General features: G+C 40.5%; 6 protein-coding genes across 7 annotated transcripts; 3 read left to right on the top strand and 3 right to left on the bottom strand.

Annotated features, from left to right (window-relative positions):
* Positions 1–1,312: 1,312 nt before the first annotated feature.
* adma (adrenomedullin a) lies at positions 1,313–3,816 on the top strand. The gene is made up of 4 exons (XM_049562638.1): positions 1,313–1,441; positions 2,055–2,157; positions 2,300–2,425; positions 2,569–3,816. Exons 2-4 carry the CDS (start codon positions 2,063–2,065, stop codon positions 2,870–2,872), a joined length of 525 nt encoding a protein of 174 aa, XP_049418595.1. The 5' UTR covers positions 1,313–1,441; positions 2,055–2,062; the 3' UTR covers positions 2,873–3,816.
* Positions 3,817–7,127: 3,311 nt separating this feature from the next.
* ampd3a (adenosine monophosphate deaminase 3a) lies at positions 7,128–26,574 on the top strand. Of its 2 annotated transcripts, XM_049560114.1 has the most exons (16): positions 7,128–7,201; positions 7,507–7,583; positions 18,055–18,277; positions 18,428–18,608; positions 20,041–20,206; positions 20,290–20,509; positions 20,640–20,769; positions 20,943–21,137; positions 21,949–22,080; positions 22,163–22,326; positions 22,435–22,561; positions 22,997–23,160; positions 23,492–23,612; positions 25,318–25,491; positions 25,659–25,769; positions 25,872–26,574. In XM_049560114.1, exons 2-16 carry the CDS (start codon positions 7,526–7,528, stop codon positions 26,046–26,048), a joined length of 2,343 nt encoding a protein of 780 aa, XP_049416071.1. In that variant the 5' UTR covers positions 7,128–7,201; positions 7,507–7,525; the 3' UTR covers positions 26,049–26,574. The 2 variants fall into 2 exon arrangements, with proteins under 2 accessions (XP_049416071.1, XP_049416072.1); XM_049560115.1 differs by lacking the exons at positions 7,128–7,201; positions 7,507–7,583 and adding an exon at positions 16,006–16,173.
* Positions 26,575–26,703: 129 nt separating this feature from the next.
* Positions 26,704–32,922, bottom strand: lyve1a (lymphatic vessel endothelial hyaluronic receptor 1a). The gene is made up of 7 exons (XM_049560188.1): positions 32,664–32,922; positions 29,654–32,565; positions 29,348–29,531; positions 29,115–29,254; positions 27,985–28,203; positions 27,782–27,854; positions 26,704–27,062 (listed from the first exon to the last, which is right to left on the bottom strand). Exons 2-7 carry the CDS (start codon positions 29,733–29,735, stop codon positions 26,873–26,875), a joined length of 888 nt encoding a protein of 295 aa, XP_049416145.1. The 5' UTR covers positions 29,736–32,565; positions 32,664–32,922; the 3' UTR covers positions 26,704–26,872.
* A 430-nt stretch (positions 32,923–33,352) lies between these two features.
* Positions 33,353–79,863, bottom strand: mrvi1 (murine retrovirus integration site 1 homolog). The gene is made up of 38 exons (XM_049560109.1): positions 79,792–79,863; positions 79,569–79,688; positions 79,298–79,478; positions 78,229–78,287; positions 78,081–78,141; positions 77,825–77,983; positions 75,974–76,091; positions 75,825–75,875; positions 75,661–75,738; positions 75,519–75,575; positions 75,367–75,426; positions 74,245–74,300; positions 73,351–73,444; positions 73,126–73,257; positions 72,947–73,032; positions 71,964–72,681; positions 69,275–69,422; positions 63,622–63,650; positions 55,305–55,526; positions 50,497–50,603; positions 50,324–50,385; positions 48,719–48,883; positions 48,434–48,511; positions 48,266–48,309; positions 48,023–48,079; positions 47,322–47,777; positions 47,098–47,176; positions 43,604–43,721; positions 43,409–43,439; positions 41,583–41,723; positions 41,234–41,365; positions 38,895–39,045; positions 38,527–38,576; positions 38,094–38,228; positions 36,858–36,919; positions 36,019–36,141; positions 35,685–35,813; positions 33,353–34,071 (listed from the first exon to the last, which is right to left on the bottom strand). The coding sequence occupies exons 1-38, from the start codon at positions 79,808–79,810 to the stop codon at positions 33,909–33,911; spliced, it is 4,731 nt and encodes a 1,576-aa protein (XP_049416066.1). The 5' UTR covers positions 79,811–79,863; the 3' UTR covers positions 33,353–33,908.
* Positions 79,864–81,064: 1,201 nt separating this feature from the next.
* ctr9 (CTR9 homolog, Paf1/RNA polymerase II complex component) lies at positions 81,065–90,362 on the top strand. The gene is made up of 23 exons (XM_049560113.1): positions 81,065–81,203; positions 82,951–83,049; positions 83,149–83,388; positions 83,478–83,595; positions 83,680–83,769; positions 84,223–84,479; positions 84,583–84,690; positions 84,773–85,009; positions 85,097–85,315; positions 85,528–85,711; positions 85,802–85,890; positions 85,991–86,176; positions 86,344–86,431; positions 86,518–86,666; positions 86,752–86,868; positions 86,959–87,104; positions 87,207–87,278; positions 87,693–87,828; positions 87,980–88,126; positions 88,948–89,099; positions 89,184–89,274; positions 89,396–89,508; positions 89,585–90,362. Exons 1-23 carry the CDS (start codon positions 81,159–81,161, stop codon positions 90,009–90,011), a joined length of 3,510 nt encoding a protein of 1,169 aa, XP_049416070.1. The 5' UTR covers positions 81,065–81,158; the 3' UTR covers positions 90,012–90,362.
* A 1,775-nt stretch (positions 90,363–92,137) lies between these two features.
* eif4g2a (eukaryotic translation initiation factor 4, gamma 2a) lies at positions 92,138–101,032 on the bottom strand. The gene is made up of 21 exons (XM_049560116.1): positions 100,994–101,032; positions 99,803–99,909; positions 99,616–99,672; positions 98,582–98,707; positions 98,337–98,439; positions 98,116–98,244; positions 97,950–98,016; positions 97,700–97,851; positions 97,398–97,508; positions 97,131–97,313; positions 96,872–97,013; positions 96,131–96,294; positions 95,930–96,037; positions 95,661–95,771; positions 95,464–95,568; positions 95,162–95,377; positions 94,785–95,040; positions 94,424–94,628; positions 94,101–94,309; positions 93,878–93,999; positions 92,138–93,292 (listed from the first exon to the last, which is right to left on the bottom strand). The coding sequence occupies exons 8-21, from the start codon at positions 97,781–97,783 to the stop codon at positions 93,227–93,229; spliced, it is 2,082 nt and encodes a 693-aa protein (XP_049416073.1). The 5' UTR covers positions 97,784–97,851; positions 97,950–98,016; positions 98,116–98,244; positions 98,337–98,439; positions 98,582–98,707; positions 99,616–99,672; positions 99,803–99,909; positions 100,994–101,032; the 3' UTR covers positions 92,138–93,226.
* Positions 101,033–119,586: the final 18,554 nt, after the last annotated feature.

The following is a 119,586-nucleotide window of genomic DNA, read 5'->3' as shown; positions in this document are numbered from 1 at the left end:
ACAAAAAGTTGTAACTTCCTTAATGTGCTATTTGTGATGGTATTTTCTGTTTATGTATCCCCCTGAGGGCTTATTATACACATCTGCATCATGAACAGCACCGACAGGGGTATTACTTTGAGCCTTACAGACTAAACATCAATAAAAACCAGAGGAAGACATATCTTTCTCTCTGGATGTGGACAAAGAGTGGCCATGTAAAATGTGCTGCCTGCAGGTTAAGAGTGACTCACTGCACTGACCATCCCATGATGTGTGAGGTTGAGACATACAGGCAGACTTGATGGCTCCCCCATTATCACCTAATAGAGTCCTGTGTTTGCATTCCTGATGCAAAAAGTGAAGTCATATTACGTATAATTTATAACAGCAACAAATCAGAACTATTTTAAAAAATGTCTAAGCCAATATTGTTCATAGATCACAGATTGTTGCTCAAGTTCATCTTCAGACTCTGGATTTATTTTTAGGTTAATTGTAAAATTCCACTTCGCGTTTATCCAAGTATCAAAATAAATGACATGGTAAGTCCAGAGTCAAATATTTGCCTTGTACAAACAAATACAATGAGTATATTGTGTTTATAGTTGGGCATACGGTCTATATTTAATCAGTTACTCAATGCTTGTCTTTTTCCACATCTCAAATTCATCACCCAGCGTACTTTCAAAGCTGACATGGAACCTTACTGCGTCAGGGAGTGCCGTGAAAAGCAGACTGTGGACACATTCCTTAAATTTTATTTTACACAATTAGCCAGGTTGGACTGAAAGGAATCTTAACAAAAACTATAACTAACTGACCCTAAAGTTCAAATAAACAAGATGAATGTTTGAACCGTCTCCTTTGTGATTTTTTAGATTCCTAATACCTCTCCTTGTAGAGAGCAGCCGGCTGAGATGAACGCTTTGTACTCTTGGTGCCACAGTGAGTGTATTATGTGACTTACATAACTGGTGCTAATTGATTGTTGCCATCATATATAGAAATAAAACAACATTTTATGATAATTGTACATTTAGTTGATATATCATTTATACTGAGCTGAGGAAAAGTTAATGTTTTGACTCAACACTGAAAACAGGATACAGTGGCTGCACTGCACTGCACTTACTCTCTCACTATTTTCTTTTATCATTTTAATTAATCATTTTTGATCTTTTCACTTTGTTGCGTTGTTGTACTTAATGAGCAGCAGCGCAGCAGCAGTGTGCTGGATGGGGTGGGGGAAAAGGATGAGAGACTGTGTGTGTCAGTCAATGAGCCCCTCCCACCTCCTGTATAAATGCTCCCAGTCTGGTGTGTAGGAGCTATTAGCAGAGTGACACAGCTGCCTTACAGAACTAGTGGCAATTTCAAGAAACCTGTGGAGTACTCTTTTACAGCTGACTCTACAACAAGAACTTTTTTTTCATCCAACTGAATTACCAGAGAATTACAGGTATGTGCACTTTATTTTAAAGCAGATATTGCTGTGATTTGCTGTGCTGCCAGCTGATGGCTCTATCCTTGCTTTTTTGAGGTCGGGGCACAAGTGTAGAGACAAGGACAGGTTATCTGTCTGGTTATATAAGCTGTTCAGCTCTTAATTTGTGTGTGTGTGTGTGTGTGTGTGTGTGTGTGTGTGTCTGTTAGGGAATTGCCTTCAAGGTGTAAAGCCTCTGCTGGAGGCAGTGCATCTAATGGTTGCAATTGATTTTCTTGTTTTATTTGATAAGGTAACTGGGTTGAAGAGCACTTTAGTTTTTAAGCTGAGCCTATTTTGGACTCCTCATTGGTAGACTGTCCTTCACATTATTGGCCAGGGGCCCAAAGCATGGTTGCAGGTTTACTTAACCGAGCAAATCTGACCTTAGCTTAACTTTTTAAATAAATGAATGATAAGTGCAAATAACTTGGCTTTTGGACTCTTGTGTAAGCAAGTGCCAGTGTGGCATTCAGGGGAGCAGGAAAAAGTTTTACATGCATTGAGGGACAGTAGGGAATTCACTGAGTTAAATATCAATTTATAGCATAAATAAGTAACTAATAAGTGTCTTCCCTTCTCTCCACAGGAGTCAAAATGCAATTGATCTTCCAGTCCTTCCTCTCCTGCTGTCTACTGGCGACAGTAGCACACTGTGTGGAACTTGAAGTGAACCCGGAGTTGAGAAAAAGGTGAGTTACCTGAAGAGTAATTCATTCAATAATCATTTTCGTTTGATATAACATGTGACTGTCTGGCAAGTGAGGGACAGCTGTTGCCTGTCTATTGAATAATCTTCCTAAGACTAATGGACTTTTTTTTTTCCTCTTCCAGGCTAAGCATATGGCTAGGGAGCAGACTGAGAAGGGATCTTGACAGTGTATCAGTACAGAGGACAGCAGAGTCTGACAGCTTTGTCAGACCAGAAGATATCAGGGATACTTTGCTGCCACATTCCAGGTAAGACACTATCCATGCAATCATAACATTCTGCTAGTCATTAAAAAGGAATACAAAATCTAAGCAGAGAATTCTCAGCAATTAACAACTAAGCAGTGAACACCATGGATTAATGTTCTCTCCTCTCTCCCTCTGTCCTCCAGCACTCACACCAATGTCCGAACCAAGAGGTCTAAAAACTCAGCCAACCAGTCAAGAAGACAAGGTTGTTCGCTGGGCACCTGCACAGTGCATGACCTCGCACACCGCCTGCACCAGCTCAACAACAAGTTGAAGATCGGGAGCGCCCCTGTTGACAAGATCAGCCCTCAGGGATACGGCCGGAGGCGTCGGTCTCTCCCAGCGCACAGAGTCACACTGAGGCTAGAGCAGGGCAGGCTGAGGCCCGTGTGGAGCATAAATGAGTCACAAGTTCACAAGCTTGAGGCTCTCCTCAGACGGACATGAGCGGGATTTTGCAAGAAGAGTTGGGAACAAAAGCGAGGGAGTTAGTGTCCTCTCTCTGTTCTAAAATTCTCAAAATGCCTCAGACTTCTGCCAAGTATTTCCCGGCACATTTTTTTCTAGGCATGAGAACTGAGTCAGAGCAAGACTGGCTGCACTGAGTTTCTCGAGAGGCTGAATCTTGCAGCTCAGCGATGCCGAGCGTGCAAACAACTGCAGCTGGCGCACAGACACTGGATGGCACGGCGTGGAGAGAACTACAGGTGCTGCTCTCTGCTTGGCAGGGGGAAAGGAAGAGTGCTATTAGCTGGCAAAGTGGACACATCCTCTGGCTTAAAGAGGGAACTCTCTTCTAACATTCTGGGACTTTACACATTTCTTCCTCAAGGCCAGGACTTTGATAAGTGCTATCCTCTAAGGATTATACCACCATGTTCCAAACTGTCAGTACTTGTCTGCACTTTTCCATTTGGACTTAAAGTCGAATGAATCATCAGGAAAAGACATCTTCATCACAATGCCAAACAGGAAGATAGGCTACAGAGCTCTGAAGCTCTCAGTTTATATCAAGTTTTGGACACTGTATAAGGGATTCTGTGAGATATGTGCCAGTCCACAATGGATTGAAATATACTTGAAATTGTTGTTGTTTGTACAAAAACATGTGCAATCTATATTTGTTTTTATTGCAGGTATATGTATATATGAATTCCTTTATTTAAATATTATATAGAGGTTACATTAAAGTACTTATGCAGATAGAACTATTTTTGTACAGGAAGAAATATATATATGGGCATTGTAGCTAAGTGTCATTATTCTTTTGCAAACTGTGGTAATAGGATATGTGTTTTATATGTATATTATATATTTGTAAATGTGTTCTATTTTATTTGCTTCAAAGCAATTACATTGTTATTCAATAAACATTTTGCATACAAAATCTAGACCGTCGTCCAGACCTCCTTTGCTCATGACTCTTGTAAATTGAAAGTGGCATTCTATTGTCTGAAGCGCACTGCTACAGCAAGACACAGAGCACCTGGTCTCTGTTAAGTGATTACAGGGTCTCATTAGAGCCTCCCCTCCTCTTACTACATTCCCCCTGTTATGACGCCCCCCTTTCCCCTCAGAAAAAGGGCAGACAGGGTGCCAGGCGCATTCCTGCTTGGTTCAGCTCATATTTGTTGGCTCACCCCACACCACAGAGCAGCCCTAAAGCCATCAGAGGAGGCTGAGGCTTTAGCTCCATCTGCATTCAATGGTAGACGGTTGGGACACGAGAGGGCCGATGCAGGGGGTTCCGGTCTAACATTCTTGAGAGAGCATCGGAAGAACTGCTCCAAGAAAGCACTGATCATGACCCTTACATTCAAGCAGACCCCTGAGACTCAGCAGCAGTGAAAGGCTGCAGACCTCTAAACCTGACACATTTTCACCCCCCCCCCCCCCTCCCCCATCACATTTTTTGAGAGTTCACACTGCACTGCCAAAGACATATATTGCAGATTTCGCTTTTGGCTGTACTCCTTCACTCTCTTTTATTTGGACCAGGCCTACAATGCAAAGGGTACATCATGTGCACTTGCCTCTTTGGTAGTAGCAGGGGGAACATAGGGTGAACACAGCACAGAGTGATGGAACATGAGGACCCACTGAGGATAGTCCAGACATGGCATCTTATCCTCAAGCTTTGCTCGGTCCCTATTGCAGAAATTCACAATTTAATTTATACATCACACACACAGATTCACTACAGTAGTTCAAATCAGGAATTTATTGGATGGCATAAAGTCAAACTAACTGGATAATTAGAGCAAGATATTCATTGCCACTTGTTTAGTGTCCCCTGGGCTCATTAACAGCTTGACTATCAGCTTCTCCTGTGCAAACTAAATGAATATTTTTACGTAAACATGAAAGAAATGAAAGATGTGCTTGTGAGTTTTTACAGACCCCATAACACTATATTTTGATTAAAGATGTGATCATAAGTTACTGGAAAAATGTTGGCAAGAGACAGTTTCTACTTTTGTTTGAATTCACTGGAAAAGCCAGTTACAGCTCCTTAGAGCTTTGTAGTATGACTGTGAGCAGGTCATATAGAAACAAAGTGAGGGTCAAAACTTTCATTTCATGTTCTCTGTTGCCATCTAGTGAGATTAGGTGGGTAGAACTGCAAAATTTGTTTGTAGTTGTATGATCCAGTCAATAACATCAGACAGCTACAATCAAGCAAAGTCATTTTTATAAGAAGCCCCATAAGAACAGCAATAGGTGAGAAATCAATCTTCAATCTTACTTGAATACTGTAAGTAAATCATTATGCACTCTGAGTACAGGCAGTTTTTCGCCTTCATAGGTTGTAGAGGTGATTAATCAAAAGCCCAACACAGATAGTTAACACCATGCTCCTGCTTTACTGCTGTGATTGCTCACAACCTGTTCTTTTGCAAGGAGGGATTTATACTTAGAAACATAGCCTACAATGTTCAATACAAGATTTGATTTGGGTGCTTCAGTCTTTCTTAAATTGTATTTTTTATTTTTTAAAATACAATTCAAATGACTGAATGGCCTGAGGCAGTCAGCAAATATTGTAAAACAAAGCAATTGTGCCATCTAGTGGCTCGTATGTTACACGTGTCTACATGTTGAATGGGAATTTAGCTTCTCCACAAAACCCTCATGGTAAAAGAAAAACATTACGTGTTACTCACCACGATAAAAGCATTCAGCAAATTATAGACTGAATGGATTTAGATCTGGCACACTCCATGTACTCTCTAACTGTGCACCACTGTTGCTGCTTCAGTAAGCCAATCAGCTGGTGACGCCACTGACGTGATGACTGCATCAAGAAACTGCTCAGTGTAGGTCAGCTGGTCAAAAAAAAAAAAAAAAACACTTTCCAGTATTTACGGTATGCTAAGCTCCAAGTGTTTTATTTTTTCCACAGCTGTGTTCAGACAGCCATGGAGAGTATTATTCTGGGACCTGCTCTTTTCACCTGGACGATACGATACCGATTTTTGCAAATTGTTTCCAAAATGCTTTTTGCAGGAATTTTCTTTTCTTTTAATGTTGTCTGAAAATATGTACACTAGACTCTGGTCCTGGCTTATTTTGATTTTATGGTGTCTTGTAAGCCCACATAGATGGACATAACTGTTAACATGATACAACAACAAAATTTCATTCATTCATTCTTGCAACTGAGCGAAAAAGGACCGTCTGAGGTAATAATAAGATCACCAACTTACACTGTTTGTGGCACTGCTCACTGACACACTGTTATGTCACTATTGACGTGAGGTGAGGAGACAGATGAATAATCACTCTGACAATACTGCTGTCAATCAAAATGATACAGGCCCAGTGCTAAGAATCAGTCCTCAATACCCAACTCTAAAAGTAACCTGTTAACCTGAGCAGAGAGGATTAACCTCGTAATCTCAAACACCCTTAGGCTAAATCAGGGACTGTGGACTGCTTATGGCCACAGAAGTAAATCTGGGCCTTCCTCTAGACTGTGTGAGGAGTTTTCCTGTGCTATACTGTACTGCAAGACTGCTTAATCTGCGCTGCAAAGGTGTCAGAGAAAGTCCTTTGATCTGTCTGTGACTTCGTACTTAGAGATTGATGTTACCCGTGGTACAGACAGCTTTTAGTTTCTTTGCATCATACACAAAATACATGCAATAATAGACAATTACCTTGTCATGACATGCAGTGATGAGGTAAGTCCAGGTGATTGTGCTGTAATAGTCTTTATCTTTGATGCAGGACTGTAGTTAAAGAGACAGAAGCAAGAGCAGGGGATTTAGGCTTTGAAATACATTAGTCTCCCAAGTGAAAATGTACAAATATTATTTGTACATTTAGTGTTTATCTCATAAAAAGAGCTCTCTTACATTGCTGTTATTACTTGCTACTCTGCTCCTGTCATGTCTGAGCAAAATATCCTGAAAATGACCGAAACATCCACAAGAGGACATGATTAGTCTCTAAGAAAGACAAGAGAAAACACACTGGTGTTTTAAATGTTGATCCATTTTGAGAGAATTCCTACTATATCCATTAATACTGCCTGAAAACATTATGACGCAGTACAAATGAGCATGACGTCTGACTTCTGCATGTGCTCGGCTGATGCCCTTGTGCTACGCTGCAGCAGTGAAAGAGTTAAGGATGGAGTGATGAGCACTGCAGGGTGGTGGATGAGATATGATCTACTCTAGCCACAACAAGAGCAGAGCATGACTTAGATGTTTCTCTGAGGGAACTTGTGCACAGTTTGTATACACTTCAGAGACGGCAGAGCCCAAGGAGGTGAGTGTGCTTATTTGACATATAGCAGTGATGATGACCACCGATATTTGTCAAGGGGAGGCAAACATCACCTAATGTATCTTGTTTTAAAATCTCCTTTCAAAAAAAATCTGTCTTACTATGATGCATGTGAGACTTTGTAACTGTAACTGATCTATGTGTATCCAAATCAAACAACTACACAGCTACACATCTAGACGAACTAGAGATGTATCTGAGGAATATTAGAGAATTGCTGTGAAGGAGGCTGCTTCGCATTCATGGATGAGTGCACTTCCTTCATTTTCATCTTCACTCTCCTTCAGGCCCTGGCCACTTTGAAAGATGAGAAGAGGAGACACGCCTCTTTTAAAGCAGCAGTCCAGTCCTTGCTTGGGAAAGAGTGAGTTTCTTTACTTATCCCCTCTCTCTGTCATCGCTATCTTTGTTTTGTGCAAATGACTTTCTCTGGTGCTGTTGACCTCTCTCTCTGATATGACATTGACAAAGAGCCAACCTGGGGGCTCGGCCATTAACTGCAGTGACGTGTCTGAGAAAAGCCAAAAAAAGACAAGATAAAGTCAGCAGAGTATAGAGAGCTCGGTCTGAGATAGGCTATGTGAGTGGTTGGGTAATGGCCTCCTGTGGGATTCACAGAGTGGATGGGAAATGATGAATGATGATCCTTACTGTCCAAAGGAACTGTGGGGATGATATATGGTCAACTACACATTTCCAGTACATTTCAGAGTCACAAACACCAGGGCACACACACCCATATTAGTCCAGAGTGCACTCCATTAAGTTACTCCCCACATTAGTATCAAAGCATACTTTCAGCAGACCCACACCATAACTCTATTTCTCAGCCATCTGATATGATGTTTCCTAAACCAGACACTTTGATCAATATGAGATAGGCTCCTGTGAATGCTGAATATAATATTTTATCTCCTGTGTTATTAAGGTGCTGAGTTCTCGATATACACAAAGGGCACTTTAATCCAGTGGGGATTGATTTATCGCCCTGCAATGGTGGGAATCAGCAGGCACTTTGACGTTAACAATAAATGTGCTGTGTCTCTCTGGGGAGTTCAAGCATGCAGAGATGCAGCAAGTGCAGTATCTGTTGACTCTTTGCCATATTGTTGTTATTTTTCAAGCAACGTGACCATCTGTTCATTTCAGGCACATATGAAAAACACCTGGCTGTTGAGCAGAAGTGCTCTGCAAATGCTTTTGATTTGATAATTAAAAAATGCAAGTAAGTCTGAGCGAATGTTGCACTATAAAATTTGCCACAGCTTGTGAATTTTGCCATCTATCTTTGACAGTTTATCCACATCCACATCCGGATGATATTAGGCTAATTATTATCACTATTATTAGGCTGGTTAAAGAGCACTAGAACCATACAGTATAAAGGTTTATTCATCACATTGACTGCTAGAGGAGAGTTCTCGCCTCTGACATTAAGGATAAGTCTGGTTATAAATATCTGGGCAGTGATGGCAAGTACATACATAGATAAAATGCATTATGCAGCTCTGCATCATATACGGATAACAGATGGGAGATGGGGTCAGTTGTCTTCGTTATCACAGAGATTTGAGTGGTAATCTGACAGTATATGGTAGCATAATGTCTTCTGGGGACATTTCTTTGTTTTTAGAAGTGACTTTGGCCTGGACACCACAGTAGCATTATGTATTTTTAGATGTACAATACCAAGGCCAGCGCCAAGATAAAAACAGTGCTAATAAGCAAGGGAGAAAACTAACAAATGGGCAAACACTTGGATTGTTCTCAGACTGCCTGTCTGTGGGTACTTCAGAAAATTATCACAGCAGCTTGTGACGCTGACTAAAAAGGACAACTGCAAAGACAACCTGGTTGTGATGCCTCTTTGCCACAAAAGTAGTGAGGAGTCTCTCTTTCTTCCTCCCTCCCTGTGTGTCTAAGAGACAGTAAGAGAGATAAGTAGAACAGTAGGCAGCAGGCTCCATCTACTCTGAGTGAGGCCTTCTCTTTGTTGACAGCCAGTTTTGACATAGTCTCAGGATTAGTTGCTCCGTCAACATGAGGCCACTGGCCCCTTAAAATAGAGAGAGATGTGCACTCAGGAAAACAAAACTGTAATTGTGTGCCACTGTGGACTCATAGATTGACTGGGTCTGACCCAGATAGATGCAGAAAGAATCTATTAGGGTACCACTGAATCTGTCGAGTGCTTCACTGTGTCCAACTTGAGATGACAACACCCCCAGATATGGCTATGGGCGACACTGAAGGTAAGCGCAGAACTGATTAAAGGCGTTTAAGAGTAATATAGGATAATCGGCTAAAAAAACTATGAAATCAAGTCACAATATAGGCTCTTCTCATCACTGCACATCTGCAATTATTCAAGGCAAATCGTAAACAGAAAGGAGTCTCTGAGGTTGAGCTGGTCTTAAATTAGACAGCATGTGTGAGAGAGAGTCCCTGCTACTGTAGGTGTTGAGTACCTCGGACTCTACTGACTTATGTTTTTATGAAAGAGCTTTTTAAGAAATCATTGAGTAATTTTAACTTGATGCAAATTAATATATTTAATAAATGAAAATTACAGAAAAACAAGACATCATCTTTAGGGATGCACCATAATATCGGCCAATATTGGCTTCAAAATTAATTATCAGAATCGGCCAACATGCTTTTCTTATTTTGCATAATGAATGAATATTACATACATTTAAAAGTATTGAATTCTGTGTGTCCATCTGCTGATGGGCCACCACAATAAGAGTATGCATGCATAATATGATGTTTCTTCCACTACAGAAGAGACTTCATGATCAACAAAATAGGTGGGGATCTATCGATATTGGTATCTGTTATCGGCCAAATAAGTTGTTATATATCAGCATATCTGATATCAGCAAATAACCCAATATCGTGAATCCCTAATCATCTTGCAGATACACCAGCTGCACTACAGCCACCCACGTCTGAAAACAAATGTGGGCCAGGTGTGTTAAGTGGCCAAATGGCCCTGTCAATATACTCAAAACTGCCTTTGTGGTAGTCCCCGCTACAAAAGGTGTCACCTGGACTACATGCTGGTGAAGATCTGAGTCATCCAGGTCATGGTAATTCTAAATTCTATAACGTAGGCAAATGGATTTCCTTCAGCTACAGAAAGTCCAGCTGCCTATGTTACAGCATTTAGAATCACTTGGACCACATTTTGCAACAGCAGGATCGTCATCTCCACACTGCTGCAGAGGAGAGACTTCCACCCCCGCACCATAGACAGAGTGAACTTCAGCCTCTCCAGGGACTGCGCACTCAAAACCAACGTCTTCTTGGCTCAACATCCAACTCTAGACCTGGACTGCCTTTATGACAACGTCCATTTGCACAAAGAAGCAGTCCCCATCTTTGCCAAGACCCTGAAAGACGTTGCCCTCAGCAGGAACCCTACAGATACCCCAAGGAACAACCGCACAGCGCAGATCCCACGCAGACCATCAAGATCTCTTCAACCCTCCAGACCACCCAGACCCCCACGATACACTCACCCCAGAGCATCAGAGAGAATGGCCGGCCCACGACACCCGCCGCATCACCACCATCACAACGAGCAGCCTACACCACAGCTGATCCAACACAGACCTCCAATACCCAGCCGGAGAACCACCCTGCCTGGAGGTCCCTACCCCCTCCTCCCAACAGCAGAGACGAGACTACAAGAGCAGCAGAACATCGGACGGAGCTACGCTGCAGCTGTGAGAGGAGCATCGGCCTCCCCCTCCTCTGGTGACATCAGGGACATACAACACATGTTAAACTTGCTATGCTCTCGCCTCATAGGGACGTGGTAGAAGAGCCCAGAGCTTAATGAGCAAATAATAGTTAAACATGATGTTTAGATTTTTAAATTGATTGTTAGAAGAGCAGAGAGCTTAATGATCAAATAATAGTTAACTGTTAAACATGATGTTTAGATTTTTTTTTTTTTTTTTAAGTGGTTTGTTAGAAAACAACAATTCCTAACAATATTTCAAACCACATATTATCAGTTCACTTATATATTATTTCGCTCCTTTTATTTATCTACACATGATTTTTCTTTTCTTTCAGTGTTCATCTTATGCTTTTTTTAACAGATCACAATTACAGATGAAGTCACTCACAATAACATGTTGGAACATTCAAGGTCTCAGAACTTCTGCTTTTGGTCTAAAAAGCAGAAACTCTGACTTTATTAGAGAGTTAAAAGACTCTGACATCATTGTCTTACAGGAGACATGGTGCAGAGAAGACGTTTCCACTGGTCGTCCTCAAAAATACAATGAGATTATTATCCCATCAACAAAAAATCCCACAATCACACAGGGAAGAGACTCAGGAGGCATGATTATATGGTATAAATCAGAACTCATTCACTCATTAGAAATAATTAAAAAAGTAGAATCATATATTTGGCTGAAAATTAACAAAAAGATGCTTTGTGTTGAGCAACATGTCTACATGTGTGCAGTCTACATCCCACCATCAGAGTCCCCATACTATAACCCTGATGTTTTTTCTATCCTTGAGGAAGACATTAACCATTATAAAAGCATGGGAAATATTCTGATCTGTGGAGACTTGAATGCTCGAACAGGGGAAAGAGCAGACACTCTGAACACCCAGGGAGACAAACATTTACCTGGAGGATATACTCCCCCTCCTGAATGCCCAACCAGAAAGAGCTTTGATAAAGTCACAAATACAAGTGGCATCCAGCTTCTGCAGCTCTGTCGTGCACTGGGTCTGTACATAGTCAACGGCCGGCTGCGAGGACTCTCTGGGTCGCTACACTTATAGTTCAGCTCTGGGCAGTAGCACAGTAGACTACTTCATCACAGATCTACACCCAGTGTCTCTCAGAGCCTACACAGTCAGCCCCCTCACCCCTCTCAGACCACAGCAAGATCACAATCTATCTGAAAAGGGCACCATCCAACAACACAGTCCCCGACCATGTCAGCTTTATAACTGCACACACTCATTCAGATGGAAACCAGACAGTGTAGGGAAGTACCAGGAGGCGCTGGAAAATCAGCAAATACAGAGTTTAATTCATTTATTTCTGTCTGAAATGTTTCCTCATAATAACATTGGTGTAAACTTTGCTGTGAACAAAATCAATTCAATTTTTCATCATTTGGCTTTATTATCTAATTTGAAAATCTCGAACAAAAACATAAACAAATAAACAACAACAAATGGTTTGACATCGAATGCAAAAACTTGAGAAAAACTTTAAGAAGATTATCCAATCAAAACACAGAGATCCAGATAACCAGAACATACGCCTTCAGTATGATGATGTTCTGAAACAATACAAATATACCCTAAAAACAAAGAAAGAACAGCACACCAAGAACCAGCTCTGTGAAATCGAGGAATCCTTAGAGTCCAACCAGTTCTGGGAGAAATGGAACACCATAAACAAAAACCAGAAAGATGAACTGGCACTTCAAGATGGCAATACCTGGACTAATCACTTCAGAGATCTGTATAGTAATATCACAAAAAAAATAGATCAAAACAATAACTACAATAAATGGAAAACCCTGGAATCTGCGCTAAAGAAAAACCAAAACCCCGTAGATTACCCAATAACAGAAAAATAACTCACATAAACATTCCAATCCGTAAAAACAAAAATGAGCTGTGGAGTCGATGGAATATTAAACGAAATGATCAAATACTCAAACAATAAAATTAAATCGGCGATTCTCAAACTATTCAACATAATTATATCAGTTGGCACTTTTCCAGACATCTGGAACAAAGGTTTAATAACTCCAATTCATAAATCTGGGATAAATATGACCCAAATAACTACCAGGATCTGTGTCACTAGTAACCTGGGAAAAATATTTTGTAACATCATTAATAAACGAATAGTAAATTTTCTTTCTGAACATAATGTTTTACATAAATGCCAAATTGGATTTTGCCAAATTCCCGCACAACTGACCACATATTTACTCTCCACACCTTAATTGACCAAGAATTAAATGTAAAGAAAAGAAAGGTCTACGCCTGTTTTGTTGACTTCAGAAAGGCCTTTGACTCCATCTGGCACGAGGGTCTTTTCTACAGGCTCCTTGAAAGTGGAATTGGGGGGAAAACATACGATTTCATCAAAGATATGTATACACAAAGCAGATCTGCCATAAAAATTTGAGACAAACAAACAGCCTTCTTCTCCCAGGGCCGGGGTCAGACAAGGATGCAACCTCAGTCCCATCCTCTTTAATTTATATATCAATGAATTAGCAAACCAATTAGATCGGTCCACAGCACCTGGCCTCATCCTGAAAGACACAGAGGTCAAAAGTCTCCTATATGCAGGCGACTTAGTGCTGCTCTCACCCACTAAAGAGGGTTTGCAACAGCACCTGAACATCCTGCAGGACTTCTGTCAGACCTGGGCCCTGACTGTAAATACCACAAAAACAAAGATAATGATCTTTCAAAAGCAATGCACAAATCTAATGAACACACACAATTTCTATTTGGACAACACTAAATTACAACAGACAAAAAACTACACATACCTCGGCCTAAACATCACATACACAGGAAACACCAACATGGCTGTGAAGGATCTGAGAGACAAAGCCAGAAGAGCTTTCTGCGCCATAAAAAGAAATATAAAAACAAACATTCCAATTCGAATCTGGCTAAAAATATTCCAATTTGTAATTGAACCAATTCTCCTGTATGGAAGTGAAATCTGGGGTCCTAAATTAAATCAAAATTTCGACAAATGGGACAAAACAGTCATAGAAAGTTTCCACACTGAGTTCTGTAAGAACATCCTACAGGTCCAGAGAAAGACCCCAAACAACGCCTGCAGAGCAGAACTCAATACCCCTTATTTTAAAAATACAAAGAGATCAATTAAATTTTACAACCACCTGAAGTCAAGTCACCCACAGACATACCATCACAAAGCCCTCAGCTGCCCAGAGAAGAGTCCCCTCGGCCTGCTGGTCCTGAGGCTCTCTGCAGACCAAAACACCAACCCAATCAGACCCAACCAAATGATAAACCATCAGAAAGAAAAATACATTACATATTGGAAAGAAACAACCAAAACACAGAGTAAATTACAATGTTATCTGGCCCTAAAAGAGAGAATACACGTTAGCAAATTATCTGAGCACAATCCAAAGTGCTTCAGTGAGGAAAGTGTTGGCTATGTACAGACTCAGTGGACACAGTCTTGCCATAGAAACAGGTCGCCACAGACAGAACTGGCTGCCAGAGGAGGACAGACTCTGCTCCCAGTGTGACAGAGGACAGGTAGAGACAGAGCTCCACTTCCTCACCTCATGTCCAAAATCTCCAACGTTACGAAACAAATCTCTCACACATATAACACAAACCCCCACCGAATTTGAATTTAAAACAGACACAGAGAAACTCCCTTATTTACTGGGAGAAATCCCCAAATGTTTAACGACTGCAGCAAAATTCATCTGCTGCTGTAACGAGCTGAGAACGACCAGTGGACACTGAGATACACAACTAATACACACACACACACACACACACACACACACACACACACACACACACACACACATGAACACACACACACACACACACACACACACACACACACACACACACATAAACACAACAATGTAACACTTCAACCCCCTCAGACACACATACATGTATATAGTTTAATGTTAAATTTTATATATCACTTGTTATTATTTATTATTACTATTATTTACTACTACTTTTACTACTAATACTATTACTATTATTGTTGTTATACTATTTTTACACTTATTTTATTTTATGTTATTAATTCTCTAAGTGCTTTGACAATATTGTTATTATAACTTTCATGTCAATAAAGCAAATTTGAATTGAATTGAATAGTGACACACACACAGTCTCGCAAGGTGGACACAATACCAGCCATTGTGACACTGTCGTGGCTGGTAAAAATTCTATCTTCAAATATATATATTTTTTATTTAATTGATGTAAAGCACTTGTACCATAGTAACAGACTTCCCAGGAGTGAACAGCTGGTAAAAACAATGCAGACCAGTGGTTCTCAAATCGTGTGCCACAGCACACTGGTGTGCCATGGGATTTGTGATAACCACACATTATTATTGCAATATCTTACTGGGCTGAGACTAAAAGATATAAATGAATTTTTAATTGACCGTACCAGTATGTTGCCTACACCCATTTCCTAAGAAAGAGGCAAACTCTACCTAAAAAAATTTATTTAATTTAAAAACCTTAAAAGGGAACCTATTTGTTGCCGTTAGCATGTAGGAAAATTAAGTGTGACACATCACATTATCTTACATTATTTCCCATTTAAACAAATGTGTTATTGGTGAATTGATGTTATTTTGAAAAGTTTACAATGAATTTTTGAATCATTTTGTTGATAAAAAAAATTCCGTAAGTAATAGCTGGTTGTCAATTGTTATTGTGTATTCGTAAATAAAAACAAACATTTATGTTGTGATAAGAGTGATGACACAGAGGCTTTGTGCACAGATATAAATACAGGTGTGCCTTGACATTTTGGCTTGTTGCCAGGTAACTTAAGTTTTCACAAAATGTTACAGAAGATTTGCCTCAGTGTTTTGCTTCATAACAATAAACATAGTAAAGGGAAAATAAGAATAAAAACAAGTGCTGTATAAAATGTAAACTACAGTTGACTAAGACAATTTTCTTTCGCCTAAACACCTGAACGGAAGCCAGAAGCCATTTTGACCCCGGTTGTCATGGTAACGGCCAAGCACTGTAGAAGGAAAACTTTCTTCCTCTTGCTAAAAACAGTCTATGCGCAAAAATAACAGTCTTACATACCTAACATAAGCTAAGCAATACAAACAATTGTTAAAGCTATTGAAATAAACTTACCAGCGGCAGCACCTCGGCATGTAATGTTAACTTAAAAGGTAAGACGTGTACAATGGGAAGTGCGTGCTATTAAGATGAGGCTAAAGGTTAGTAGCTAGCAATAATATAATTAGCATTTTAGCGTAATTTGTACCTCGCTGTAGTTACGTTAAGGTTAGTTATAGGTTTAAAACTAGAAATAAAACCTAAGTTAACTGTCCGAATACTAAACCGTTGCGGTAACTTAACCGTTACCGTAGCTAACTAGCCTAACGGTAGACTAACGTTACAGCTAACGTCAGCCGCGCACTGATTTTAAGGACGTGTGATTAGGTTAATTTTATATCATAAATTGTAAGTTCATAATTCATCCGCAAAAGCTTTATTTGTTTCCATCAGATATCTTTCGAATTGGTGGAGAAACAGAATGAGTTATTTAATTTCATAGGTTTTTGTTTGTTTATTTGTTTTTTCTGTTTGTTTTGCTTTTCTAGGAATTTTTGGGTGATTATAGCTAATTCTAGTTCCTGTCCAGCTGTCCGATGGGATGAGGGGTGTGTGTGTGTGTGTGTGTGTGTGTGTGTGTGTGTGTGTGTGTGTGTGTGTGCGTGCACCAGACTGTAAGAGAAAGCAATGCAAATATTTGTATCACAGTTTTTTCAGGGTTTATGGGAGGACAATTAATAATTGATAAGGCCATCATCTCCAGATCAATACAGTTTTATGAGCCTACCCATTTTCACAGTGTGCATGTGGTGCCATAAAGCTCCACGGCCTCCGTGATGCACACAGCTGTTGTCGGGATAGTGTTGTGTGTCCGGAATGATAAGCTTCCTGGAAGCACCCTGGCAGAGCGGAAAATTGGCTTCTAATATGACACTATGCAACATGGCTTTTCTCTGGTGTTGCCTCAGCGCTCCAATGACCATAACTGTATCCTCTATCACTAAGGATATCAGTAAGACACTGTCAGTTCACCCAGGTTATCTTCTTTCAGAAATAGACAGTTCTCTGTTTGACATAGCTGCTTGTACTGTATGGGTCTGTGAGCATGACTGTAAACAGATGGAGCGTATCCAAGATTTCATTCTGTAGTAAAAATAAATCTTGTTCCAGTGATGCTGTTGATAAGGACTAAAACAGAATTATTATTTTTATTCAGGTGTGGAAGTGACTGCTCATACATAGTAACATGTCAAGAATAGTTCAGGAGGACTTGCATTGCTACAAAGGTTATGAACCTGGGGACTTTAGTGGAACTATCTGACACGAGTTATTTTCAAAATGTCATTGTACCGCCGCACAATCAAAAGGACTAGCTAGTGTTACCATTACAGTATCCCATTGCAGTCATTTGTTGATAACTGCTATAGCACCTGTCAAAATTGTAGTGACTTGTTGCTTTACATAGACAAGAAGAAAAGGGCAAAGGATGGAAAAGTACAACAAATAAAGGCAGCAGATAGGAACACAGGATAACATTATAAGTAAACTATAGACAACAACATCAAAGCTAGATAATGTTAAAGATGATAAATGTTAATAGTGTCTGTGGAAGCATATATAAACTGGCTAAAATAGGCGTTAAAACCTCAAAATCTTGAACGCTGGTTAATTTGTGGCACTGCAATAGGGGATTTTTTTTATGGTTTTCATTTCTAGTTTTGAGAAAAACAACTTGACAGAGTGAAGTGCTTAAAACTAATCCTGCAAGACATGAACAGTTCACACAGAGCTCTTCAGGTGGTGATGCTGTGCAGCAGTTATCTCTTGTCTGTCCCGCACCCAAACCCTGACACAGGTAGATTTACTTGTTTACACAACAGCACAAGTGGGTCAGAGCAAGTAAAGACTTCATAAAGAGGGCAGGTCCTCTTTGTTTCCTCTGATGACATGTCACTGTCACCAGTCACTCCACTGTAGCTTCTACCTTCTTGCAGACATGCCGCGTCAATTCCCGAAGGTAACTCTGAGCGAAGCGGAGGAGGAAACACAGCTGCTAGCAGAGAAAGTATATGCTTCAGCACTAAAAGAAGAAGACAACAAAGATGCCTTATCAATGTTCACCATGCCTGTGGACTGCCCAATTGGCCTCCAGCAAGCCAAGGAACATGAGCTGCTTAAGGAGCTGGCAGAGCAGCAGTCAGAGGAGAGCACCAAGAGGTAGGCCCTGCTGTTGCTCTGGCACCAAGTCACTGATGTTGTCATCAGTCAGATCAGTGTTACAAATAAAAGCCTTTTAGCAGATGAATTGTATCATGACTTTTGGGAAAGTTACGTTAACTTAGATAAACGATAATGCTAATTTTGCAGGAGGAAAAGCTTGAAGATGATTCGTTCCCAGTCCATGTCTCTGCAGATCCCAGTGAATGTAGATTGGACACGGTCATTGGCAGCCACGCCATACCTGTCCCCCAGCTCCACCTGCTCATCAGTGCCAGAAACCTGCCCTGATTACCAGAGGGTCACTATTAGTGGTGATTACTGTGCTGGAGTAAGTACTATAAACATAAATGTGTGCATCATAGTTAGAGATACTACACCCATTGTTAAAAGTCATACATGTGAAGGCCCAGACACACCAAACTGACTCTTAGAACTGCTGGCAACAAGGGTGACTTGCGTTGCCTCACGTCACCTGTGTATCGGCCAAAAAGTTGCACTTGAACACACCATAAAGACTATAATCAAGGCCAACCAGCATGTACTTCTACACCTTGGGAGAGAAAATAACTCTCCATAGCAGCTGGTGGCGGCAGTTTGTATTCATCATTAAGAAAGGGAAATCGACAGACACACAGGACAAATTCAAGATGCTAGTTTGCCAGTTTACATATTAAAAACACAATAACAATTTTTTTTTTTACCTAATATAACAAGTTCGGGCAGCAAGGTGGTACAGTGGATCGCACTGTCGCCTTATAGCAAGGGGTGAGGGATCGAACCCCGGGATGGGAGAGCCCCTCTGTGCAGTTTGCATGTTCTGCCTGTGTCAGTGTTGGTTTTCTCCACGTACTCCAGCTTCCTCCCACAGTTCAAAGACATGCAGGCTAGGTTAACTGGTGACTCTAAATTGCCTGTAGGTGTAAATGTGAGTGTAAATGGTTGTCTGTCTCTATGTGTCAGTCCTGTGATAGTCTGGCAACCTGTCCAGGGTGTACCCTGCCCCTCACTCAGTGTCAGTCGGGATAAGCTCCGGGGGGACTAGTGGCATTGGTTTGGGACACACCACCAAAACTAGGGCAACAGGTGCTCATTAACAGCTGACTGTTGGCTTGGTGTGTCAGGGCCCTTATTCCTGTGGTCTTAGACTGTCCAAAAATAAAAGTAAACATGAGCAACTCTCTCCCAAATCCAAAAACTAGAGCACTAAAACTCGAATTTATGATGATATATAAAGTAGTCTGGAGCTGCTCCATAGACAATGAATTGGGAAAGATCTTACAGATGACACTGAGAGCACCCAGGGGAATGTTCTGAGTATATGGGTACATTTTCTATTTCAGAACTGAGAACACTACACTAAAATAAAACTCATTTGGGTATAAAAAAGGAAACAAACATCCTGTGGATCCACAAAAGCAGGCTCCCATTCATTGTCCCAGGAGCAGCTCCAGACTTTATACTTGATGACCTCACAAGTTTGAGACTCACTTCTCTAGTCTCTGGCTTTGAAGGAGAGTAGCAAATGTTCACAAACATTGATTGAAGTTTCCTAGACCATGGATATAACATATTGGTATTCTTAATTCAGGTGGTGTTTCCCTTTAATGCTTTTGCTTCTTTACATGGTGTATATTTACTGTCTTCATGTTCACAAAATGCTTAAAGATATTACATATATTTTTATACAATTACTGTACCAAAACGTCTTAAATAAGACAATACTTCAGACTAATTATGTGGCATGTCCGTCCTCCATTCAGATCACAGTGGAGGACTATGAACAGGCAGCCAAAAGTCTGTTTAAGGCTCTGCTTATTCGTGAGAAATACTCAAAGCTAGCCTATCATAGATTCTGCAGAACCACAGCCCAGTTCCTCCGCAGCGCTGAGAACACGAGATGGAGCGAAGAAGAGGAGGTTCTACCAGGTGAGAAGTGTATTCGCATCATGGTAATTGATACACACTCATGTTTCATTCTGGTTTATACTGAGCAATGTTGTCGCTTCCAGATATGTGCCCGTGTCCAGCAGAGGGAGAGGATCCCTACAGCATGGAGAACATTCCTGAGAATCTAAACTATGAACTGAAGATGAAGGACGGGATAGTGAATGTGTATGACAATGCCGAGGCTCTGAGAGAAAACCAGCCCCACGACCTCCCTTACCCAGACTTAGAGACCTTTGCCATAGACCTCAGTCACGTGCTCGCCATGATTGCAGATGGACCCACGTAAGTTGCCAAAACAAAAAGATACTACAGCTATGCTTGTTGTATAGACAGCCCTGGTTGTAAAACTGGTTGTTGCCACCTATGGATGCAGTATTTACTTTTCACTCGCTAAAGTGACTCTAATTTACAGGAAGACCTACTGCCACAGACGACTGAATTTCTTGAGTTCGAAGTTCTACCTCCATGAAATGCTCAACGAGATGGCAGAGCTAAAGGAACTGAAAAGTGTGCCTCACAGGGATTTCTACAATGTTAGGAAGGTTAGATTTCTATCTACAGGGTGTATAATCTGACATTGTGTCTGGTACATTGTCTCTGCAAAAACACCTGAACATGTGATCCAGTACATGCCATCTCTTCTTTCCTAAGTTTAACTATTTATTTTTAAACATAGAATTTTCCAGTAGATGAACACATTGTTTCTGTCTCTCAGGTGGACACACATATTCATGCAGCTGCCTGCATGTCTCAGAAACACCTGCTGACCTTCATCCAGGAAACATATAAGACTGGTGCTGACCGTGTGGTGTTGGAAAAGGCTGGACAAATGATGACTCTCAAACAGGTTTTCCACAGCCTCAATAAGGACCCTTATGACCTTACTGTGGACTCTCTGGATGTACATGCAGTAAGAAAAGCATGTTTTACCATTATGTTTTCATAAAGTGTAGTTTAAGAGATGTGGAAATGGGGAGCAAAATTAATACTTTTCTCAGTTTGTCAAAATGTGACTATAAACAAAGGTGACAGTATTGTAAGCCTAGTACTATTAGTACAAGCTCCGTCCTCTACTGGACTCTATGGGCAACACTCTCCTCCAACCACGAGCATGCATGCCCACTGAAATTTGCTGAAACAAAAACAATCAGAGCGTGTCTACCCGAACACATGCAGAGCCCACTTTGTGTAAGAAGGCATATCACACTGTCAGCTATCCTACACTCTCACCACTGACCAGTGTTGGAGCACCAGGGCTCCTGGGTAGATGGCTCCGCCTGTGCAAATAGAACTACAGTTACAGTGTACCTTCGTTTTATTTCACACAGGCTTCGCCCTCTACTAGACTCTGGGTACAGTGGGTGGAACCCGATTAATGAACGCCCTGTTGTGACATAACATCAATCCAGTCACACTGACCCTGACCAGCTAAAGGTTGATTGGCCAGTTACTTTTAAGCAAATTTCAGGAGAGTATTATCCATAAAACCCAGTAGAGGACAGATTAGGCAGAACAGTTTGTTATGTTCTTGTCAAGGCAAACAAAGATCGGGAACTTCATGTCAAAGTTCTGCTAATTACAACTCCTTCACTCTCTCTGCCTCTAATTTGTGTCACTTCATTTTATTTCTAGTGCAGATAAATACCATTATTACTTAGCGCGTTTCCATGACTGACCCTTCTGGATTCGCAATTATGCTTTGTAATTCATGAACTTCACAGGGGAGACACACCTTCCACCGGTTTGACAAGTTCAATTCGAAGTATAACCCAGTAGGAGCAAGTGAACTTCGAGAAATCTTCCTGAAAACAGACAACCTCATCAGTGGAGAGTATTTTGCTCGCATCATAAAGGTATCATATCATGTCACCATACACTTTAAGTCAGAACCTTTGCAGAGACAGTTAAGCACTCTCTACTTCTCACCTTTGATAGGAGGTGGCCCATGACCTGGAGGAGAGTAAGTACCAGCATGCAGAGCCGCGCCTTTCCATCTACGGACGCTCTCCAGAGGAATGGGACAGTCTGTCTAAGTGGTTTATTCACCACAAAGTACACTCTCCGAACATGAGGTGGATCATTCAAGTCCCCAGAATATAGTGAGTGCTTCAGACAAAATGTCAAACTTGTAAAAGAATTTCTTAAAATGTGAAATCTTGAAATACCCTAAAAATGTAAGACGATATATATTTTTGTGTCTGTTTCAGTGATATTTTCAAGGCAAAGAAGCTGGTGCCTAATTTTGCCAAGATGCTGGAGAATGTTTTCCTTCCTCTATTTGAGGCCACTGTTAACCCACAGAAGCACAAACATCTTCATGTTTTCCTCAAATATGTAAGATGTTGTATTTTTTAGGGTCCATCATAACAAACCCTACCAAGCCTGCCAGGATATAAGAGTGTTTAATAAATAGTTAGCATTAACGTGTTAAAAGAACAAGTCTCTAACCACCCCTATTTATATGCAGTATATAAACATTAATAAATGGTGTATTTTTGACAAATACTATACATTGCTTAACACACTAAAATGTCATATCTGCTCACAACAACATTATGGTTTGTTTAAACCATTTATTAAATCTTTCTATAATGCTTGAAGATGCTAAACAGGCTAAACTAAGGAGTTACCTTGTATAAATAAATTAAGAAGAATTATCCGTTAGTGGAAACAAATAACTATTGTTTATGAAATACTTGAAAAACAATTTGCCCTTAATACCTGCCTGACATCACACAACCATCCCGGTTGTAAATGGCTTTTGTGCAGGTGGCAGGCTTCGACAGCGTAGACGATGAGTCCAAACACAGTGATCACATGTTCTCCTTCAGGAGCCCAAAACCAGAACAGTGGACAACAGATGACAACCCTCCCTACAGCTACTATCTCTTCCACATGTATGCAAACATCATGGTCCTCAACAACCTCAGAAAGTAAGAGCTAATGTCTTCTTCCCTCTTCAAAACACACACTTCTTTATTAAAGGAGAGTGCTTTGCTGTAAGATTGACAGAGGAAAATGTTTTCCATTAAAATGCAGGACCTGTTTACTTGGCAGAGCTCTCAGGAAAGAAGTGATTAATTGATGATAGGAAAGTAAGAACCGTACATGTACTGAACTCATAGCTGATGAGAATAACTCGGACATATCACTGTGCAGTACAGCGTATATCTATAAACACTCTAAGTATGACGAATACAAAGATGAGCAGGTACTGTTTCATGATTTTTTCAGGTATTGATCATCCTTTTCTGTCCTTTATAGAGAGCGCGGACTGAGCACCTTCCAGTTCCGTCCCCACTGTGGAGAAGCTGGATCAATCACTCACTTGGTCTCTGCCTTTCTCACATCTGACAACATCTCACATGGACTCAACTTGAAGAAGGTACCTCAGATTTGTGGGCAGGGTATGGGGTGGGAATCAGCAGGGTCCCCACGATACAATATTAAATGTTTTAATAATAATGATAATGCACTTTATTTGTCTGTACCTTTCAAAGCACTCAAGGATGCCTTACAAGACACAGTTAAAAAATACAAGCAGCAATGTATCCATAGATCATATATACAATAAAAGTTTGAATAGCTTGAAAAGGTGTGTTTTCAGGCGGGATTTGAAGGTGGAAAGGGAGTCAATATAGCGAATGTCATGGGGAAGAGCCCTCCAGAGGTGGCGGGCAGAACAGCTGAAGGCTCTAGAACCCATGTTAGTCAAGCAGGCAGATGGTGATGTGAGTTGGATTGCAGAAGAGGATCTAAGAGTATGGGAGGGTGTGTAGATATGATGGAGTTCAGACAGGTACTAAGGGGCTTAATTATGAAGGGCCTTAAAGGTGAGAAGCAGAATCTTGAAACTGATGGGATATGTTTTGCGATATGCTGAGTATTGCGATAACATTTATTGCAATTCATTACGTTTTATCAACTGCAAATTGTGTCCCAGAAGGAAAACTTTGTCAACATCTGTTTTTATCTAATAATATTAAGTTTTCAGTCTGTTCATCTCACTATAATCATTTTCATTGCAGCAAAAATATATCTAGTGGACTAAAAAGCAATTGATTTTATTATTCTAGCAGGCCACCAAAGGTTTAATTTGTATTTGCAACATTAATAGCATATATATAATAAAAAAATCAAAACTTTGCATCCATGTATCAATACAATATCGCCGTGGAAAATATTGTGATATTATGCTGCATCAATCTTGCGTGCCCTACCTGTAGTATTCAGAAAAGATGCTGCTTGTAGGGTGTTTAATGATTAAAGAGTAATCCTGCCCAGAGCAGGGAAGGGATTACACGGTGCTGCTGTGTGGGCTCACCCCCAGCCAAAGGTTAATAATACTGATTGTACTGACTGTACTTTGTGCTTTTTGTCCCAAAAGACCAAAAATAGCAACCACAGTGTGAGTACACAGAAGAGTACTGATAACTTTAAACCAAAAGACAACATAATCACTACTAAAATTAACTTTTCTTCCTTCTGGTTTGAGGTCTATGTTGGTTTGAGACCAAGTTTTTCTCAACTTGTGTATCTGAAATTTCCTGCAGATTTCTCATTGTTAGCGCTGCAGTTCAGCACAGGACAGCTGAAAATGTGACAACTGTAGGTGAGACAGGAAACTGGGAGTTTTGAATTTCTGGTGTAGATGGACAGTATGTTCCAAAAACAGAAAGGCCAGAAAGTCCTGAAGAAAGACGACTTGCTGACAGTGACTCACTGTTATCAATTTACAGCACAAACTGCACAGTCACACAGTATTCTAGTCATTTTGTTCAAGACACTCACTTCCTTGTTGCTTCTTTAGGTTTTTATGTGTGTAACTTTCATTACAGTTGCAATAATCCAACTGCATTTAACTCATTTAAGTCTGGACTGTGTGGATAAAGGCCCATAAATTCTAATGTTAAGTCAAGTTGTTTTCGACATAGGAATCTGGGGAAAAATGTACTTGTGAGTGCCTGTCAGCACGTACATCACACACTAACACAGCTTCTTTTGATCTCTGTGTACTTCATGTTAGTGTGTACCTTGTGTCTGCCAGAGCAGTATTTATCTTTCTTTTTTTAAACTTTGTGTTCCTTTAGAGCCCTGTGCTGCAGTACCTGTACTACCTGGCCCAGATGCCCATTGCAATGTCCCCCCTCAGCAACAACAGCCTGTTCCTGGAATACTCCAAAAATCCTCTCAAAGAGTTCCTGCACAAAGGCCTGTGTGTGTCCCTGTCCACAGATGATCCCATGCAGTTCCACTACACCAAGGTAAACAGACACAAACACACAGGAGATAATGGGTTTCTAGGCTAACGTTTAGTACGCCTGATTCTTTGTGTACAGTATTGTAAACATACTATTGCAGTGTGCTGTAGGTGGATTCAGTTCTGCAGTGTAAATAAACTGTATCCACTGTTTGTGTGTCATGATTTAAGGAACCACTGATGGAAGAGTATGCTATCGCTGCTCAGCTGTGGAAGCTCAGTACCTGTGATGTGTGTGAAATAGCCAGAAACAGTGTGCTGCAAAGTGGACTCTCTCACCAGGTGACACTTTCACTCCTCCTTTTTTCTTTTTTTTTTGTCCTGCCAAACCTCCAACACATTTAATCAGCATCAATCCATCATCCCTTTGTTGTTTTTTTACAGGAGAAGAAGCACTTCCTGGGAGAGAACTATCTGAAAGATGGACCTGAGGGGAACGATATCCGTCGGACTAACGTGGCCCAGATCCGCATGGCCTACAGACACGAGACACTGTGCAATGAACTCAGTTTCATAGTCGACGCAGTGAAGTCTGAAGCCATGAATTCCATCTATGAATGAGAGGGACCTCGCACTAGACAGAATCCAAGCATGCTGCGCTCTCAGTAATCACCATTTATCTTTATTTTGAAAAGTGCCAGTGAGTCACTGTGATGATTAAATGAAAAATACAATATCCTGTCAGCTGCAAAGCTGTGCTTAGCTGGTCACAAGCTGATAAGGAGTTTGGTAATGTGTTTGAATGACGATGGCACTTTGGTTCTCAAAGGTTTAGACAAAAGCTGTGGCCCAGACGTGTGTGAAGTAAACTCAGACGCTTGTCATTACACAAACCCACAGTGTATAAACAGTTGTACCTTACACTCCATTTTGTGATTGAGGTATGTCATAGAAACACTTAGAACATGTATACACTGTATAGGACCACTTATGGCTGAGTTACACAATGTTAGTTTACAGATAATGTCTGGTCATTTCCTCTGTCTCTCCCTTGAATAGCTGGTTTTAGAGAGGTTTCAGTAAGTTTTTGGAAAGATATCAACACAATAAAGTTTTGGGAGCTACCTAACTTCATAATGACATGCCTTATTAAAAATGTTTGACACTGTTGTAGAAATGTTGCATTCACATGTATGCAATCAGAAGCAGCAAGCAGTATGTGAAAGAAGAAAAGGTCTCCAGTCTTCCCAATGATTGTATAGCAAAGACTGCCATCTAGTGGTTAAACAGCACTATTTAATAGTAACTGAAAATACTAATACACATACAATACACATACAAACAAAAAAGCCTTTTAAAGGAAACAACAAGGGACACATCATCCTTAATATACAATATTACTCAGTAGTTTTCCATGTCCTTAAAAATGTCTCATCAGAAAATGTCTAACTTGCGTCGTCACCCACTTCTATCCTCTCCTCTTCCTCAGCATCTTTCTGTGCATCGTCGCCCACTTCTATCCTCTCCTCTTCCTCAGAACCTTTCTGGGGTTCTTTTGTTTTTGTCACACAAACCCACTCCTCTGTCTGGATGTAGTCTTGCTGCTGCTTGATGTCCGAGCTCCGACTCCTTCTCCTTTTCACAGAGAGAAAGACACAAATCATACAGTGCGTGCATTCATATATGTAATAACAACAGAAGAACATACATTTAATACGCACTATCGGGAATTTTTACAAGCAAGAAAGGTGCCTTGTCTTGTGAGTTTATCCACAGCTCTTCAGGGCTGATATACAGTAAAGCTCGTTAGAGTAGCACTAGTGTATATAGAGCCCATTCAGAACCAGTTCACTCATAACTGATACATTCACGTACTTCTTCAGATGGCATCATTTAACCACAACTAATATATGTCTAGTAGGGATGCACAATATCGTTTTTTAATCATCATGATGATATCAAGTTGCACTTTTAATATAGTAACACCATATTAAGTTACATTCTGTCTGCAGGCACTATTTTGTCTGACACATGCCATGCTGTCAGCTCTCTGGCTGCCATACTAGTCTGCATGGTTGAAGGAAGAAAGTGTGAGTGCAGACGAATGTGTGAATGCCAGCAAGGAACTGGTGCATGCCAAAAATAGCACATCAGCCATCTGCCAATATTTTTGGATGCAGGGGAGATGACATGGCACAAGCACAGGCATTGTGCAAGTCAAGAACTGGGTCCACTTTATTATCTGTTTATTTATCGCAAGTTATATTGTTATTGCATATTTTTCGTAATGTGTGCAGCCCTAGACGTTTGACCTTAGTATTATATACAGTATGTTCATGTTGAAAACCACTCACATTTTTATGTATACAAAGATGATTACTGCAATAAGGAGAAGGGCACAAGTAGAGGTGATGAGTATAGCCTTTCCTGGAATAATAAAACATGAAAAAGACATTAGTCATACAAAACAAACATCACATCCAAACTCTCTTTAACTTGTATGTTTTTACTTGTGACATGACAATAAGTTCTCTTGTGAACAAAATCCTCCTCATACCTCCAGTAGAGCTCTCTGCCCTGCTGACAATTGGAACCGGCACTGCCTCATTGTCCATGCCTCTAGGAATTGAGGTGGAAGAAAACAGAGGGGTGGAGGAAGATGTAGAGTGCGTGGTGCGGGTGGAGCTTGCTGCTTTAGAAGAATGAGTTTGCCCTGAGTAATCCCTGCCGTTCAAAGGGTTATCAGTCGTTGCATCCTTCAATTGTGCCGCTGCATCTGTGCATGTACACGGAGGCCACAGGGAAGTAGATAAGTGTTATATAAAGTGCAAGGCGTTTGATGAATGTATGTTTTTTTTTTTAAAAATGTGTCTGCCGCCCATTTGTAACTACTGATAGCGATTTCCTTGTATAGCTGACTTGACTTTGTGCTGGAAAATATTTAAAAGGCATTTCTGGCTGGGTTTCTAGCAGTAATGGTACAAATTTAGTTTAGATATTTATTCAAATCTTGTAAAATAAACATGATTGGGGAGGTTTAAACCCACGTTTATGCTCTACACAATTTAAGTCAAACACTAATTTCTCATACATTTTTGGAGAAAAGTTTTCCTGACACAAATTCAGTCCAACTGTAAGTGCTATAAATTGTTAGCACAGCCTTTGACAGGACTATTCACTCACATTAACCTGAGTTAAAACCTTAAAGAACAACAACAAAGTAGGGCTGTATTAAGAAAAGCATGCATGATATCTTCACTTAACTGCTGTCTTTTAAAGGGATAGTTCAGATTTTTTTGAAGTGCGGTTGTATGGGGTACTTATTCATAAACAGTATATTACAGTATATAGGCCAGGATGGCTTCCTCATCGGAACAAGCTGACTGACAACGTAACGTGGTGAAAATACTCTCAATATAGTGTACATTTACACTGATACTGATTTTTTTTAGGTGGGTTAAAGACATTTTGTTGCTGGCCCCCCATCCACAGCAGTATGTTGCTGAGCTTCAATGTCGCACTCCAGTCTGCTTCTTCAAACGGGGGGCGTGCCAACTAACATCTGCTGTATGTAATACACTAACTATGGATAAGCACGCCAAACAACCCCACTTCAAAAAATCAGAACTACCCCTTTAATGTGTAGTGTAAAGCTCTAGACAATAAATGCATATAAAGATGTCATACCTGATTCATTGAAGCAAAACACATCAAACTTTTTAGTAACCGGGGCTCGCCATGTCACCAAGCCTATCTGGTTTTTGCCACAGGTAGAAACGGCCTTTATGCGGGGAATGACTGCAAGATGTTCATCAGTCCATCCAAACCTTAGTAAAAACAAAGTATGACACAACATCAGTATCATCAACATCATTAAACTCCACTGAGATATAGGTGATCCCTTTTTTCTCTGGTCTTACCTGCATGTCTCTAAACCTTTACTAAGAGCTTCCTGCACTTGTGCTTTTGAGGCAATGTTGACTTTGAGGGACAAGCAGAGCGTGCGAGCATCAGAGGCATTGAAGACGTACTGAGGCTGGTTGAGGTAATTTAAGCCGCTCACCTGGAATACTCCAGCAATACTTTGGTTCTCCACTGGGAAAACTGAAAAACAGCAAATCAAACACTTTAAGGAAGATGAGGGGCCTACATTTATCCATAGACACTTTATAAAAAAGATAGAATTCAATAGACAAATAAATATCAAAAATGGTGGAATTACTTACCACTGATGCGGTTTGTGTCAGTCTTTTGATGAGAGATGACTGGACTAACTGACAGCGCCGATATAATGCAAAGCCAGATCATATTTATGACTGCTCAGAGCTGAGACGGACGAATGAAGAGGGATGGCAAGTGATGCACAGTTTATGTGCCTGTGTGCTGAATGAGGGTTAAATAGAGTTGATTCTCCTCACCGGGGTGTGTGGACTCTGTCATTGCCAGAAAGTAAAAGGAAAAGGAAGAGGGAAGTACGGCCCAAGGGTCAGATCAAAAGCCATCATATGTTCTCGGAGCAGGGCCCAGGAGACAGAGAGATAAAACTAATATGTCAACAGGAGAAAAAAGCTGCAGCAATTCTGAGGAAGGTAAAAGGCAATGAATTCATGTTCCAGGAATCATTAAATGAGGATTTAAACTAGACTTAAACAGGTGTTTTTAAGTGAGGAAGATGAGCAATACATCTGTTGGATTTAAGTGGAAATAAAGATTGTAATACCTGTGGTTTCAGTCTAAGCACTGTTACGGACAACTGACACTGGGCATGCCATCCAAATGATTTCCTCCCAGGGGGAATTACTCAGTCATGAACATGCTTATGATCTCTGGTATCCTCTGATGAGCCTCTGGCACACGACAACATCCCACTTCCACAAAAACATCTCCACACAAGCCCTGATGGCAGGAAATTACGCAGTGCTGACGAACACGCTGCGGTGTTTTTGTCAGATGTGAGGTGTCAGTGGGGGCATAATAAATGACCATCGGGAGCTACGGACGGATATTTAACTTCTCTTAAGGTGTTTGTGTGTCGATGGGGTCAGATTAAGACCTTGTAGAGTTAGATTACATTGCAGTAAATGGTTTCCTGAGTTAATCAAGCTGCTCCAGAGAGAATACGATGGAATTTTGATGTGCTGTAAAGTGAGAACAGACATGTTGGTGAGCAAGAAGAGTTGATCAGCACAGACCTTTTTTTACCGCAGTTTTAATGAGCGATACCAGGACCCTGAAACTGAAGCAGCTAAATGGAATTCAGCCATTATTAATTTTATTATTTACATCAGTGCTTTTCCTACTGTGACAAGTCAAGATGTCTTCTGTGAAAAAGGTCCCTTGATAACATAGTTATGAATACATTTTGCTTTCCTGCCAAGGGTTAGATGAGAAGATCGATACCACTCTCATGTCTGTAGCATAAATATGTTGCAACAGCCAGTAGCAGATTAGCTTAGCTTTGCATTACAACTTGAAACGGGGACATAGCTAGCCTGGCTCTGTCAAAAGGTAACAAAATCCACCAAACAGCACTTCTAAATATCACAAATTAGATGATATGCCTTGTTTGTGTAAGCTATCTAAACCACAGACTGTATATAAAGATGGACGACGACATTGTCGCCCCATAAAGGTCTCGATCGCTCCGTGATGACTGGCTGCAGTACAGGTCATAAACCCAGCCGCCTCCATGTTAGCAGATGAGGCATGGACCAAACTAAAAGATCAAAGTACATGTCAAGTAAGTTTTTCCCAAAGATGGTTTCTGTCATCTTAGGTAGTTCTCATCATGCTTTTGTGTGTTCATTTGTTCATCTATCTGATAAGCTGGGTTATAGCTAGTTATTTGGAACTCAATACCATGGAGATTTCTAGTGTGTGGACTCTGGCTCTAAATGATGTCACTAATGCAAGATGGCTGTGGCTATAACTGAGACATTTTGGCTTTCTGCAACTCCACATTTGTTGGGTTTCCATTTCTCCCATCAGGTGCCACTGCAGAAGAGGGAATAAGATGGCATAATTAAAAGAGCGCCAGTCTAACCCAAAACAAAGGAAAACAATATGAAGATGTATAATAAAGAAGAGCACACTGCTGGAAATAGAGAGTTTTGATCCACTAATATTGCAGCTGTGTGCTCCTGGATGAGTTCTGGTAACACCCCTGTCATCCAGAGATGACAGAGAGCTTGCAGTGGCCTATGCAATGACTTTACATCATGAAAGTACGCAGGCTGTTCTGGTGCACTGTTCGTACATTTTTCTACAAAAAGTAATTCATCCAAATTTGTTCATATCTTACGTAATCATGAACCAGTAATTTGTGCATCACCTATGTATTTTGGAAGGCTGCAATCATGTGACCAATGCGATGATGAGAGTAAGGGATGAAGCAGTACTGAACATGAATTTGTGAATCCTAGGATACCGAAGGGACAGCCCACCTGGTTCCGACTGGCTTACCCTGACATTCAATCAATCAATCAATCAAACTTTATTTATATAGCGCCTTTCATACCCTAACCCTACCAGTCCTCCTTTTGCCTAAACCTAACCAATCCAGCCAACAAAGGCAACGAGTACCAGCCAATCATAGGGAGAGTAGGGTGGGTCATTCCTTCACTTATCTAGGATTCACAAAATTGTGTCCTGAATGGTCCAGTAAGGAGGAAGGCTAGGATGGTGGATGGGTCTCAAAACAGAGGACTTTCGCCAGGAGACTGATGATGGAAACTGTCTGAACTTTAAGGGTTTTTTTTCCTAAACCTAAGCTCTGTAACTTTACATAAATTACATTCAGTAACTTTATATTAGGGCGGCACGGTGGTGTGGTGGTTAGCACTCTCGCCTCACAGCAAGAGGGTTGCCGGTTCGATCCCGGGTGTGGGAGCCCTTCTGTGCGGAGTTTGCATGTTCTCACCATGTCAGCGTGGATTCTCTCCGGGCACTCCGGCTTCCTCCCACAGTCCAAAGACATCCAGATTGGGGACTAGGTTAACTGATAACTCTAAATTGTCCGTAAGTGTGAATGGTTGTCTCTCTCTATGTGTCAGCCCTGTGATAGTCTGGCAACCTGTCCAGGGTGTACACTGCCTCTCGCCTGATGTCAGCTGGGATAGGCTCCAGCCCCCCCACGACCCTAAAGAGGATGAAGTGGTTAGAAGATGAATGAATGAACTTTATATTAAAAACATAACATCATTTGTGAGACGCTAATTTGTAGGATATCATACAAACCGTTGTGGAGCCAGTGACTGGTTTGTCTGTTCTGGGCTACTGTAGGAACATGGCCGAGCAACATGGCGATTTCCACAGATGAGTACCCATTTCCTATGCAGATATAAACAGCTCATTTTAAGGTAACATAAACACAACAATTCTCATTATACACTAAATAAAACATACTTATTACGATATTCCATTTCAGCCAATATAACCCCCTAAATCCTAGACACTGGATTCACACTGGTTCACCATATCAGCTTAAAGGTGATGATATGTCTACGTTGTGTTCACAACTTGTTTCCGCTGCCCCCACATGGTCAAAAAAAAAAAAAAAAAAAAAAGTAAGATGTCAACATTTTAGAAGAAGGATTAAAGCATCAATCTTCTCTGGTAGCACCTGATATTTCTCAATGGAAATGAATACAGTATCTTTTCAGGCACCTTTATTCAAAAGGTGAAGTGGCAGAGCATCAAATCCACAAAGAACAAACAACTCCGGCAGGCACACATGTGCAAAGAAGATAAAAATACGCTTCATGCCATCTAATCAGTGCTCTCATACAAGAAGAAAATCTCTCAGTGCTCTGAAGACACAATCCAAAATGGCACAAACAAGAACCGTCAACTGCAAAATATTGCACTTAAGGAACTACTTTGGAATGTGCTTATATTTTAAAATATTTAAATACACATTACAGAAATAAAACAAAACATCAAAACCTTTTATTTTCTGGATCTTTAAATATTAGTCCAAAATCTCTCGAGGTCTTTATTATCTATTGGACCTGAGATTTATACTTTAACATCAGAGTGTAGATAAATATACACTTTTTCTACTGCGGCATTTAATGGAAAATGCCATACTCATCATCAGAAAGTACCCAAACCAGAACATGTTGTTACGTATACATCTAATTTAAATATACGTATATGTGTCATCACACTATATAATTGGTCCCTATACAGAAATTATCTTTTTGCTCACTGCAGCAAACAATATGTTAATTTTTCTATACAAACAAAATTATAACTTAATGCTGTTAACCACAACAAAGGCAACATCATCCATACAGCCTCCCAAAACGTCTTTGGCCCTCGAAAGTCAGGGTCATGGATTCAAGTGAGTCCGAGTGTAGTGATATGGTAAACTGACAGAGACAGAGGGCGACTCTGTGACTCTGCACCGGGGTTCTTTGGTTCTTCTGCTACACTCAGTCCAAAGATCTTCATCTCGCCTCGCACACAGTCCGTCTCTGCTTACGTGTCCTCACGTCTGTTGTAGTAGTCACTGAAGAATGTGAAAATACTGATAACCAGACACATCACCACAAACAGAGTCAGGGCCATCCAGAGAAGTCGCCGATTCAAGGGGATCTTGGGAGAATAGCGACCAAGAAGAACCAGGATCTCCTCCATCCTCCTGTGAAGACAATGACCTCATACAGTAAACATCTCATATTTTTATTGCTGTTAACAGCTTTTTATGTATCTTCTTCAAAGTCTTTTCATTTTAATTTTTATTTAAAAATGAAATAAGTAATGAAACTTATTACATGTGATTACTTTTTGATTACTTTTCTAACAATGAAGATCCTGTTTGTTTTTATTGCTTTTAAGTTTTATTTTGTCATTGTATTATTTTAACATGTTCAATACCTTGACAAAAAATAAAAAAATAAAATGGGGAATAGAGATAAAGAAATATCTGGAAATAGGCCAAAGGGAGGCATTCCTGCACAGGAAAAAGATTCAAAGTAACAGAAACTGAAGAACAACATTTTCTCAGTAACTGTAACGTACTATTTTTCCCTTACCTTTTTTCCTTACAAATGTGTGATCATGACCATCTAGCTTGTGGCTGCAAGTGGCTCATAGGTTTGCAAAATGACAAAGTACATCTTAAAGGAATACTTCAACCCCAAAACCACTATTTGTATATCAGTTAGTCACCCTAAAGACGTGACTTTAACTTGTTTTTCTCACATGCCTTCAAGGTGAACGAAGAATCAGCAAATGACAATGAACTGAAGCAATGGGAGTCCATGTTTAACAACTCAAACTCAATCATACAAACTCCCACACAACTCCCACATAATCCAAGTCTTGTTTATCCAGTTGTAAGCATTAAATTAGTTTTCTTTATGTGGTGGCTGGGCTCAGCCTTAGAGATAGGGTAAGGAGCTCTGACATCCGGAGGGAGCTCGGAGTAGAGCCGCTGCTCCTTCACGTCGAAAGGGGTCAGTTGAGGTGGTTTGGGTATCTGATCAGGATGCCTCCTGGGCGCCTCTCTTTTGGTGTTCCGGGCACGTCTCACTGGGAGGAGACTGCGCGGTAGACCCAGAACACACTGGATGGATTACGTATCTCATCTGGCCTGGGAACATCTCGTGGTATGAGCTGGAAAATGTTGCTGTGGAGAGGGACGTCTGGGGTGCTTTGCTTGGCCTGCTGCCTGCGCTACCCGGCCCCAGAAAAGCGGATGAAAATGCATGGGTGGATGGATGGTGTGTATGGGAAGTACTGAGTATACAGCAGGATAAATGAGACTTGGATTATACTGCACAAGCTGTGTGAGAGCTTTTAAACAGATGTTTTGATGTAGTTTTGCTGTTGTTTAACGTGGACCCTTTTTAGTCTTCAGTTCATCTAGACTTTTCTGCATTTTTGGATTCTTCATTCACCATGGAGACATCTGAGAAGAGCAAAGTTTTCTCAGGAATTCAGTGTAACACAGGATGAGTAACTGATACACAAACACTCATTTTGTGGGTGAAGTATTCCTTTGAAAATTGTGTAAAATTAGTGTACATTTCTTAAATTCAGCAAACTGAAGGTCTGAGATGTGCCACACGCAGTAATGAGAGGTCTTATTGGCATGTACAGTATACCCATGGTGTAGATGAGCTTTGGGTACACTTTTAGAGTTTTGCATTGTGAATGGAACTTAAAGACTGGACATTTGGCCTGCTTATGTTAACGCTGTCAGAGAACAACATGCTGAATTTATTTTCTAAAACAGCAGATTCAGTTTACCTGCTTGTGTTTCTGTTCTTTCCACTCTCTTCATCCTTATTTTTCGATTCCAGCAGCTTCTCTGCAGCGTTCTCCTCTTCCTGCTTCTCCTCCTGGAGCACTTTACTTTGCTTCAGTCCCTCTTGGTAGCTGCATTTGAAATGTTTAAATTTACCAGCAGCATCAAATGATATACAGTAATATACTGATGTTCTATCATCAGGCAGGCTCTGTTTACTTAATATTATATACACCTGCACAACAGCAACATAATTGAGTGCCATAAATGTGGTGTTTTATGATAAACAACAACAGTGTGTTGTGTGTAGTTAAGGATGAGGACAGAAGGCCTCACCCTTTGTTGTACGCCTCCTCTTCGATCTTTGCCTTGAGCTCGGCTCTGATCTCGGCTCTGATCTCCTCTACGTTTACAGGAGGCTTGGCTGGCTCACTTTCCTGCTCCGACACACTCTTTCCACTGCATTGTTTCAGATGGGAAAGAACAGTCAGCCTTGGACACCACCACCATCACAGCAGACATTATAAAACTGAGAGGAGTGTGCTTTTAGGTTCCATCACAACACCTTGGCCTTGTTTATAACTTCCAAACTGCAGTAGTGGCTGAATGATAGCAGTGTGCATTACAGACACAATCAGCGAGTACTAAGAGAAAAAAAAAAACACGGAGCTGGCACTTTGCACATTTGTTCTTTCTATTCTTGTCTCCTTGGAGAACATCTAGACACTTGAGAGCTCTACTCAGGCTCACTTTATAACCAGGATATGATTGGAGCCTGGTGCCTGGACTTTGTCAGACTCTTTGCACAAATGTTTAGATTACGACCCAGGATAGCATATCCATCAACTGCAGCAGGGTCTGATTATTTTTTATGCTGTCAGGGTTATTTTCACTCCAGTGGGGCTTTCTCTGCACCGTAAAACACATCCTGAAGGTCACACAAACAAGACAAAGGTCCCACTGCAGCACAAAACGTTTTTGATAAGAATGATTACAAGTTCAGGCTCGTCTTGGCCCATTGTTTCAAGGTCTGTGTGCTGACCTTGGGAATCAAGCAATGGTATGTGTACATACTGTACATGCAGTCACGTGTGCATGTGTGTGTGTGTGTGTGTGTGTGTGAGTGTGTGAGTGTGTGTGTGTGTGTAAGTAAAACACAAATACATAAAACATACCATTCTGCTGCCGGTTGAGCTGCCTCTGTGGGAGTGCTGGCTTTCACATCATTCGCTTCACACTAGAGAGGAGAGAGTTGAATATTGTTGAGGAATACAGTTGCCTTCTAACAATGATACACAGTCAAAAGGTGTGATAGAAATATTCATATCCTTTACTTAAGTGAAAGTACCAATACCACAGTGCGCAAAAGTATTTAGAGCTGAATTTACTTAAAGCTTAACTTTGGTACTTTTCTACCTGGACACAAGATTTCCCATGTTTTTGTGTCTAAGTGACAGATGGAGAAAACAATTTTTGAAACTGGTCCAGTAGTCGAGCAAGAGTACTGTTGTGTAACCACTCAGGACATTTGTGCTCCGTCATTCTGCAAAAAGATGAGCCCCATGACTGGTACATCATTATGGTACATTATTATATGACGCATTATCTCGAGACGTTATTGAAGCTGTCTCGATGCATCTGTAACATCTCGATGGATCAGTACCGTCATTGCATTGATGTGTCAATGTGAAAGCTGCATTTCACTTTCCTAGCTGGTAAGGGTGGAGCTAGTTTCAACTACGTTATACAAAGTTAGGAAGTTTGTTCAAAAACTCAAAAAATATCTGAAACATGACAGAAACCCCACATAGACACTGCTTTTGATTACTGTATTTCATAACCTTATCATATGGTTTTTAAGCTTAAAGTCTTAAACTGTTAATTAAACAGTAACTTCAGCTGTCAGATAAAAGCAGTGTAATAAAAAGTACAATATTTGACTCTAAAAGCAGTGGCTAACTATGAAGTCATATAATTTGGAGTTACTCAAGCAAAAAAAAAAAAAACAACTTAAATTTGTACTTCTTATGTAAAGTTCTTGAGTAAATGTATTTAGTCACTTGCCACCACTGACAATTATTATAGATATGACTTTGAGCAAAATATATTACTATAATCAGTGAACTACAGCAATATGAGACAGAAGTTTTTCATTCTAAAAAACAATTTATCCTTTTTGAAATACAAAAAGAAACACTACAACAATAATTGGTGTCCTTAAATTGAACTAGTAAGTAAGTGTCCTAAGATGACTCCTACATATGTTTCTAACTCATTGCGCATATCTTTCACTCAGCAGTCATTCTGGAGAGTGGGTGTCACAGCATTTAATGCTTGATGTGTCATTTCCCATCATTTTCCGACAGGACAGAACAGGACAGGACAGGACAGGACAGGGCAGGAAGACCTACCAGGACAGGAAGAGCAGCACCAGCTGTGGGTCCCACATTGGGGCCAGGGCCGGCTGTAGCTGGGCTCTGACCCGGGATGTTCAGGAGGTTAAACTTGGGCACCACCGCAACGCTCACCCTACGTCTGGGCAGAGCCTAGAGAGGTGAAAGAAGACAGAAAATGTGCCAGTGGTAAGAATTTAAAAAATGAGAGTATCAAGGATGTAATGTTTTAAAATGTTTAACAACACAGACATGATGATGTCACAGAAAGACAGTTTCATACATTACACAGGAAACACAAAAGAATTTTATAAACAGGATGGCATGTGGACATTTTGGGACATTTTAGCCTTTTGTGCTAATTGGCAAATGTTAGCATGCTAGCACTCTAAATTAAGATGGTGTACACGGTAAACCAAAAAACATCTCTTAAAAAAACTGAAGTGCTTACCTTTCCAAGGGTGAGGGACATGGATCTTGAAGGTCGTGGAACTCCATCATCTTTGTGAGGACATACGAAGAAACACAGAATACAGCACTATGTAAGCACAGAAACCAGTAATTTCATGCTGGTATTGTTTCAATGCTGCAGTGAAGCTACTCAGTAACACACCAGTTACAGAGGTTACAATGTTGCCTGGAGAAAATATTCCTACAGAGCAGCAATGAAGCAGTGACACTAAAAAACATGCATGCTTCATCAAACCCTTGCCTGGATAAATAAAGTTAAAAAATATTTTTCCACAAGCATGAAACCCTTTCAAAACTATGTCCTGTAATGTCTCTGTGTTTTCTTGTGTTTGATGTGAATGTGGTCACCAGTGTCCACGGAGCCTCCGTAACAGCGGTTTGAATTCTGGTTGGCGAGCTTCTTGAACTCCATCAACTCTGCGTGGTCCTTCTCATACGTCCTCTTCAGATTCTCCACATATTGCATCATGACTTCAGTGGCCTTGTTCATACGTTTCTCCTGTTACACAATGAAAAAGAAAAATGATCTTACTAACCAGATGAATATAAGTCAAATATTAACTGACATATTCTTGTTTCATGGTTTCATGGTTAAATTTCTCTTAAAAAAAAACTGTCTCTTAATATTCAACTTTCTTCAGCATTGAGTTGCGAAGTCTGTCTGTAAGCTGTTAGGTGCTGGGCGTGCAGCATAACAGGGTTTACCAGAAGTTTTTGCTGAAAGCCTCTGATGGCTGTTGGAAACATGGTTGATGACTGAGACTGAACCACACAGTAAAATGTGCCATAAAACTAAAACATTGTGCTAAAACAGGCTAAAAATCGTCTCCGAGCTGGAACAAACTTCATGGTAACACTAAATCCTGCTTCACATATTTGCAGTTTCCCTTTACACAGTATGTGATACTGTGACACAAAGGACAATCACACATCAAAGTTATGTGCTGCAAACACAAACTTGTGAAACAGTTTATTATCTTAATATGATATATGAATACACACTCACCGGCAACTTTATTAGGTACACCAGTTCATCTGCTTGTTAATGCAAATAGCTAATCAGCAAATCATGTTGCAGCAATTCAATGTATTTAGGCGTGTAGACATGGTCAAGATGACATGCTGAAGTTCAAACCGAGCATCAGAATGAGGAATAAAGGTGATTTAAGTGACATTGAACGTGGCATGGTTGTTGGTGCCAGACAGGCTGGTCTGAGTATTTTAGAAATAGCAAAAGACCACACAGACTGCCACTCCTGTCAGCTAACAACAGGAAACTGAGGATACAATTCCCACGGGCTCACCAAAATTAGACAATAGAAGATTGGAAAAACATTGCCTGGTCTGGTAAGTCTTGATTTCTGCTGTGACATTCAGTTGGTAGGGTCAGAATTTGGTGTAAACAACATGAAAGCATGGATCCATCCTGCCTTGTATCAACGGTTCAGGCTGGTGGTGGTGTAATGGTGTAGGGGATATTTTCTTGACACACTTTGGGCCCCTTAGTACCAACTGAGCATGGTTTAAACACCACAGCCTACCTGAGTATTGTTGCTGACCATGTCCATCCCTTTATGACCACAGTGTACCCATCTTCTGATGGCTACTTCCAGCAGGATAACGCACCATGTCACAAAGCTCAAATCATCTCAAACTGGTTTCTTGAACATGACAATGAGTTCACTGTACTCCTATGGCCTCCACAGTCACCAGATCTCAGTCCAATAGAGCACCTTTGGGATGTGGTGGAAGAGATTTGCATCATGGATGTGCAGCTGACAAATCTGCAGCAACTGTGTGATGCTATCATGTCAATATAGACCAAAACCTCTGAGGAATGTTTCCAGGACACTTGTTGAATCTATGCCACGAAGAATTAAGGCAGTTCTTTTTTTTTAAGATATTTTTTGGGGCTTTTTAGCCTTTAATGTATAGGACAGACAAGCGTGAAGGGGGGAGAGAGAGAGGGAGTGACATGCAGCAAAGGGCCACAGGCTGGAGTCGAACCCGGGCTGCTGCGGCAACAGCCTTGTACATGGGGCACCTGCTCTACCACTAAGCCACCAGCGCCCCGAGTTAAGGCAGTTCTGAAGGCAAAAGTGGTCCAACCTGGTACTAGCAAGGTGTACCTAATAAAGTGGTTGGTGAATGTATATGAATGCCATTTAGCATGTCATTTTCTGAACAATCCAGACTGTTTTAGCAGTTCTATTATTTTCCTTTAGCCACGTAACTTGATGATTACTGATAAAATCTCATTGCGTGAATATTTCATGCAAAGTAAAGTAAAAGTACTTCATATTTGAAGTACAGCACTTGAGTAAATGTACTTTGTTATATTCCACCACTGATGACAGCAGTGCAAACGACAGAGAGAAAACGGCATCTAAGTGGTCTGGGGTTTTAAATAGCTTCAGACCTTTGTACTGCAAAAACAGTAAATTTGATCTTTAACTGATGTTTGCTTTGGCCGGCACGGGGTCCGCCACAGCATTAAGATAAAAATCTTCACCATAATTTCTTAAAATGTTGCCAAACAGGCGTCTCAGTGGGCCCGGGACATCCTGAACAAGACAATATCTTTTAAACAACAAGATGTATTGTATATTTACACAATGCAGTGTTCTCTTTATCTGTCGTTGACTGTGCTGCATCTCCTCAGTTTATATGTGTTTGTGTAACTGCACCTGTCGAACTGCTCCCACAATCTCTGATCTGCTGGAGAGCCGCGTGGCCAGTCGGTGCAGCACAGCTATTGTCTCTATTAAGCGCTGGTACGCCTCACGCTGCTCCAAGTTCTGCCACTGTGGAGAAGTCATCTGCGAGAAACACAACAACATCTTGTTACAAGTCTCTCGGGACAACACAGTGTACATCAGTGTCCCCCTCTGTACCTGGGATTGGACTCGGACAAGATAAATATTTACTGTGGGACTATTCCAGGAAACATTAAGCAGATGAACGAGCACTAAAGAGCCAGAGGGAATTTTTCTGTGCAAGTTAATCTCGTATCAGCTGCTGTTTTCGAGGGCTGACCTTCAGTGCTCCTTTGAACTCTTCTAGTTCCTTCTCGGTGTCTTCCTCAGTCAGGTTCCTCTCCCTCTCCGCCTGTTTGAGCCGCATCTCCAGAGTATAGTTGTCATTACGAAATGCCAGTGACAGCTGGACGAATGCGTTCTGTGGGGAGGAAGTTACTGCAATATAACTCTGACAATGGCACATTAACACAGCACATTAAACTCAGATGAGCTGCTGCTGATGGCAACGCACCAACTCTGAGGGATAAATCAGAGGGATCCATAGGAAACTCTCCCACAGTGCGGCACACGCACACACGCAGGCTAAATAAGAGTCAGTGCGGTTGTTTACGTGATACTAATATGCATTTTTATTAGTTAACGACGTGTGAGGGAGAATCAAGCAGCCCTGGAGATGAGCATGGGGAACAAGCTGTGATTCTAACATTTGACCTCTTGATGTTTTGCTGCGTTGATCAAAGCCAGTCTGCACAGTTTTCCTACATACATGGGCCGCGGCTGAGAGGAAATATATGACCTCTCGCTGTCCCGGTCCAGACGCGTCCCTGAGGGAGCAGCGAGAGGGGCTGCATCCCGAGCCCGAAAGCGTCACTAATGTTTGCATTTTTCTCCACAGGAAATCACTCTGAGTCTCTTTGGTCTGATCAGGAACAGAAAAACACTTTCCTGTTGACAGAACACCGCCAAGCTCAGGCAGACAATTTTTATGAAGGTGTAATTAACTACTTTGGTAACAAAACAGGTTATTATAAACATGGAGCCGCATGTGGCAAATGTTTGCAGTGAGTAGAACAATGGATCTGACTGCTCTGTTTGAAACAGTGTTTGAACACAATTCACTGCTCAAAGTAAACAGATTACTGTTGGCAGTCGATTTTATGACCCATTGTATGATGACTCGTGCACACAGTACTTTGACTGTGGAGCAGTTAGAAATGAGCATGAGATTATTAAAATGAATATATATTGTTTGGAAAGCAGAACATGGCATGAAGCAAATTACAGTTTGCCATATAACAGTTAAATACCTGTATTTGTAAATAAGTTGGCTCTAACTACTATTCAGGCCGTCACCAAAGTGACTTTTCAAATGTTAAATTGTTCAAGAAATATTTTGGGAAATATGCTTTTCTGCTTTCTTGCCAAGAGGAAGATGAGAAAACCGATAGCACTCTCATGTCTGCTCACTAATGCTTGATCCATTTGTGTTGGGAAGCTGGATTTTAGGAGTTCCCAGTCAGAAATTTCAACTGCAACACACCTGAAGTCAGATTTCCAACTTGAAAAGTCAGAGGAACCTCACCAACCATGTCCTCAAAATCCAACACGGCTGCTCCAACAGCTGTGAAAACTGTAGTAAGATACAGTTTATTAGCACTTCTGTCTCATTTGCATATGTATGCAGGATCTGTGAGCAACAGGACAAGATTTCGGTATTGGAAATGTTCTAGTTTCTGTTTGTAGTCCATGTAATGTTGTATATTTGAGCAGTAGAGGCTTATCATCGTTAGTTCCTGAGATTGAGCTAACAGGCTGCTAACTCCAGCTTCATGTTTACTGTAGAGATATGAGAGTGATATTAATCTTTTCATCTAACTCTCGACATGAAAGCAAATACGTGTATTTCCCAAACTGTCAAACAGGTCCTTTAAATAGCAGGCGAGCACAAGCAGAGCACCACAGAAAACAAAATGAGCTGCAGCATGCATGGGAAGGCACTGAACTTTCAATACTTCACAATAAAGGGTGTTTCTGTGATTTTGTATCTTTAGTTCTTAGTAGATTTAATGACTGAAAAAACAACAGATGAGATCAAATACTAACCTCAACTTCTTTTTCAGTGAGTGGAGGAGCACTGGAATGAAATGAAAGAGGATCTGTTAGTATGGTGAGTAATGTACATACAGTATTTGTACTCAGTAAAATTAGGATGTATGGAGGGTTATTTTTAGTGATTAGACAGGAAAAACAAGACAAAAGGTAAAAGTTAACATGAGCAGCAGACGGTTTGTTACACACCAGCCTGGTAGACCTCGGTGGAGTTTGAGTTTTCTCAGCATCACATCTGAAATGTTCGGCATGGCGTCGGACTTCTCCTTTGCTTCACTACTGGCTGAGTTTGGAGAAGATGGAGCACCTGCAAATACATTGTTACATGAATCAGTCCTGAAGAAAATACCAGGTCTTTTTCCAGAGATGTTTTGAGTCAGGGCTGAAGTCATTGAAACAGATTTAAAGTCAAGTACTGTTCAAGTCTACTTTAAACCACATGTCTTTAAAGGTAGACTAGGTAACTTTTAAATGTACTGAAATGTAGTGTTACAGTGGCACAAGTAAGGTGAGTAGTGAGTTACTGTACACAGCAACACAGTTAACATTAGTCATCACAAGCTACTGGTCATACCAGACCATGTTTGGCTGCAGCATCAAAACCCCCAAGTGTTGATTTGAAGAAGAGTGCATTCTATTTCTAAGAAATTCAATTTTTCATTTGATGAAAGACAGTGATATTTCTTCCTTTTAAAAGTGACATAGTCTCATTTTAAAGTCTCCAAGGCTGACTTTTAAAATTTGAATCAAAATTACACATTTGTACAGTCTCCTTCAAAGCTGTGCTGATGGTTAGTTAGGTACTATAAACAGATCTTATACAGTCAAACCTTGAGGCTTGAACATTTTGGCTTTCTCAGATGTCGAGTCAAGTTTTTAAACCAGGGGTTCTCAAAGTTTTGATGACTGAGCTCTAATTTTCACAACATCATGTGCAATATTACTTTTCAATATCATGCAATATAATTTCCTCAATCATGTGCAATACTACCTCTCATTATTATATCATATTCAATATAACATTGATCATCATGCACAGTTTGCTTTTTGCACCACTTTCACTTTTAGTAATGCTAGTACTTATCTTAGTCCTATTGTTACTCTAGTAGGCACTGGTTTTGCTTTCTCTCCTTGAAAACACTTCTTATCTTGTATATTTGTATATTTTGCCAGATATTTATTTTACTTTTGTTTGTAAAACTGGGCCCAGTGACTGACCCTGACCTGGGAAACCCACTGGTTAAATTGTAGTTACTGTTCTTAGTGTTACAATAATCTGAAGCATTCTCTGGCACAAGAATTTCCTTCGGGAAAAATAAAATTCCATTGAATTGAATTGAATGCGTGTTAAGTGTCAGCCTGTGATAGTCTGGCGGCCTGTCCAGGGTGTACCCTGCCTCTCGCCCAATGTCAGCTGGGATATGCTCCAGCCCCCCTGAGACTTTTAACAGGATATGCGGTTACAGTAAATAAATGAAAATGAATGAACTGAATTGAATTCAGGGAGACAGCATATCATTTAGGGATGCACAGAGTCATGACATATGGGCCTCTAGTTTCGCAGACTGGGCGAGGTGGAGGCACAGCGCACCTGCGCTTCGCCAACTGGGTGTGGCCAGGCAGATTTTGCAAGTTTGGCACACCGTGCGTGCTGGCGCAGCTACTCTTCCTTCCCACCTCCGTCCCTCCTACCTGCGTAAGTTGGAAAGAGGAAGGAGAGAAGGCGTGGAGTGGGTTTTACACACATCACACCAATCAAATGAGCCCCTCTCCTCGCCTTAAATGCGCCGCATCATGGCATGAGAGTTTACTCAATTCGCCATGGCAGAAGAGAGCGGCAGCGTCAGACGGCCAAACTTCTCCCAGGAGGAAACTGATGTTTTGGTCCGGGAGGTCCAAGCTCGCAGTGTCCAAATATACGGAACTGCAAGCAGACCTCCACGGGCTGATGATGCAAAGGTAGCCTGGGAGGAGGTCACCACAATTGTAAATCAATGTTGCGTTTCTCTTGTGCGCGCGCTCTCTCTTTCTCTCTCACAGTCTCACTCTGTTTCTTTTCTTTTGACTTTTCTAAGATGACAGACGCTGAATATATACTCCCTATCTGATGCTGTGGCTGTTTGTAGTTGGCTGAGAGGGATGTGAACTCATTAGTCTGCAGCTGTGTTAATCAAATCAGGTTGGGTTTCCATTACGCGTGCCAAACGTGCCAAACGGTGCCAATCCCCTTTGATCTGACATCAGATATGATGGGACATATAGAGATACATTTATGTGCTTATTGCAGATAGCTGCATTGAATAGTGTTTTTGTGGGTATTTATTGCATTGTTAATGTGCCTGACATTCTGGAAACCTGCCTGTGAGGTTTTGGTGACATGTGCGCACTGTCCGCCGGTCAGCCAAACACTTACACCGGCTGCGCTCCGCCTGTGCTGACAGTAGACCTGATTTCAGCTGGCGAGCTTTTAGCGCACCTTCGGCGAAGCCTTTTGGCACGAAACTGTCACTGCGCAAAGCTGGATCTGTCGACACCTCCCCCTGCTGCGCCGCCACACCCATCTCAGGCAACCTCGGTCTGCCAAACTAACAAACTGAGCGCGCCTTGGGTTGCACTGCTCGAAACTAGCTCTGCGTGGGGTTCGCCACCCTGTGCCGCGCCGGGAAACTAGAGCCCATGGTGTCAGCCATTTTACCAAGCAGTCCTGCACAAACTCTTAATCACTGAACTGCTTATTGCACTTAGCAATTTCATAAGCTTCCACATAGCTCGCCTGTGTCACGCCTTCACTATTTTTCACAGGATTTGAGCACTAAATTCAACTATTTGCAGATGAGGCAGATCACTTAATCTGCCCACCGAGATCCGACGCAGGAGGAGTCTATATGTTTTCCCTGAAACCTCCTCTTCTCCTCAAACATACAGCATTTTTCTGTGGTGGCTTTTCCTTCTCACTTTCACACACAACTGCTGAGTTTTTGAAATTGCTAACTTTAGCTAACAGCATTTGCACTGATAATAAAACGCAATTCCCGCTGCACTTAGGAGGTGCCATGAGTTGCCATACTACTTGTAGCTTTCTACAAGTAGTCATTCCTAACCTGATGCTTGTTAGGGTTTGAAGCTGTGGCTGAGTAGTGTATAAAATGATACGATTAAAGATATTGATTGATAAAGATATTAAAAGTGAAAGTATTGAAATGAACTGCATATGATTACAATATAATGCAGGCATTTCATGTCACGTTCAGGGCCTGCAAAAGATGTTTCTTAAGGGTTGTCATTGAACTGTGGGCCAAACTTTGAGCATCTTTAGGCTGTCAAGTCTAAGTATAGTCTCAGCTCCTAATTTTATTGATTTATTTGTGACTCAAATCCAAGTCTCAGGTCCCCAAAACACTCAAAATACATAAAACAAATTCCTCATTTCATCTTCCACTGGTGGTCTCATGCCATCTGCTGATGGGAAATGCAAACAGCATGTATTTCTCTGTTGTGAGGTTGCCAGTAAACGGGTGGCACAGAGGGAAAAAAACAAGAGCAGTTTAGATCATCATCATTTTCTGACTGGAACAGATTTTCCCTGAGATTCAGGAAGTGCACACACCCTTGGCGACACTGCTGAATGTACCGCTGCAAGTACTTTGTCTTACAAGGACAAGAGGGAAAACACGGACTGTTACCTTTTTCCTGTTCGGCAGCTTCACTCAAGTCTGGTAGTTTGGATCCCACAATGCTTTGGTTCCGCATCAGCTTGTGCTCCTGTAAACCCACACACACACACACACACACACACACACACACACACACACACACAGGAGCAAAGTGTTTACACAACATATTCCAGGGAAGGCCTCGACTACAAAAGCAGGCAGTAAACACAGCAGCATGTAGTTTACTGCTTTACCTCTCTGAATTTAGACAGTGTCTGTAAACCCCCCGGCTGGGTGGGGAGGTCCTTGTACCCTGAGGACTTGAAGATAGCATCCCTGGGTTTGTCTGAGAACGTATCCTCGGGTGTAGGAGGGAAACTTGGTGCTCCGTTTCTAGAATTAAGGCTTCCTACGGCATCCCAGGAAACAGCCCTCATAAGTGGAGGAAAGGCCCCGATCGTCTTGATCTCTGCTGTACAGGGAGCCTGTTGAGTAGGGGGTCGGGGGACGGGCTTGGCCACCCCTGTAGCCGGGGCCTGGTTGGAGTTTCGGCCTGGACCAGATCCCTCGTCCGCTTTACTGCCTGCTGGAGGACTCTTAGGTACAGCTGGATCACAGTTCTCCTTCTGAACAGCAAAGCGTGGTGTTAGAGTCCCAGAGGACACTTTCCTCTTCTCAGACGGCTTCCAGTCCACCAACAGCCTGTTACCCTGAGGTTGGCAACATAATAACTATTAGTAATACATTTAGCATTCCTGTAGTGAATTACAATTGCAAGGGATAAAAGTCATTGGGATTCATCCTCTGGGGAGTATCAATGTCAATGTATCAATAAATGTTCTCATTTCCCCTTCTCCTCTACAAACCTTCCAATCTGGCATGCATTAGACAAATACTGACTTTGTCATGTCTGTGTTAATAAAAAAAACACAGTGACTGAATCTGTTAATCTGACCTCCTGATCCTGGGTCGTTAAGTCAGGCTTTTCCCGCACTGAAGGAACCTCCAGATGCTATGAGAGAGTACAGCATGGCAAATTTTCTTGTGTTAATAAATACATCTTAGACCATTTTAAAACACAGCAAAGGGAAGCAGAATTAACACTACCATTTTAACTGGGGAAAATGAGAGTCCATCAAAAAATATCTGCATTACAAGTCAGGCCATAATGAGTGAATGTGGTTTATAGTTTCTTTACCTGCCCGGCTGGCTGTGAGCTGACATGGGCTGCCTCTGTGGGAGCTGAAAGAGCAGAAAACAACCAACAAAAACATTCTTGCAAACTGTGATGATCACAAAGTAACAGCAAAATAATGTAGAAAAGTTATTAATGAATAGTAAACAGTCATTTCAAATAGCACATTACCAGTTTGAGGAGCTACTGTCAGTGAGCTGCTTCTAGATGAACACGGCGAGGATGACGGACTTGGAATTGGAGACAGACCTTTATAGAAAAAAAATATATATAGTGAATTAAACACATTTAAACACAAGACAAATTGAGTTTAATGCGACTGTCAACTCTTTCTTAAAGTAACAAACTAAAAAAATAAATTAAGTCAAACTCACCAAGACAGCAATCAACGCATGCTTCAGAAATTATCTATCTATGCACAGTAAATATGTGTGTGTGAGTGTGTGTATTCACTACCTGTGGGTGAATCGGTGAGGGAGCGGCGACCACGGCGTGTCAGGAAGCGGTCGCTGACCTTTTTGGCCTGTTGGAGCAGCTCCAGGTTCTTCTGCCGATCCTCCTCAGACAGCTGCAGCTCCGGCAGCTGATCTTTCACCAGGTCGATCACATTACCTGTGCTGTCTGAGAAAGACAATACACACACACACACACACACACACACAAATCCACACATGCACAAGCACATTTGTCTTGATTTTATCTGTGTTTTTAACATGCCAACTTAAAAGAAAACAAAAGGCAGTTATAGACAAAGAGCAAAGTTAATCAGGCGACTTGCTCGCCTGTTCAAACATCAGGTAATACGGCTTTAAAAATACACATTTTGTACAAGAAAATTTTGGGTACAAGATGTTAGGGGGCCTATTATGCGTTTCTGTATTTTGTGTCTTAGTCTTACAATTATGGATGTCCACATTAAACTAGCCAAAGTTTTAAATAATGAGGTAAACGTTTGTAGAAGTAATCCCTGTAAGCAAAGAACCCAGGTTTCCTAATGCTCTGAACCCTCTGATTTCGTCATATAGTCATCTGCAAATGTTTATATTATGAAGCGTACACTGCTACATGCTAACATCCCAAAATAATGTAATGTTGATTGCTGATGTCATCAATTTCTCCCTGATTTCGGATCATTTTCCTGCTGGAACATGTTCGGTTGTGTTTAGAAGCTTTTACTGGTGATTTTTCACGGTAGAAAGTGTTACATTACAGTCATTACTTGGCTGCAATGACGATGCAGAGATGCTGAGATATGGAAAACCCCAAAACACTGACTAATCAGAGCACACTGGGCTTTTTCGGGAGGGTGTCCTTATAGAGATAGGTGGTAAAACAGAGCGTCTCAGACAGCGAGTGAATACAGGTCTTTCAGCACAAACAGTATGAGGAAAATAAAGTGTTTTTGACCATTACAGCATGTAAACATGTTCTAGTAGAAACCATAAATACAAGTATGAACCAGAAAAGTAACAGGTCCCCTTATAAGTCTGTAAGCGCTTTCAAAATGGACTCATTAGAAAAAGATATTTAAGAGGGATTCCTCGGTATTAAGTCTCTTGCCAATAAATAATTCACAGATGGATGTGAGCCAATAAATCAGGTGATGAGGTTCGGCCAAGTCAGGGATGTTTTTTTATCTCCTCTCCTCTAAAAGGGCAACAAGCTAAACATCAAAAGCAATCTCAGCAGCAGAACCATTTCAGGCATGAGGGAGGACACACCGACAGATTCATCTCTCAGGACACAGATGACCAAACTTAGACGAAATGTGGTGAGGCTTCTGGTGTAACTACACTGCATGGGAGCATTACTTTGATTTTATTCACTCTTGGAAAGCCAGATCTTTCACTCATGTTAAAAATGTCGACTTAAAAACAAGCAGTTTTTAGCAGTCAACAAGCAGTGAGTTCAATTTTATGGACTAAAGCAAATGTTGCTGATGATAACATCAAAACAGCTCTCACAGTGGTTATCTTGATATAATTAAAACTGCAGTGTGTGTGTATGTGTGTGTATATGTGTGTGTGTGTGTGTGTGTGTGTGTATACAGGGTTTACCCACCAACTGTGGTGATTGGTCCTCCCGAGGAGTTTCTGGCCATGCGAGCTCTGGGACTGTGCGGCCTGAGAGAGGAAACAGTAATGAGTGGGACACAATGTCCTTGTTTACTTCCAAAAAAAAAGAAAAAAAAAGAAAACTATTTATTATCAGTGTTTGAGATGGCTGACGATTACCTGGTCTGCTCCAGAGGGCGTCCATCCTGTTGGACAATAGTGGCCTGCTGTGGGTAGACGATGGTGGGGGCAGTCATGATAACAGCTCGACTCTCGCCTGGTGTAGACTGTGCAAAAAACACAACAATACAAACGTGTCAAAGTATGTTTTGCTTTGATCTGACACAGCATTGTTTAGGAACATGCATTATATTAGCACAGTATTAAAGGTCTAGAGTGTAGGATTAGTGCCATCTAGTGGTGAGGTTGCAGAACCAAAAATTTTCCCCAGTAGGCCAAGCATGGACCAAGCCAGTGTTTGGGTTGTCCTTTATGGGCTACTGTAGAACAACATGGCAGATATTACATACCATTTCTGCCAGTACATGCTCCTTTAACAGACAAAATAAAGGAATGAAAACTAGATATTGACCAAAACCCCCCCAAAAACAACACTCCTCCAGAAGATGCAGTTTTTATTGTGCTACGATGGAGCATGTTCCCAAACAAATCTCACCACCTGGTAATACAGCCTGAACTGCAGGGACTCTGCACACAATTATGTATACATGAAAGATTTGCGTCTGCCATTGTGATCATCTCAAAAAACAACAAATTCAACAGACACTTCAAAACTTCTCTAAATGTCTCTAAATATAACCATGGGTTTGGTTCAAAAGAGAACCCCTCTGGGATGTTGTGTTTGCAGCAATTAATGCAAATTCAATCAATCCCCATGAATTCTGTGCAAACTTGTAATTTGTCCAATCACTACAACTTTTCCTCAGATTTGGTTATTTCCAGAGAATTTCATAGACGTTTATGTCATCAAAGTCACCTTCTGGCCGTGAAGATGATGACATGTGCAACATAAATGTCTCACATTCAATAAAATTTACTTGTAAAGAAGGTGCAAATTAATTCCCTGATGTTCTGCACTAAAGCGGGGGTAAACTATTTTGCGCTGCATGCAATGCTGTGATGGAAAAAAAAAAACGAGAATCATTGCAAAACTACTACAAAATACACACAGAAAATGGCTGAAACACATGGACACCAGACAAGACAAATTGCCACGGCGGAGGCTGTTGCATCCAGATCTATTGCAAGTGCTGAAAGAATCAATGTCAGTTAGATCATGTCATCATCATCATATGTATGGTTAGTGCTAACATTTGTGTGGCATAAATCACAGACTCAAAACACTGCAGTTTTATTCTCACTAAGACAAGCTGCCTGCAATTTATATAATAATAATAATAATAATAATAATAATAGTAATATAAATAATGATATACAAAAAAAGGCAACATTTTTTTTGCAGTTTTTCCCTTGCTCATGCAATTTCACTGACAAAAAAAAGAAAGCCTAAAAACATCCAACCTAGCTCAGTGGTGCTAGGTGAGCTAGCAGTAGATGCATGCTCCCTTCTGTGTAACAAAACAATCTCGACTGATAAATGGCGCTACAGGTAAGAGGAAAAATATGTATATTTGATTTTGGGGTGACCTGTCCCTTTAAGAATCAGTGTTTGAAATGAACAACAACAAATCAGTTACACTCGTTTAAATTATTTTGAATTTGAACGTTGTCATAAATCTGTTTATAGGGGCACTGCAGTGATTTAAAATTGTACTTCCATAAAGTTGGGGGACTCACAACAGACAGATTCCATGAATATCAAAGCAGCAGGGGCCGACGCATCTGAGTCTCAAGCTTTACAGAAGCTAAATCCTACACCTCACATAATGAAGGCCGTCTGTCCAGAGCCACATAACACATCATACAAGAATTTCCACAAGCTAAATATCAAGCGGGTAAACCTCATGTAATAAATTGATGAAGCACCCCTCTAACAATCCCACAGTTTCAAACATCTTCTCAAATTATTGGTCGTTCAATTCCTGTTTCATAAAATCCCTGTCCAACCATAAAAGGTAAGCAGGCAAGTAAACACAGACTGAGATCAAAGACTAATTCCCTAAGAGCTCCTCTCAGCTTATCTTTGCACCAGAATCCAAATAAAAGGATTCCTCCTGGTGGTAATGCTGCAGAAAGGCCATGGCTGTGCTGCAGTAAAGGTGGATACTTTTATTGTGTTGGCATATGCCCTGAAGATTGGATTACACGGCTTCATTACATTCTGCAGAGATGTCTTATCTAGCCTGTGTGTTTATGAGCGTCTGCAGCGGAAGACAATGTTCTCTGACTGTTAAACAATTTGCTCTCTGCAGGATGCTGCTGAATCAACTTCTGAATCCGACCCATTTAAAGATTATATTCTTCACATTGTTGTGCCATGATGAAAAAGTATCTACTACTGGTATCTGCCTCCACAGTACAGCGAGAATGAAAGGAATCTGTGGTGCTCAACGCCTCTAAAACTGAAATATGTCTTTCCAGAAACAGTGTCCTCATCACTGCGGTCACTTTTAATAGAAAATAACGGTTAAAAAAATTGACAATGAGTTTTGTTTATTATGAAGTAATCAGGACATTGTCTTAAAAAAGATACGCTGGTGTTAAGTTTCACAAATGGAATTTTTTCAATGCTCTGTGTAAGGATAGACCGATACATCGGCCGGCTGATATATCGGGCCGATATTTGAGTTTTTTTACTTGTATCGGCATCAGCCAATACGCGCGTGGGTTCGCGGATTTATTTTTCCCTGGCATGATTTACAGACAGGCATCCACGGGCAGCTCTGTGTTGCCGGAAGACCCTGCAGCGCACATGCAGCAAATCCTACAGTGTACAGTAGTTGTTGTTTTATTTATGCTTCATCTTAAATATTTGTTTATTTTATAAAGACATTACTGGAAGATTTAAGAGCACTGAACTCTTTTTTTTATTTGAATGTATAATAATAATAATAATAATAATAATAATATTCTACCTGTTCTGCCTCAACTTTCCATCTTGTTTTAGTATTTTTTACTGTTCAATAAATGTTTCTAATTTTAAACTTGAGACCTGTAATATTTGTTATCATTGTGTCATTTTTTTTATGTAAATTGAGGGAGCAAAAGCAGTATTGGCCCCAAATATCGTCTCAAGAAAATCGGCAGTCCATAATCGGTCATCGGCTAAGGGTGATGGAAAAAAATCGGTATCGGCATCGGCCCTAACAAATCCATATCGGTCTATTCCTAGCTCTGTGGAGCGCAAGATTGTATTTACCTCCACTGTGATGAGGTGACAGCAGGACTAACAGAGGTGAATATGAAAAAAAAAACCCTGCATTAACTTGCAGATAGTTTCAGTAACAAAGCTTAAGTTAAAACTCAAACTATCTGCACTGGGGGCAAGTTTGAGAAAACCTTTTTTTTTTTTTTAAATTTAATTTGGGTGAAGTGCTCCTTTAAAGGTCCAGTGTGTAGGATTTAGGGGGATATATTGGCAAAAATATAATATATTATAATAAGTATGTTTTCTTTAGTGTATAATCACCTGAAAATAAGATTTGTTGTGTTTTTGTTACGTTTCAATAAGCCGTTTTTTTTTATCTATGTAAGGAGCAGATCCTTGTCTACTGAGATTCAGAGTTCAGAACGGACCAAACACTGGCTCTAGATAGGGCCATTTTCGTTTGCTCATTTGACACAGTAATTAGCAACCCTCCGATATGAGCCCCTTCACAAAAACACATATTTGTTTTCTCCTTTTTTTTTTTAACATGAAACTGTTGTATTCTGTGTTTTCATCAGTTTTAATCACTGCGGCCGTTTGTTTTGGAAAGGAAGAGACCTCTGCCAATAATTCCACTCCTGATAAAAACCTCCTGAACATTTGGATCGTAAATTCTCAGAGAAAAAAAGGTGAGCACACATTTGCAGGCACTAGGCTAGCAGCCCATCTCCAATGTGCCAAACAGCATTGGAAAAACATCGATTTATAACATGAAACTGCTTTATTCAGCGTTTTTACCAACTTTAATCAACTGGTCTGTTTGTTTTGGAGAGAAAGAGACCTCAGCGGATAATTCGGCTCACGTTAAAAACCTCCTGAACAATACACTGAAGGGTTTCTAAGACAGAGAAGTTTCAGCTGGTTGCAATCTGCAATCCTCACCACTTGATACCACTAAATCCCCTTAAATCTCACACACTGGGCTTTTAAAACACAAACTATCTGCACTGGGGTCAGAGAAAAACTTGTTTTAAGAAAGTATTTTGGTTGAATATATTTGACAGGAGAACTTGTTTCTGCTGGGGTTACCAAAGTTCCCAGATCCTATTATCTGATGAACAGTTAAGTTTAAAGTCAAGTTTATTTTTATTTGCATAGCCCAAAACCACAAATTTGCCTCAAAGGGCGAAAAGCTGACATTAATAGAGACGTGATATTCTCCAGACGCGCATCTTTTTTAAGACTTCAGCAGTGGCTCTAACATGGATGATTTACTATCAAAGACAGGCCTACAAAGACTCATAAAATATCCAGGAATCAGTGGAATTACACATGGGAAAGTACAAAAAAATAAAGTACAGAGCCAAAAAGAAAAATATATACCAATGTGGTATCAAGAATTTGTAGCTGTTGTGATCATTGTGACCTCTCTGCACAGCACAGCCTGAGTCTGATAATGACAGGGTACATTTGTAACCAGAGTAAAAACAAGTGTGTTTGAAGAAAAAAAATTGAATGCTTCTACTCCTAAACTGAGAGCAGCATTCTGAAGGCGAAGATGAGACCTCTTTTGAAGCCAGACTTCAGTAGCAACATTGATAGAATTTCCTCACCCGAGCCAAATGGATTATTCAGCGTCAGATTTTATGGCCTCACATGCTTTTTCCACAGAGTGTGTGCTACAAAAAGTGACACTCACTGTACTGGGAGAGCTGGAGGAACTGTCCAGGTCCTCGGGGGAGTCCTCTTCTTCCTCAGGCAGTGTGGGCATGGCGGGGAGAAGTGGGGGGCGTGAGCGGGTGTGGGGGAAAATAAAAGGCCTCTCAGCAGCGGCGCAGGGGGCAGCGCGGGAATCCTCGGAGTTACGGTCACTTTGCTCAAGAGGAGATCCCTGCAGGAAGTGTTCCTCCTCTTCCTGGAGCTGCAAGATCATGCACACATGAAGACACATACACATGTATTTTATATGCATGATTACACACAATGTGCATTAATTATAGAGTAAATGTTGGGGGAAAATCCTCTCCTGAATTTCACAGGAATGGTGATATTCTGGAGAAAGTCTTTTCTGGTTAACCACAGCTAAAAAAAGACACACTAACAAAACCGTCACACTATAAATAAATCCCAAAATAGCTTAATTCTCTGTTTCCTTGGAATGGCAGCTTTAGCTAATTTCTCCAACAGGCAATTGAAACAAAACTCTCACAAGAGTACATTCATTTCCAGTGAGAGTATAAGGTAAACATTAAATGTTACAGTGGAAAAATCTCATGAAACATTTAATCAGCCATGCCATCAATAAGGCACAGTGGGTGCACTCTCCTCAGAGGAAGTTCACCAAATACTTTTAAGTAGAAGAAATCCATTTTTGTTTCATTTACGCCCTGAAAACTGTGAATATTCAAATGAAGACGTGGAGTTTTTGACCACCAGTAGCGCCGGTGAGCTTTGTTTCTATGAGTGGATCCTTGTTTTGTGCACGTGCACGAGACAGGTCGTACACAATCCACATCCTGCTGTTGGATTCAAGCTGTTCAGCTGAACTATAGATGGTGGTACTACACAAAAGAACAAACAGTTTTGCAAACATTCGGTGAGAAACACTGAATTGAAGGAAACACCGCAGGGCACCTGTTTGTTTGTCAATACGTTTACTTCACTGGGTTGAGAAAAAAGATGCACTAAGGCTGGTGAAACACTGATTAGATTCTCCCAAACTCAAGAATACCAATCATTCCTGAGCCTGAAGTTAGGTATGTTTGTATTTCCACACAGTGACTTTAATCAGTTACTGTTTTAACCAGTAACACACTCACAGGGATGTACTGGGTTATTATAAAACTCTGCTGCATTCAGTGTAACTTGCTCTCACAGGCTGAGCGAGGCATTGAGCTCCTCAGGGACGGTGTAAAACAAACAGAGGGGCTTGTATGAGAACATGCTGTGTGGAAAAGGCATGGAAGATAACAGAGGGGAGAAATACTCTACAATAAATCTTTTTTTTTTACTTAAAGGTTATCAACAGTGTGAATTCATAAAACTTAATTTATTAAGGTGGAATAAGAGACTGTCAGTGTAATAGCAGAGACCATAGACTGAAGAAAAATGGCAAAGACAAGAAAATATGAGAAGTGTAAGAGGAAAGCAGTAAACAAGCTGATGCAGCATGCTGCTGCAAGGAGAAAACAACTCATCAATCACAGCAACTGAGGAAACTGGACCAAAAAGGTATCTTGCTCCTAAGATAGAGGCTGGGAATGTTCAAGGATAGCGGACACTTCATATATGGGAGCCTATCCCTGCTGACATTGGGTGAGAGGCGGGCTACACCCTGGACAGGTCGCCAGACTATCACAGGGCTGACACATAGAGACAGACAACCATTCACGCTCACATTCACACCTACAGGCAATTCACCAATGAACCTGTATGTCTTTGGACTGTGGGAGGAAGCCGGGGAACACCCATGCTAACATGGGGAGAACATGCAGACTCCTCATGAAAGGACTACCCTAAGGTATGAACCCCCCACCCTGGATTCGAACAGGGAACCCTCTTGCTTTGAGGCAACAATGCTAACCACTGCACCACCATGCTGCCAATATGAGTTAGAATATCTTAAATATAATAGTTTGAACACTAAATATCAACACAACTTTTGGATAAATATTAAGTTGGTTTTTCAGGGTCAAAGCAAATCATGTTGGTTGTGCTGAACTAATTGAGTTTGTCAGATTATAAAAGACTCACTCAATAATGCCAGAGTTGGAACTACTAAAAAGACACATGCAAATTGTTACCCAAATTTTTTAAGTTGAACCAGTGGACTATTTTTAAGAGTGTGTGTTCAAATCTCTCCCATATAAAAAAATATCCTATGCCATGCTGCACTTATTTTTTATTATTTTGATAATAGTGGTGCAACTAAAAGGTATTTTTACTTCTTGATAAATAATTTCATCACATGAGAAAATAATTCTTGAAAATCCATCATTGTTTAGTGTCCCATAGTTCAAAATAGGAATGCACGATATTGGATTTTTTGCTGATAGCTGATATGCCGATATTTAACAACTTATTTGATTGATAAGAAATACTGATATTGATATATCGACTTTTTTCCCTTCCTAATTTTAGTGATCATCGAGCCTCTTCTGTGCAAGATAAGAAAAAGCATGTTGGCCAGTTCTGATAGTTCAGTTTAAAGCTGATATCGGCCGATACTGTCGCACACCCCTGGTGTAAAATTACATTTGCAGATGTCTTGTTTTGTCTAATCAGCAGTTTAAAAATGAAAAGATATTGAGTTTACTGCTACAAATGGTAATCCTCACTTTTGAGAAGCAAAGGCCAGTAAATTTTTGTTGGTTTTGCTTTTATCTTTGTCTCAGTCACTGCAACTGATGTTTTCCATCACAGCTGCAGCAGTTACCTGGCTGACTAAACTGAAGAGAAACATGAGCTAATTTAGTTAAATATTATGTGTGCAACTTCTTTGAACCATTGTTTGAACTCGCAGCTCTTCCCTTTTTAGTAACAAATTTATGCAAAGCTCAGTACAGAGCAGATTTAACCCTTTGGAGGAGCACAGTGCACACATAGAGTGTACAAACTGTTGTGACAGGTTAGTGTGCAGGATGCTAATGTCCACCCATTTGTTTGGTCTCACCCAAAACAGAAAGATTTACATATGCATGACCAGTCCAGATGTGGCTGTGTTTTTACTGCCGCTGCAGATGATGACTAAGGCACGTAGGCTAGTGAAAGGTGTGATGAATTACTGGTTATTTCAGAGATATGGCATGCACTTTACGCAAGGACAAATCCTCTGTGAATTCAGGGCCAGAATATGCAGCGCGCTGTTCAGTGTCATCACAAACATGACAAGTTCTTGGGAACATATAGGGACAGAAAGGCTGTGAGTCACTGGGGAGGAAATGGGTTGTTTAACTGTCTCTCAGCGAGCTGCGAGGATATTTCCTGAGTACAAGAATACTGCCATACAGGATTAAAATCAACACTCTTTCTCAGCCTGCAGTAGCAGACATTTTTTAACACTTTAGAACTTATTTCATCTGATTCTCATACCTGAAAGCAGGCCAGCTATTAGGAATTATGAACAGGGGGACATTTTCTAAATTGGTCCCCTTATCCAAACACACTCCAGCACCTTAATGTGTTAATTTGCACAAGTCCAACATTGTTTAGGGACCCCCAGTATGTAGAAATAGATGGGTGCCTTAGGTTGTCTAGTTTCAGATGATACCGGTGTCTACACTCCAACTTTAAAACTGAGCCCACTTCAGCGGGTTTAATTGCTGTGTTTAAAATAATAACAATGTCTTTATCATGTAAAATACATGTAGCTTATACTGTCAGTTATAAAAGTCAGTAAGCAAACTGTGTACTTGACCCCATTTAAGGTTCATAGACCTTTATACAGGCCCCGCTGGGCCTTGGGCTGGCGTCATCTGTACCCTTTGACCCCCTCCTGACAGCAGGCCTGGCTAAAAATATGAACTGTCTTCTCAGTCTGTTTCTTCTGATCGACAGACTGTATAAAAAAACATGGCTACAGTGGCATCAAACATTTGATTGCGGAGTGCCATTTTAAAGCCTTGAGTTTGGCCATTGCAATCATGTTCTTTTGGGGCCATAGTGGTGAGTGGGTGGAGCTGTGGAGGAGTGAGGGGTGGATCTGACTGAAAGCCCGAGGTGAGGCCGTACAGACAGCCTGTCACTCAAGCTACCTGATCTTAAACTAGGCTGTTAACAAACTTATTTCTGCTGTAAAGTCGGGTGTTTTAACATGAGGGGTGTCTATGGGGATTAACTCTGTTTTGGAGTCTGCCTCAAGTGGCCATTAGATGAACTGCAGTTTTTGGCACTTCAGCGCCGGCTTCATTTTTCAGCCTCAGATGTTGCCGCTGGATCAAATCAGAGCAAAAAAGGTCAGCTTTCAGGTTCAACTGCATATATGAATATGAGAGTGAGTCACCAAATATTTCTAACGTGATTATCTAATCGCCCCTGGAGTTCAGAACGGCTTTGGTAACAACCATCTGCATTTGTCGTGACTGACTGACAGCACGTATGACTCTTTATGTATTTTTATATAACCACATATTTTATTCTTTCATCAGTATTCTGCTTTTTCCACAGCCAAATACAGAGATGAATAATTAAACACAGAAGGAAAAACAACAAAGTAATCACTGAGAGTTTAACAGATTCTATCTATGTTTCTATCAGCATGTCTGTTTTGACCCATTTCTAGGAAAAACTTCTTTCTAAGCAACAAAACAAGCTTTCAAATGCAGCTCAACAAGTTTAAGTGTCTTCTGAGGACAGAATCCTGACTCAGCCCAAACAAAGATGCCATCCTGCACTGCAGGAGGCTTGACGGCGCAGACTGTTTTCCCAGCAGACCATGAGACTGAGATAAATATTGCAGAGTAATTGAATCACTCAGGTTATTTCCTGCAGGGGGAACAGGACAGTACATACAAGTCTGAGCACAGACAGCCCCTGCACAACAACTTCTCAAGGACAACCTTGCACTTAAAGAAGACACCCATCCTCTAAAATACAATGTATTTGTCTTTGTGAATAATCAGAGTCGGAATTAACTTCTCAGGGCTGACAGGCCTAGCTGTCTCTTCTCTCAGAGGGAGACGAGGGGACCGGCACCCTCCTCCCCTCCTCCGTTACATAAGCCTGCTCCCTCTTGCCAGATTTGTTTAAAATTTGGTTGTGTGAAGCCCGGAGTACAGGGCCAGCAGAGGAAGTGGTTGCTGCAGAGCCACAATATGTGATAATGGGAGAGAGGAAGTGTGCGAAAGACAGAAAAAATAGGTGCAGAGAGAGATGTACGGTCAGGTGGGGAAGTTGATAAATCCACTGACATTAAAAAAAAAGCACGAGTACACACATAAAGAAGGAAAGATGACACAGAGTTTCACTTCCAGACAGATTATGTAAACTCACCCCAGCTGCCACACGTCAGACTGTCAAAAAGTCCAAAATCACACAGTGTCTGACACAGAGACGCTGACAGTAGGCTGGTGCCGCTGAAACTGCATCTCCACTTAAAACCATCACCCACTAAGACCCCACAGCTCCACACACCCGATCATCTGAACCTGTCCACAGAGAGCACGCACGTTACCTGAGTCCACCACTAGCGCTCCGCACTCCGGCTGATCTCTCCAACTCACACCGACTTCCCACAGTCAAACTGTCACTCTCAGCCCTTGCCTCAGAAATCTCCTCTATCCTCGGGGCTTCTCCTTCCTTCTCCCGTCCCCTCTGTTCCCTGTCTTTTTTCAGCAGCAGCCTCTCTTTCACTCCTGGGAGCTTTGACCATTTAAGGAGAAGGGCTCTGTATGCCTCTTTGGGCTGCTGTGGAGTGTGTGTGTGTGTGTGTGTGTGTGTGTGTGTGTGTGTGTGTGTGTGTGTGTGTGTGTTCTTAGGCTGCTGCTGCAAGGATCATCCCTCACTTAAATCTAAGGAAAGTTACAGAACTATTCATTTTTTTCTGCAGGTTTTGTTTTCTTCTCTAATCACAAAGTGGGAGCAGAAGGAAACTGTTTTGTGTTGTCGTTGAATGTTGGGGCGTGTTTGTGAGAGATAGATAGATAGATAGATAGATCGCGTCCGTCCGATCTGTGTTTACTCTGGAGCCTAAGAGGAATCCATGCGTCCACTTCTGAACTCTTGAAGTTCATTACTGTTTGGTAAACTGCAATGTCAAACCTTGCACCATTTGTGCTGCTTTGTAGTGGTGGGAGATTCGGTTTTAAGTGCTGCGATCAACTGTGGCGAAGTTTGTGGGAGGAAAGAAAGAGCACAGCACACAGAGTCACATTGTTTGGAGGAACCCAGCTGATGTTCACAGCGAATTACAGCATCACAGTTTGAATTAACGTGAGCTGAAAATCTTAAGTAGGAAAAGGAAACAAGTTTATCATGCGAGCAATTTGTGCAAAAAAAAAAGAAAATCAGATGTTCTTCTTGGTTAGTTCGACTCGAGTGAAGATCTTCTTAAAATAGCCAAAGCCAGTGGCGTCAAAAGTTTTCAGTTTAAAGTACCAAGACTCTAAAGAAAAATGGCCCTAGTGACTGATATACTATCATAAATTGCATTATTAGACTATTAATACTGACACATGACTGCATACATGTAAACAGCATTTTACTGTTGCAGCTGGTTGAGGTTAGGGCTGGATATAATTTACAGAATTACGATACCAGTACCAATACCAGTAGCCCTAAATGTACCAACAGAGTATTTCAGTGGATACCCATGATGTGAATGGAGTAGCGTATAGTGCATGCATACTTTCGAAGGTTGGGTGTCATCTTGGCACCCTGAACTGCCAATTCTGTCAATACACGTCACTAGACCTCACCACAACACAGATTATATGGGTTGTAGCTGCTGCTGTTGAGCTCTGTGTCAGGGACAGTTGGTAAAGTATGCCCACACACAGTGACGGGGCTATCTATTAGCATCACATGGCTAACACTGCAGAGCAGTTATTAATGGGTTTGCTAGCTGAGTCGATTTTTTCTGGGTTTTTTGCCTTTAATTGACGGGGGAAAGAAAAAGAGGGGACGACACGCAGCAAAGGGCTGCAGGCTGTAACAAAATCCACGACCGCTGTGGCAAGGACACTGCCTTTGTACATGAGATGCCAGCTCTACCCACTGAGTGTGTTGGATGTTGGCTACTACTGCTGTTTCAGCTTGTGATAGCTGGGCAGAGGTTAAACTGACCGTTTGCCAAGAGGAGAGCAGCTCTGAAGACGGCAGCAACAGAAAGTTTGCTGATTTTAAATATCAGATCACTTTTACCTTGTAAGCCTCAAAATGTTAACTATGAGAACTCTGAAGGCAAATTTCTCTCTAATGAAATAACATTTCTCTTTACAATTAACACTTAAAATGATGAAAGCACTTGAAAATGACAAGGTAGTAAAAATGTAAACTATACTTTTGTGTTTCATGTTTACCTCTTTACTTGAGAATTCATCAAACTTGTCTTTTTTTTTTGGTTTCTCCAAAACAAAAGTGCAGTCGCCATCCTGCCTTGTTCCTGAGATTCAGTTTGTACTGGTGTCGTATACTGTACAACACTGGATAAAGCTTTTGTTTTTTAATTTTATTTAATATAATCACTGCCCAGCAGTCACGTCGAAGCTTCCAGTTTCAAGCCAGTTTTCATTTTAAGCTGCTCCAAGTAGTAATTGCCTCTTTTGTACAGAGCAAAAACGTTGGGAACAAGTGGTTATATTTTATTTATTTATATTGTATTACATCTAATGCATTTTATAGGCTTATCATATGTAAGTGTACATAGTGTTTTATGTAAAATCTTAATCTGAGAAGGGCAACACTTTAAGTACCTCTATTTAGAATTTATAAGCTGTGCATAAACTTTTAATTAACAGGTTATAACACACTATAATGTAGTTGTTAGCATATAATTATTTAGTGTACTGTAATGAATGACAACATCATAAAACATAGTTGTAATAATATAAAGTGTTCATAGCAGAAGTTATAACTTGATAAATACTGCACATTAAAATGTCTTTACATCTGCTACAGCAACATAAAAGACTGTTATAAACTATTTATTAAATGTTTGTGTACTACTTATAAATGCTACATAGGAGGACTATGGGGAGTATATTATTCACCTTTGAACTGCAGAGGCATAAAACTATAAGGTAGCATAAAATGGAAATACAAAGTACAATAAAGTACAAGCGCTTCAGAATTAAGTTATTTTCCACTTCTGCCCAAACCACTATGTCAGATCGCTCTTTACCTTTACATCAGCAAGCCTGAAAAAAGTGGAAGTCCTCTTAAAAAAAACAACATTTCCAACAAGCCAGTTCGAAACACATTAAAGACACACAAACACATAACACATTACACTGCAGCCCTGCCTCTACACACAGACATAAAATCATTTTTTACTGTAGTAGAGCAGGATGGAGTCTTACCTTGCTGCAGCTGCCTGGTCCTGTGACACCTGTTGGAGCCAGAGCACAGACAGAGACAGTGAGCACAGTTGATTTGCATTTAACAGGAAAGCATGTGCAATGCAAATGTCATGAGAGGGTTTAAAAAAAGAAAAGTCAGACAGCGTGTGTGCGAGAGAGAGAAACAGAATGAGAAGACAAAAGGGGAAGAACCAAACTCTGAGTTTTCTGTCCTGAGAGGTTGATACTGGTGCGATGATATATTTATCTGATTGGTAGAACTACTGTAACTCTTGTTTCAGGAAGTATCTCACACACCCCCGTCCACCTCTATAACTAGGGGCAACAATAACCTGGCAACCATTTCGAGTACATGAGGTGCTTGATCCGCTGGTTGAGAGCTCTTGGCCCAAGTAAAGGCTATTGTGTCGTCTGCTTTAGGCGCTCTCAGGAAAAGGTCGGTAATATTGTGATACCAAGCAAAGGGCTAAATATCAGTGACTTTATGTCAAGCACCATCACAGCTGACACTTTAAAGGGAACTGAATTAGGTAATTAAATGAACCACTGTTATTCATATATGATACAGATGAAAAAACAACACTAATCTGCTTTTATGTTGCTTATTTGATGCTGTCATTTCCAAGTATTTTGACTTCTGGAGGGCACAAATCAGACTCTAAAACTACCTGAGTACTGCAGCATTTCACAGCCAGATTTGACTTCATAAATTACAGGAAGGAAGGAAGGAAGGAAAAAAAGATGGGAAACTACCTGAAGTGGCGCATGAAGAGATGAAGGTGATGAAGATACAGATTCTAAAAGTGTTTTGGCAGCTGCGTTTGTCCTGATTTACCCTCGCTTTCACTTCAGACACTCTGACACTGTTGTTTTCCTGGAAGCGTTCAACCTCACCACTAATCAATTTGCATTCCAGCTACAGTAGACTTTGGTATTAGTCTCATTTTTAGATTCCTCCATCAAAGAGCACACTGTTTACAGCCAAATTACACACACACACACACACACACACACACACACACACACACACACACACAGAGCATTAGAGACCCACCACTGCTTTTCTAAATTATTTACATTCAGTCTCTGATGGATCTTTATTCATCACAAAACCGGACTGTCTTGTTTTAAACGGCAACATAAAACCTAAAAACACATCTTTATCTTTTGTTATGTTACAGTGATGTGCCTAAAGTGGATTTCATATCTCACATTAATGTTTTATTAGTGTAAGGAGGTTAAAGAGAAAATATAAATAGTTTTAAAAGCTGTAATGGAGGCAGAGAACTCCAGTTGTACTCTGGATGGCACTGAAAATACAAAAGCAGCAGCAGGGGTACTGCAGCACTGACCGATACATCAAAGTCAAACATTTATTATTGCCTGTGATTCCATCTTCTTCATGGTTGTAATTTTCAGTCATGCTAGTGACTCTCTGGAAATATTTCAACAACCAGTGGATGAATTGTTAAGGCTGCCCCCTTATAGTCAACCAAACGTTAGTCGACCAGAAAGGTCATTAGTCGGCAAGATTTCATTGCTCAAAGCAAGTTAATTGTCAAAATATATCAACACTTATATAACTGGACCATGTGGGAATTTAATCTGAAAGGACAGACACAGGAAGTGGCCACGCTCAGCAGTCAGACAGGAGTCAGGTTAATTTCCAGGGCTGGTACCTGTAGTTATTCCACAGGCTAGTTAATAATATGTCGGGCAGGAAATCCAAAGTGTGGGATTATCATTCTTTCATCTATGCTGTATCCTAAAATATGTGCTTTAATTTAGTTTTGAGTGCTTCTTGTCTCGCTTGTTTTTTAATGCTTAACATTAACATGTCCACGAATTACAGATGAAAGCCATGGTAAAAAAAAACCTCTACAAACACACAGTTGTGACTGCATTAAAGTTTCAGTGCTACGGCCTCAATTAGTCACCTATATAGTGTTCCAGTTATGGGTTAACATTTTTGCACTCCTGATTCTTTCATCTTGAAATCAATGGGTTGCTGAGTTGATTTTTTGGTTAGATGCCTGAAATAAGGTCTGTGGTTCACACAAGCTTAAGAGACTTTCTTGTTTTGTTCTATGACATAAAAAACGTCAGTAAATAGTCCTACCACCCTCCTGAACTTATAAGCTTTTACATGTTTTAAAAAGACAGTTGCTAACAAGTGGCTAGATGAGACCACAGGACATCATCATGCTGACTGTAGCTTTGCAGCCTCGCTGTGGTGCTCACGTTGAAGTTATGCAACTGTGGTGTAAGGCAAGGCAAATTCATTTATACAGCACATTTCGTACCCAAAGGCAACCCAAAGTGCTCACAGATGAATCAAGTTAAAGTTCATTGTAGCCCAATCACAAAGCACGCCCCCAAGGGCTGTGCAAATATTACTTTCAATTCAGTTTCAATTTGATCCATAAAGTCCAATATCACAAATTGAAGTGGCAGTAGTTCAGTCGATAGGGACCTGGTTTGGGAACTGGAGGGTTGTCACTTCAAGTCCCCATCTGGACCAAATATGGAGTGTGGACTTATAGCTGAAAAAATGCCACTTTGCCTCCTGAGCACTGCCAAGGTTCCCTTGAGCAAGACACCAAACCCCCAACTGCTCTGGGCGCCCCCTTGCTTGGACATCTCTCCACTTAATGCATGTATAGGTCCTGTCTGTACGTGTGTGTATTTCGAGTCTGTGTGTGTAAGACAACAGAGTGAACAAAAAAGGAATTCCTCATGGATTAAGAAAGCATATCAGACAAAAGCCTTAGAGGGCTTTAAGGCATATGACATCCCTCTGTCTTTTGACCCTCACAGTGGAAAAGGAAACATTCCCCAGAGGGGAAAAATGGTAGAAACTTTAGAAGAGGAACTGAGGAGGGATCCCTCTTCCAGGACAGACAGACGTTTATATACGTTTGTAGCCTTACATTAGCTTTCTACCTCTGGCAATTACATTCAGGCTTCAAAAATCATATCAGTTTTATTTATTTGTGAAGATTAGTAAGCTGAACAAGCATCATAAATGTTTGTTTGCCACAGCGCTTATTTTCTGCAACAATCCAAAAACCAATGGAAAAATCCCATAGGCTTTTAGTCAAGAGAACCAGTTAACTTCCTGGTTGGCCTACAAATATAACGTCATCCCTACAGCTCTCTATCGTCGTATTGAACGCAGAGCTGAAGTGAGCAACTGCCAACTGAAGCATGGGTAATTCATAATCCACCACAATGACAACAGTCATACACAATGCTGTCATCCAGTCAATAAACAAAAAAACACAAAGATGCCATTAAGATATCGATGTGTTGGGGAAATACCTGTCATTGCTGCCACCCAATCCACCGGCTGTTTATCTCTCCAGAGCGGACAAACTACACCAACCATCTGTGGTAAGTTAACGATGTGCACGGTGCCCAAAATCACTGTGAACCACATCAGCATCTATAGTTTGCTGTACTGAGGACAATGTCTGGATTGTATGACACACCACCCACATCTTGATGTAAAGTAACATCAGATTGGCAGCTCACGTATCAACTTTTATGACAGCAATGACCAACATCATCACCCTGTGATGTGTCATTTAATTAACAAAGGTCACACCAACATGGCACCGGACAATGCAAACTTTACACAGAAGGTAATAAAGTAAACAAACAAGCAGACACAGAGATGTTCGTCTGCAATGTAATTTCCCCCTCTGAGGCTTCTCGCTGGTTCTCAGCAGCTTCAACATGCTCCAAACTCATTTCTACATCACAAATAAACAGTTACGTATCAGACTTCCCTCCGGGCCATCAAGGGAAGGAGACTCTGGAAATATTTGCCATGACCTTTCCTGAAGGGTTGGAAGAAAAGTGACCTTTCCTTTGGCCAAAAATGTGTTTCAGCATGATTAGTACTGGAAAATATGTGATGAAATGGCAAAATGATCAGTGCACATCCAACTAGAGCAGATTAAAACAGCTGTGCTCAAACTTTTTTTCAATGATGTAACCCCTTTAAAATATTTTTTTAAAGCTTTTTTCAGCTAAGTAACCCCTGGCCAGTGCAAAAATATTTCTGGTAGAAAACCACAGTGAACAAACATAAATGTGGAGGTAACTGTGTTTGTTGCAGCAGTTAACTGCATCGAAAAAAGTAATACTGAATATAAAATGTGGTTTATTGAACTTTACATTTACATTATTTATTGAATTTATAATAATAATTAATTAAGTAAAGATATGTAATAAATAAGGTGAAATAGGGGTAGAGACCCTTGTTTTTTGTTTTATTTTTGTTTTCACTTGTCTTATTTTAAATGTTCAAAATAAAATAATTCATTCATTCATTCAACTTATTATAATACTATTATTTTGGGAATTCTGCATGACAGATTTTTTTTTAAATTCTGTATCCCCACTTCAAGAAACACTGGATTAAGATGTCACAAACACAGACTGCACAATCACAATGAAGATGGTCAACATCCTGCTTCCTAAAAGTGAAGCCAAAACATCTTGATCGCCTCCTGGTGGCTGGCTGCAGTACAGCTCATAAAGCCCACCCTTTCTGTGTTAGCAGATATAACATGGGCCAACTAAAGGATCAAAGTACATGTCAAATAACCAAAGATGGTTTCTGTCATTTGAGGTAGTTCTTATCACGCTGATGTGTGTTCAAGGTTTCATTGTTCAGATTAGTTTGGGTTTACTAAATTATTTGACATCATGATTGACAGCTGTGTGTGCAAATCAATGTGCTCATGAGTAACAGTGCTGCTCGCAATAGGGCTGGACAGTGGGAACTTGATACCGCATCACTACTGCACAGACTCTGGCTCCAAATGACATCACCAGAGCAAGATGGCTGTATCCAGGATATTTTGGTTGCAAAGGGTTTACTAAAATAAGCTAAAGATTGTGTGTTTTCCCCCTTTTTGTAGCTAGAAATAAAACATTTGAATGTAGTTTTTTTTAAAGGAAATAACATTTGATCTTAGAAATGTTTTGAAAGAATAGTTTGATATTCAAAGAAATAAACACATTTGCCGTCTTTATAAAAGATGAGAAGATTGATACCAATCTAAACTGTCATCTAAAGAGTGAATAAGAATTCCTCAAAATGTTGAAATAGATATTTCTGTCTCAATAAAGTGTGCTAGAAGCTTTTCCACTTCTTTTGAAGAAAGTATATTTTCCTTATTCACATTTAAACCTTTCTGCTTTTGTTAAATTCTTACTGTAATGCACCTAAAATCCTAAGCTGCGTACTTTGTGAGCAGACGTAAATGTAAAAAGGGCTGAACCACAATGGAAACAATAATTCACAAAAACAAAGTATTAGAGGGCTGTATTTTTTTTTTTTAAAAAAAGAGAAGTGGCTAAAAATACTTACCCTCACTGTGTTCACATAAAAAAAAAAAACAGTCTGACCTCCCCCTAATTTTCCCCACGGCCGCCCCACTTTGATAAATAACATACGCTCCCTCAGAGCCCGCTCTCTTTTCCCGCTCACTGTACCGGCTGTTGTGTGCAATGTAAATATCTGCTGTGTCTATTTTCAGACATCCTCAGGGGTTGCCATTAGAGAGGAAGTAGCTTTAATTCATCTGTGTCTCACAGTGTACCCCTTAACCACTCTAACAGTGCACTGCAGCCATCATACCATTCATGGGTAGCTGAGGAGGCTCGCTGACTTCTGGGATTACAGGAGATGGAGGAGGACTGTCTCCGTCCTCAGGCTCCACGTCGGACTCAACCTTAAGGCCTGTGACGTCTGTTCCAGGATGAGCGGGCAGACTGAGACCTGGACTCTTTAGAAAAGTAGAGACAGAGGGAACTGTTTGATCACTGTCTTACATAAGAGACGTTAAAGACAGACAACAAATCAACTTCATATGTTTAACAGTCGGGGAGCTACAATTTATATAACGTTAAATAAAATGAAATCACTACATGAATACTAGTGCGAGTACTTTTACTACAACTATAAATTTAAGATTGTAAGACTTTTTTTTGCATTTGGGTCAAAGTTCAGTGACTGAATGTGAACATGAAAAACCTCCCAAAGCTATAAATTTTCAAATCTCTATTTTTGCACACTCCCTTACAACAGTCACTCCCAACACTGGGGTCAGGACGCCCACATGGGTCATCAGATGATTACCAGTGCAGGATGCAAGAGAATCTAAATGTTGCTGTTTGTTTTTTGGACATTTATCTAATCTTTGCATTTTCTTTAAAATACTACATAGTTTTACGTCCTGAGGTCATTAGAAGTGACATCATTGAATAGGACGTAACTAAGTACATTTACTCAAATACTGTACTTAAGGGCAATTTTGAGGTACTTTACCTTCACTGAAGTATTTCTACTTAATGTACTTCTACTCCACCTCAATTTAGAGGCAAATATTGTCCTTTCTACTTAGATTTTGTTTTATAACTTGAAGGAACAGTGTGTAAGATTTAGGGGGATTTAGTGACATCTAGTGGTGGAGACTGCAGATTGCAACCAGCTGAAACTTCTCCCAGTTAGAATTTCCTCAGTGTTTATTGCTCAAGAGATTTTTTACCAGGAGCAGAATTATCAGCAAGGTCTCTTCTCCTCTCCAAAAGAAAAGGACCTAAGGATTTAAGCTGATGAAAACACTGAATAAAGAGACTGTGGTGGCTGACATGAAAACGCAAATGGCCCTATTTAGAGCCAGTGTTTGGTTTGTCCGTTCGGGGCTACTGTAGAAACATGGCGTTACAACATGGCAGAGGACAAGAACACATTATTCTATTTCATTTCTGACAATATTTCCCCCTAAATCCCTCACACTGGGCATTTAAGTTACTCTGCAGATTCAGATGAATAGCACAAAATATAATTAAAAATTCAATTACAATGTATGATTATAGGTCAAGATAAGGTAAATCTTTATTGATCACAAGCTACCCAGCAGATAAAAAATATGCAGTAAATGAAATGAGCTCCACCTTACCAGCTGCGACACATCCATGTATTAATATTTATGATCCAATTATAAATATATACGGTTCTGAAATGGACCATTCTACAAAATTAATTATTTTACTTTTGGTACTTTGTAAACACCATATTTTTTTTCAGTTTCCTGTAAATATAACATATTTATTTCATTTCGAATTGTCTTTATTTTTGTCAACAAGTCGGGTTTCTGTTCCCTTTAACGCTGCGACTCAAGATCTTTCAATTCTCTAATGCGGTCCGTCAATCTCCCTCTCATCATTTTCTTCTAGAAACGTTTTTATTTATTTTCTTATCTGAGTCTTACATTGTGGGTTGTTTGAGATGTTTGTATTTAGCCTGCGCAATGTTCTTCCCCAGTTGTCGTGATCAAATAAAACGATAGGTCCAATATCACAACTCTGGAATCTATGGCATTCTCTCTGTAACACAAAGAACTAATACTTTTGGTACTTAAGTCTGTTTTAATGCAGTCTGATGCATAATGCAGGACTTTTACCTGTAACACAGTAATGTATTTATACTCTGTAGTCTGCTATTTTTGCTCAAGTAAACAGATATGAATAATCTTCCATCACTGCAAATGAAACAGTCTAAGAATAAAAAATGACCCTTTGAACTGACAACTCAAAGACATGCACCTTGTGACGAGGAGCTCAAAGGAGACAGAACTTTGTATCACGGCGTCACAAGCAAAAAAGTTAGGAAACCTCTGCCCTACATTTAACTGATAATGTGGCTTTTTAAAGGACTTTATGCAAATGATTTAAAGGAATTTTGATCTTTCACAAAAACATTATTAATCATCGCATGAGTTCAAAAGTTTGATTTGTTAGTAAAATGCAAAGTAAATTGGAGCTCAGAGACCACATTCCTCTATTTTTGTGATAAGAGTGCAAGTGCAGTCATAACCTCAGCTCCAAACCATTAATACCAGCGTGATTTATTCTGACAGGTTTTGTTCCCGCAGGAGTGTTTGAGCTCTGTATGATGAAATAAATCCCTTATAATAAAAACGTCTCCATGGAGCCATTTGAGATTAAATCTGGATCACATTATAAGTTAAAATCGTGAAAATAGTTCACTGGTATTCATGTTTTTAAATACTGACCTGACGATTCTGGAATTACAGATATACATTTAATTTTAAATGACAATTTTCTGCTGCTAATATTAACTTCTCTGTGTTACTGTATGTGAAATTTACTTAATTAAAGCTATACTTGAACATGTTCCAACATAACTTTTAGCAAAGAAACATACTTCTTACTTTAACCACTGTGACCTTTTAAAAGCAAGATCATTGAAAACTGTCACTTTATCAAAAAGCAAACACTGATTTTTTTAAACACAGACAAACCTGAGTTGGAGCTTGTTCTGTGATCCTGGCCTCCATAACGTTCAGCTGCTCGTCAGTGTTGGCTGCTCGGTCCAGAGCCTCCTCCACCCTCTGAGTGATGCTCTCCATCCTCACTCTCACCTGGCTCACTCTCTGCTCGCTCTCTCTCACCAGCTCGGCAGTCTCCAGGGCGCTGTTAACCATCACCTCCATCCTTCTGAGGGTCTCTAGGAGGCCGTCTGCGGTCACCCGAAGCTGGGTTTGCTCCTGCTCTGCGGTGGCTCCTCCTGTACTCTCCGTGGCCACTGCAGCATCCCTCTGATCCTTCACAACCTTCTCCACAGCTCTGTCTGGTTCCTCTCTTTCTGTGTTGGTTCCCTGGTCGATGTGAAGACTGCTGCTCTTTTGCTCGGCAACACAAACCTGTGCAGATCTGAGAGAGGCTTGCAGGAGGCAGACCTGTTCCCTCATATCAGTGATGGTCTGCTCTGCTTGCTGGAGCTTTACTTGTGTGTCTGAGAGCTCCTGACCTGACTGAATTTCTTTTGTCCGGGCCTTAGCCCCCTCCACGCTGCGGGCTTTCCACCAGTTCACCACAGCCACCTTCTTGGCCTCTTGGTTGGGAGTCTGGCTCCCAGTCTGGCTTTGCTTTTGCTCCTTCTCCCAGGCTCTCCACCGCTCCTCCACCTTCTCCCCTTTCTCCTCCCACACACACTTGTGCAGCTCCAGCTCCTGCAGCCTGAAACCACCATGGCAGCTTTATAAACATCTTCTCTACACACTGTTATGTCTGTAGTTACCAAGGGGTACTAAAACTGCACTTATGCCTGAGGGTCTAACACACAGTAGATAGTAAATCCTATCTGTTGCGTAATGGAGATGCCCATAAATTCATTGTTAAAACCAGACACCCGGAGAAAGGTTCTCAGAACTAGAGAGGCTAACATCAACCAAATTCAGCCTGTTACCATAACAGGAGAAAGCAAGGTAAAAAACTCACATACACATTGACAAGCTGCTGCTTGATGCTTGCCTGTTGCTGCTGGCGGTGAGGAACAGGCCTCTCCTGTGTCTCTACAGGAGCAGAGTCCTGCATGTGAGAAGACACAAAAGAGATAGGACAAATTTATCCACATACATTTCACTTTATTTAACAATCATCATATTTACTGACTCTCCTCACCCTCTCTGGATACTTATTATGCAGTAGATGAGTGATTTCTGTAGACTTGATCCTCTGGATGATACTCTGAATATCATCACTGTGTGTCTGCAGGGATGGGAGGCTGATGTCGTCCAGAGCTCTGTGATGCTGCTGCAGACACAAAGGGCAGAGCCGTGACAGTCAACATATAACAGGAGATCAGCACCATGAGAAGGTAACCTGCAGACAGCGAGCGCCTCCGACCTGCTGCATATCCTGCATTTCGCTCTGCAGAGAGCGGTGGTTTGGAGGATCTCGACTGTAGATATTCTGAGGGCTGATACAGTGTCTGTCGTACCTGCCAGGAACAGAAAGAAGAAAAACTCCAACTCACTATGTATTAGCTGAAAACTCACATTTAATTATTGTACAATTAACATGCAATAGATCCATTTCACTGACAGGAAAAGCACAGAAGTAAATGATAAAATTGAAGGTAGCTGAATTACATTTAGCTGCTATTGTGCATGCTGGTTCTCTCTCACACTGTCATGGTTTACTGGGACAGTTGAATTAATTTCATGCATAACACCAGTGCTTTTCCTACAATAACAAGTCCACTTCTCGGCTGTGTAAAAGGCCTATTGTGCTGAAATTCTCTCTAAATTTTATTTTCTTAAACTCTTTTTTTCTTCAAAACAGTACAATATCTCAGGTTTTTACAAAACTATGTGAGCTGACGTGTCTTAGATGCTAATCAGATTGTCTATAGACATAACCAAGTTACATTTAAGCTTTTTAAGACCTTTTTAATATCACCTTATATGAACATTAAGACCAAACCTGCAAGGGGAATACACATTATAGATATATATATGTGTGTGTCTGTCAGGCTGGAGAAATTTTCACGGTAATGTGACCGAAAATATTTAAGACCCATCAAATTTGAATTTAAGACAACGTAAGGCCTTATATTAAGAAAACGTACTTTAAGACATTTCAAGACTTTTTAAGGACCTGTAGACATCCTGCTAATGCACAGTTCTGTTTCCACTGCTCAACATCATGCGTCTTTGTCAAACAAGGAAAATAGGTGTGAATAAGTGATTTAGTGTAGTTACATAGAAGAAATTTCGATGTGGACACAGTTGGAAGTACCTCAAAAGAGCTTGTTGTGAATGTTCCTGTAACCTTGCCAGTTCCGACTGCAGACCCTGCAACACCACAACACAGTTTACGTGGTAGTTAAACCACCTTTCAACACCATTTAATAAAATATAAATACATGCAAGATACTTCAAATAGTCAGTTTTATCGTTACATATTCTGAGGTTGAAATATTCGCTGATTGTTGTAATACTTCAGTCATCACTTTGAAATGACTGACATTAATGTTTGCATCACATCACATTTAGAATTTGTTTGTTTTCATGATTTTACATGATGTAAAGTACCTGCATAACTCTATATTATGAGAAATCAAGTAAGATCCACTTAAGGGGATACTGTGCCGAATTTCATCCAGCTCTGTATCACAACAATGTGGTTAACTTTCCTCCATCTTACCAACATCTAGATCTCCCTGCTCATCTCTGGCTGTTGCTCAAACTACAGATTGTGCTCCCGCATTTTCATTTGCCTGCCACCGTGGATACAAAGACCCACCCCTCTCGCCTCTTTCTCTTAAACACAGACCAATCCCCAATCAAACAGCATAACTAGGCAGCGCTGATTAAATATAAGCCAAGATTATATTACAGTACTGCCTATTTATCACCTTAAATGTCTTCAGAAACATATTTTAATGCACTGTTTGACTGTAACATGAGAATTTGTGAACACAACGTTGGTGCCATACTGTTTCCTGTATCGGAAAAACAGAGGCTGATACAGTATGAAACAAGATCCTGTGACTACAATGCCTATTTTCTCGCCTAAAATGTTCTCAGAAACATATTTTAGCTTACAGTTTAACTGTAATTCAAGATTGATTGTTACCAGCTGGCTGTCATATTGCTTCCTGTTAAAAAACTGCTAAACTCACATTACATCATCCGCGTGATGCAGTGCAGTGCAACCTGGTAGTTGTATATTTTCTACCTCTTCAGCTAAAGCAAATGCCACAGCCCAATTTCAAAAGTATCTGCATCTTTTTACACCACAGCCAATTCTTATGCAAACACTGTCTTTCCAGCAGTGAAATACTTTGATTCTATTGCTTAAAAAAATAAACTTCTTTCAAATTCAAAGTGTTGTCTCTGCTTTGTGTCAAAAACGTACCTCAATCATGTTGTGATTCTCCACATGAGAGTTCTTCATCTTATCCATAAGAATGTCTTTCTAAACGGGAACATATCAAAGTAAAGTTAAGAGACAAAATAAGAAATATAGATTGACATTTTTTTCAGATGAAAATACACAGATAGACCAACCTTTGTGATTTCTCTGTCTCTCAGCGTCAACATAACCAGGGTTTCCTCGAGTCCGGCCTGTAAACGTTCAGATGTTTAGCTCTCTGTTCAAACATCATAACGCAGAGACAAACACAAGAGTGTTTTATTGATCTGTCCCTACCCTCAACTCAGCGTTTACTTTTCTCAGTTTGTTGATGCTATCTTCAGAGCACGTCCTTTCAAAGGTGAGTTTTTCATTCTGTGTCCACACAAAGAAAAAAAACACAAGTTAGTTTTCTGAAGGAAAGTTCATACATTTGGACTTAAATATAAGATCTACATTACCTTATCTTCAAGCCTCCTAATGTGAACCTTCAGGCATTCAACCTCATTACTCTAAAAACAAAAAAGGTTTACATGCAAATAGGTGCCATAAAATATACATTGATCTCAGAGTATGGCTTCACTGGGAGGACAGTCAGCGTGTGGTGTACCAGTTTGGTGCAGCTGGTCTGGGTGCGGCTGGCTCTCTCCTGGGCCTCTTTAAACGCCCGACGGGTCTCCTCCAGTTCTTCTGTCAGAGATCTGGCTCTCACTGCTGACCGCTGAGCACTGCACACACCACAGAAACATCAGAACTTATTGTTTTATTCACCTCTACCCACGGCCAAAAAACATGAGTAAGATCAGAGATTTTAATCTGTTAGCACTGTAATCTCAAATCATGGAAGAGTGAGGCTTGAGCCACACTACCTGAGGGGCTATAGTGCAGTATTCTTTAATAAAGAAACTCTCTCTATATTGTAGGAATCATGTGAGAGACAGCTGTTGTTTGAAAGATTCATGAATGACTCCATGAATGAATGAATGTCACCAATGAAGGTAGAATAAAATAAACCAAATAACATAAAATATGATAAATGACTCAATCACATGACTCAATCACTCGAACCGTTTCAGTTTCAGAGTTCATTTTAAGACTTTATTATTTGTCTACAAAGCACTTCATGGATTGGATCTCAGTCATGGGCCCCTGTCTGTGGAACAACCTGTCCTATCACATCACATCTGCATATAATGCGTGCTTTCCTTGTCTGCTCAGTTGACATGTTCTATGCATGTTTGGAGAGCATTTTGGTCAGCTCATGTTGTTTTAAACATGCTACAGAATTAAAATTTGCTTGACTTGAAATTTAACGTTTGAGTTCTATAAACTCCAGGTACAAATAATAACATTCCAAACACATATAGTCCTGCCTCCTGCAGGTAGCTCCTGCAATCATGGCCCTGTTGCTTTGGAATGACCTGAATGAGAAGATCAGGCTTACCGAATCAGTGACTTCTTTTAAATTGTTTTTCTAAACTTGCAATTATTATTACTATTTCTTTTCTTTTTTTGCTTTCACTACTTTTATTCATTTTATTTGTATTAATTTGTTCTGACATTTTGTGTCTTGCATTTTGCATTTTTTGTCTTTGTTTTAACTTTATCCCAACTTTACCTTAGTTTTGTCTTACTCATGTTTTGTTGGACTGTCTGGCTCTCTGTTGCTATATTGCCTTCTGAATATCCTGATTCTGCTTTTGTTTTGTCTGTCAAAGAACTTTGTAAACTCTGGTTTTTAAAGGTGCTATATAAACACAACTATTATTATATTAATATTATGTGATGGCCAGGCACAGATGCTGATCTCTGCTTATTTGGGAGTTTGCTGTGCTACAAATTGTTCACTGCATTCATAGTAGAAAATGCTAATCTGATTGATTTTTAAATTATTCTGCTGGCTTCAGCTAGCGGCCCCTGTTTGACTGCAAATTAAGCAAATTGGTCTCATGCTTCCCTCAGGTCAAATAAACACTTATTTATTAGTTTACTCCTTCTTAAACATGTTTCTTACAGTCAATCTCAATTTCCATCAACAACTTACAAACATACCTTTTCACTTTTTCAATTCAAGCTTCTAACTCTGATAACATTCTCATTATCTGCAGCTACTGGCAGGTAAAAGATGTGTGTGAGGTGATGTGATACAGACGTGTCACTTGTATGTGATCTGAATCAGGCTGTATTGAAGTTGGTTGCTTACTGTGATGTATGATGTTGACCTTTATACTCCCTGAACTCTGCTCCTTTTTAAATATTAAATGTGTTTTATTTTCTTACAGATTACAAGTTATATTTTGTGTTGGACGTTTACTCTGAAGTGACACAGGAAATAATGAATTTAATGATGACAATGATGTGCTTTTATGAGGACTGTGAGTTAAGATAATCCTTAGTTACAGTATAATCCTACGTACAGTGACTGGATGATAAATAAGGAAGAAACTGGTCAACCCTTCACCTCGCCAGCTTTGCTCGCAGCTCTGTGACCTCCAGAGTGAGCTGCAGGTTTGCGTCCTCACACTGAGCCACCGTCCTCAGCAGGCTGCTGTTCTGCTCGCTCAGCTTGCGGTGAGCGTGCTTCAGTTCAGCCACTGTGCCTAACAGGTCTTTTCCATCACTGGAGCCAAACAAACAGTTAGTGGTGTGTAAGTATGAAAACACATTGATTAGAGACGGTAAACACATGCAGTGATTAAAGGGGTGAAATGACTGACCAGGAACACTGGTGGCTCTCTGAAGAGGCAGCTTTGCTTTGTGAAGCTGAGAAATCCAGCCCTGAAAGGAAATGTGGTTTAGTGAATCCATGAATCTGATGTGATTTAGACTTTTGTCTGAAGTCTGAGTAAAATAGTCACAGCCTACCATTTACAGGCACTTTAGAAGAGTCAGGGCAAGATACATGACTGTCGTCCACATCAGAGCTAAAACACAGAAAGAGTCAGTGGGTTAGTTCCCACAACTCATAGAAAAAGCTGATAAATAAATCAACCATACACTCACTGGAAACCGAATGATTTAAATGGAAATAACCCACTGTGTTTGTAAAATGAAAATAAACATTAAAAACAATAGTTTTATTGAATTTAATTAAATCTAAGTAAATGAGTTTCTTGCAGGACATCATCCCTTCTTTCATTTCTAGGAATAATTTACCTTGTTGCTGCCTGAAAAGCAGTAATGAAAGAAGCATTAAAGGTATACTACGCAGGATTTCCAGGGATTGTTTGTGAACATGCTTGCCAGCAAAAATAAAAATAAAAGCCAACCACAGATTCACTCTTGTTTGGCATATCACCTCAGTGAATCTGCTTTTACGTCTGGAACCTTCCACCTACAACGGGCTTGAGACGTGCACTCGTTGAGGACAGTCACCAATTAACCTGCATGTCTTTGGACTGTGGGAAGAAGCTAGAGTATCCGGGCACAAACCACATTGACATAGGGAGAAGATGCAAATCCTGAACTCCCCACCCTGGGTTCGAACCAGAAACCCTCTTACAGTGAGGTGACAATGTTAACACTGTGCCGTGTCACCAAGTGACATGGATATCAAATACAGACTTGATGGTTGGAAATCCATATTGCACACTGACATCCAGCTAAAAAGAACATGACCATGGCTTCTTTTATTCCCCAGAGTGATGAAAAAGTCCTGCTCTTTAAGAGATGTACTGGTTTACTGCATTTAACACCACATTTTGTAATTTAATATGATGCTTTTTAGCCATTCAAGACTGCTGATATTTGAGCACAGTGGAATAAATTTAGCCGACTACCTTTAAGCAGTGTAAAGGCAGCCACTTAATATAAAGGTGTTTGCTAAATCAACTTTAGAAGCATTGAATATAACACTTAAGTACTTCTTTAATGTAGCTACACACTTCATGCCAGATTAAGGGTAATCAGTTTCCCTCCTGCAGTTTTGCTTCACCTGTCCTGGCTGCACTGTGCGATCCACTCTCTCATGGTGGAGTGGAAAATCTCTCTGCTCACATGAGGGTCCTGACAATCCGGGTCGAGCAGCCGTCGCAGGGCAGTCAGTCTGTCCTGCCCCGAACTCTGAGCCGTCATGGTCTGCAGGTACTGCACGATGGTGGAGGCCAACACTTCCCCTGAAGACGAGCGAGACAGTTTCTCACAGATCATGTGATTATTTCAGTATATTTGTGGTAAAATCAATCATCAATCATAGGCCTGAGTACCTGTGCTGGAGGTGTTACATGCATTATACATGATGTCCAGGAGTTCATGTTCAGAGAATCCACTTGTGTCTTTATTGTCCTCGAGCACATCCCTTGTCCCACTGCCAGCTGACTCCCACACTGAACATGCAGAGAGGGGCAGAAGTTGATGTAAAGAAAGACGATACACTGTAAATATCTGTTTGATACTTTTATAAAGGAACAAAGTAACTGTAACACTTACTGTCATTGCTGTCAGACATTGTGTGTGTTCCTCCTGAACCTCTGCTGTCACGCTCCTACATGGCCTTATATTCTAATAAACATGAAATACAGCTTTATCTCCATTTATTTCATCTAAAGGCCAAAAATCAAAGTAGAAATACAGCTAAAAATTGAACCACACATAAAAATCAATTAATAACCATTACATTTTATACCTCCTCTCCAAATCTGACTGCTTAATCCTTACATGTGTGCAGTGGGATCTAATCAAAGGGTCACATATCACATATTTTCCAATTGTCATTCTACAATTAGGTAGAAAAATGTGACGTTTATTAGCTCTTGTCTCTAATAATGATGGTAATATTGTGTTAAAATAATAGCATGTCTTTAAGGAATAGCACAAAACAGCTAAACCAAAAAATTCATTTTGTATGTGTTAAATATACAGAGATGGCAGCGTTCTATTAAATTGTGTGTACATTTGGACTGAGCAGTACTTCTTTTGTCCTACAGTAACACAGTCATCAAATATTACTCTATAAAGATACACAAGTCATAAAAATAAATTCTTACTTCTCAGTCCGGGACAGTTCCTCTGAAAAACAAGATTGTCAAATGTCAAATCTTCATTTTCAAAATTAATTTTCTCGTCCTTCTTTGACTCACTGTGATATGAGCACAAGAAGACTTCAAGATACCCATATGCTTGTTTTCCCTGCTTCACATCAAAACCAGCTGACATCCCCTCACAGCCCCCTCTCCCACCCCATCCTCCTCCACCTCCTCCTCCTCCTCCTCCTCACCTCATCCCTCTCCTGCCAACGTGCTGCCCTGCTGAGGTCTCTGACAATGATGCAGTTAATGGATTTCAATTGAAATTCACCAGTTTAACATATCAAATGCAGTCTGACAAGCCTTTCTGACACATTTTAAACATGCATTTCCTTTGTAAATCAGTGTGTGGCAAAGGATATAACTCACACTCCATTAAAAATACTGCTAGTGCTACTGAAACTAATGGTTCTTAAAATATTGTCTTATTTCTTTTAGCTACCTGTTGAGTTTGTGATCAAAATTGATACCGAATCCCGTCTGACTAACAGCAAACCAACCTAAATTGTCCCAGGATACGCTTGATGTATATTGTCATCGAAATGTTTCTTGTGTTAGTACTTTTACTTACAATTTCAGCCGTGTTTCCATCAAAGAACATCGTGCGTTCACCTCTAGGAGGAACACTTTTTCAGGATCCCCATCAACCTACCCGGACACTATTTCCGTTGCACCGTCCGTATGGAGTAGCTACGAACAGACAACGGACCGGAGATTTTTTTTTATTTTTTATTATTACTCTAACTCGGGGTGGATTTTTCCTCGGCCAAGATGTCTCGGGGCTCTATCGAGATCCCTCTACGGGACACAGATGAGGTAAAAGTCGCCTAATATGTAAATTTGATTTATTGTATTTGTTTGACGAAGTGAACCTCGCTGTGCTGCTAGCCGCTCATGCTAACTCTAGCTAGCATTAGCTAATGTTCCTTAGCGGAGTACTTAACGTACGGTAATGTCAGCGTGAGGTATTTACATGTTTGTAAATCGACCCGAAACGTAAACACCAGTAGTGTTTGAAGCACTAAATACAGAAGTGACTTAATAAAAGTCAGCAAACATTATTATTGTCAGGTTCAGGCTCTAATGCAAGTTAGTAACGTGAGGTTAGTTGTTGTGATGTTTCCTGTCAGTGTCGCTCTCAGTGATTGAGTCCAACACGTAGAGATTTTAATTTAAGAACTTTCCATATTTTGTCATATAGTTATAATGTGGTACGTTAAGCTGCAACAACATCTGTCACAATCTTAACTCTCTAAGCATCTTTATATATTTATATCAAGCTAAGATGACATCAAAAGTGTTGGAACATCTGGATCTTAATTCATAATAGCAGTGAATGCAATGGTCGCAGTGTACATATTTTAATATTGTGATGTCAATATATACACAGCACACTGTTGTGTTTGTGGTGATGTTGAGTTGCATTGCTACTAACTATACAGAGATGTTTATTATGTCTATTATATTGATAAATGCCCATAAAACATATTAGAAGCACTTTTTCAGTAACTCACAATACAATTAAATAGCAGCACAGCCTCCAATATGACTTTAAACTTGCATTAGCATCTCTTTAAAACCCTTGTAACAAACACTGATCATAATAACCTTTGTTATGATAGGATTTGTTGCAGTAGCTGGTGTATTAGACTGTATAGTTTAAGACAAGTGTACCTAATTAACTGACAGCTGAGTGTATATAGTGCGATATAGTGTGTTTTCTGTAAAATCAATGGAAAAAACTGCTTAATGGATAAAATACTAAGACAGGAATGTCAGCTTTGGAAAATCCAGTATTGTTATAAAGCAGGGATACTCAACTTGCTTTGCCCAAGGGCCACTTCTGCATAATGACAGGAAGCCAACGGCCAGTTAAACAAACAATAACATTTATCAGATAAAATAAATAAACCAGGCAAATCCAGTTGCTGCAGCCTCACATAGGTTAGGTGTACACAGGGCAGTTTCTTGGATTTGAGGACATTTGGGGCATAGCCCAGACCCTGGATCATCCTTTGGCTCTTTTTTTGTTTCATTTTTAGATAAACAAGCTCTATTTCCATGTGTTTTTATGCACTCTGGCACCTTCTATACATTCAAAGTACAAAAAATTACCAGTATGAATCCATTTATTTTATATTGTGGATTAGAAAATGGTTGGCGTGCCACCCTATCATGGGCTAAATTTGTGTTACTGCCTTAAAGCATTGATTTTCAACATCACTTGTAATGGCCTAATACACCCAGACATGTAGCAGGGATAGCCACCACAGGTACCTAAATAAGGATTTGTATAAGTAACTGAATATATTCTAATTTACATATTTGCATAGAGATTCTATGTGTGTGTAGCATGAAGGGGCTACATCTTACATCTAAACGGGCAGTTCTGAAATGAACCTTGTAACCTTGTACAAATGGTGACAGATGACAAATGTATATCGTTTCACAGTTTGCATTGTTTTATCACCACACCCTCATTCATAACATGCTTAATGCCGCATGGAGTGTGAGTTGAACCAGATGGGTATGCTCAATAACTTGAATAAATCATATCTTGCAGGTTATCGAGCTTGACTTTGACCAGCTGCCAGAAGGAGACGAGGTCATCAGTATCCTGAAGCAAGAGCACACACAGCTGCACATATGGATCGCTTTGGCGGTGAGTCAGAGGAGATACCACAGACAGTGGTTGCATTTATTACTGTGATGTAGAATGCTAGCTTCATGAGTAAATGTGTGTACTCTTTGCCTTTTTCAGTTGGAGTACTACAAGCAGGGCAAAACAGAAGATTTTGTCAAGCTTTTAGAGGCAGCACGTATCGATGGAAACCTCGACTACAGAGACCACGAGAAGGACCAGATGACCTGCCTGGACACATTGGCAGCTTACTATGTCCAGCAAGCACGTAAAGAAAAGAACAAAGATGCCAAGAAAGAGCTCATCACACAGGCCACGCTGCTTTATACGATGGCAGACAAGATCATCATGTATGATCAGGTAAGAAAAAAGTGACGATGAAAGAAAACATTCATGACCTCACCAATTTTGCATCAGAAGTAAATATATAATGCTCTTTGCTCACTCAGAACCATTTGCTGGGACGAGCCTGTTTCTGCCTGCTGGAAGGAGACAAGATGGACCAGGCTGACGCTCAGTTCCACTTTGTGCTCAATCAGTCCACCAACAACATCCCTGCTTTGCTCGGCAAGTTAAATATTGAAGATAAGAGATTAATCCTGACCACTGTGATTTATTCACTGAAATAATGACATGGTTGTTGTTCAACAGGTAAGGCCTGCATCTCCTTCAATAAAAAGGACTACAGAGGAGCACTGGCGTACTACAAAAAGGCACTTCGTACAAACCCCGGCTGCCCAGGTAAACACAACCTGTATCCACGTCCTCCTCCTGATGACTGTGACATTATTACTATTTGCTAGAGCTGTGAACTATGTAATTAACGGCCAACTAATTCAATAATCGATTAATCACTTTTATTAATTTTTGAAGGAAAAAAAAGTCAAAATTCTCTGATTCCAGCTTCTTTAGTGTGGATATTTTCTGGTTTCTTTCCTCCTCTATGACAATAAAATGAATATACTTGGGTTGTGAACAAAACTAGACATCTGAAGATATCATATTGGGCTTTAAGAAAGACTGATTGACATTTTTCACAATTTTCTTACACTTTATAGACAGACAGCTAAATGATTAATTCGGAAAATACTGGACAGATTAATCAATGAAAATAAGCATTAGATGCAGTTCTCATAAAAAGAGATTTATCATGGATTATTCCTCACCTACCTTCTGTCTTGTTCTTGTGTCTAGCTGAGGTGAGGCTGGGGATGGGCCACTGTTTTGTCAAGCTCAACAAACTGGAGAAGGCTCGACTGGCGTTCGGTCGAGCACTGGAGCTTAACTCCAAATGTGTGGGAGCTCTTGTTGGTTTGGCGGTATTAGAGCTCAACAACAAGGAGGCAGATTCCATCAAGAATGGAGTTCAGCTCCTGTCGCGGGCCTACACCATCGACCCCAGCAACCCCATGGTGCTCAACCACCTCGCCAACCACTTCTTCTTCAAAAAGGTGCTTACTCGTCTGGTTTGTCGTTGAAATATTGACACAGATCAAAATCGTTGTGTCATTTCAATGTATTATTTACACCTGTGTGTTCTCTGTTTTCTATCAGGATTACAGTAAAGTGCAGCATCTGGCCCTCCATGCTTTCCATAACACAGAAGTCGAGGCCATGCAGGCTGAGAGCTGCTACCAGTTAGCTCGCTCGTTTCACGTGCAGGTAAGATCCTAACTGATCCTGAGGCAGCTGACTGTTTGTTCGCATTAGGTCTCTGATGTCTCTGTTCTCTGTTTCTCTTCAGGAGGACTACGACCAAGCGTTTCAGTATTACTACCAGGCCACTCAGTTCGCCTCGTCCACCTTCGTGTTGCCCTTCTTCGGCCTGGGGCAGATGTATGTGTATCGGAGAGACAAGGAGAACGCGGCACAGTGCTTTGAAAAGGTCTTAAAGGCCTACCCCAACAACTACGAGACTATGAAGATTCTGGGCTCCCTCTATGCAACATCTGACGATCAGGAAAAGAGAGACATAGCCAAAGTTTGTATCCAGTACAGGTTATTTAATCTCAGTTCTAATAATGTGGCTTATTAAGATGCTTGACATGCCACTGTCTCTGCTTCTTAGGGTCATTTAAAGAAGGTGACAGAGCAGTATCCAGATGACGTGGAGGCGTGGATCGAGCTGGCTCAGATCCTGGAGCAGACCGACATTCAGGGAGCGCTGTCCGCATACGGCACAGCCACCCGCATTCTGCAGGAGAAGGTGCAGGCTGACGTTCCCCCTGAGATCCTCAACAACCTGGGGGCTCTTCACTTCAGACTGGGCAACCTGGGAGAGGCCAAGGTAGCTATCAGTATACAGTACAGCTTATATAAACAGAACACCCTTAAACAGCTACGTTCACTTGAGAGTTTGTTGGACATACATTAACACGTTTCTTTCATTGTGGTATTTTAAGTTTATAAATGATCATGATGAAGTGTGCAGGACAATGTATGTTTCGCATAAACACTAGTGGTATTTAAAGGATGGATCCTGTCTTCTCTCCTCTACAGAAATACTTCCTTGCATCTCTGGATCGGGCCAAAGCTGAAGGGGAGCATGACGAGCATTACTACAACGCCATTTCTGTCACCACCTCCTACAATCTGGCCCGTCTGTACGAGGCAATGTGTGAATTCCACGAAGCTGAGAAGCTCTACAAAAACATCCTGAGAGAACATCCCAACTACGTGGACTGTAAGCACGCAACATTACACGATAGAAGAAGTGAGAGCAAGAAGAAAAAAAAGTACATTGTGAAGAATTGTTTTGATTTTTGGTCCACAGGTTATTTGCGTCTCGGAGCGATGGCTCGTGACAAAGGAAATTTCTACGAAGCTTCTGATTGGTTCAAAGAGGCCCTGCAGATTAATCAGGTCTGTCACGTGTTGTGTGAATATTATAACATCAGAATTCAGTAAAATCAGATGTCCTTATCTCTTCAACATTATCTGATGCTCGTTCTGTTTGGTGCAGGATCACCCGGATGCCTGGTCCCTGATAGGGAACCTTCACTTGGCCAAACAGGAGTGGGGGCCGGGTCAAAAGAAGTTTGAGCGTATCCTGAAGCAGCCGTCCACACAGAACGACACCTACTCCATGCTGGCTCTGGGTAACGTGTGGCTGCAGACGCTGCATCAGCCCACCAGAGATCGGGAAAAGGTGCAGACACATGTTTATTTCTGTAATCATCTTGCTTATCTGATGGAGCGATTCTGCTTGTCTTCTCTTTAAGTTTAGCTAAGTTTTAATATTATGTTTCATACAATGTAATGATTTATGATGTATTGATCCCAAATAGAGTAAATGTATTTTTTTTGTCTTGACAGGAAAAGAGACACCAGGACCGAGCCCTGGCAATATACAAACAAGTCCTACGAAATGATGCCAAAAACCTCTACGCTGCCAATGGCATCGGTCTGTAGAATTTAAATGTTTTTTATTCTTTTTAGTCCTTCTGCTGTATATGTGTGAAGTATTTAACATCAAGGCTTGGTGTCCAGGTGCCGTCCTGGCCCATAAGGGCTACTTCAGAGAGGCTCGTGACGTGTTTGCGCAGGTGAGGGAGGCCACAGCAGACATCAGCGACGTCTGGCTGAATCTGGCTCACATCTACGTGGAACAGAAGCAGTACATCAGCGCCGTGCAGATGGTGAGGGCCTCACTTGTGATTACCTATAAAATAATTGTGTTGATGTTTTTGTCTGTACAGTTGAGTATTTTATTCTGCTCCACAGTATGAGAACTGCCTGAAGAAATTCTACAAATATCAGAACACGGAGGTGCTGCTGTACCTCGCGAGGGCGCTCTTCAAATGTGGGAAACTCCAAGAGTGCAAGCAGATGCTGCTGAAGGTAACATGAGAAAAAAACTGACAGGCTTTTATTTTATGCTACAGTATGAGGGGAGTTTAACTTTGTCCTTCTGATGTGTTTTCAATCAAGGCCCGTCACGTGGCGCCCAGCGACACAGTGCTGATGTTTAACGTGGCCCTGGTGCTTCAGAGACTCGCCACTCTCGTGCTGAAAGATGAGAAGAGCAACCTGAAGGCTGTGCTCAGCGCTGTGAAAGAGCTTGAACTGGCTCACAGGTATTAGACTTAATTTATACCTCCTCCTCCCAGTGTGATCCTCTGGCAGTCCAGGGCTTAATCCTGCAATTTTATTTCCTCCTCCTCCTCTTCCTCACACAGGTATTTCAGCTACCTCAGCAAGTCTGGAGACAAGATGAGGTTTGACCTCGCTCTTGCCGCCTCTGAGGCCAGGTCAGTGTGAATTTATTCTCGTCACGATTTAGAAACATGCTGTTTTTTATTTGATTTTAAGGATCAGGTAAAATACTGAAACTGCCTGTGTTCTGATGTCATAATATTTATACTGGAGTTTTTAAATTCATCTGATGTCAAATATTCCACCCATATTGGCTTTTAATTGTATGTGTATATTTTTTAAAGGCAGAATGAGGGATATAAAATAAGAAAATACAGGCAGTGGGCAGATAAATACACAGCCACATACCTTTAGTGGGCCATTAGTGGTAATTGAGAGGGATTACTCAATACATATTTTTTTTTTAATTAGGAAAATCGGTCTGCCTTTAAGCTTTACAATTATTAAATTAAAAAAAATATATAATATTTTAAGCCTTATACGTTGGTGGGTGTGTTGTGGGATTGCAGGCAGTGCTCTGACCTTCTCAGTCAGGCTCAGTACCACGTGGCGAGAGCCAGAAAGCAGGATGAGGAGGAGAAAGAGCTTCGGGCCAAACAGGAGCAGGAGAGAGACCTGCTGCGTCAGCAGATGTTAAAAGAACAGGTACTTATGGTGCTACCACCAGGAAACCAGAGAAGGTTTTGGTAGGAACAGACCATGACTAGGTTTCTTTTTCTTTTTTTGCATTGCATTTTGAGCCACAATAAAGCCCTGACTATTAACTGGTTTGCCTGTCACCCTTAAATCTTGTCAGGAGGAAAAGCGGAACAGAGAGGCAGAGGAGCAGAAGAAGCTCCTGGAACAGAGAGCTCTGTATGTGGAGAAGACCAAGAACCTGCTCACCTTCGCAGAGGGATCAAAGGAAATGGCCAAAGAAAAGAAGAAGAGTGGTGGAGGACGTGTGAGTGTTAGCACTGATAACAAACTCCACAGCTGGTTAAGGGTGCTTTCACACCTGCCCTGTTTGGTTCGGTTCAATCGAACTCCAGTTGGTTTGCCCCCTAAGTGCCATTTGTCTGGGCAGGTGTGGACACAGCAATCACACTCGGGTGCACACCAAAACAACTGGACCAAGACCTTCTTGAAGAGGTGGTCTCGGTCCGGTTACAAATGAACTCTGGTGCAGTTCGTTTGTGGTGAGAACGTGTTCCGACCTCGATCTGAACCAACTGCAGTCACATGACACATTGTTTGGGTTAAACATGAGCATGTTACAGTCCTGGAGGATTATTAATGTGCACCTCCTCCTGTACTGCCTTAATATGCACATTCAGCACATCCAATGCATCAAAACATTGTTTTGTAGTTGGAGCCGCACCTCGTTTTCAAACTGTATGGTTTGACTAAAATGAACAATGACAGCAATATAGTCCACGATGAGCAGCGCTAAAATCAACCTGCGTAGTTGTCCCTCCATTGTGACATTAGAAAGTGTCACATTTATCTTGCAAGTGTACTCTTCAGTGTTTTGTTTACTTCCTGGATTTTTCCCTCATGGAAGTTCTGACCAATCAGGAGCAGCTTTCTCGCACAAGACATTTGATCTGGTCTGCTTGTAATTGCTGCCGTGACAACAAGAACCAACTCTCAGCAATTATGCAACTTTGTAACAAAATGAGTCCCTGATTTGGACCAAAGCAAGACAACTCTAGGTCTGAAAGCACCCTGAGTTGCACTGTATGATGACTGGATGACAAAGTTGTTGTGTTTTTTGTCTCTAAGCGCAAGAAAGGCGGCGACATGGATGAGTTTGTCAACGATGACTCTGATGAGGACCTGCCACTGAAGAAGAAGAAGAAGAGGAGGCCCGGCAGTGGCAGCGAGCAGGAGGAGAATGAGGATGGAGAGAAGAAGCCACGCAAGAAGAGAAGGAAGTGAGTCTGCTACACTCGCGTTCATTTGGACTGCTGAACATGGCACATAAGATACTCACAGTAGATTTCTGTGTTTCATTACAGACCCACTAAAGGAGATGACAGTGATGACGAAGAAGGAGGATCACGACCCAAGAAGCAGCGTAAACAAAAAGAGCGCAAGAGGATTGAAAAGGTCCTTTGAGTTTTCTTTGATTTGTTCTTTTATTGTGATTTATGTTCTTGAAATCCTTCTGATATTAGTTTCTTTTTGGACAAATTTATTTATATGTTTAACATCTTCTTATTGTTGGTAGCCGCAGCCTGAGCGTCTGCCTCCGTCTCTGAAAGGAAAGATCAAGTCTAAGGCTATCATCTCCTCCTCTGAGTCCTCTTCAGACGAGGATGGCCTGAAAATAGCTGAAGACAGGTAAGAGCGTGAACTTTTATTTGACAATTTACACTGAAACAACAGAAAATTGATAAGCTCACTTTCACCCATACAGACATCAAAGAGACAGTGGCTCAGGATCTGATGACGAGGGTGACCACAGGAAGCGTATTGCGTCTGACAGTGAGTCCGATGGAGGTAGGAACCGCTCTGGCAGTGAGGCCGGCAGCCCTCGGCGCTCCGGCAGCGAAGCAGGCAGCCCGCGACGCTCTGCGGGCTCTGAGGACGATGAGTCAGGCAGCTACCGTCCAGTGAAAAAGAGGAGGGTGCAGCGGCAGTCTGACTCTGAGCAGTCGGACAATGAGAGCAAGAGGAGTCAATCAGGATCCGACGATGAGTCCCGGCCTGGTTCCCCCGTCGCAGCGTCCGACCGGGGATCAGACAGGGGATCTGAGGCAGGGTCAGACAACGAGGGCTCCCCACGCCGCTCTGACAACGGCTCTGAACGCGAAGCCTCCAACAATGATGACGACAGTGATTAAATCCTCCTCACAGACTTGTCCCATGTTAACGCTGAGAAAACTCTCCACATTTGCATTTTTATTTTCTATTAAAAGCAGGGATTTCTGTCTGTACCATATTTTGGAATTAGCCTAGAGAAGTGTAGTTTTTTTGTTGGCACAGCCACTGGTGTATTCCTCCCGTCTTACTGGAATTCTCTTTTCACGGATGCTGTGTTTTGTTAAAGATGTTTTCTGTAAAGACAGATCAAATTGTTTGAAACGAACTTAACGATGTAAACATCTATTTTCTATCTCTGATGGTCAGACCAGACACTGACCCAAAAATGGGAAGATTCTTCAACACAATATCAAATAAAAGAAAATGGAAACAAAGAATTGTGTAACGTGGATTGTTTCAGGGCTCGGTAGTAACGGATTGCATCAGGGTTCCCATGGATCCTTAAAAATTCTGAAAAGGCATTAAATTAACTAATCTGCCATGTAATTTGTATTCAGTAACCAACGACATCATGGTAACATTGTCCAATTAGAAAAACAGCATCAACTTCATTGAAATGGTTCTTCTGTAGTGAAATGTCACTGAATATTGATAAGCTGGAGGTAAACTAAAAAATGACTGTGCAGATCCATTAAAACTTAAGCAACAAACTTTATCCGCAGTGTGTCCTTAACTTTGGACATTTTATAATTTCTTATAACTGCAAGCATATGACCCTGCTGATGATACATGTACTGATTTCTCCAACTAACTGAAAATTGTTGCAATTGGCTTTTAAGAAAATTGCACATACATTCACCAGCCACTTTATTAGGTACACCTTGCTAGCACCAGGTTGGACCCATTTTGCCTTTAGAACTGCCTTAACTCTTTGTGGCATAGATTCCACAAGGTGCTGGAAACATTCCTCAGAGGTTTTGGTCTATATTGACATGATAGCATCACACAGTTGCTGCAGATTTGTCAGCTGCAAATCCATGATGAGAATCTCCTGTTCCACCACATCCCAAAGGTGCTCTATTGGATTGAGATCTGGTGACTGTGGGGGCCATTGGAGTACAGTGAACTCATTGTCGTGTTCAAGAAACCAGTTTAAGATGAGTTGAGCTTTGTGACATGGTGCATTATCCTGCTGGAAGTAGCCATCAGATGATAGGCTGTAGGCTGTGGTGTATAAGTGATGCTCAATTGGTACTAAGGGGCCCAAAGTGTGCCAAAAAAACACCACCCACACACCACCACCACCAGCCTGAATGAGTGGTTACTTGAGTTACTGTTGCCTTTCTATAATCTTAAACCAGTCTGGCTATTCTCCTCTGACCTCTCTTTATGGACCATCCTCTGTAAACCCTAGAGATGGTTGTGCGTGAAAGTTTCTGAAATATGCAGACCAGCCCGTCTGGCACCAACAGCCATGTTACATTAAAAGTCGATTAAATCACCTTTACTCCCAATTTTGATGCTCGGTTTGAACTTCAGCAGGTTGCCTTGACCATGTGTACATGCCTAAATGCATTGAGTTGCTGCCACATGATTGGCTGATTAGATATTTGTGTTAACAAGTTGAACAAGTGTACCTAATAAAGTGGCTGGAGAGTGTGTGTCATTTGCATCCCTCGATGTGACACAGATTTAAGTAATAAATTAAAAAATATTAGAATTAATGAAATGGGGTAGTATGGTTATTCAACTCATTAAATTCATTTTCCTCCAGACTCAAAACTCTAAAATAAGTAAAATTAGTGTGAAGTCTTGATTATCAAAGTTTTAAAGTGTCACTGAGCCTCAGTACATACTGGCAGGATGTTATGCAGTGAAATCATATCTGTCCCAAATGTTCTCTGGTTAAAATAAGTACCTCTGCACGTCCTGCACCTACATGAAGCCAAGCACGTTTTCTGTTTCGAGCCAAGGCGACCTAAAAATAAGGACCATCATGTGGTGTAAATTGTGTTCTGTCAATGGTTGGATACATTTAAAAAATGTGTAGTCTTTGTAGGAAGTCAGTCCATCTGTCATATGTTAGAGTACTCATGATCCACCCCTTAACAACTTACTTAACCTATTAAACATTATTCAAACTAGATTTTCAAGACATGCAAGTAGAGACTACAAATATTTCAAGAAAATCTCCAGGACAACGACATGACTGTTAAACTTTATTTAAGGTTGATCTGTAGTTGTACACTGAACTTCTTGCACTCAACATTACAGTGACACCCCAAGAGAAGGAAAAAGTGTACACATACAGTACATTCTCTGTAATTTCATGAAGATAAAAAAGACCATTTAAAAACTTGACAAATATGGCAAACCAACATAAAACTTCCACACATGGTGGTGAACAACTGTTGCACAGGAAACTAAGCTTTGGCTGTCTCAATGTTAAAAACAGAGACATTCAAGTATAGTCCGAGATACATTAGAGGTATATCCATATGAGTTGATAAATTAAAAAGGCCACACAGTTTCATTCCTTACAGCACAAAAGTTTTGTACATAGAAAAAGCTCTTGATTCATTAAACTAAATGTGGGAAACCGAACTCACACTGTACAAAACCAAACAGCCCATTATTGTTAGTCAAATCCAGATTGTTAGGAGTTTTCAGACAAAACGGTCTGCTCAGTCTCAAGCACAAGAAAACCATTATAACTACGGCAGCCAACAACTGCAACTTAGGATTGTTTCGACAAATCAAGGAAAAGTGTATCTTACTATTGCAACGACTCAAGATGTTGAGCAAAGTGCATCTAAAATCTGATTTAACAAATGCAGATAAAACAACGAGAAAAGTCTCTTTGCAATACGTCAGAGCATTTTCTCTTTTGTAAACAGTTTTTAAGTAAATAGTTATGGCAGCACTTAGTGACTCCTACTAGATGTAAAAGGTGATAAAAATGGGTCAGGTTTTGGTGCTGGTACAGTTTCCTGCAAAATACTGCCTACAATTAAAGAAAACACAGCCTGATAAGTATATAAATATCTGCTGATGGACATCAAATTAGATTCAAAATTAGAAAGATAAGCATAAATAGAATATGACTATCATGGTGGTGATGCTGGCTTGATCTGGTAAAACATCTCTTAGTGGAATGAATTTGTAACAGTGGTTGGAAAATACTCATAAAACAAGAAGAGAGGAAAGAGTGAGGGTTGACACAGAGAGAAGCACATGGAGATAAGTTAAAAAAAAAATCATTGCATCCTGATAACACATGGCTTTGGCCTGTTCCTCAGTAATCTTCTTCCTCAGATTCCTCTTCTTCTGCGGTCTCCAGCCAGGTCAGCCACTGGTTCACCTGCACCATAAACACAGTATCTCCATTAGGCTGAGTTATTCATGGTGAACTAGTAACTACATGTAGCACAACACATATTTGAAGCAGCTTTAGACAGTGAGTCAGGCACATTAGTACCCCAGTTTCTTGAGTCTTAATCGGGATATTTACACAGAACAGAGGAACCTGGTTATTTTGTACTGCCGCTATGTGTGGAGACATGACAAGGGCCAGGCTGGAGTCATATGACGCCAGCGACCACCCCTCAAAGAGCTAATGACCCAGTGGCAGGGGTGGACACCTACATGAGAGCGGTCAGTTCAACATCTGCTTGATTAGCACGATCTAACACAGCAGCGGAGGCTAACATCCAATACCGAGCAATTTAACAGCCCTAGCAAACACCCACAACTAATGATATGTTAACAAGGGTCAGCTATCAGTCACAAAATAAATGTCTCAATTAGCAAACCTAATCTGGGATACTGGACAAACCTGATCTTAACCAGGATACTAGTGTGCATGTGTGGAGCTGCTGTTCACTGTCAGGGAGCGGTTTAAAAATTGTACAACCAAAAACATTGTTATCAATGTGCATAAAATTACCTGAAATAATGCTTTTCCTTTCCCTGGATACTCTTGGGTGATATCTTCTTTCCATGAAAGGAAGGCTTCTTCTTCGATTATTTCCATGTCGTAAAAGTTCACAAAGTAGCGCAGCAGCATACCTGGAAAAGCAGAGTAATCATTAAGCTTCTGAGCCAAACTTTGACATGTTTTCTGACTTGAGCCTGAGCTGCGACACTCAATAACAAGTGTGTGTACATACCTTTGGGGAAACCCTTGGTATTGCAGTGGACCTGCAGGGCATACAGCGCAGCGACTTGCAGGTCGATGTGATCGTGCAGGAACTTCTGCATCACGGTCTTGAAAGACAGCAGCAGCTGCTTCTCCTCGTTCATCTGCTCCTTACTGGGCGCTGAGAGCTGGTCTTCATCGTCGTCGGGGTTGATCTCATAGGCAATGTACTGCAGGAAGCTGGAAGAGAAGAGAAGAGAAGAGAAGATGAGTGTACTGTGAATTTGGAGAGCAAAATATGTTTGTGGTTCAGTATAATTTATCAGCAGAGGTTGCCATTATCCGCTGTTGTACCTGGTCATGAGGATGTTGACAAAGCCTTTGTCAGTGTGGAGTTTAGGAGAGATGTTGTCTTTGATCCACTTGTAGATCGACTGTGGAGAGGGATCTACTTTGATCTGCTTCAGCAGCTCCTTCTCCAGTTTCATCAGTGGAAACAAAAAGCTGAGACCTTTGCCCTCCAGAATCTCCAGCATCTTGTCCTTGTTCTGGTCATTTTCTAAGGAAGTATTAAAAAAAACCATCAGCACCACCAAAATACACTTAGAAATGAAAACTCATTAATTTTCTTTGCACTGCATCATTGAAAACTGAGCTGAGAGCCTAACTAATGAGATTAGGTGTAGACATATGGTCAGAGTGGATTTGAACGTACCGGGTAGCATCTTCTGCATGTTGACCTTGCTCTGCTGGAACAGGTCAGCCAGCCAATCGCGGTCCTTCAGTTTGACCATCTGCTGCAGGCAGAGCAAGAACAGTGGGAAATGTGCACCGTCCTCCAGCTGATGGGCCAAATCTGTGATGCTGAACAGGTCAGCGATGATTGCCCGTGCTGCAAACTGTGCCAGGTAGGACTTCACCAGGGGTACTTCTTCCTCGATCTTGGACTGGTCCAGAACACTCAAAAAGGCCTATCGAATTAAAAACAATGACTAGAGATAAATAAGGGCTTTATATTCAGATAGTAATAACATACATGAGTATTAAATATTCTGATTAATTTAAAAAACCTTGAGGGTTTACAAAACTGACCTGCAGTAGATTTTCACCAGTGGCAAGGCCCTCATTGCAGAGAGTAGAGACCAGGGTGCTTGCATGTTCCTTATCCTCATCTGAACGATCAAGTGAAAAGACCACGATCTTGTTCAGCATCTCGGACGCAAAGTGCTTAGGAGCTCTCATCTCCTTCACAGCATTAATTGCGTCATTGATGTTCTTGTTGTTCAGGTAATCTGCCACTAATGTCTCCTACAAAAGGAAAGAACAGTCAGATACAGTGTGCCAGACATGGAGTATATTGTGCATAAGGAAGGCACAGAGTGAGAGAAACTTACAGTCATTTTGTGCAACTCTTCCTTTGTAGGAGGAGCCTTTTTAGTGGATTTAGCAGGTTTTTCCTGAATCGGAGGAGGATTGGTTTTCAGGCCAAGCTGTGGAGCCTAAACAAAGACAGTCAAATGAATATATGTTCCTTGGAACCTGCGATTACCACATCAGTTCAACACATTTGTTTGAAAGGTAAAAATGTTACCTGTCCAAGAGAGGAACCATGAGCACTTGGAGGAATCATAGTCATCTGTGGCTGCAGCTTTGGCATCTGTTTTTTGCTCAAGATGAAGGACTGTGCCGGCCTCAGACTGATCTGGAGATGTGAAGACAGCGAGTTTAGAACAATACCACTCCACACTCCTCAACTACAGGTGTATAATATTATCAATCTGAATCAATGGGATCTATTTAAATATACTAAACTACTCCGCACCCATACAAAACTCAAGTTATTAATGTAGGTGGAAGTACCTCATCAGCATTGACCTTCCCCTTCTTGCTGAATCGTGGCGCCATATCCTTAGACTGCATCTGCACTGAGTGATTCTGCTTGTGGTTGAAAACGGGAGAGCCCTGCCCCTTTGAAAAAAGATGTCGAAGATTTATAGTTAGGCATGATGACTACCTAGAATCACAGTTACAAAGTCCTAAAAAGTTAGATGAAGTATTTACCTGGTTAGGTTTTATATATGGTTTGCTTCCCGTTTCATACTGAGGCTGGTGTGAACTGTTGCCATTTCCAATGTGGCCATTGTAGAGCGGGATTGTGCGATGACGCCCCATTGTAGGAGAATAGTGGTCCTGAATGACTCCTGGACCTGTACCAATGCCACTTCCTGTCCAAAGTAAATCAACAAAAATTAAAAACAGGCCTAGGAAAGACCAAAGACCAATGCTAACTGAGAGGTGATGTATTGGAGTGTTCAGACTGAATGCAAAGCAAATTTTTTGTGTGACACAAATTAGTGCCTGTGCAAACTGAAATGTTCCAACTTGCGCAAAAAAGATTTTTCGCAACGCTTTGTCGCAAAAGCCTATCAGCATCAAGATTCACTGGGAATCAAAATGGAGGACAAACTTACTGTCACTCTCTGTACGGATCCAGAGCTCTACTACTCAACGTCAGTATTGAGACTGGGCAAAAGGGAAAAGGGCTTGGAAAAAAGTGAGCAAAGCTATAGGTCTACATCGTAAGCTCTAGAAATGTGTATTTGTTACTTAATTCCAGCTACCAGTTGTAATTTAATACTACCATAGTTGTCTCTCCTTGTTTGTTAGCAAAACTCTTAGCACAGCAGGGACTCCAGTGGCTGTATTTGTGCAAGTAATGTGAGGGAAAAAATTCACTTTGTGTTAGGTCTGAACACACCTTAACTCTCTCTTATCACTCAGGGGATAAAAGCTGTAACATACCAGGCATTTGTCCAAACATATCAGCCAGCCCACCCAGAGTTTCCCTGTCAAACTTGATCCTTGATTGCAGGAAGGAGGCGTTATCCATGAAGAATCCATTCCTCATTCCATCAGTCGGAGGTGGAATAAAAACACCCAGATCCTGCAAAGCAGTTAAAATTCAGTCAAATTCTGAGGATAAAGGCAGATTGTGGACAACTAGATTAGTATACTGTTCATTCTCACTCAGTTCACCCCACAGTGGACGGGGCAGACTGACCTTTACTGCATCCTGACGAACTTGGCTGATAGTCTTTGGTCCATTTTCAGAATACGCTTTGCGAGCAGCCCATTTGTTCTCTCGCATCTCCACTGTATTCTGCAGCAGGAAACGAATCCTTGACGGCAGTTCCTTGTTGGTCGTTAAGGACTGCATGCGGTGAAAGTACTGATCCATCAAAGACTGAAAGGAGAATGTATTTGTTATTAAATGGAAGAAACGACATTTAAGACAGGGTAATCATTGGGCTGTTTTTCTCATACTCACCCTAGCCTTGTCATGATCAAGCTTAGGTCCCACTGTTTTCATTATCTGACAGAGGCATTCCAAATCTTCACCCATATCCTTAAGTTGGACTCTCTTCTTCTTCTCCAAAAGCTAATAAAGAAAAAAAAAGCATTTAATACAAACTACTATAATTTCTTCCACAACTACGGATATGACTTCAAGCATCTAACTTCCAGGATACATTGGCAACATCATCTTGATTTTGGGATCACACACGTTATGAATACTAACATGGTTTACGATTACACCTAAACATGTACATGTTATTCGACAGAACTTACTGTTTTGATGCACTTATGAAGGATAGATTCGTGGATGAGGTTGAGTTTGCCAAGTTCTCCAATGAATTTGATGTTGCCCAGCATCTTGATCTTTGCGATAGCACGCTGCTCCTCCTCCTCAGAGGTGAGTGGGTTGTCATTTTTGTCAAAGGCTACGGGGGGAAAGGAGGATAAAATAAGGAACGAGTCATGCAAAACATGACCAAATTTATTTTGTAACCGGCACTTGTATCAAATGTATTTCACTTACTTTCAACATTTTTGGCGCGGTTCTCAAACTCATCTTGAAGCTTGGAAATCAGAAGCCGTCTGAATGTCTGTAAAACAGAATTTGTTCAAAATCCAGAGAGAAAATACCACAGAGTGGTAAAGTGAGACCATATTCTTGTGTAGATCCTGTTGTTACAAAAACTTACACTATTCTGCTTATGTGATCCTTGATTTTCTGTTGGGTCCTCAAAGTTTGGTGCATCCTCTGCCAAGCGTAGACATAGTTGAGCGTATAACTGACTGTACTTGGGCTCTTCGAGGGCTTTGTCAACAATCTAAAGAGAAAGAAACAGAAAATGACAAAATGAGTTACTATTTTAATAGTTTATAGGATGAATACAGGAGTACAGTTTGAGAGAACACTCACCAACAGGATGGTTCCTTTTAAGACAAGTTTTGACTCTACGCCCACATTGAGGAGCTCCAGGCATAGTTTGTCAAACTTCTCAGGAGTCAGTTTATTAAGTATGCTAAAAGAGGAGAGGACAAAACATCACACTTCAAAGACAACATACCAACACTAGTGATTCAGGCCCTATCTTACTTAAATAATACTCAAGAATTTACAATGATTTGCGTGACTGAGGTGGTGGGATTTAAATGGAAACTTACCCTCGAACTTTTCTGAAGATTGCATCATTTTGCCCTTTCTCGGTGGAGGAGTTGGCATCTCGTCTAGTGCTTCGAGAAGGTACCCATCTCTGAACGCTAGAACCTGGGGTTTTCCCCAGGAACTCGCTGTAATGGACGCAAAAACTGTCAATACTACAATACAGAAATATTTAACAGAAAAATGTGACCCTAAACCACAGATTTACAGCTGATTCACAAAAATTAAATGAGGAATTATCTATAGGATAACTTCTTATTCCACTTTAAAACAAACAAACAAAAACCTCAACAGGTAGCAGCGGGCTGCAGGGAGATTGCAAGAGAGTTCAAAGTTGCTGTTGACTATACTGTATGTCATTTCAAGTAAATATCACAATAAGTAATGTGTGTTTTCTGTTTAAAAAGAAAAACTGTAGGACAATAGCCAATAGGCTACCCATCCATCATTTAAGTGATTACATCTTTCATATGCTGTCAAGCTCACAGCTGGCATTTACAATGGTTTGTTTGCTTGACGTAACAGAAATGCATATTTAATGGATTCAGTGTGGGCAAGAAGCTCTGATGTTATGAAATGCAACATTCAGTGATGATCTGGCGCTCATTTGCTGTTAGGACACTGTGTCATTACGGTCCAATCTGGAGCTGTTGTTGAGCCAAGTGGGACATCTAGTGGTAAAGTTCAGTATACCAGTCAGCTGGTATTTGGCTTGATATCAAACCAGTTTAAACCCTTTAATACCTGTCCAACCCTAATGAAAACACCCCTGAAGCTAACATGCTGCTGGCTCTTATGTCATAACATTGACAATGACAACACAGAATCAGCCTGAACCACTGCCAGTAATGGTAAAAGGTTATAGTAAACGTTGTAGAAAATGTTTTTTGTCCTCTTCTCCCCTGATGTATTGACATCAAATAAAAATGCACATGCAGGAGTGCAATCTGTGCCTCATGGAGATGGTGACGGATTTAATGTGTGATAAGGATTACTGGCTAGGACTTTTATGTGAAAGGAAAACTTGGAAAATCACCTGTTGCCGACAGTCTTGGGATAGTGCTGAGGTGCACCCCCACCTCCTCCCCCTACACTGTGATACAAACAGAAAAAGGTTTTAACTTAACATAAGGATATGTAAGTCTAGGATTTTGTATTAGGTGTTGCAGAGGTTTATAAGTATAACTAGGCCAACTAAGAGTCAGCAGGGTAGTGTTTAATACCTGAAACGAGAAGGACCCCCTGGTGCGACGACACTCTCCACTTTGGCGGCTTGACAAAGTATATCTGAAAAGAATAAAGTTCCGGGAGAGGGGAGGAAAAGAGCGACCTGGAAATAAAGACAGACACAGAAACAATTTAGCTGACGCCCAATGTGAGTAAAATGCATTTTTCATTTCAGCGTTATCAAGCTCATTGCAATCAAACGAGAGTAGCATCTGACATAGCATGCCTCGTTTTAACGATTGTTTGGCGGATTTCAGCCAAACTGCTGCGTACATGAGCGCCTTGCACGTGTCCGTACAAGTGAATGTGGAAGCTTAGCACATCACTGTGGCTAGGTAGAGCTAGCTCGTGACGTTGGCTGTGTCGACTCGCCGTCTGTTCTCCAGTCGCTTTGTGTCTCGCATTAACGTTACCTTAACTCAACCCTAAACCCCCACCGGTCGCCTTCTCTGAATCATAATCGTGCGCTAACGTTGTCCTGATTTACACACGCTCACCTTATCTAACCCAATGTGACCTCAATCGCGGATGGCAGCGGTACAAGGAAAACACCCAAGGGAAAAACCAGGATTACATGTACAATGTTGGAATAACACACGTCAATTTAAACAAGGTCGGTTTGGGATAATCTGGAGTTATATTAAATGGTAAACACTTCTCAGTGTAATCAGAGGTATGCGGGTCAAACTCATATCCCCTAACGTTAATTATAAGATTAACAAAAACACTGAAAACAAAGAGTGTTTGACGCTAACTTAATTGTCTCTATGCCAACGAAATCCGTATGAATTCAAATATAAAAAGACTTTAACGTAACGTTAGACCAAGAAGAAAATCCCATCAGCTGATTTTATGAGGTCTTTGTTCTGACACCGGATGTCCACACACAGCGACATCTTGAGGGGTTTTGTTAGCAGGCCGCCGGCAAGCTAACAGCTAATATGCTGTAAACAACTCCTGGAAGCCAGTCGAGTTTTCCACGAAACCAGTTTGGCCCAACCTCTCTGTGTCAGCGGGATTAGGCAACACTAAACCTAAACTTGAGCACCCCGTTAGTATTTCCCCGTTTCAAATATCACACATTACCGACTAAAGACCAACTTCCTACCAAACCGGTCGGTTAGCTCGGTTAGCTCATTTAGCTTAACGTTAGCCAGGCTAGAAAGACACACAGAGATATATCTCACCTTTACAAAAGGAACGTCAGTGTAATTGTTGTTTCTTCGACCCGGAGAAAAAAAAAATAAAGACAGGAAATAAAGTTGAGCTCAAAAAGTCGTGTTTAAATCTAGAAGGTTTGGTTATATTGCTTGGACACGACGGTTCAGACGGTGGAGGCTACCGGCTACACCGAGGTAAGAATGCTGACTGATCATCTACGTCATGCGGAAACCAATTTTTGTATGGGGCAGTCTCACACGTCATCATCCCACCCTGCCGACGTCACCTACGAAACACCCATTAACGTTTCGCAATCTGCTCTCACCAGGACAGCATGTCTGGTATCTTACCCAGAAGGTTCATGTTATTTGGAGATGTGCCGCCGGAAATGTAGGACTACTATGATGAACATGTTCATTTTTTTTTCATTTCATTTTTACTTTCATTTTTATTTCTATTTTCTTTGGCGCTTTATCCATTTTTCTTTACTTGTGTGTATGGGTCAGGCACTGCCCTGTCACATTTCTCTCAGCTGGATATAGAGCAAACAATGGAAGAACTATTTTTGTCTGGTAAAGAAAAATAGAGATGAAAAGTTATGCATGAAGTAATAATTTCACAAATATGGGATGGTTATTCAGAATTTACTATCTCATAAATTTGACCTAATAGGCTACTGTATAATATTGACCTTTCATCTCACAATTTCTTATTTCTCTATTTTTAACTTAATATTTCATAATTGAAATATGAAACAGTGAGTCAAAATTGAACTATTTAATGATTTTGACTTTTCATCTTATTATTGTAAGTCAAATTTATGAGATAGTGAGTGTTTCATAACTATGACTTGCTGTTTTGATTTGACTTCTCGTAAAATGTACTAACCCTCTCACAATTATATCTTTTCATCTCAATTTTGATTTTGTGTCTCAATATTCTGGGTCAGAGGTTATTAAATGGGGAGTCAGAATGGTATTGTTTCATGATTTTGACCCTTCATCTCCTAATTTGGATTTAATATCTCTTAATATTGACTTTTCATCTAATAACTTTTACTTAAAATTAAAAGATGGTAAGTCGGAATTGTAGTGTCTCACAACTTTAACTCACTATCTCATAAATTCAGCATGGTTTTGACTAACCCTCTTGCAGTTTTGAATTTCCATTTCTTCATTTTGACTTTTCATCTTATAATTTTGACTTAAAGTAGGCTGTTTTACATTCATCTTGCCCTTTTGTCTATTTTCTTTTCTTCTCCTCCTGGTGGGAATGGCCTTTCACAGAAAAATGACCTCAATTACAGCCAAAAAAAAAAGACTCAATGGATTATAAAGTCACTAGTGAAACTATATTGATCCTCTCAGGGAGATGCAATTTTCATGCCCTGCAGGGATATCTGAGCACAGGGTTAACTACAGAGCATTGACTCATGAATCATGAGGGATTCATTGTTTTTACTTGCGGATGCCACAGAAGGAGGATTGATGGCTGTTGACACAGGACTCAAACCAACCACGGTCAGCCACCCTGATGCTCAAATGGTTTGTGAGCCAGCTAGGAGTGTAATTCTGAATTTATTGGGACATGAATAGATGGTTAAACCATTTACTGAATTTAACCACATGGACTTACAGGCTTATGTCTCAGTCATCCTTGCTGTCTCTGCCCACTCGTGGGGATATAAAGGGTAAGATGTCTCAACGAGCACTGGCCACATTTGCATGAAGTTGTCACAGATATTAATGCCCCCAGAGGATTCCTAATGGTTCTGATGACTACCTGACCTTTCAAAAGCTAATGGGAAAAATTTCCATAGATCTGGCAGTGGATACTCCTGGCCCCCTCAGGATGAATCTTAATGTTTAAAATGATCACCTGACCTTTGTTGTAGCACCACCATTAGGACAAAATGTCAACATGTTTTTCTCTCTTTCACAGCAGGGCTTTATAGACTCTTCAGGTTTTGTGTACGACCATAATCTGCTGAGGTCTGCACTTTATTTCATGACCTCATTTTGTTTATCTCATGCACAGTGGAGTAGAAGGTGTAGGGTGTAGCAGTTTCAAAAGAACTCCTGTGGATTGGGTGTATTATTGAGAATATGACACCCGTGTTATTGTTCACACTAACTTGGCTACATGAGTCACTTCCTCCATCTGCCAGTAAATGACTACTGTGAGAGACCAGACTGGGAACGCCTCTCTGTGGCTCAGGTTACACGGTGCTGCCTGTTGTGCAAGATAAGCAGTCATGATGATGAACATAATCCAGATAAGACAGAAACATATCTAAAGAAGTTGGTAAATTCTGTTTCCGGACCTCATGGACTTTTATGGTGCCTCTGAGGAGCTGACTGTAGTGGAAAGGCAATATTTAATCAGCATAGTTATTGATAACAAGTTGAAACAGGGCATTTCCGCTGTCTTATGACGTGGTCTAACCTGAATAGTCAGTGCGTCCGGAACTGTTTGTACATTGTGTTTGGTGATAAAACATCATCAATTCAACTGGACTCTGATAACACAAAATGAAATACACAATGTACAGAATACTCGAGACATCTCTCTTTGTAAGATTAACTTGTCTTAGATCAATGATTTCCAACCTTTTTGCCTGTGACTGATTGTTACCCCTTTTCACAGGCTGTATGAAGCAGCCAAAGAGTGATGTTCCCTTACATAGATTGTTTCATTTGAGGATTTTTATTGACCTAAAGCCTAGTAAAAAAAAAAAAAAGTATTAAACTAGTATTTCACAATAGAAAAAGCAGAAATTATGGAAAAGTCAAAAAACAAACATTTCCACGTAATATAATGGAAATTGAGTTAAAAGGAACAGTTCCATATTCGGGGAAATACACTTTCTGGTAGAGAGTTAGACGAGATGACCAACACCACCCTAATACTTCCTAAATGTAAGACAAGCAGCTTAGCTTAGCACAAAGACTGGAAATAGGGGGAAATGGCTAGCCTGGAAAAAGTAGCAGCGTCCGCCTACCAGCACTTCTGAAGCTCACTAATCTACATCTGTCTTATTTGTTTAGCCTCCACAAAACCGAGGCGTAAACTTGTAGTTTGCTGTTTTAGGGTGATGGTTCAACTTTTGTTATTTTCATGTCCCTGTCAGAAATAAGAAAAACTGAAACACGTTTCTTATTTTTTATTTTTGTCACACTTACTTGACACCAAAAGGAAGTTACACACATTAAAAGTATGACCAGTCATTTCTAATAATATAAAAAGTGTCTTTTTTGTGTGTGTTTTTTGCAAAATTTCCTTTGTCCGAGTCAGATTTTGGACATTCAAACCTGCTTAATTTTGAATTTAATATGGAACTAATTTTAACTTTAAATACAAATGACAACATTTTAATTAAATGTATTAATATTTTATGTCTTTTTATTTAAATAGGAAGAATACCTGTCTCTTGGGGTTGAAGTCATTTCAACCTCACCACACTGTACAAAATGTAAATTTATGGAGGTTTTCTTTAAATTTTATTTATTTATTTTTTTGGTTGGATACTTGGTGACTACAGTAATAGTCATGTGACAGGAGAACAGATGGTTGGAGAACAGTTAGCTCCACAGTGTTAAACTGAATAGGAAGAAATCAACTTAACTTTTTTGTTACATCAAGAATAGCCTACAAAATGCAAATGTAATTTCCATCACTTTGTTTACTGTGACGGAAAAGACATGCTAATGGAAATAGCAATACCAGTGTTATTTTACTGAAATATTATATCAATACATTTCCTTAAATATGTGTTAGATTTTCAATAAGATTCCAGACCAAAATGGACCATAGTTGAAGAATGAGCCTTTAACCAGCACTGTTTCTTAGCTTTTACCAGTTACCAGGCAACTATTAGACACTCCAAAAAATTACTGCTCCCTGTCAAGAGAAAGTCCATCACAAAACCTTTTGTAAAATGGGGAATTACCGTATTAACGCTTTGGTTTTTGTGCAGATTAAAGAAATGTAGAATAACGTGTAATTGTTGAGCTATATATGCTGGTAAGTAGACCTAGGCTAGTAGTTTCCCCCTGTTTCCAATCTTTGTGCTAAGCTAAGCTAAGCTAAGCTAGCTCGCTGTTGCCTTAAGTTTAACGGACATACAGTAGAGTGGTATTGAGCTTCTCACCTAACTCTGTCAGAGGGCCCATAAGCAAATGATAAACTACACTTGTAAGTGATTTTCTTCACACCTTTAAATCCACACTGACAGGATCTACTTTGTTTGGTTGTAGAGTGGACATTTAAGACTTGAAGGTTAACAAAATAGGGATGTCTTGTTTATTCACTTAAATGTTCATAATCTAATCACTAGAAAAGACTCCTCCTTGTAGGTATCCATTTTGACACATGCTGGGTATATCCATCAATTTCAAAGATGTTTGTATCATCATGTTTATTATATCATTTTCCCTCTTAGCCAAGGGAACATGAGACCTTTTTCTATGCCTGCACTTGTTTGCTGATTCACTCTCGAGGGGCATCAATCATTCATCAAAAGCAAAATGAAGCCAGTTGTCTGACAGTAAACACTCCACTCCAAGTTAATTAAGCCCAGTGTGCCGCTGAAGTCAGCGAGGGCTCGCTTTGCAGTCGAGGAAAAGCGTACGGTTCCAGTCGGAGCTGGTGTGAAGTTGGTTATTATTTCATATGGCTTGCTTTGTTTTTCTTTGATGCAGGCTTCACTGATCTAATGATTTAGTGTGAACCCTGCGCGGACCCCCAGTAGAAAGATGCTGAATGCAAAGTATATTTTGGCATATTAGTCACTATCACAGTAAAACAGGTTCTTCTTGCTTTCAGACACAGAGCCAAATAATAAACAAAGAGGTGATTAGTTCCACACATTTTCAATTTGAATACTGTGAGGTAATTTATCTCTGTTATTAGCTGCTAGTAGGGAAGTGGGAAAATACTCACAGGAAGTGTCTTGACATGGGAGGTGACCTGGCTGTTGTTCTGAATGCCCAAGTCTAGACATTCTTGACCAACATGACCAATGTTGGTTAAGATGTGGAGGAAGCAACATCTCAATTGGGGCTCCAAAGATTCTTCCTTTGTGACAGTATTCTTTATAATTTGTATACGTGGTAGTAACAATGATGATAATATTAATTAAATAATAAAATCAGATAATCCCAACAATACAAATGTAAATAAAATACACCAAAATAATCACCAGGGTGGCATGGTGGTGCAGTTGTTAGCATTGTTGCCTCACAGCAAGAGGATTCCTGTTTGAACCTAAGATGTGACGTTTGCATGTTCTCTCCTTGTCGGAGTGGGTTTTCTCCAGGTTCTCCGGTTTCCTCCCACAATCCGAAGACATGCAGGTTAATTGGTGACTTTAAATTGCCTGTTGAGCATGAATGGCTGTCTGACCTGTCCAGGGTGTAACCCTCCTCTCACCCAAGGTTAGCTGGGATAGGCTCCGGCCCCCCTGTGACCCCTAACAGGATCATTGCTTACAGAATATCAATGAATGAGTGAATGAAGATTCCAACCAATGTAGAGCAGTGTGCCAGATGCCACTTCACCTTTCAAGGTGATACAGTAGAATAAAGTGATCAACAATGTTGACTGCACAAACAATCGCCACCGCAGCGTCAAATCTAGGACCAATAGACTGCTTAACAGCTTCCTCCCACAGGCTGTTGGGATGAACAGTTAAACTGGACCCTCCATTCCATGCACCTTATACATACTGCACAGCACAGCACTGCACATGGTCATAGTTGATCTGATCACCAGCATTAGCTGTGGTGAAAGTTTTTTTTGTCACTTTGATGAGAGTGGTTTTTAACCTGCAGCGATGTAAACCATTTGGATAATGCCTATTGAGTAACAGAAAACATAACTGCAGGGTTAGCCAAGAGGGATCATTTTCACCTGAAAAAAGGGACTGTAAATAATGTACATATAACCACAGCAAATAAGCATAATCATGTAATGGTAAAAATAAATAACAGTTCTCTACAATCCACATTAAACACTAGATGACTCAATGCAAAATAAGACAGAATGGCAGGAGCAATGTGATCTGTCACTTCCTGGCACTCACAAGCCATTTCTTCAGTTCCTTATTAAATAAAAAGCAGGTGAGTTCTTGGTGAACTCCCTCATATATCCCAGCATACAACTCCATTCATGTGGGGCTTGAATACAGAAAAGCAGATAGACTAAATGTGCTTTGTTGCAGCACAATACCTTTTATTGTGACACTGTGGGTTGTTGAGCATACTCTGCATGCACTCTCTTTTATGCCTGATCATTTTCACAGCATTTTATGGCATCAATTTCTCATATATAGCAATGATGGTGTAGAGCTACAGTGGCAGCCTAGCTTTTCTTCTTTGTTCATAGATAGGTGTCCACACCTGCCGGTGAAAGGGATCCAGAGAAATAACAAACAAATAAAGACTTACCTGTGAAAGCACAGCCAGGCTCTGCTTCTCTCCCTGGAACACTTGATGCCGGAAAGATGGATACAGGTGCAATATAAAGGATAAAAATATCAGCTGTTGCTTTGTGGTGAGATAGAAGTAGCAGACTGCGGTTTAGATCTTGATGTCAACAAGTGGTTGGCTCTCTTGGTGTGTCTTTGAGCAATACACATGATCTGTGCTAGCTCCAGGGATGCAGTGTGGGAGCTGGTCAAAGCACTAACCTTTCTGCAGGGTAGCAAGTATCATTAGAGGAATTTCCCTGCAGTATCAGTTCTCCAGTGTACTGAATTGCATTATCATTGTAGACATATTAACACTGACTGCAACAGTCTGGCTTTTGACCACATTCTAAATATGAAGCTGGTCACATGAGACAGTGGCTCAGCGGTGGAAACTGTCTCTGGACATCCTCCTACAATCCTGACCTGCAAGCTAGGTGAATGAGGTTGCCTTTGAAGGGCATGCACACCCTTAGTCCTGCAACATAATTAGCTGTGTTACTGTCTAGAGAGTGATAATGTGGTCTCAAAAAGTGTTGTGATTTTTCGAGTTCATCCTTGAAAATCTTGACCTCGAAAACAGCAGCTGAAATTCAATTTTTTTAAGCCAACTCGGGGAAGAGGAGTTCTTCAAGTGCCCCCAAAAGGGAAAATTGAACACGTACAATTTATTTCCAACTGTACAACTCCAGCTGCTGAAGTAGATTGTGTGATATGATCGAAGGCTCCAGGACAGCTCCTGAGTGGACCTTGTGGGGGGATTGATTTTGTCTGCTGCTCTTTCTAAAGTCAAGAATGATCTTTCAATCTCAGTTCACCCAACTTGACTTTGGAGTGTTTTTTTAATCAATGTTTTCACACACATTAATGAAAAATTAAAACCCGATTACATTTTTTTAAAATAAGTAATCAGTTCCACTGCACTGACATCTCAAAGTGACTGAACATGTGTCCAAATTCCCTTGAGTGAAACATCATTTTAACTTGACTGAGTGTCACCCTTTAATTTGACTGGATATGAGCAGATATGCCCCCATTGTGTCATTAAGTCAACTCTATCCACTGAACTGTTATCAGAGATGGGATATGTAAGATGTCATAGATCCCGGGTCTCATTTATAAAACAATGAGTAGGATCCATACTAAAAATGTACGTGTGGACAAAAGCCAAAAATGGCGTGGGCCAAAACAATCAGGCGTCCACCTCACCATCTGCATTGTCAATTTCCCTTCTCCAAAGCGTTTGTAAGCAGGGGTCAAAGTTTCAAGATCACAACTTTCGCATGGGAAGTGACATCCACCTCTTTCAGGCCTAGTTTTGTGTGTACACAATGTTTATAAATGAGACCCCAGGTGAAAGGTATAAGTCTGAAGGAACAGTGTGCAAGGTTTGGGGGGATTTAGTGGTGTGTAGCAGTGAGGATTGCTGATGGCAACCGGATGAAACTTCTCCAGGTTAGAATTCCTTAATTGCTCATTGTTCAGGAGGTTTTTATTAGGAGCCAAATTATACACTGAGGTCTCTTCTTCTCAAAAACAAATGGACCAGGTGATTTAAACAGGTAAAAACACTGAATAAAGCAGTTTCATATATAAAAAATAAGTGGTTTTCTAATGCTCCTGCCACGGAGGGGCTGCTAACTACGGTGGCTGATGCAAAAAATGTGAATGGTCCTATCTAGACTCAGTGTTGTGTTTGTCTGTTCTGGGCTAATGTAAAAACATGGCAGTGCAACATGGCAGGCTCAGCGGAAGAGGATCCGCTCCCTATGTAAATATAAACAGCTCATTCTAAGGTAACGAAAACATAATAATTATACAACATTTCTGCCAATATTTCCCCCTAAATCCTACACACTGGTCCTTTAAATGAGCATTTGTTTGAAGGAAGATTGTAGGCTGCATAATTATTAGAAAATAATAGAGCAAGTGGTACTGATACTGATCAGGGAGGAGACCAAGACCCAAGGGATGTGATGACAGAAATACAGAATCACTGTTTCGTGCCAGAGGGACCACAGAAAGTATCTAAGTGATAAAACTGTGGCCTTTAAAATCGACCTGAAGGAGAAAACGCATAAGGATAAGTCTGGAGTTTCCAAAAAAGGCAAAAGACTCTGATGAAAATGAACTCCTAAGCTGTGAGACTAAGGGCTTTGTCAAATGGGAGTACAATGCACCAGTTTTATCTTCAAGTATCTTGACAGGAGTATTCAGCTGTTTCTGTTAGCAGAGTCTGAACACTTTATATAGACAGAGGAAACAACGGCTGGAGCCAAACACAAGTGAATTCCTTAGCAGAGCCTCCCTCATAGTGCGATAGGTTTTAAACTGGGTTCATGGATGAATAACTGAATGGGGGGACCTGTAAAGAGACACACAAAACAACAAAAAAATAAGACTTTAAATGACCTCAGAGACATACAAACCCACAAAATGATGCACAATGACCACAAAGAGATGCGAGACAAAAAAATAAGGGAGCAAAACCACAAAGTCTGTGAGTCTTGCTCCTGTATAGGAGAGGTGGTGGGGCCTTTGGCATATCTGTGGTCAGGGGCCATTGTTTCATAATCCTCCCATGACTGGGTTGATGATATGTATCTGATGTGTGACAATGACACTGAGCATGCAGCAGGATATTAACCAACTCTTCAGCACCATAAAATACAGCAGAAGTGAGTTAAGCAGTTTTGAAATTACAGTACATCTTGTAATATTCCCCCCAGGTTTGTGAATTGTTCAGTGAAAGCTGACAAATGACCCAATTTTCACAAAGCAATGCAAAGAGAATACATCCATCATATTCAGTTTTCAACGATTTATTATTGAGAACTGAAACATAATTGCAAGAAGTAAATTAGGAATGTAATTTTAGCCATCGCAGAAGAATAGAAACCATTGTGGGAGCCTTGTTTAATTTATTGTGTAACTTATTAAAGTTAATTAAAGTTGGTCTCCAGAAGAAAAAAAGTTTAAATTTTTCAAGCCTTAGCAGATAAAATGTCGAGCCATTTATAAAAGAATGAATGAGGCGGATAAAATGACACATGAAAAATCACACTAATTTGAGTTGTTGTTATGTCTTAGAGCCAGTAGATGGTGCTGCAGTGCTTCCTGTGACTTTTTGTCTCACTCAACGGGAGGTATTATTTGTTGCTTATTGAGTTTTAAAGTTATTGTATTTCACACAAAGTCTAAAGTTGTATCATTCACAAATACTACTGTCAAATAAACTTGCATACTAATGATAGTTTGGTTGCTGAATAGCTCATATATATATATATATGCAGTGTAGTTGTGTGGCAGTGAATGGTACAAACACTCTGACATATGGCAGACAGGTGTATTTCATTAACATTAATGATGACTCTGTTCCAGCTGTTCCTTGCACACCTGATTGAAATCTTATCATTGATGATTTTATTAGTTATACTTGTGCTTGACAGGTCGAAATGTCTGCTGTGAGAAAGTTCTACTGTGTTTTCAGATCTTACCTTACTGTTTCCATATTTCTTTAAAATATTTAAAGCTACAGATATAGACTTTTATGGAAATAGCTTTGTGTCATATTTGCCAAAACTGTCACTGTATTCTGAAAGAAGTACATGCCTCCTATGGCATTCACAAGAAATGACTGCAACATGGCAGAAACAACCAATCGGAGCCGAGGAGTCTCTAACAAGCTGTCAGTCGTGTTAAATGCTTCATGAGCTGCATTCAAACTGTCAAACTGTCAAATATAAATGAAGATTCTGTTATTACGTTGCCTATTTTTCACTTCAAATGTTTTCAAAGATATATTTTGGTGTTTAGCTGTAAAATGAGAAAGTTGGTCTGGCTGGTGGGCGGTGCTTGATGCTCCGTTTAACTGTATCCAACATTGCGATAGGGGCCCTGAACTCTCATCTTACAGCTAAACAGTGCACTGAAATATGTTTCTGAGAACATTTGAGGTGAGAAATAGGCAATGCAGTAACAGAATCTTGACTCAAATTTAGAATAGAGAATAGAAAGAACTTTATTCTTCCCCGACGGGAAATTCAGCTGTCCAGCAGCTTATAACAGACAAAAAACAACAACCACACTTTCCCTCATCAACAACAACACAGTGGTATTAAAATAGACATACAATAAAATAAGGCTGATGTGATGTGTGTGAGTGTGTGTGTGACTGGATTCAGGAGGTGTTAAACAGTCTTATTGCCGTGGGGACGAAGGATCTCCTGAAACGCTCCGTTCTGCAATGCAGTGAGATGAGCCGACTGCTGCAGCTGCTCCTCTGTCACTCCAGGAGGCTGTGGAGAGGGTGTCTGCTACTGTCCATCATAGCTTCCAGTTTGTTCAATGTGTCCCTCTCCACCACAGTTCACAGCGGGTCCAGTCTCCTGCTGAGCACTGAGCCAGCTTTTTTAACCAGCTTGTCCAATCGCTTGATCAGCTCTTCCTAATCTGACAGTTTGACCGCAGTTCACAAGCCATAATTGCCATGACTGACAACTCCTTGGCTCTGATTGGTTGTTTTCATTCCCATGCAGGCCATCAAAGGTCATTAGAAGCACTACAAGGCAACAGAGTGAGCAGAGGAGTGTGACTTTTTTTTCCACAGATTATCTGTCTCATTAAGTGCTGTGAGAATATAGTGACAGTTTCAGCAAATATGAAAAGTTTTCTTTATTTTTAAAAGTTCCCAGCTGTAGCTTTAAAAGCAATTATACAGTAAGTGCTAAGTATTTATATAAAGGTGTTACAAATGTGAAACTTGTGACCATGCATGAGTTATTATAATGCGGCCATCAACTATAATTCAGGCCAACCACAATAATGGATTTTCTTTTGTGGACCAGCTTAGTTTTGTTTCATTGCTTCTAGGACTTTAATGTGCGGAATTTATGGACCCCCAACCCCACACACACACACACGCAAACAGACGTGTCTACGAATGTCTGAAGACTGACTGAAAATCCATTTTACACAGATGAAAATAACACCGTTATATTTCCTCGCCTTGTGTGTTTACTTGTCACTCTTAATCTCACATAATATGCACGTATCAGCACAGGCACACTCCAGGGATCATGCAAACTCTCCAGGATTATCAGAGCTCTGTACTTACAGTGGCGAATGGGTCAACAAGTTTAGAAATCATCCATTAGAGAATAGGGGAAGCAAGGGAAAAATCCTCTTAGGAATGCAAATTTAATTGACCGAACTCTCAGCATACAGAACATGAATCACATTAAGAACAACCATAGCTTGGCAGAATTATTCTCTCTGTTCTCCATCAGAGAGGTTTATTCAGGACATGCCTCTCATTTACTACACGAGGGTTTCCACGCTTGGTATCTAATTGGCTCTTATTTATTGCTGATGGAGTGGTTCATACATGGCAGAGAGGGTGTGTGGCCTCAGATATGATTACAAATTAACATACAGGACTCCCAAACTTGCCCACGCTGATTGTGTGTTTAATATTCTGAGCACACACTGCATGAATATGCTGAGGTAGAGCAATAGTGGCTGTCCTGCGCGCCAAATTGTGTTGGGCTTGAGGGACTGTCTGAGTCATCGGTGACAAGCCCTGTGTCTGATTCCAGCTATGCTTACACTCTGGCTGGGCTCTACCTGAGGGCCTGATGGTATTAGCATGAGATTTGTTGGAGAAGAGAGCGCACCCTGGGGAGAAGTTAAAGTGATTTCTCTCTAATAAGCCAAAAGTTAAAAAGAGACCACACTCTCGACGTCCAGTCTTTAGAGTCACAAACGCAGTTTTGTATCATGACAAATGCTATTTATCAATGATCCAGATTGAGTTGTATGGGGTGCCGTTTGTAAAGTGTCTCACGCTGAAAATAACATCAACATTTTGCCACATTTAGCTTCAAACAATGTTTAAAAAAGTATTGTGAATTTTTTAACGTCACCTTTTACCACATTTACAGCAATATTTGTTAACTCAGAAATATATTAAATAGTTAAATCTATATATTAAATGTGGCACCTAAATGTTAAATGTTAAATCTAAATATTAAATCTAAATCTAAATGCTAAATCTAAATATTAAATCTAAATGCTAAATCTAAATGTTAAATCTAAATATTAAATCTAAATCTAAATCTAAATGTTAAATCTAAATATTAAATCTAAATGTTAAATCTAAATCTAAATATAAATGTTAAATCTAAATGCTAAATATAAATATAAATATAAATGTTAAATCTAAATATTAAATATAAATCTAAATCTAAATGTTAAATCTAAATGCTAAATATAAATCTAAATGTTAAATGTTAAATCTAAATGTTCTGGGTGAAACTAAATATTTAGCTAATATGCAAATTCACACTGCCGGTCACCGGAAGTACCAAAATAAAAGCTCGAGATGGTCAGACTGTGTTTATAGAATCAAATAACGAATTAAAACCAACTTATCGGGGGAAATGAACACTTGAACATACATTAGCGTGATAATAACTACCTAAAATAACAAGAAACGTGTTTGGAGAAATTTTATTTGATGTTTACTTTGAGTTGTTAGTGTCCCTTCTGAGGGAATCACCTTGTTGTTTACAAATACTTCCGGGTAGAAAACCAGCGGAGTTTAGCTACACATATATATGCATATCTCACATTTTTCACGTCACTGTATCACCGTTTAGACTAATCTGGTGTTTGTAAAGCCTATAAACACTATGACTGAACAAACATTACTATCACGGGCTGAAATTAATAACATGGTTATCGTAGATTAGCGGGGCTAACTGTTAGCTGTTAGCCCCGTTAGCAGTGTCTGTAATGACTTACTAACTCTAAACGGTCCGTGAAGAAAATATTTTTTCCAGCGGATGTCTTAGTTACAACATGATTGAGCTAACTGGAGTAGTTTCATGTCGTATCCGCCAACGGGAGACATTTAACAGATGACGTCCTGTTAGCTTTGCTGCTGCTGCAGCCGCTGATGCTTTCTAGACATCGTGATTTCCCAAAACTGAATAAATACCACACATCGCAACACAAAACTGCTTTGCTAGCTCAATCATGTTGTAACTAAGACATCCGCTGGAAGAAAATATTTTTTTCACAGACCGTTTGAGAGTTAATGAGTCATTACAGACGCTGCTAGCGGGCTAAGAGCTAACGGTTGTTAGCTTACCTTAGGTTGTTAATCCTCAGAAGGACACTAACAACTCAAAGTACACGTCAAATAAAATTTCTCCAAACACGTTTCTTGTTATTTTAGGTAGTTATTATCACGCTAATGTATGTTCAAGTGTTCATTTCCCCCGATAAGTTGGTTTTAATTGCTATTTGATTCTATAAACACAGTCTGACCATCTCGAGCTTTTATTCTGGTACTTCGGTGACCGGCAGTGTGAATTTGCATATTAGCTAAATATTTAGTTTCACCCAGAACATTTAGATTTAACATTTAACATTTAGATTTATATTTAGCATTTAGATTTAACATTTAGATTTAGATTTATATTTAATATTTAGATTTAACATTTATATTTATATTTATATTTAGCATTTAGATTTAACATTTATATTTATATTTAACATTTAGATTTAACATTTAGATTTAGATTTAGATTTAATATTTAGATTTAACATTTATATTTAGATTTAGATTTAATATTTAGATTTAACATTTATATTTATATTTATATTTAGCATTTAGATTTAGATTTAATATTTAGATTTAACATTTAACATTTAGGTGCCACATTTAATATTTAGATTTAACTATTTAATATATTTCTGAGTTAACAAATATTGCTGTAAATGTGGTAAAAGGTGACGTTAAAAAATTCACAATACTTTTTTAAACATTGTTTGAAGCTAAATGTGGCAAAATGTTGATGTTTTTTTTAACGTGAGACACTTTACAAACGGCACCCCATAGAGTTGTATAATGTATAGATTAAGCATATTTTTTTCCTCTGTTACACTGTTTTAAACATAACACCCATTAATTATGCAAATGCCATTGTTTTTAGCCATGATAGCAGCATGCCTCTAGGAATGGGATTGTTGGTTGGTTGGTCCACGACTGAATATTTCATTAACTGGATGGATTGCCATGGAATTTTGTATGGAGATCAATGGTCCACAGAGAAGAAATCCTTGGAGCCCTGACACACCAAGCCAACTGTTGGCCATTGGTGAGTGTCTGTCACCCTTCTTTTTGCAGTGTGTCCTGCACCATTGGAGCTAGTCAGCCCTTGTTGGCTAATTCAGTAAATCAACCCAATCTCACTCTGAGGTTGTCGAAATCCAGCGTTAGGCAGTGACTTGCGGTGTCAGATACTGATGGAAAAAGGTGTCCTTAACGTCAGTGTGATAAGCAGCAGGTTGCTGTTATAGTTTAACAACGCTAGGTGGCGCCAGGAGGAAACATAGAGGGATTAGAACGAAATTTAAGGTGGCAAAAGTCAGACTAGGGCGGGCGGGACAGGTGGTGGATGGTCCAACAGACACCAACGTTCACCTGGCAGAGTGGTAGCCTATTCGCGTCCTGTAAGATTCCAAAGCTAAAGCCTATTATCTTTTCCTAAACCTAACCACGTGCTTTTGTTGCCTAAACCAACAACATTAATTTGCATTGTTTTACTGACGTAGTGCGTTTATTTTGAAAGAGACTGTATGTGAACAGAAAATTTCCTTTGAAACCGGAAGTGTATTTTAAAAGAAGACAACGCATGTAACAGGCAGAACTTGACATGGCGTCCCAGAACGTCAACAACCAACGCACTCAGGGTACCTCTCATATTGCATCTGGACGTGGAAAGTCCATGACTAAACGTAGATATGTGACGAAGTCGGAGTGAGAATGTGTTGGTTAAATTGACACGTTGGAGCCAGTACGTGAGAGAGAGCACACTGATTGGTAGTTCAGCTCAATGCACGAAACAACTGAAGGGCGTGAGATCGAAACAAATGGTTTATATTAGGTAAGATCATGATTAAAGCCGTTGGGCTCCTTTGAAGAACTGATTCATAATTTGTGTTATTGTTTGCTAGCATATGTTAAATATCCTTTGTTCTGTCATTATCATGTTGTTTTGTTAATGTGCTAACTGGCTGACTTACATCTTGAATCCATCCTGTCAGTCTTCTGCTTTCCCCTTATAAACAATGAATAGACTACCGCCACCTGCTGGTATGGAGAGTTAAAATGCTACTACACTGATTTGAAAGTGAAACCTATCTATGCTCTTTTCAAGCCAGATTCCTGTTAGAGAAGTGCTGGGGATATAAGTGGATAAATGAGACTTGGATTATATTGCACGAGTTGCGTGAGAGTTTGTAAACAGCTGTTTTGATAGTTTTCCAGTGGTCCCCAATCAATCAATAACTCAGTGTGTTCATGTTTTCCGTGTAGGCGTGACAGAAAAACGTGTTCTTTATGAATTCAAGGTAACACGGCATGACTAATTGATTTAGAAATGGTCATTTAATCTGCATTCCTTTAAACCCATGTCCATCAGAACACTGTGTTAATTTCTTATCTCTAACTGTGACTATTTTTAGGCTGGCTGATCAAAGACATCAGAGAGAGAAAAGTTTTATGTGCTGTATGAGTAATTCAGAGTCAGAATTCTTGAGAGCCCAGGACAGATTGAGGAGGATGGACACCAGCTGTCACATGCACTCTACCTGCGACCTTGTTTGGGACAGTGTCCTTACCCATCAAACCATCCTGCAGCCAGAAGGTGGCTAAGTACTCATTCCCAAAATAGCATAGCCCACTAATCCAGGTGACAATGCACTATATAAAGCCCTCAAGCATCATTGTGGGACAGACAATTTCCTTGGGCCTAGAGAAATAGAGGAGGTGCCTCTTTTCCTGTGTGAAACCAGTCAGTGTAATGTACTGTCTGCCTTGGGTGAAGTCTGTGGGCATCATTCTGTAAGGACAAAGAAGTAATGTACTGGGCAGCACGAAAACATCTTCCCCCAACACCCAAACAAGTAATAAAGTCATTTATCAAAATCATTCTGTCGCAGCTGCACTGAAGCTCAATGCTCTCGTGTCTGAGTCCGAACAGAAGGCAAGCCAACAGAGGTTTATTAGCTTTCTTAATAAGAGCTTACTGCTGCTTTCTACAATTAAGAGTCTTAGAAAATACAGTACATTTTAATTGCCATGACTTACTACTTCTTACTAATTTATTGTGGCTAATCACTTTTGGTTCAAGTAATTATGCAGGAGTATATCTTGTTTGATAAAAGTGCGATTGTAGTCAGCCCTCAAGTCTTCATAAATGTATTTAAAGGCCCAGTGTGGAGGATTAATAGGGATATACTGACAAAAATCAGATATAATAAGCATGTTTTCTTAGCTGTATAATCACCTGAAAATACGAATCATTGTGCTTTCATTATCTTAGAATGAGTCTAGAATTATATCTACATATGAGAGCCCTGGCAAACATTTGTGTATGGGATTGTACACAGGTTGCATACTGGCCTCATGACAATTACCTACATGGGTGGGTTTACCCAAGTGAGCCCCAGAAAAGATACCCATTTTGGGCCCATACCCACTTTATACCTAGGTAGCCTTAACATAACCAGTGTGGGGCTCACTTGAGTAAACCCACTCATGGGCAATTTGCATGTGGCCAGTATGGAGCCCTTGGACAATGCCATAATATAGGGTCCATTTTTTCAGCCCATTTATTACCCACATGGGCCCTACATGGGCCCTACATACAGCTGGACAGGTCCTCAACTATAGAGAAGCTATGTTGCACAGCCATGTTTCTACCTCAGCCCAGAACAGACGAACCAAACACTGGCTCTATGTAGGGCCATTTTTTGATTTGGCCACTGTAATTAGCTGTCCCTCTGTGACAAGAGCGTCAGAAATATATTGGGTTTTTTTTGTTTTTTTTTTTAACATGAAACTGCTTTATTCAGTGTTTTTACTGCTTGTTTTGGAGGGAAAATATTTCATTTTTCAAGAAACCTCCCTAATATCTGGATCTGAAATGATCAGAGAAAAAAAGGAAGCACACATTTGTCTGGGATGAGCTGAACAGTGTAGGAGAAACACTGAATTGTACAACACACTCCGACCTTGTCACATATCAATGTTTAGTCATGGACCTTCCACGTCCAGATACATCGTGAAAGGTACCCTGGGTGCGTTGGTTGTTGACGTACTGGGACGCCGTGTCAAGTTTTGCCTGGTACATGCATTGTCTTCTTTCATATACACTTCTGTTTTCACCGGAGATTTACCGTTTACATACAGTCTCTTTCAAAATAAAAGCGCAACATCAATACAACAATTCAAATTGAAGTTTTTTTTCCTCCAACAACTAACACATGTGGTTGGGTTTAGGAAAACAGAACAGGGTTTGGCTTTAGAATCTTACAGGACGCCAACATCACTCTCCCAGGTGAAGGTCAGTGTTTGTTGGACCCATCCACCACCACTCCCGCCTGCCCTACTTGGACTTTCACCACCTTAACTTTCGTTCTTGTCCTGCTGCGTCTCCCCCTAATGTCGCAGACAGCCATTAAACTATAACAGTGACTGGCTTCAAATCATGCTGATGTTAAAGGTTGGCTTTCTTTGTCAGTGTCTGATGCTGCAAGTCACTGCCCAAGTGCCAGATTTCGACAAATTCAGAGTGAGACTGGGTTGAATTGTAACGTGAAAATGCTCCATTCAGTGTTTCAGTGTCACTGGTCTGGTGCTTTTTATATCTGCCTTTGTTATAAATTTCAGAATTGCATTTAATGATAGATGATCGCTTCGTCATTTCATGTCTTTTTGCTTCTCGGTGCATATATGAGGAGTCAGTATAAAAAAAAAGTATTCATAAAGGAAAAGGCTGGATTCTGTAGGTTGTGTATGGCTGATGATAGTTTGGGAAATAATATGTCTTGTATTCAGAGCATAAAATAATAAGAATGAATGAATTTTACCATTTCAAGGACTGTCTGTCAGCAAAGGTCATATGTAACCTTGAAAAATGTAATGAAAGGAAAGAAAGAAAAAACAACAGCTCGGAGCAGTACCATTTCCTCACTTACATCCTTAACAGTCCTATGCTTGACTCGACTAAATAAATAAATAAATAAACAAATGCGTAAATAAAAAGGACTTGGAGGCTTTTTCCTTAGACAGCGAGGATG

The sequence above is a fragment of the Epinephelus fuscoguttatus genome, linkage group LG2, assembly GCF_011397635.1.
Source record: "Epinephelus fuscoguttatus linkage group LG2, E.fuscoguttatus.final_Chr_v1".
Lineage (NCBI taxonomy): Eukaryota > Metazoa > Chordata > Actinopteri > Perciformes > Serranidae > Epinephelus > Epinephelus fuscoguttatus.
The sequence above is the reverse complement of the archived record's forward strand: the minus strand, read 5'-3'. Positions and strand labels throughout refer to the sequence as shown.

Coding starts and splice junctions, on each gene's coding strand:
- adma (XM_049562638.1), top strand. CDS start 2,063: ATGCAATTGATCTTCCAGTCCTTCCTCTCCTGCTGTCTACTGGCGACA. Junction 2,158..2,299: donor AACCCGGAGTTGAGAAAAAG/GTGAGTTACCTG, acceptor TTCCTCTTCCAG/GCTAAGCATATGGCTAGGGA. Junction 2,426..2,568: donor ACTTTGCTGCCACATTCCAG/GTAAGACACTAT, acceptor TCTGTCCTCCAG/CACTCACACCAATGTCCGAA.
- ampd3a (XM_049560114.1), top strand. CDS start 7,526: ATGAGAAGAGGAGACACGCCTCTTTTAAAGCAGCAGTCCAGTCCTTGC. Junction 22,562..22,996: donor TTCATGTTTTCCTCAAATAT/GTAAGATGTTGT, acceptor GCTTTTGTGCAG/GTGGCAGGCTTCGACAGCGT. Junction 23,613..25,317: donor ATGGACTCAACTTGAAGAAG/GTACCTCAGATT, acceptor GTGTTCCTTTAG/AGCCCTGTGCTGCAGTACCT.
- lyve1a (XM_049560188.1), bottom strand. CDS start 29,735: ATGATCTGGCTTTGCATTATATCGGCGCTGTCAGTTAGTCCAGTCATC. Junction 29,532..29,653: donor TGACACAAACCGCATCAGTG/GTAAGTAATTCC, acceptor GCTGTTTTTCAG/TTTTCCCAGTGGAGAACCAA. Junction 29,255..29,347: donor AAAGGTTTAGAGACATGCAG/GTAAGACCAGAG, acceptor GTTTTTACTAAG/GTTTGGATGGACTGATGAAC.
- mrvi1 (XM_049560109.1), bottom strand. Junction 75,876..75,973: donor AGACCAGCTGCACCAAACTG/GTACACCACACG, acceptor TTTTGTTTTTAG/AGTAATGAGGTTGAATGCCT. Junction 75,427..75,518: donor GAGACAGAGAAATCACAAAG/GTTGGTCTATCT, acceptor GTTCCCGTTTAG/AAAGACATTCTTATGGATAA.
- ctr9 (XM_049560113.1), top strand. CDS start 81,159: ATGTCTCGGGGCTCTATCGAGATCCCTCTACGGGACACAGATGAG. Junction 84,480..84,582: donor ACCACTTCTTCTTCAAAAAG/GTGCTTACTCGT, acceptor GTTTTCTATCAG/GATTACAGTAAAGTGCAGCA. Junction 89,100..89,183: donor CCACGCAAGAAGAGAAGGAA/GTGAGTCTGCTA, acceptor GTTTCATTACAG/ACCCACTAAAGGAGATGACA.
- eif4g2a (XM_049560116.1), bottom strand. CDS start 97,783: ATGCTGGGCAACATCAAATTCATTGGAGAACTTGGCAAACTCAACCTC. Junction 95,569..95,660: donor ATGGTTCCTCTCTTGGACAG/GTAACATTTTTA, acceptor GTCTTTGTTTAG/GCTCCACAGCTTGGCCTGAA. Junction 94,629..94,784: donor CATGCAGAAGATGCTACCCG/GTACGTTCAAAT, acceptor ATACTTCCTTAG/AAAATGACCAGAACAAGGAC.